At 43.0% G+C, this 121172-nt stretch overlaps 6 protein-coding genes across 12 annotated transcripts; 5 read left to right on the top strand and 1 right to left on the bottom strand.

The window, feature by feature from the left end:
• The first annotated feature begins 9620 nt into the window (after positions 1 to 9620).
• On the top strand, positions 9621 to 37075 carry espl1 (extra spindle pole bodies like 1, separase). The gene is made up of 32 exons (XM_046311784.1): positions 9621 to 9793; positions 9898 to 9986; positions 10266 to 10568; positions 10706 to 11449; positions 11562 to 11663; positions 11856 to 11967; positions 12227 to 12354; positions 13241 to 13440; positions 26131 to 26373; positions 26560 to 26704; positions 26923 to 27082; positions 27320 to 27459; positions 28329 to 28463; positions 28607 to 28723; positions 28867 to 29038; positions 29532 to 29657; positions 30024 to 30180; positions 30692 to 30801; positions 30924 to 32068; positions 32228 to 32645; positions 32806 to 32964; positions 33084 to 33297; positions 33513 to 33715; positions 33990 to 34117; positions 34300 to 34422; positions 34694 to 34843; positions 35023 to 35190; positions 35417 to 35521; positions 35616 to 35731; positions 35836 to 35919; positions 36233 to 36397; positions 36624 to 37075. The coding sequence occupies exons 2-32, from the start codon at positions 9900 to 9902 to the stop codon at positions 36823 to 36825; spliced, it is 6561 nt and encodes a 2186-aa protein (XP_046167740.1). The 5' UTR covers positions 9621 to 9793; positions 9898 to 9899; the 3' UTR covers positions 36826 to 37075.
• A 90-nt stretch (positions 37076 to 37165) lies between these two features.
• On the top strand, positions 37166 to 43402 carry pfdn5 (prefoldin 5). Its single transcript, XM_046309732.1, has 6 exons — positions 37166 to 37289; positions 40342 to 40444; positions 40665 to 40696; positions 42033 to 42107; positions 42724 to 42829; positions 42940 to 43402. Exons 1-6 carry the CDS (start codon positions 37224 to 37226, stop codon positions 43017 to 43019), a joined length of 462 nt encoding a protein of 153 aa, XP_046165688.1. The 5' UTR covers positions 37166 to 37223; the 3' UTR covers positions 43020 to 43402.
• Positions 43403 to 44422: 1020 nt separating this feature from the next.
• LOC124002358 (methylosome protein 50-like) lies at positions 44423 to 49616 on the top strand. Its single transcript, XM_046309731.1, has 10 exons — positions 44423 to 45149; positions 45692 to 45877; positions 46069 to 46207; positions 46451 to 46500; positions 46771 to 46841; positions 47044 to 47101; positions 47721 to 47789; positions 47907 to 48015; positions 48105 to 48173; positions 48310 to 49616. Exons 1-10 carry the CDS (start codon positions 45041 to 45043, stop codon positions 48464 to 48466), a joined length of 1017 nt encoding a protein of 338 aa, XP_046165687.1. The 5' UTR covers positions 44423 to 45040; the 3' UTR covers positions 48467 to 49616.
• A 97-nt stretch (positions 49617 to 49713) lies between these two features.
• LOC124002357 (uncharacterized protein C6orf132 homolog) lies at positions 49714 to 73542 on the bottom strand. 2 transcript variants are annotated; one of them, XM_046309729.1, is made up of 5 exons: positions 73212 to 73542; positions 56865 to 56953; positions 54417 to 54507; positions 51613 to 53710; positions 49714 to 51389 (listed from the first exon to the last, which is right to left on the bottom strand). In XM_046309729.1, exons 1-5 carry the CDS (start codon positions 73318 to 73320, stop codon positions 51290 to 51292), a joined length of 2487 nt encoding a protein of 828 aa, XP_046165685.1. In that variant the 5' UTR covers positions 73321 to 73542; the 3' UTR covers positions 49714 to 51289. The 2 variants fall into 2 exon arrangements, with proteins under 2 accessions (XP_046165685.1, XP_046165686.1); XM_046309730.1 differs by lacking the exon at positions 73212 to 73542 and adding an exon at positions 58582 to 58943.
• Positions 73543 to 81151: 7609 nt separating this feature from the next.
• Positions 81152 to 87444, top strand: LOC124003747 (interferon regulatory factor 6-like). The gene is made up of 8 exons (XM_046312294.1): positions 81152 to 81407; positions 82022 to 82204; positions 82394 to 82589; positions 83632 to 83724; positions 83984 to 84232; positions 84392 to 84784; positions 85538 to 85656; positions 85790 to 87444. Exons 2-8 carry the CDS (start codon positions 82031 to 82033, stop codon positions 86024 to 86026), a joined length of 1461 nt encoding a protein of 486 aa, XP_046168250.1. The 5' UTR covers positions 81152 to 81407; positions 82022 to 82030; the 3' UTR covers positions 86027 to 87444.
• An 11452-nt stretch (positions 87445 to 98896) lies between these two features.
• On the top strand, positions 98897 to 115580 carry LOC124003910 (epidermal growth factor receptor kinase substrate 8-like protein 3). Of its 6 annotated transcripts, none has more exons than XM_046312558.1 (20): positions 98897 to 99174; positions 104254 to 104341; positions 104472 to 104542; positions 104677 to 104741; positions 104887 to 105045; positions 110455 to 110604; positions 110717 to 110793; positions 110887 to 111014; positions 111270 to 111442; positions 111928 to 112039; positions 112477 to 112550; positions 112671 to 112745; positions 112993 to 113138; positions 113437 to 113605; positions 113703 to 113734; positions 113836 to 113932; positions 114050 to 114157; positions 114275 to 114360; positions 114744 to 114876; positions 115005 to 115580. In XM_046312558.1, the coding sequence occupies exons 2-20, from the start codon at positions 104277 to 104279 to the stop codon at positions 115035 to 115037; spliced, it is 1953 nt and encodes a 650-aa protein (XP_046168514.1). In that variant the 5' UTR covers positions 98897 to 99174; positions 104254 to 104276; the 3' UTR covers positions 115038 to 115580. The 6 variants fall into 6 exon arrangements, with proteins under 6 accessions (XP_046168514.1, XP_046168515.1, XP_046168510.1 ...); XM_046312559.1 differs by having other exon boundaries at positions 98898 to 99174; positions 110884 to 111014; positions 114744 to 114905; XM_046312554.1 differs by having other exon boundaries at positions 98898 to 99174; positions 110884 to 111014.
• The last annotated feature ends 5592 nt before the right edge of the window (positions 115581 to 121172 follow it).

Consider the following 121172-nt stretch of genomic DNA (forward strand, 5'->3'; position numbering starts at 1 on the left):
ACTCTGTTTTCGCCAAGTCGCTTTTGGGTCCTCATTCACCTGCATAACATTTCTTCTGCCTTCAACACAATCCAGCCTTACATTCTGGCACAGAGACTCATTCGGGACTTCTCCATAGATGGGGGGCTGGTTTTGTGGCTGTTGGACTTCCTGAGCCAACGGTCACAGCGAGTCAAAATAGGTCCTCACGTGTCGGATACACGCAATACCAACACAGGCTCTCCTCAGGGATCTGTTTTGTACACACTCCTGTACATCTTGTACACTAATAGTTGTACTAGTTCCCATACTGACAGACACCTCGTTAAGTTCGCTGATGACACTGCCTTGATCAGCCTGTTGCATGATGACGAGGAACAACATGGCCCGGTCCTAGATGACTTTGTAGAGTTGTGTGAGGAATCACACTTGGTCCTCAACACCAACAAGACAAAGAGATGTGCATTGACTTCAGGAAGCATACAACACCTACCTCTGCAACATCTATCAGAGGTCAGAACATAGAGATTATAGAGGAATACAAACATCTGTGTGTCCTTTTGGACAATAAGCTTCAGTGGTGTAAATGTACAAACCTGATCTACAAAAAGAGACAACTTTCTCAAAAAGCTGGATCTTAAGTAGACTGTACTATATTGACTCTGTTTTTCAAATATTTTATTGAGAGTATTTTAACTTTTTGTATTGTTTGTTGGTTTGGCAATGCCACTGTCAGCCAGAGAAATATGTTGAGAAGGATTATTACCACAGAAAGCAATGTACTTGGAGTCAAACAGTCAGGCCTGGATGAGATCTTTAAGGTCAGGGCCCTCCGTAAGGCTCACAAAATCATTTTAGACCCAAGCCACCCCCTGTACCTGGACTTTGAACTACTCCCCTTTGGGCGCAGGTATGGGCACCCGTCAGCAGGAAAAACAGAACTAGACAATAATTTGTGCCAGGTGTGATATCCCTCCTGACAATAAAGTCAGTAAGTAAGTAAGTATGAGAATGACCTAAACAATTGATCTATCTGTTACATAGACTGTATACAGTATTTACAATTCTGCTGCTGCTGCTGTGTATTTTGGGCATGAAAATACATTTCTATATGAACTAGACTACATTAGGAAAGGAACTATGTCGCTACATCTCTCTCCAACCACTGTGCATGAATTGTGAAGATGTTCAGCAACTTGTGTGCAGTTGAAGTTGCTCAAATATTTTTCGGCCCTCATCCACTGGTCAGAATTTATGAAGGAGGCTTTTATAATGAGGGAGTTTGAAGGTTCATCTGTGCTGCTCGGTCTTATTGTCAACAACGCAGCATTGTCATATATTGTCATGTCTTGTCCCTGTGCTTTCTCTTCTCTTCGTTTCCCCCTGCTGGTCGTATTAGGTTTCTTTCTCTCTCTCTATCTCTCTCTCTCTCTATCGTTCCGTTCCTGCTCCCAGCTGTTCCTCATTCTCCTAACGACCTCGTTTACTCTCTCACACCTGTCCCCTCTTTTGCCTCTGATTAAGTCTCTATTTCTCTCTCTGTTTCTGCTTCTGTCCTTGTCGGATTCTTGTTTGCTTTGCCCTTGTTCCGTCCTGTCGTCTTCTGCCTCTTCATCAGATGCTGCGTGTGAGCAGGTGTCTCTGTCCTCTACGGCCCGCGCCTACCCGAAGGGACCTGCAGTCTGTTGCTGCTAGTCCTGCAATTCTCCTCTACAACTAGAGGATTTATGTTTTCCCTGTTTGGACACCTCCTGTAAGATTGAGGATTTATGTTTTCCCTGTTTGGACATTAATAAACTCAGTTTCTGTTAAGTCGCTTTTGGGTCCTCACTCACCTGCATAACAAGCACGGTGCATCATTCAGAAACATACATCTCTTTTCCATAAAGTATACTGTATGTTCAAATTTTCAAAATAGGTTTCTTTGGAAAGGCAAATAAAGGTTGTACATGTACAATATAACATTTTGTTTCACATTTGTTTCTTTTTTGGGGGACATTGTGTGTGTGTGTGAGCACACTTAGGGAGAAGGGTGGAGAATTGGGACGTCGCCATCGTGTGCTCTCTCAACCACCTCTACCTCCAGATCTGTACTGAAGGCTACGGTGATATTACAGCATAACTATTCCACAGCATGTGTTAAAATGGAATTATATTCATATTGGAGTCCCATCCTCCCCCACTGAGTTCTTGTATGTGACATTTTGTTTGTTGCAAGTCAAGCTTTTGTTTCATACCAGTAAATATTGTCTATTGTCAACAGTGGGGACAGTACCAGAGACTCCGAAAGGGGGCTGATCTATTATATGGAATGGAATTAGTCTGATTCATTTTCATTTTCCTGTCGTGATATTCGAAGATTACAAACGTTATTTTTTGGAAGAAAATACTTTTCTATATAAGTTAATTTGCTCCAGACCTGACAGTGTGCCTTTCAAATAATCTATTTTGTGTTCCAACCCTCAGGAAACTATGAGAAGAACGGCATTGTTGTGTGCGGGCAGCCCCAGCATCTTCTCTAGCAGATGCTGCCCCCTCCTGTCTTTCAGCTGCTGCTGACCAAGTTACCCACCATCAAACAGGTGAGGATTCTCTCCCACGAGTGCAAGGTTTCATTTAAGGACCATTGACCACTATTGTTTTCCCTATATATTCTACCTCTTGGTGGCGGCAGGGAAGCCTAGTGGTTAGAGTGTTGGGCTAGTAACCGGAAGGTTGCAAGTTCAAATCCCTGAGCTGACAAGGTACAAATCTCTTGTTCTGCCCCTGAACAGGCAGTTAACCCAGTTGAAAATAAGAATTTGTTCTTAACTGACTTGCCTAGTTAAATGCATTCAGTTGTATAACTAACTAGGTATCCTCCTTTTCTTAAACCCCCTTCTTCCATTGGTCGTTAGTTACTCCCTTTCATTGACTTAAGAGCAATGGTATAATCATGGCTGGAGGCAGTTCCACCATATTCCTTACACCATCAGTCCATTCATTTGAATATTTTTAAGCTCATGACGGTGATTGTATGAGAGCTTACTTCGACTTAGGGGTCAAGGGTAGGCTTGTGTCCTGATTGTCCACCCTTCTCCCAAAGTGTGCACTGCCATGGATTTTAAAACGATGGAAGCTCCCTTTATAGCCAATGACTACACAAATCCAATGTTTATAAAGGGTGGTGAATCGGGAAGCAGATAGTCATATTCACCCTTCATTTGCCCTTGACCCTCTTAGTGCATTAGACTGACCTCTTCTGGAATAGTTGTGCCAATAGTCTTTAGTCTAGTTCAGAGTTTCCCAAACTCAGTCCTGCTTGTCTAACTCAGTGTTCCTAATTCTTGGTCCTAGTGGGAAACAGTGTGTTAATTGTCATCCCGACCTGTGCTATAACTACTTAATAAGTGAATTAATGCTTGGAGCGTACAGTTATTGCAAACAATTTTTAAAAAGTAGGGTATTTGAATTGTGACTAGTGCAATTGACACAAGTTGTACATAATCAGTTTTAGGCTTCCACACATGTTAACCATTGCATAATATGCACTACTTCTTCGCAGGTGGTTCCAGCTGATGACCTGTCGCCATATACTTTTCCCCAATGCTGCTTCTAATGTTTCTAACTGTACTGATGAAGAAGAAAAGGGCATACTTATCCATTGTTGCTGAACTATGTTCAGTCAAATTGACAGTGCCACTTTGTTACCAGAAACTATTCCCATGTTCAATAAGGTATTCTGCAAATAGAATTACAGTACAAAAATGTTCTTGCTCCTCAGTGAAGTTCTGCCAACCGTATGTTGGAAACCATTATCAAGGAAACCTAGTGGAATACTTTGTGTGAATTGTAACATTCTTGAACACCAGTGATTCTCAGGACAAGTATAACTGTGCTACCTGTATGACAATATCTCTATCACAGGTCGCTAATAAAATAATTTGTTAATTGTGCAGACTGATTGCTATGGCTTGGGCATGACAAATCAATGAACTAATTAAACTCTGTTATTGGCTATTATGCCTCAAATTCCAGTCGTCATTGGCAAGGAAGAAGTCAATATGCAGTATAGCAATACCTATGGCTAGCAGCTTTCACAGTATTGAGTCAAGCAACAGCTTTACTGTTTCAGAAAATATGATGTCACAGTGCTGGAGGGGCAGAGCAGGAAGGTGTGCTTCCTATCTCCTGATACCCTGACGATGCACACTGGTAGAGATGACAACCAACACTATTTGTGTTATGCAGGTGAATGAGGACCCAAAAGCGACTTGGCGAAAACAGAGTCTTTAATCCAGTTTAAGGAAATAGCAATACTCCTAGACAAATCGGAGCGGTAAATAAAGCATAAAAACAATTTCACTCGTAATCACGAGAACTGACTGGAGACTCGATAATAAACTGCAGGTTGCCTCGGGAAGGCACTTGACCGTAGCAGACTCAGACACCTGCTCACCACGCAGCATCTGAGGGAAACACGACACGACAGGGCGATACAAAGACACAGCACGGTGAACAATATACAAGGATCCGACAGGGCAGAAACGGAAAACAAGGGGAGAAATAGGGACTCTAATCAGGGGAAAAGATAGGGAACAGGTGTGGGAAAACTAAATGATTGATTAGGGGAATAGGAACAGCTGGGAGCAGGAACGGAACGATAGAGAGAAGAGAGAGAGGAAGGGAGAGAGAAAAAGGGGAACGAACCTAAAAAAGACCAGCAGGGGGAAAACGAACAGAAGGAAAAGCAAAATGACAAGACAATATAAGACAAAACATGACAGTACCCCCCACTCACCGAGCGCCTCCTGGCGCACTCGAGGAGGAATCCTGGCGGCAACGGAGGAAATCATCAATCAGTGAACGGTCCAGCACGTCCCGAGACGGAACCCAACTCCTCTCCTCAGGACCGTAACCCTCCCAATCCACTAAGTATTGGTGACCCCGTCCCCGAGAACGCATGTCCATGATCCTACGTACCTTGTAAATAGGTGCGCTCTCGACAAGGACGGGAGGGGGAGGGAAGACGAACGGGGGTGCGAAGAAAGGGCTTGACACAGGAGACATGGAAGACAGGATGGACGCGACGAAGATGTCGCGGAAGAAGCAGTCGCACAGCGACAGGATTGACGACCTGGGAGACACGGAACGGACCAATGAACCGCGGAGTCAACTTACGAGAAGCTGTCGTAAGAGGAAGGTTGCGAGTGGAAAGCCACACTCTCTGGCCGCAACAATACCTTGGACTCTTAATCCTACGTTTATTGGCGGCTCTCACAGTCTGTGCCCTGTAACGGCAAAGTGCAGACCTCACCCTCCTCCAGGTGCGCTCACAACGTTGGACAAACGCTTGAGCGGAGGGAACGCTGGACTCGGCAAGCTGGGATGAGAACAGAGGAGGCTGGTAACCCAGACTACTCTGAAACGGAGATAACCCGGTAGCAGACGAAGGAAGCGAGTTGTGAGCATATTCTGCCCAGGGGAGCTGTTCTGCCCAAGACGCAGGGTTTCTGAAAGAAAGGCTGCGTAGTATGCGACCAATCGTCTGATTGGCCCTCTCTGCTTGACCGTTAGACTGGGGATGAAACCCGGAAGAGAGACTGACGGACGCACCAATCAAACGACAGAACTCCCTCCAAAACTGTGACGTGAATTGCGGACCTCTGTCTGTAACGGCGTCTAACGGGAGGCCATGAATTCTGAACACATTCTCGATGATGATTTGTGCCGTCTCCTTAGCGGAAGGAAGTTTAGCGAGAGGAATGAAATGTGCCGCCTTAGAGAACCTATCGACAACCGTAAGAATCACAGTCTTCCCCGCAGACAAAGGCAGACCGGTAATGAAGTCTAGGGCGATGTGAGACCATGGTCGAGAAGGAATGGGGAGCGGTCTGAGACGACCGGCAGGAGGAGAGTTACCTGACTTAGTCTGCGCGCAGTCCGAACAAGCAGCCACGAAACGGCGCGTGTGACGCTCCTGAGTCGGCCACCAAAAGCGCTGGCGAATAGAAGCAAGAGTGCCTCGAACACCGGGATGACCAGCTAACTTGGCAGAGTGAGCCCACTGAAGAACAGCCAGACGAGTGGAAACAGGAACGAAAAGAAGGTTACTAGGACAAGCGCGCGGCGACGCAGTGTGCGTGAGTGCTTGCTTAACCTGTCTTTCAATTCCCCAGACTGTCAACCCGACAACACGCCCATAAGGAAGAATCCCCTCGGGATCAGTAGAAGCCACAGAAGAACTAAAAAGACGGGATAAGGCATCAGGCTTGGTGTTCTTGCTACCCGGACGGTAAGAAATCACAAACTCGAAACGAGCGAAAAATAACGCCCAACGAGCTTGACGAGCATTAAGTCGTTTGGCAGAACGGATGTACTCAAGGTTCTTATGGTCTGTCCAAACGACAAAAGGAACGCTCGCCCCCTTCAACCACTGTCGCCATTCGCCTAGGGCTAAGCGGATGGCGAGCAGTTCGCGATTACCCACATCATAGTTGCGTTCAGATGGCGACAGGCGATGAGAAAAATAAGCGCAAGGATGAACCTTATCGTCAGACTGGAAGCGCTGGGATAGAATGGCTCCCACGCCTACCTCTGAAGCGTCAACCTCGACAATGAATTGTCTAGTGACGTCAGGAGTAACGAGGATAGGAGCGGACGTAAAACGTTCTTTTAGAAGATCAAAAGCTCCCTGGGCGGAACCGGACCACTTAAAACACGTCTTGACAGAAGTAAGAGCTGTGAGAGGGGCAGCAACTTGACCGAAATTACGAATGAAACGCCGATAGAAATTAGCGAAACCTAGAAAGCGCTGCAACTCGACACGTGACCTTGGAACGGGCCACTCACTGACAGCTTGGACCTTAGCGGAATCCATCTGAATGCCTTCAGCGGAAATAACGGAACCGAGAAAAGTAACGGAGGAGACATGAAAAGAGCACTTCTCAGCCTTCACGTAGAGACAATTCTCTAAAAGGCGCTGGAGAACACGTCGAGTGACGGTGAAAAAATCAGGATATCGTCAAGGTAGACAAAAACAAAGATGTTCAGCATGTCTCTCAGAACATCATTAACTAATGCCTGAAAAACAGCTGGCGCATTGGCGAGACCAAACGGCAGAACCCGGTACTCAAAATGCCCTAACGGAGTGTTAAACGCCATTTTCCACTCGTCCCCCTCTCTGATGCGCACGAGATGGTAAGCGTTACGAAGGTCCAACTTAGTAAAGCACCTGGCTCCCTGCAGAATCTCGAAGGCTGATGACATAAGGGGAAGCGGATAACGATTCTTAACCGTTATGTCATTCAGCCCTCGATAATCCACGCAGGGGCGCAGAGTACCGTCCTTTTTCTTAACAAAAAAAAACCCCGCCCCGGCCGGAGAGGAAGAAGGCACTATGGTACCGGCGTCAAGAGACACAGACAAATAATCCTCGAGAGCCTTACGTTCGGGAGCCGACAGAGAGTATAGTCTACCCCGAGGAGGAGTGGTCCCCGGAAGGAGATCAATACTACAATCATACGACCGGTGAGGAGGAAGGGAGTTGGCTCGGGACCGACTGAAGACCGTGCTGAAGACCGACTGAAGACCCAAAACAACAGGTGTAAAAGGTGAACGAAAAATCAAAAAAGAAATAGTCTCACTGTGGTTACCAGATACTGTGAGGGTTAAAGGTAGTGTCTCAAATCTGATACTGGGAAGATGACTACCATCTAAGGCGAACATGGGCGTAGGCTTGTCTAACTGTCTGAAAGGAATGTCATGTTTCCGAGCCCATGCTTCGTCCATGAAACAACCCTCAGCCCCAGAGTCTATCAAGGCACTGCATGTAGCACCCGAACCGGTCCAGCGTAGATGGACCGACATAGTAGTACAGGATCTAGATGGAGAGACCTGAGTAGTAGCGCTCACCAGTAGCCCTCCGCTTACTGATGAGCTCTGGCTTTTACTGGACATGAATTGACAAAATGTCCATCAAATCCGCAATAGAGGCACAGGCGGTTGGTGATCCTCCGTTCCCTCTCCTTAGTCGAGATGCGAATACCTCCCAGCTGCATGGGCTCAGTCTCTGAGCCAGAGGAGGGAGATGGTTGCGATGCGGAGCAGGGAAACACCGTTGACGCGAGCTCTCTTCCACGAGCTTGGTGACGAAGATCTACCCGTCGTTCTATGCGGATGGCGAGAGCAATCAAAGAGTCCACACTGGAAGGAACCTCCCGGGAGAGAATCTCATCTTTGACCACTGCGTGGAGTCCCTCCAGAAAACGAGCGAGCAGCGCCGGCTCGTTCCAGTCACTAGAGGCAGCAAGAGTGCGAAACTCTATAGAGTAATCCGTTATGGATCGATCACCTTGGCATAGGGAAGCCAGGGCCCTAGAAGCCTCCCTACCAAAAACTGAACGGTCAAAAACCCGAATCATCTCCTCTTTAAAGTTCTGGTAATTGTTTGAACAATCAGCCCTTGCCTCCCAGATAGCTGTGCCCCACTCTCGAGCCCGGCCAGTAAGGAGTGAAATGACGTAAGCAACCCGAGCTCTCTCTCTAGAGTATGTGTTGGGTTGGAGAGAGAACACAATATCACACTGGGTGAGAAAGGAGCGGCACTCCTTGGGCTGCCCGGAGTAGCAAGGTGGGTTATTAGGTTCCGGAGGCTCGGCAGACCAGGAAGTAACAGGTGGCACGAGACGAAGACTCTGGAACTGTCCAGAGAGGTCGGAATCCTGAGCGGCCAGGTTCTCCATGGCATGACGAGCAGCAGACAATTCCTGCTCGTGTCTGCCGAGCATGGCTCCTTGGATCTCGACGGCAGTGTTACGAGCGTCTGTAGTCGCTGGGTCCATTCTTTGGTCGGATCCTTCTGTTATGCAGGTGAATGAGGACCCAAAAGCGACTTGGCGAAAACAGAGTCTTTAATCCAGTTTAAGGAAATAGCAATACTCCTAAAAAAAAAAGATAGGGAACAGGTGTGGGAAAACTAAATGATTGATTAGGGGAATAGGAACAGCTGGGAGCAGGAACGGAACGACAGAGAGAAGAGAGAGAGGAAGGGAGAGAGAAAAAGGGGAACGAACCTAAAAAGACCAGCAGGGGGAAAACGAACAGAAGGAAAAGCAAAATGACAAGACAATATAAGACAAAACATGACAATTTGTAAAGACTGTCTCACCAAGGGTGAATACTAAGACTGTAAAGGCCAAAGGTGTCCTTCTCCCTCTCTCACACACACACACACAATCACTGTGTGCAAAAAAAAGTATTTTAATGTGTTCAACAAGAATGATTGCAGTAGGTTATGTCCATCTTCTCAAAACAAATGTAATCAACACATACCCAAAGCATTAATATAACTCCCTCATTTAAACTACAATACCTCCTATGGATTCAGGCAGGGTTTCCACGAGTTACCAGAGCCACAAAGTCAACATTTGCGATGTTGTAAAAATGTATTAAAACAAAAAAGTGATTTAAAGAGGATAAATTGAAGAAATGGACGTGGTTTATGACTTTGTGGCTGTGGTAATTAGTCAGGTAGGGACAAATCACAATGGGAATGCAAAGCATAATGTGATTGGTCAATGACAAATCTGTAGACGTTATACTGTTTCTTGAACTACATTACCCAGCGAGACTTCAGTAAGTATGCGGATGTGCAATCTGATTGGCTAGATACTGATTTTAAAATACAGTGCGCGAATTTTCGCCTTTGAGTGTTGTGGTTGTCATTTGACTTTTTTTTAACCTTTTAAGATAAATGTTATATGTAATATTTTAGAAACTCGTTAGAACTGGAGTATAAGACGAGGATAAAAGGATAAATTGTTGGTTTAACGTGGTAAGTAGCTAACGTTAGCTAGCTTGCTAACGTTACCGTTAACTGAGCTGCAAAAATAGCCAACGTTATTCAATAGCGAAAATATGCATTAATTTGTTTTGCAGATATGAAAATGAAGTGCTTAAAGGTTGACGAATACATCAAACGGACAGCGTGTCCAAAAGAGACAAGAGTTCTACATGAAGAATTGGAGGTGAGTGTGTTTTAGCTAACGTTAACTGTTAATTTTAGCTAGTTTACTAACCACTGTAGCTAGTTAATCTTTGCAACTGACCTTGCCCTGCAGTGTGACTACTAGCTAGCGCCTGCTTGGTCTCAGTGGACTCTGTCATCATTCGTCATCTCATCAGTTAAATTTAGTTAGTTTGGTAGGTGTAAAATATCCACCTAGCAATGTTCTGACCATGGATAATAAATGCCTCGGCTGTGGCCAAAAGTTTCATTTGCATACTTTGTCCTATATTTCCTACAGATTTACATGAGAAATGGACCTGGGCCACAAGGTCGAACATTGTATGACCGAGTTGTCAGGGCCTGTAATCACCAACTTGGAGTTGGGCCCCCGGACAGTGACCATATTGCTGGACTCATAAAGCTGGTGGAGCTTGCACTCAGAGGGTATGACATCTCAGGGGAGCTCGGTGTGCAAAGCACCCCTTTGTATATGGAGAAAATCACCTTTCACGTACTCAAGAAACTGGCCTCCTTGGGAGTGTACCATCCATGTAGCTACTTGGGAAGCCTACTCTACCAGAGGTTGGCTCCAGCTCCACAGGTAAAGGATGGATGATAGAGTATTAGTACAGTACTTCCTATTATAGTAACTGTAGTCAGCTGTTTTTACATCATCTTTGATTGTGTCTTCTCAATCTCTTTTTGAATGTGTCTTCCTTCCTCTTGTGTGCCCCATAGACAGAAGACTACTGTGTGCTTGTACGCAGCTGCTTTGCTGTTTTGTGGAATGGACTTTCTGCAGCACAAGATGGCGCCTGCCTTAACCCCAGGGACAAATTCTGCTGCCAGTTGCAAGCCCTGAGCTTCCTGCTGCTGCTGGACAGGGAGAGAACTTCACCCCCCTCCTGCTCCAAAACCCCCATATACGTGGAAGATGCCTTGACTGAGTTTGAGAAGGGCTGTGGGACCCTGACTAGGGAGGATGCCTCCTTGATCTTGGAGGAGACCCATCGTCATCTCCTGTCCCCCTGGGCTGGGGGACGGGGCAGGGATGGGCAGCCTTCGGGGCGGCCCTGCCTCTCTACACTCTGTGAGGTGGTGCTGATCACTTCAAAGCTTCTGTCTAAGGCAGGTTTCTGGAGCCTAGCTGCAGGGCTGGTGGTTGGAGCCCTGGGAAAGGTCAGGAACTCAACAGACGGCCTCAACCCAGCTCTGGTGCTTGGCAGGCTGGCAGTAGACATCCACCGTTCCATGAGCTCTGGAGAGGAGAGTGGAGAGGCTTTTACAGAGTGTGCCCGGACCCTCCGATCTCTCCCTAACACCCTTGGGGACCGGGAGGCCCATGTGATCCTGGAGGGGTGCAGTCTGGTGGTATGGGCAGTGGAGGCAGGGCAGAGCAAGGGGCTAAGTGGCGCTGTGCTCCTGGCCTGGTTCTCATTTCTGGAAGAGCATCAGGAACTCATGCAGAAGAGATTACAGAAGGTTAGTGTCATTCACTTATCATTGACCAGAAAAAAACATTAGGGAACATCTCTGCTGTCAGTGATGTTTGACAAATGTTACATTGTGTGTGTGTGTGTGTCACCCCGGACAGGACTTGGGATCACAGTCTGAGGAGAGCCGACTTCAGCAGTCCCTATGCTTCAGCATGTACCAAGGCTTTGTGCTTTCTTATGAGAGCATGCTGGCCTCACAGGTAAGAAGGGTTTCACCCCAAACTAGTTTTATCCTTAAGTTACAGAGAAGTACTGTTTCAGTAGCTGCTAGTCATCGGGTGTACACATTTATCTCAGGTTTAGCCCTGGTCTGTCAGTGTAGCTAGTAAAGATATTTAGATTTGACATGTGCATTATTTGACTGTTGACACAATATATTAAATGTATTGTAGCTGGAAAATACTGAGACCCTGGACAGAGTACTGCTGTACTGCCAGGCAACAGCTGGCCGGATGATGACTGAGCTACGCAAGCTGCCCAGTGACAACATCCTCATCAAAGCAGGTATACTAACTGATAGCTCTGATTTCTCATTTTTACAGGCTTCTTACCAGAGTGCACTGCAGATGTTGTGATAACCGTTACATTTACATTTACATTTAAGTCATTTAGCAGACGCTCTTATCCAGAGCGACATGCTCACCATATCATTGTACGCTCTTGTGAATTTGTGCCTTTTACATTAAATCTACGTTATCGATTATTATAATAATATTCTCCCTCTTGCTTCCCTATCTGACTCTGTGTCACTTCATCTCCACAGTGACCGCGGTCAGTAACCTGGTGTGTGGTCTTTATAACCGTCGGCTATACGACCAAGCCTTCACCCTGGTGGAGATCCTGTGCCAAGAGCTATGCAAGAACTGCCCCCCCTCTCTGTCTGTGGACAGGGTAAGATACCCACCCGCTATCTAATTGGTTCACTGTGTGTAAAGTGTTGGTCCCATGTTTTGTGAGCTGAAATAAAAGATCCCAGAAATGGTCCATGCAAACAAAAAGCTTATTTCTCTCAAATGTTCCTGTTAGTGAGCATTTTTCCTTTGCCAAGATAATCCATCCACCTGACAGGTGTGGCATATCAATAAGCTGATTAAACCTCATTATCATTATGCAGGTACACCTTGTGTTGGGGAGAATAAAATCCCACTCTGAAATGTGCAGTTGTCACATAACACAATGCCACAGATGTCTCAAGTTTGATGGCGTGTGTGACTGGCATGCTGACTGCAGGAATGTCCACCAGAGCAGTTGCCAGAGAATGTAATGTAAATTTCTCTACCATAAGCCACCTACATCGTTTTAGAGGATTTTGCAGTACGTCCAACCAGCCTCACAGACCACGTGTAACCACACCAGCCCAGGACCTCCACTTCTGGCTTTTAAACCTGTGGGATCGTCTGAGACCAGCCACTCAGACAGCTGATGAAACAGGAGTTTTTCTATCTGGAATAAAGCCCTTCTGTGGGGAAAAACTCATTCTGATTGGCTGGGTCTGGCTCCCAAGTGGGTGGGCCTACCCCTGCCCAGTCATGTGAAATCCATAGATTAGGGCCTAATATATTTGATTTCAATTGACAGATTTTCCTTATATGAACTAACTCAGTAAATTAGTTGAAACTGTTGCGTTTTATTTTTGTTCAGTATAGTTTTTTGCGGGCGGTTGGCTTTCATATAAAGTGCTTGGAGAATTGCAAAAAGTGCTATAAAAAGCACTATTTATTACAAATGTAATTTGTTTCTATTATGTAATCTGAATAGTCCTCTATTTCCCCTTTAGTTGAGCCGGGCCTTCATGCTGGCGGTGCAGAGCTCGAGGCGTGGTAGTCATCTGGAGCGGGCGCTGGACTGGGTCATCCTGTGGCTGCAGACCCTGGGGCCAGGGGAGCGGCTCACTCAGCACATGACGGAACCTGTGTCCCTGTGGGTTAGGACCAAGGCTGACGCCGCCCGGGCTGGTCAGGAGGACACACGCCTCAGGTAGGCTACACTCAGACGTGACCGAGCCATGAGCTCTCGTCTTCACATCAGATTTTCCTCATCCTTCACTGGGCTGCTGCTAAATAGCATAACCGCTTTTGTATTTTCTATGCATATATGAGCTTAAGTTGAAGGCTATTTCTGCCATTGCCACACAATTTAAAAACAAATATTATTAGTCTCATTTAAAAACATGAATTTTTCTCTTTCTGACAAGTATATCTCTCTCTCAAACTACCGGTCAAAGGTTTCAGAACCTGCTCATTCAAGGGGTTTTCTTTATTTTTACTATTTTCTACATTGTAGAATAATAGTGACGATGTCAAAACTATGAAATAAGATATGGAATCATGTAGTAACCATAAGTATTGAACAAATCAAAATATATTTTAGATTCTTCAAAGTAGCCACCCTTTGCCTTGACAGCTTTGCACACTCTTAGCATTCTCTCAACCAGCTTCACCTGGAATGCTTTTCCAACAGTCTTTAAAAAACAAAACGTTTTTAAAATAAGTTTTACAACTCCCGTACGGGCTCGGGAAAGACGAAGGTCGAACGTCAAGCGTCCTCCGATACACAACCCAACCACCCCACACAGCGCGCATCCAACCCGGAAGCCAGCCGCACCAATGTGTCCGAAGAAACACTGTGCACCTGGCACCCTTGGTTAGCGTGCACTGCGCCCGGCCCTCCACAGGAGTCGCTGGTGCGCAATGAGACAAGGATATCCCTACCGGCCAAGCCCTCCCTAACCCGGACGACGCTAGGCCAATTGTGTGTCGCCCCACGGACCTCCCGGTTTGCGACAGAGCCTGGGCGCGAACCCAGAGTCTCTGGTGGCCCTTAACCACTGCGCCACCCGGGAGGCCTTGCTTTTCCAACAGTCTTGAAGGAGTTCCCAGATGCTGAGCACTTGTTGGCTGCTTTTCTTTCACTATGCAGTCCAACTCATCCCAAACCTTATCAATTTGTTTGAGGTCAGGTGATTTTTGGAGGCCTGGTCATCTGATGCAACACTCCATCAGCCTCCTTCTTGGTAGCCCTTACACAGCCTGGAGGTGTGTTGGGTCATTGTCCTGTTGAAAAACAAATGATTGTCCCACTGAGTGCAAACCAGATGGGATGGCATAAAGCTGCAGAATGCTGTTGGTAGCCAGGCTGATTAAGTGTGCCTTGAATTCTAAGTAAATCAGACAGTGTAACCAGCAAAGCTCCGTCACACCTCCATGTTTCACTGTGGGAACCACACATGCGGAGATCATCCTTTCACTTACTCTGCATCTCACAAGGACACGTTGGTTGGAACCAAAAATCTGAAATGTACCTGTATTTGTGGAATAATCACCCTGATTAATTAACTTTTTAGTCTTATCACAGTTTACCTATTTGCTTATGGTTTTGCCTACACCTAGTGACCTGCTTTTTAAATTGTATGAACAAAAAAATTTAATATTTTATTTGGAACGGCAAGCCAGACAAAATTAAAAGGGCCTATTTATATAACGAATATGAATTCTGAGGGCAGAAATGATCAAATATTAAAGCATTAGACCTCTCACTAAAGGCATCAGTCATACAAAAGTTAGTGGGGCAAAAAAGTATTTAGTCAGCCACCAATTGTGCAAGTTCTCCCACTTAATTAAAAAGATGTGAGAGGCATGTAATTTTCATCATAGGTACACTTCAACTATGACAGACAAAATTAGAAAAAATCCAGAATTGTAGGATTTTTAATGAATTTATTTGCAAATTATGGTGGAAAAATAAGTATTTGATCAATAACAAAAGTTATCTCAATACTTTGTTATATACCCTTTGTTGGCAATGACAGAGGTCCAACGTTTTCTGTAAGTCTTCATAAGGTTTTCACACTGTTGCTGGTATTTTGGCCCATTCCTCCATGCAGATTTCCTCTAGAGCAGTGATGTTTTGGGGGCTGTTGCTGGGCAACATGGACTTTCAACTCCCTCCACAGATTTTCTATGGGGTTGAGATCTGGAAACTGGCTAGGCCACTCCAGGACCTTGAAATGCTTCTTACGAAGCCACTCCGTTGCCGGGCGGTGTGTTTGGGATCATTGTCATGCTGAAAGACCCAGCCACGTTTCATCTTCAATGCCCTTGCTGATGGTAAGCTTTGTTGCTTTGGTCCCAGCTCTCTGCAGGTCATTCAATAGGTCCCCCTGTGTGGTTCTGGGATTTTTGCTCACCGTTCTTGTGATCATTTTGACCCCACGGGGTGAGATCTTGCATGGAGCCCTAGAACGAGGGAGATGATCAGTGGTCTTGTATGTCTTGTAATGCCCGCTATATTTAGTCAGCCTCCTATTGTGCAAGTTCTCTCACTTAAAAAGAGGAGAGGCCTTTAAATTTCATCATAGGTACACTTCAACTCTGACAGACAAAATGAGGGAAAAAAATCCAGAAAATCACATTGTAGGATCTTTTAATGAATCCAGTGTTGGATGGTATAGAATACAGTATATAGAGATGAGTAATATAATATGTAAACATCTTTTTAGCCTTCCTGTGACATCGTGTGCTGTATGTGTCCTGCCGGGCAGGTATATTGCCCCTGATGATGTGCCGTGCTACCCTCTGGAGAGCCTTGCGTTTGAGGGCAGTGCAGTTGCCGTACCAGGCGGTGATACAGCCCGACAGGATCCTCTCGATTGTGCATCTGTAAAAGTTTGTGTTTTTAGGTGACAAGCCAAATTTCTTCAGCCTCCTGAGGTTGAAGAGGCACTTTTACACCTTCTTCACTACGCTGTCTGTGTGGGTGGATCATTTCAGTTTGTCTGTAACATGTACAATGATGAACTTAACTTTTCACCTTCTCCACTACTGTCCCGTCGATGTGATGCTCCCTCTGCTGTTTCCTGAAGTCCACAATCATCTCCTTTGTTTTGTTGATGTTGAGTGAGAGGTTATTTTCCTGACACCACACACCAAGGCCCCCCCCCCTCCTGTAGGCAGTCTCGTTGTTGTTGGTAATCAAGCCTACCAATGTAGTGTTGTCTGCAAAATTGATGATTGAGTTGGTGTGCATGGCCACGCTGTCATGGATGAACAGGGAGTACAGGAGAGGGCTCAGAACGCACCCTTGTGGGGCCCCAGTGTTAAGGATCAGCAGAGTGGAAATGTTTCCCACCTTCACCACCTGGGGGCGGCCCGTCAGGAAGTCCAGGATACAGTTGCACAGGGCGGGGTCGAGACCCAGGGTCTCAAGCTTAATCATGAGTTTGGAGGGTACTATGGTGTTAAATGCTGAGCTGGAGTCAATGAACAGCATTTTTACAGAGGTATTCCTCTTGTCCAGATAGGATAGAGCAGTGTGCAGTTTGATGGCGATTGCATCGTCAGTGGACCTATTGGGGCGGTAAGCAAAATTAGAATTCTCTTGGAAGATAATTCAGTCTGCATTTGATTGTAAGGAATTTTAGGTCAAGTGAACAAAAGAACTTGAGTTCCTGTATGTTGTTGTGATTACACCATGGGTCGTTAATCAGGCATATACACCCAGACATACACGCTCGTCCTTCTTCTTACCCGAAAGATGTTTGATTCTGTCGGCGCAATGCATGAAGAAACCGGGTGGGTGTACCGACTCTAACAACATTCCAAGTGAGCCATGTTTCCGTGAAACAGAATGTTACTATCTCTGTCTCTCTGGAAGGCAACTCGTGCCCTAATTTCGTCCACCTTGTTATCTAGAGATTGGACATTGTCGAGTAATATGCTCAGAAGCGGTGGATGGTGTGCACGCCTTCTGAGTCTGACCAGTAGGCCGCTCAATCTGCCTCTCCTGTGGCGACCATGTTTTGGGTCAGCCTCTGGGTTAAGATCCCATGTCCAGGGTGGAGGTCCAAACAAAGGATCCACTTCGAGAAAGACGTATTCCTGGTCATAATGTTGGTAAGTTGACATCGCTTTTATATCCAATAGATCTTCCCGGCTGTATGTAATAACACTTGAGATTTTTCTGGGCTAACAATGTAAGAAATAATACATAACAATACATACCACGTTCATCTGTAAAAACAATGGTACACAAGTATAAACACCATGGGACCACGCAGCGTCATACCGCTCAAGGAGACTCTTTCGGTCTCTTAGAGATGCACGTACTTTGGTGCGAAAAGTGCAAATCAATCCCAGAACAACAGCAAAGGACCTTGTGAATATGCTGGAGGAAACAGGTACAAAAGTATCTATATCCACATTTAAAAAGAGTCCAATATCGTCACAACCTGAAAGGCTGCTCCACAAGGAGGAATCCACTACTCCAAAACCTCCATAAAAAAGCCAGACTATGGTTTGCAACTGCACATGGGGACAAAGATCGTACTTTTTGGAGAAATGTAATCTGGTCTGATGAAATAGAACTGTTTATTCATAATGCCCATTGTTATGTTTGGAGGAAAAGGGGGAGGCTTGCAAGCCGAAGAACACCATCCCAACCTTGAAGCACGGGGGTGGCAGCATCATGTTGTGGGGGTGCTTTGCTGCAGGGGGGTCTAGTGCACTTCACAAAATAGATGGCAGCATGAGGCAGGAAAATTATGTGGATCTATTGACGCAACATCTCAAGACATCAGTCAGGAATTTAAAGCTTGGTTGCAAATGTGTCTTCCAAATGGACAATGACTCAAAGCAGGCTTCCAAAGTTGTGGCAAAATGGTTTAAGGATAACAAAGTCCGGTATTGGAGTGCCATCACAAAGCCCTGACCTCAATCCTTTGGAAAATTTGTGGGCAGAACTGAAAAGGCGTGTGCGAGTAAGGAAGCCTACAAACCTGACTCAGTTACACCAGCTATTGTGGGAAGCTTGTGGAAGGTTACCGGAAATGTTTGACCCAAGTTAAACAATGTAAAGGCAATGCTACCAAATATTAATTGAGTGTATGTAAACTTCTGACCCACTAGGAATGTGAGGAAATAAATAAAACCTCTACTATTATTCTGACATTTCACATTCTTAAAATGAAGTAGTCATCCTAAGTGACCTAAGACGGGGATTTGTACTATGATTAAATGTCAGGAATTGTGGAACTGAGTTGACATACACTTTAGCCAAATACATTTAAACTTCTGACTTCATCTCTCTTGCTCGCTCGCTCGCTCTCTCTCATATTACTCAGCAAAAAAAGAAACATACCTTTTTCAGGACCCTGTCTTTCAAAGATAGTTCATTAATATCAAAATAACTTCACAGATCTTCATTGTCAAGGGTTTAAACACTGTTTCCCATGCATGTTCTTTAATTGTTTATGGTTCATTTAACAAGCATCTGTGGAACGGTCATTAAGACACTAACAGCTTACATACGATAGGCAATTAAAGTCACAGTTATGGAAACTTAGGACACTAAAGAGGCCTTTCTACTGACTCTTCAAAACACCAAAAGAAAGATACCCAGGGTCCCTGCTCATCTGTGTGAACTTGCCTTAGGCATGCTGCAGTGAGGCATGAGGACAGCAGTTAATAAAATTGCACTGTCTGTACTGCTTATGTCCTGTCTCCCTGTAGCGCTGACTGTCCTCGCAGTGGCAGGCCACCTGCACAGGATCTGTACAATCTGAACATCACACCTGCGTGACAGTTACGGGATGGCAACAACTGCCCGAGTTACACCAGGAAGGCACAATCCCTCAATCAGTGCTCGGACTGTCCACAATTGGCTGAGGGCTGTAGGCCTGTTGTAAGACAGGTCCTCACCAGACATCACCGGTAACAATGTCGCCTATGGGCACAAACCCACCGTCGCTGGACCAGACATGACTGGCAAAAAGTCCTCTTCACTGATGAGTTGCAGTTTTGTCTCGCCAGGGGTGATGGTCGGATTCATGTTTATCGTCGAAGAAATGAGCGTTACACTGAGGCCTGTACTCTGGAGCGGGGTGAAGGGTCTGTCATGGTCTGGGGCAGTGTGTCACAGCAGCATTGGACTGAGCTTGTTGTCATTACAGGCAATCTCAACGCTGTGCGTTATGGGGAAGACGTCCTCTTCCCTCATGTGCTACCCTTACTGCAGGCTCATCCTGTCATGACTCACCAGTATGGCAATTTGTGGTTAACAGATTATGATATTTCAACTCCGATACCGATTAATCGCTTGGCCGATTTTTATGTATGTGTATATATATGTGTAATAATGACAATTACGATAATACTGAATGAACACGTTTATTTTAACTTAATGTAATGCATCAATAAAATCAATTTAGTCTCAAATAAATAATGAAACATGTTCAATTTGGTTTACATAATGCAAAAACAAAGTGTTGGAGACGGAAGTAAAAGTGCAATATGTGCCATGTGGGGGGGAACTAACCTTTTTAAGTTCCTTTTGCTCAGAACATATGAAAGCTGGTGGTTCCTTTTAGAGGTCGACCGATTAATCGGAATGGGCGCTTTAATTGGGGCCGATTTTCAAGTTTTCATAACAATCGGTAATTTTGGACGCCGATTTTTGCCATTTTTTTTTGCTTTTTTAGGCAAGTCAGTTAAGAACACATTTTCAATGACTGCCTAGGAACAGTGGGTTAACTGCCTTGTTCAGGGGCAGAACGACAGATTTTTACCTTGTCAGCTCAGGGATTCAATCTTGCAATCTTGCGGTTAACTATCCAACACTCTAACCCCCTGCCTTACGTGGAGCCCGCCTGTTACACAAATGCATTAGGAAGCCAAGGTAAGTTGCTAGCTAGCATTAAACTGAATCAATTATAATCGCTAGTTATAACTACACATGTTTGATATTACTAGCATGTCCTGCATTGCATATAATCGATGCAGTGCGCATTCCTGAAAAAGGGCTATCGTTGCTCCAACGTGTACCTAACCATAAACACCCATGCCTTTCTTAAAATCAATACACAGAAGCATATATTTTTAAACCTGCATATTTAGCTAAAAGAAATCCAAGTTAGCAGGCAATATTAACCACTTCTCTTGCGTTCATTGCACGCAGAGTCAGGGTATATGCAACAGTTTGGGCCACCTGGCTCATTGGAATTTTACGTGACTATGACATAACATTGAAGGTTGTGCAATGTAACAGAAATATTTAGACTGATGGATGCCACCTGTTAGATAAAATACGTAACGGTTCCGTATTTCACTGAAAGAATAAATATATTGTTTTCGAGATAGTTTATGAATTTGATCAAATTAATGACCAAAGGCTCGCATTTCTGTGTTTATAATTAAGTCTATGATTTGATAGAGCAGTCTGACTGAGCGGTGGTAGGCGCCAGCAGGCTCATAAGCATTCAAACAGCACTTTTGTGCGTTTTGCCAGCAGCTCTGCTGTTTATGACTTCAAGCCTATCAACTCCCAAGATAAGGCTGGTGTAACGATGTGATGTGAAATGGCTAGCTAGTTAGCGGGGTGCGCGCTAATAGCGTTTCAAACGTCACTCGCTCTGAGACTTGGAGTGGTTGTTCCCCTTGCTCTGCATGGGTAACGCTGCTTCAAGGGTGGCTGTTGTCCATGTGTTCCTGGTTCGAGCCCAGGTAGGGGCGAGGAGAGGGACGGAAGCTATACTGTTACACTGGCAATACTAAAGTGCCTATAAGAACATCCCATTTGAAATACAAATGGTATAGAGAGAAACAGTCCTATAATAACTACAACTTAACTTCTTACCTGGGAATATTGAAGACTCATGTTAAAAGGAACCACCGGCTTTCATATGTTCTGAGTAAGGAACTTAAACGTTAGCGTTCTTACCTGGCACATATTGCACTTTTACTTTCTTCTCCAACACTTTTTTTGTTTTTGCATTATTTAAACCAAATTGAACATGTTTCATTATTTATTTGACGTTAAATTGATTTTATTGCTGTATTACATTAAGTTAAAATAAGTGTTCATTCAGTATTGTTATTGTCATTATTACAAATGTAAATTATTGGCCGATTTTTTTATTTATTTTTTTTATTTTTATTTTTTTTATTTTTTAAAATCGGTATCTGCTTTATTTGTCCTCCAATAATCGGTATCGACGTTGAAAAATCAATCTACCTCTAGTTCCTTTTAACATGAGTCTTCAATATTTCCAGGTAAGAAGTTGTAGGGATTATAGAACTATTTCTCTCTCTACCATTTGTATTCCATATACCTTTGACTATTGGATGTTCTTATAAGCACTATAGTATTGCCAGCCTAATCTCGGAGTTGATAGGCTTGAAGTCATAAACAGAGCAATGCTTCAAGCAAAGCGACGAGCTCCTGGCAAATGCAGGAAAGTGCTGTTTGAAGGAATGATTACGAGCCTCCTGCTGCTGCCTACCACCGCTCGGTCAGACTGCTATATCAAATCTTAGACTTAATTATAATATAATAAACACACAGAAATATGAGCCTTAGGTCATTTAATATGGTCAAATCCAGAAACTATCATTTTGAAAACAAAACGTTCATCCTATGTGAAATACGGAACAGTTCCGTATTTTATCGAATGGGGGGCATCCATAAGGCTAAATATTGCTGTTACATTGCACAGCATTCAATGTTATGTCATAATTATGTAAAATTCTGGCAAATTAATTACGGCCTTTGTTAGGAAGAAATGGTCTTCACACAGTTCGCAACGAGTCAGGCGGCCTAAACTGCTGCATATACACTGACTCTGCTTGCACAGAACGCAGGAGAAGTGACACAATTTCCCTAGTTAAAAGTAATTCATGTTAGCAGGCAATATTAATTAAATATGCAGGTTTAAAAAATATACTTGTGTATTGATTTTAAAGGCATTGATGTTTATGGTTTTTCGCGAATGCGCTTGATAAATCATCACCCGTTTGGCGAAGTAGGCTGTGATTCAATGATGAATTAACAAGCACCACATCGATTATATGCAACACAGGGCAAGCTACATAACTACACATGGTCGACGATATTACTAGTTTAACTAGTGATTATGTTAAGTGTAATGATAACTAGCAACTTGCTCCTTGCTGCACTCGCGTAACAGGTAGTCAGCCTGCCACACAGTCTCCTCAGAGTTCAATGTAATCGGCCATATCGGTGTCCATAAATGCTGCTTACCGACTGTTATGAAAACTTGAAATCGGCCCCAAATAATCGGCCATTCCGATTTAAATCGGTCGACCTCTAATGACAATGCCACCTGCCATATTGCTCCTATGTGTGATTTCCTGCAAGACAGGAATGTCAGTGTTCTGCCATGGCCCGCAAAGAGCTCGGATCTCAATCCCATTGAGCATGTCTGGGACCTGTTAAATCGGAGGGTAAGGGTTAGGGCCATACCCCCCCCCCCCCCAAATCTGGTGCAGTCCATGAGGAGGAGATGTACTGCAGTACTTAATGCAGCTGGTGGCCACACCAGATACTGACTGTTACTTTTGATTTTGACCCCCCCTTTGTTCAGGGACACATTATTCAATTTCTGTTAGTCACATGTCTGTGGAACTTGTCAGTTTGTCTGTTGTTGAATCTTAAGTTCATACAAATATTTACACATGTTAAGTTTGCTGAAAATAAATGCAGTTGACAGTGAGGATGTTTCTTTTTTGGTGTGTGTGCACAACTGTTCAAATGTTCGAGGTCACTTAGAAATGTCTTTGTTTTAGAAAGAAAAGCAAAAATTGTCAATTTTTAAATAACGTAAAATTTTATCAGAAATACGTTGTAAATTACGATTGTTGCTGGGAACGGTTTTTACATTATTATTATTTTTAATGGAAAATCTACAGAGGCCCTTTATCAGCAACCATCACTCTTGTGTTCCAATGGCATGTTGTTACCTAATCCAAGTTTATCATTTTAAAAGGCTAATTGACCATTAGTTAACACTTTTGCAATTGTTAGCACAGCTGATTAAAGACTCAATTAAACTGGCCTTCTTTAGACTAGTTGAGCATCAGCATTTGTGAATTTGATTATGCTGGCCTTCTAGGCAGAGTTGCAAAGAAAAAGTCATCTCATACTGACCAATAAAAAGAAAAGATTAAGATGGACAAAAGACCACAGACACTGGACAGAGGAACTCTGCCTAGAAGGCCAGCATCCCGTAGTTGCCACTTCACTGTTGACTTTGAGACTGGTGTTTTGCAGGTACTATTTAATGAAGCTGCCAGTTGAGGACTTGTGAGGCTTCTGTTTCTCAAATGAGACACTCTAATGTACTTGTCCTCTTGCTCAGTTGAGCAACGGGGCCTCCCACTCCTCTTTCTATTCTGGTTAGAGCTAGTTTGCACTGTTCTGTGAAGGGAGTAGTACAGTGTTGTTCGAGATCTTCAGTTTCTTGGCAATTTCTTACATGGAATAGCCCTAATTTCTCAGAACATGAATAGACTGATGAGTTTTGGAAGAAAGTACTTTGTTTCTGGCGATATTGAGCCTGTAATCAAATCCACAAATGCTGATGCTCCAGATACTCAACTAGTCTAAAGAAGGACAGTTTTATTCCTTTATTCATCAGAAGTTTTTCAGCTGTTGTAACATGATTGCAAAAGGGTTTTCAAGTGATGAACTTGGATTAGCTAACAACGTGCCATTGGATCACAGGAGTGATGGTTGCTGATAATGGGCCTCTGTACGCCTATGTAGATATTCTATAACAAATCTGTAGTTTCCAGCTACAATAGTAATTTACAACATTAACAATGTCTATACTGTATTTCTGATCAGTTTTATGTTATTTTAATGGACTAATTTTTCTAAGTGACCCCAAACTTTGGAACGGGGGTATGCATGCATGCATGCATACAGTGCCTTCGGAAAGTATTCAGACCCCTTGACTTTTTCCACACAAAAAAAGAATCCTCAGCAATCTACACACACTATCCCATAATGACAAAGCGAAAGCATGTTTTTATAATAAACATTTTCTTATTTACGTAAGTATACAGGCCCTTTGCTATGAGACTCAAAATTGAGCTCCATTGCATCCTGTTTTCATTGATCATCGTTGATGTTTCTACAACTTGATTGATTCTACAACTTGATTTACCACCTGTGGTAAATTCAATTGATTGGACATTATTTGGAAAGGCACACATAATCCTGTCTATATAAGTTCCCACTGTTGACAGTGCATGTCAGAGCAATAACCAAGCCATGTGGTCGAAGGAATTGTCCGTAGAGCTCGGAGACAGGATTGTGTCGGCACAGATCTGAGGAAGGTTTCTGAAGCATTGAATGTCCCAAAGAACACACTGGCCTCCATCATTCTTAAATGGAATTAGTTTGGGACCCACCAAGACTCTTCCTAGAGCTGGCTGCCTGGCCAAACTGCGCAATTGGGGGAGAAGGGCCTTGGTCAGGGATTTAAAAATACTTTGAAGATAAATACACAACGCTTAGGACTAAAGGTTAAGAGGGAATTAAAGATCAATGGAAATGGTGTGTTTTTGTAATAGGCAAGTTCTCTATACATTGAGCCTGAAATAGGATACTTGTTATTTGGGCAGTGGTCCAGTTTTATTGCAATGAATTCTAATTGGGCAACCACGGTCTAGGGTTGGGTTATAAAACTTCTTCTGTGGAGAGAATCACTGAGGACAGGGGAGAATGAACATCTTTCTCTCAGCGTAACATCTATGATTTTTGTCCTCATTGAATATATGTATTTTTCTCCCACTGATTTGCTTTGGGGTCTGTGTTATTGAAGAGTAACGTCAACTGCTAACAAGGAGGTGACCAAGAACCCGATGGTCACTCTAACAGAGTTCTAGAGTTCCTCTGTGGAGATGGGAGAACCTTCCAGAATGACAACCATCTCTGCAGCACTCAACCAATCAGGCCTTTATGGTAGAGTGGCCAGATGGAAGCCACTCCTCAGTAAAATGCACATGACGGCCAACTTGGAGTTTGCCAAAAGGCATCTAAAGACTCTCAGACCATGGGAAACAAGATGATCTGGTCTGATGAAACCAAGATTGAAGTCTGTGGCCTGAATGCAAAGCGTCACGCCTGGAGGAAACCTAGCACCATCCCTACGGTGACGCGTGGTGGCAGCATCATGCTGTGGGGATGTTTTTCAGCGGCTTGTACTGGGAGACTCGGGTTCAGAGAGCTCCTGGATGAAAACATGGAGTCCTTCCAAGTCCTTCCAACAGGACAATGACCCTAAGCACATAGCCAATCCAACGCTTAAGTGGCTTTGGGACAAGTCTCTGAATGTCCTTGATTCACCCGGACTTGAACCCGATTGCGCCTCGTTCAACCTGACAGAACTTTAGAGGATCTGCAGAGAAGAATGGGAGAAACTCCCCAAATACTGGTGTGCCAAGCTTGTAGCGTCATACCCAAGAAGCCTCAAGGCTGTGCTCGCTGCCAAAGATGCTTCACCAAAGTACTGAGTAAAAGGGTCTGAATACTTGTAAATGTGAAATTTCAGTTTTTTTATTTAATACGTTTGCCCAAAATTATTACCTGTTTTCGCTTTGACCTTTTGTGGTAATTGTGACAGAAACCAAATGATTTAGTCAATTTTAGAATAAGGCTGTAATGTAATAAAATAGTCAAGGGTTCGAAATACTTTCCGAATGCACTGTATACTGGTATGCGCTTTCAGACTCCAAAACAATTTCTACACAATGTTTTCAGCATAGTGAAGCCTGATGAGGATAATTTACTTGTGAATGTTTGATAAATTCCTCTTTACCACTTAAGAGACCCCATTCGAGTATGACTGTCCCTGTGCTGTTGTGTTGTCAGGACCCTACGTGATGGCTTTGGGCCTGACGTCCCTGACGAGGGGGTGATGCTGTGCCTGTTGGAGGAGGAGCTGCGTGCCTACAAGGAGGTGGCAGGGGACAGCACTCAGGAGCGCTACAACACCCTGTGTGACTTGCTGGACATCTGCCACGAGGACAGCCACCACTCACACCTGCGTGCCGTCTACCTGTGTGAGATGGCCCAAGTGGTGTGCTTTCAGGATTTCAGTGAACAGACAGACTGGTAGGACAAAAGACGCTCTACTGTGGAATGGCAATACTACTACTGTAACTAACTTATTCTGCTTCAGATGGACTGATAGGAAACAAATACTACTCAACTGTGGAATGCCAATGCTATTAATATAACTTATACTGACGTGCTTTAGTAGTTCTTCAGCAGTTTATTTTTGTTGCGTTGCCATGGCAGCTCTGCCGTTGATTTTACCCACGAGGCCCTGAGACTGCTGGAGGAGGAGCCAGAGACGGAGGAGAATGCTGATAGGCTGAAGGACGACAAGGCCCACGCCTCTCTGTGGCTGTATGTCTGCACCCTGGAGAAGAACCTGCAGGAGGTGGGTGGTAATGTGTTTGAAAATATTTAATTTCTCATTATTCATGACATTTAGATTTCACCCCATTACATTTTCATCTTAAATTTGACATTGTAATTGCTAGCCTTTTGTTTCTTGTATATTCTCAGTTGAACAGATTATGTGTGGTTCTAGATGTTTTGATAGCCTGTTTATTGATTTGCTGCCATTTTTATATGAACCACTCTTCCCTTGACCAGGCCATAGATAAGGAGAAGAGGCTGCAGAATGTGCGGCAGCAGGCAGGGGGCGACACCAACCCTGTGGAGACCAATGACCTAGATTACGAGGACAAGCAGAAGCAGCAGGACAGCAACCTGGTGTACGAGGGCCTGCGCTTCAATCTTGCTGCTGAGAGCAGTAAGGATCTTCTTTCACTTCCCAATCAGACTTGTCCAGTAGAGCTCATTTAGATTGACGTTCACTTTATTCTTTACATTGTAAGTATTTGGCTCATACACCATGCAGTTAGAATCCACCACATGTGCCTATGCTGGATTCTACTTCCCATAGTTGTCAGTGTATGAGTCTATGGCAGGTTGCTGATTCTCACTCAGTAACGAGTGAATTACTGAGTGTGTGTGTTTCTCTACTCAGAGTTGAGCCAACCTCTTGACAAGGCTCTTGGGGAGTGGGCCTCTCTACTGCAGAGGAACGAGCTGCCCTCTGTAAAGAACCCTAAACAGACCTGCACCTCCATCGCCCTCACCGCTGCCCTCTACAAACTCATGGGCAAGGTAACACTAACACCTGAAGCTTCTACACACTGTAGTCCTTGACAGGGCTAGTATTTACTTCCTAGTATCTACGTCCTGTTCCAGCCCGTATGACTGGCCCTTCATATATCCATCTTCCAGTGTTTTCCATTAACGCCAACTGTTGGCTAATCAGCCTGTTCCCACAGTTGTGTGAAGTTGGCTGGATGTCCTTTTGATGGTAGACCATTCTTGATACACATTGAAAACTTTTGAGTGTGAAAAACCCAGCGGTGTTGCAATTCTTGACACACTCAAACCGGTGCGCTTAACACCTACTGCCATACTGTTTTAAAGGAACTTAAATCTTTTGTCTTGCCCATTCACCCTCTGAATGGCACACATACACAATCCATGTCTCAAGGCTTAAAAATCCTTCTTTAACATGTCTCCTTCCCTTCATCTACACTGATTTTGAAGTAGATTTAATGAGTGACATTAATAAGGGATCATAGCTTCATAGTCACGGAAAGAGTAGGTGTTCCTAATGTTTTGTGCACTGTAATACTTCAGTCTATCATTTGAAATGTTTTCAGTTTAACATTGAATTTACTTTTCAAGAGAATGTAGGCTATTTGTCATTTTTTTCTGTTTTAATAATACGTCATTTGAAGAAAAATGTGGCAGTACATATCTTGAAGTAAATTGTAAATAAGACTTTAATCTCACGAGAAAGGTTTGTCATCTCACTATGAAAATGATCCTGATCATATAGGCCTAGACCCAGAAGCCACCAAAATAGAGCTCCTTCGGCCAAATAGGTTTACCTCTGGGAGCGCCCGGCTGGCTACTTTTTCTATTTGACTGGCTACTCTATGTCATTTTGGAAAACACTTATCTTCCTCTCCTAGCCTCTGCAGGCCCTGGAGGCCTACCAGTTGGCTTCTGGCCTTTCCCGTCGCCTTGGTGATGCTCAAGGCCATGCCTCCTCCCTGTGCCACTCTGCCAGGCTGCTGCTGGAGCTGGGTGCCCCTGAAATGGCCCAGGTAACCCACCTGCTGATTAAATGTTTACGTTTGAAATTGTAAGCAGTCAGGAACGTCATGTACTGAATGTTACCCTTAGATGCTGTGCTCCTTTGTAAAGTGTATGTTTATTGTTTTTAACGTTTCAATACTGTGTGTTTTAGGCCCAGCTGGAGGAAGCAGAGAATTGTCTGACCCCCGATCCCAACACTGGGGGCCCCTCCCTTCTCTTTGTGCTGGCCAAACTGCTGAGGGCTCAGCTCTGCTACAGCAAAGGACAGGTAACACACAGAGTATTAGCCACAACACAGAGGGAGCTCACAAAGTGACAGCACAAGTGTTGCTACCATCTGAGTCTACCCTAAGCCTTTTTTTGTCAATAGTCATCTGTTAACTCTATCCCCTTCTCTCTATATCTCCACAGGTGGCACAGGGTGTGCCTTACCTATGTGAGGTTCTGAAAGAGGTGGGAGAGCAAAGGCACTCTAAGAGCTGGTACCTGCTGCGTGCACGGGCACTACAGACCAGTAGTGCATACCTGAGTCTGGACACAGCCGCACTGCCACCGGCACTGCGCCAACGCATCACCCAACATGGTCTGCACCCTTTACTAATCTAGAGTCTAGACCCTTCAAACTCTGGACCTCAAAGCCAGTTCCACTGCATTTGTTCATTGTTCCCCTATAATCAGGGCTGATTTAGACCTGGGACACCAGATGTGTGTGCAGTTAATTATTACGTAGAACAAAAAAACAGCAGACTCTGGACCTCGTAGCGTCGACTGATAGATGGCATGTCACGTTTCATTTGTAAATGTCACTGTTCTTTGGACACTACAGGCACTACATTTAGCCGTTTGTCATGTTAGTGTGTGACCCCGTACACTGACTCAGTACCGGAAACCTTGTATATAGCCTCGTTATATTATGTCATTTTATTGTTACTTTATATTTTCTTCACTCTATTTCTCAAACTGCATTTTTGGTTAAGGGCTTGTAAGTAAACATTTCACGGTAAGGTTTACCTACATCTGTTGTATTTTGCACCTGTGACAAATAAAATTGGATTGGATTTGACTGTGTGTTGCAGGGCTGAAGACCCCAGACACTGCCCTGTATGAGAGCCTGAAGCTTCTGTGTAGTCTGCTGGTGACTCTGGTGGGAAATGGCCTGTATGGAGCCTGCAGCAGCACTGACACACGCTTCATAGACCAAGGTACTGTACGGCTGGCAGCTTCCACTTGTTCTGAAGGATTAAACAGTTTTCTCAGTGGGCCTCGAGCTTTTAATTGTTGCCTAAAATTAATGTTTTTAATGGTGAACAAGCATTGAGCTTTTTCAAAGATTATCCCATTTTGGGGGGTTGCACCTTGACTTGCGTTGATTGTGTTCCCTCCACTTCTTGCCATCAGTGGCCTTATAGCTGTTTGGTGTCAAATCAACATGACCCAGGTAAAGCTGTAAGACTGGTCTACTTGTGTCTTTGTACTTTTCCCACACACCCACCATAACCTACCAATTCAGCCCCCATCTGAGGTAGATGCCATTCTATCATCTTTGACCTTTGACCCTCCCTTCCTAGGTGATAATCTGGTGTTGAAGTGGCAGCTGCTGTCTGAGCTGCTGGGCTGTTCTGTGAGAATGGTGTTGGTGAGGAGCAGCAGTGGAGCCGTCCATGAGGCCAAGCTCCAGTGTCTAGAGGCCCTCAAACTGGCCACCAAGCTGCAAACTCTCAGCCAGTAAGTGTCTGTCTCTGCTTCCTCCACTACAGGAGGAGTTCTCAAAAGTTCTAAGAAATAATTGAGGCCTATCCATGTCATTTTTATTTGATTTTTTTATTATCACTATGTCTAATAAATACATGTTTGTTTATTTAGTGACAATAACTCTAAAATGTTTTTTTTTAAATAATTTATTTCCCTCAACCTCCAATATTGATTGTGTAGGCGTTAGGAAACAAATCTGAAGATATTTCCATACTCAACCCTAATTGGTTTATAGGATGGTGTTTGAGCCCACCACCTTACCCAGACAAACAGTCATTGGTCTATTATCAGATCATGATGTGGGATCTGATATGTTCCATCCCACCTGAACAGGGTAAAATTTCAGGAATTTTTTCAAACCGCTCATACACAAAAAGGCATTGTCGTCTTTTTCATAATTTCAGTGTTATTTTGACCTCTTGTATGTGCATAATATAGAATACATTTTGGGTGTTTCAGAAACTCATATTGTGTGTGTTTGTAGGTGTGCTGAGCTGCTGGTGATAAAGGCTGAGCTGGAGCTGATGAAGGGGGAGAGGGAGGAGTGTGGCTTTGACTTGGACAAAGTCAGGAACCTGCTGGAACTCTGCACCGGTACAACTTTACATACATATTCAAATGACTGTGAATTATACATAATGTTGGTGGAAGCATTTGAGTCTTGCTGCCATTCTTTGTAACAATACCACTGTCAACCCTCCTCTGGACTCCTCTAGACTTTACTAATGGGGCGCAGAAGGCGGAGGTGAGGATCCAACCGAGGAAAGGCCGTCCGGCTCCGAAGCCAGAGTCTCCCCTTCCCATTGGTGAGGAGGACTGTAAGGCCTTCCTGAGCACCCGCTGGTTCCCCAAGGAACCCATCGAGCGGGACCTGGCCAGCTCCCCTCCCCTCAAAGCCAGGGCCCAGCGCTTGCTCTCTTCCCTGGGCCATGTGGCCGACTGCAAATGCCCCTGCTGCTCTGAGCCCAGCCTGGGAAGGGTGACTGCTCGTTGGGCCACCACACAGGCCGACCTGGCCCTCCAGCTAAGCCCCACTGAGGTCCGAGCCAGTCGTAACCTCCACCTGGCCGCTCTGGCCCGCTGCAAGAGCATCACTGTCAAGTTGGCCACCAAACTGACCAAGCTCTTCCCCCTCAAGACCCTCCCACCCAAACCCTGTTTGCTCCAGGATCTAGTGGCACGGGTGTACCTGCGCATTGCCATGTCGGGTCTGGAGCTAAGGATGGGGAAGGCTGCAGATACCTGGAAAGTCCTAGAGGCTGGTTTGGCGTTTGTGGCCTCCAAGCCTTCTCCGGAGCTGGGGCCCTTGAGGGCCAGGCTTCTGGGGGCCAAAGCCCAGGTCTCCTGTCTGGCCCTGGCCACCCAGAGAGACTGCCCCCCTGAGGAGCTTTTTTCTGCAGCCTGGGCCTGGAACCCTCCACCCAAAGGAGCTGTGGAGGTGGACCACAAGCCTAAAACACTACCCCCACCTCCAACCCCACTTAAGAAGTCCAAAGACCCAGTGGTCACAGCTGCTAAAGCTAAAGACACCAAGAAGACCAAAGACCACATCCCCAAGATCAAAGTGAGTTTCTCCTCCAAAGGCCAAATGTCTCTGGTCCCCAAAACACCTGTGGTGGTCAAACAATCCAGGGCCAAGTCGTCTGTGGGGGAGCTCAAATCATTTGATTTCAACACAGAGGTGCCCACAGTGGCATGCACCCCCGTCCAGAGGGTCAAGGCTCCCTCCTCTGCTAGGCGAGGAGCAGCCAAGGTCGCCGCTAATCTGCCCTTCCAGGTCTATGAGGAGCTGTCACCATCTCAGGATAAACCACAGCCTGTACCTGCAGCCCCCAAACGCACCAAGAAATCTCGCTTTAAGGTACAAATAGGGGACAGGCTGCAAGACCAGATTATTCGTATCTATAGTTATAATGAATGGATTGTATGCACGGATGAAAATTGGTATGGCGATGTACTTATTAGTGTGGGTGTTGGCCATAGGGTGCAGCCAGGTACTAATTTTTGTCTCCTGGTATAGGTGGAGTTCAGTGATGAGAGTGACACTGAATCCAACCCCAAGGTGGAGCTCAAAGAGAAACCTGTGGTCTCCAAAAAGCGCATCACCTCCACCAGGACACTCCGTGCCCCAAAAGAAGTCTCAGCCCCTGACCCCCCTACAGCGAAGGCCCCTCCTAAGAGGGGCAGGAAGGACGCTGCCGCCCTCCTCTCCTGCACCTCCTCTGAGGACGAGCTGGTCGCCTCTGTGTCATCCTCCTCCCAGTCTGCCCCGGCCAGGAGAGGCAGACCCAGAAGACAACAGCCTGGGACAGGCGAACACAGTGAGGCGCCAGAGAGGATGAGGACCATTGAAGAGGAGATGGATGGACTTAATATGGACTCCAGTATCGAGGAGCTGAGGGCGTCAGACACCGAGACTGAGGAGACTGGTGCAGCCAGTAAGAGTATTTCATGTTGCTCGTAAACTCCATAGACTAGAACTGCCTGCCTTCGCATGCAGTGGGTATCCAAGTCAAGCTCTAAGGAATAGGGACTTGTATTCTACTGTAATTCAATAACTTTTTAACCAATGGTATTTTGCTTATTCTCTGTCTACAGGCATGGTGTTGGACGGCCCAGACACAGACTTTGAGGTCCTGAGGAGAGACTTGTGTGGTGATAGAGAGCGAGACTGTCTGTCTGAGCTGAGGCGTGAGGGTCACCCAGGGGGGGCCCTGCAAGCCCAGGCCCAACTCCCTCACTCTAACACTGGGCCTGGTGAGGCTGCTGGCTGCACCTTGTACAGTGACAATGAACATGGTTTTAGGGTGAATAGAAGTGCTCAGTTTGAACCTAACCCTCTTTCCCTTGTTCTACTCTCTCTGTTCTCTCCATAGACGGTCTCTCTGTGGAGGCAGTGCAGTCTTTGCTTCGTTCCGCCTGGTTGGCCCTGCAGCATTTCCCCCCGCCCACCCTCTACCCCCGCCTCTGTGGCCTGCTGGCCCTGTCGCTGGGGCAAAAGGATTCTGTCACTACGGCGATGCTCCACGTCCAATCCCTGGGTGTGACCTCCCGCCATCACATGACACGGCACCTGGCCAATCGCCTCAAGTAAGTCATCATACTTTCTCTGGATCAGGCTGAAAACAACCCCTAGGTTACCCCTACTATATTCACAGATCTGAAGGAACTGGATACATGTGGATCTAAACCTATAGGAGGCTAGGTGGAGAAATTAACATGTTGCTTACATCATTCTGTCCCCCCCCCTTTCAATCCTATGTCCTTAAAGATGAAATGATTCCTTTGCTGTGTCCCTCCTGTAGAAAGCTGAAGAAGAGTTCATCTGAGCTGGCAGACAGACTGGGTTCTCTGAGTCTAGAGGAGCCCTTGAGCCAGACTGGGAACCCTATAGAACAGAGGCTGTCTCAGCTAGAGAAAATCTTCTCCTTCCCCACAGCTGAGCCCTCTGTCTTCCCACAGCAACACTGCCAACAGTTCATCACACAACTACAAGACCTCCCCACCGGTACCACAGGCAGATTTCAATGTTTTATTGTGGCAAGAAAAATATTTCAGTTAAATAACATTGGTTATCAGGGTTAACTATTTTGTGATGGAAATTCAATTGTATTTTGAAAAGTGGCAATATACTCCCTATTAGGATTTTTTCGTGCTGGAAGATTAAATGTAATTGACCATAACCCTGAAGTCCACAGCCTGTGCATTGGATGGACTGCAATGGATGTATGGTGTTTTTCTAGTGGCAACAGTGATGTGGTGATACTTTGTCCCCTCTTTAGGGGTGACTGTGTGTGTGCTGTCTGTGCTGGGGGTGCACCCAGGGGAAATGGGGGACACCGTCCTGCTGTCCCGGCTGGAGAGGGACTCCGATCCCGTCACCGTCCGCATCCCCACGGCCCAGCGAGAGGTTGGGTACCCATCCACCCCCCAAGCACACATATATTTATATTATCCTTGTATTCTCTCGCACTCTATTTCTCTCTCCTCTTGCTCTCTAAACCTTTTCTAATTTTCTCAACCTGGGTTCCTACACAGTATATTTAAACGCATGCATTGTGAGTGACTTCTGTCTTCCCTGTGTATCATCAGCACCCTATGAGCTGGCTGGTGCAGGAGATGGACAGTGTTCAGAAGGAGCAGAAGGCTGTGAGCTGTGTGTCGGAGAAGGTCAAGTGGTGGGAGGGCAGGAGGGCCCTGGACACACGCATGGAGGTAAGACTGGTGGGAAGGAAAGTACATCTGGGTTTGGGTGAAAAGAGATCATGTAAAATGAGAGGTTATGTTGCTGCAAGAAGCATATTCATTCCAAAACATATGTTGAAGGAATGCTTATACTGTAGGTAAGATTGAAGGTGGTTATGATAAATAAAGTAAATGCAAAATGGTGTAGTATTGATTACAACATCTCTTTATGGTAATGAGAGAATTTTGGTATGTCCCTAAACATCCCTTTCTCTCCCTCACTTTCTCTCGCTTTCCTCAGAGGCTGCTGGAGGAGATGGAGGGGTTGCTGGGCTGCTGGCGGGGGCTCCTCCTACCCCTGACCTCTGACCCTGAGCTGTCTGTCCAGGCCCAGCACCTCCAGAAGACCCTCACTGCCTGGGGGGCACAGACCTCAGAGGAGATGTTGAAGGTGCTGCTTCCACATGCCTTCCCATGTATATCATAGATATCACATTTGTCTATAAAGCCCTTTTTACAACAGCAGTTGTCAGTGCTTTCACCATAACCAGACCATGACTCCAAAGAGCATGCAGAGGCACATTGGCCAGGAAGTACTAAAATAACTTATTTTAACCCTGTGTGTTCCAGGCTGTGCTGTCTGCCTCTCCTCTGCTTTCCCAGTCCCAGCTGCAGTGTTTTGCCCAGGGAGTGTGTGTAGAGCGGGGGAAGCAGTGTGTGGACCTTCTGCAGACCGCTGCGGCTGTACTGGCAGAGAGGCCCGAGCCAGAAGGCCACGTGGTGCTCATCTTGGACAAGGTTGGTTTCTCTCGCACTAGTCTTGCACACAAACACTTTCTCCCCACTCTATCCAACACTCAAATCGACTCGTGTGCCAAGCAAGATCAACGTACAAAGCAAAACAATGCACACACTTTGTGTAGAGGAGGATTGGGGAGAGTCTTGCATAACGTGAACACATTGCCTGTGAGTGTGACTATTGTGGTAAAGACAGGTGTAATGTCGGTCTTGTCCTCTCCTGCAGTACCTCCAGAAGTTGCCATGGGAGAGCATCTCCTGCCTCAGGCCTTGCTCTGTCACCCGCATGCCCTCTCTACACTCACTGCTGGGCCATTGTGCTCTAAAAGAGGTCAGACCACACACCCATTTGGCCCAAATTTATTCCACAAAGGTTAGTTGTTAAAGTTGAATACTGATGTCTGCATGTCTCTCCTGGCCCTCAGTCGGACCTGGGTGGTGTCCTGAATGGAGGTGTGGACCCTAAGCAGGTGTTCTACGTGCTCAACCCTGACGCCAACCTGGGAGACACAGAGGAGCGTTTCAAACAGTCGTTCACCAGGTGAGTGCAGCACCAACGACACTGTTTGAGGGCTTTAATTGTCTTCCTCGTCTGTGTCCTTTAGAATTTGATGAATCTCTGACTCTCGCTCTGTCTGTCCTAAGTGAACAACATTGGCAGGGTGTGTGCGGTGTGGCTCCTGACCCAGATCAACTGCAAGATGCAGTAACTGCCAAAGACCTCTACATGTGAGTCTAGAAGGAAGTGAAGTGTCCTGTTACGGAGAAGATATATTAGTTATCGTTCACCTGTATGACAGCAAAGCATACCCTACCAACATGCCTTTAGGCTTAGTTGTCAATTAATTGCCTTATTACACAAACAAATGTAGTTTAACATGAAGTTTGACCGTCTTTAGTGTGTGTTGTCCACTTGTCTTGCATTATGCTAGCTGTGAGATGCTTTGAATTGGTGTCACAAATCACCAGATCTTACTTCACTTGTTTCTGATTACTTGGGTGCTGAAGAGTCTGGCTCACATGCATCTCACTGTCTCTGTAGTTACGTGGGTCATGGGGCGGGAGCGCGGTTCCTGGATGGGCAGAGGATCCTGAAGAAGGAGATGAGAGCTGCCTCCCTGCTCTTTGGTTGCAGCAGCGCTGCTCTGGCTGTACGAGGGGAGTTGGAGGGGACAGGAATCATCCTCAACTACCTCATGGCTGGCTGGTAAGACTGGTGCACACACCTGTAAAGATTGAGACACCATGCTTTCTTCATCTATTTTTGTTGTTGAAATAAATGCAAATGTTAGATGCTGTAAGGGCATTTCATGTGTTCTGTTTTACTGCCATACACTGACTAAAAGTCCTAGATTAACTTGCCTGTCTTTTATTTTTGCCTGTTTGATTTTGACATGTATATCATGCCTATCTGTCTCTTCTCTGGCCTGAAGCCCATTGATTCTGGGGAATCTGTGGGATGTGACGGATCGGGACATTGACCGCTTCACCAAGGCTCTGCTGGAGTCCTGGCTGTCTGCAGGTCCTGGGGCTCCACTCCTGGACCACATGGCCCTGTCCCGCCAGGCCACACACCTCAAACACCTCATAGGGGCAGCACCCGTGGTCTACGGCCTCCCCATCCATCTGTGCTAGGATGAGAGGACATCTTGCCAAACACACACAAAGCCATTGATCCCCAACACATGAATTGGATATGATTTTAAATTTGGCTGTATTATCTGCTTCACAGGGCTGCTGCCTTAAATGTCAACTAATGTTAGTGATCCTTTATTTTTTTTATTTTGGATATGGTGAATCGTTTTAGATATATATTAATTAATGCATTGTGTACATGAATGTATTAAGTCATGCTTGTCAATAAAATGAAGTATTTGCCAAACAATCCCTGTGCTTTGGTGTTGAAAGGAATTGCATGTATGCTCCAGCTCAGTAGGGGGCAGTATGTCACATCTTCACATTTGTAATGGAAAGGGCGTTTTCTCAACCTGGAAATACTTGTACTGGAAGGGTCATTTCTCACATTTTCTAACATGGCGGTGAATCTGACAGAGCTTTCTCTTCCTCAGTTGGAGGGACTAAAGACTCAACTTGAGCAGGTAACACGGCGATATTGACTCTTTCTAGTCGTAGTTTAAATGTAACCTCAAGCTGGGGACATTTTCTATTAGCCCAAGTGTTTCCTTGTCCCAGCCCAGCTGATTAGCTTGCTAGCTAGCCAGTCATGCCATTCTGAGTTACGTTAGCGGTTCCATCTGTAGCTTTTTTTGTCGTGCTTAATTTACTTACCTACTGCAGTGCTTAATTTGAGCAGGATCCGGCATCTCTCCGTTTTGCACCTCTCACCTTTTGCAATGTAAGAATTATAATGCGATCGAAGTTAATTCGAGTACGTTATTTGTTAATTATCCTGCACCAACAAAAAAACGTAATGTGAAAAGTACAATTTCAGTTCGGGCCTAATATTCTAAGAATTGATTCGGTTTGGGCCGGCTTCGGTTTCTGGTTTGCGCAACATTGTACAGCTAACACGTGGCTGTAACTCATAACTAGTTTTATATATATATATATGTGTATATATATCTGCACTGATGGACATGAGTTGCAGCCTGCAACTCATCTCTCCAGCATTGCACTTAATTTACAGTGCAATCGGAAAGTATTCAGACCCCGTTGAATGTTTTCACATTAAACGTTACAGCCTTACTATAAAATGGATCAAATTAAAGCTAACTCGATCTACACACAATACCCCATAATAACAATTCAAAAAAGTTTAGATAAACTAGATACCTTATTTACATAAAACATTCAGACCCTTTGCAAACTCTGGTTCATCCTATTTCCATTGATCATCCTTGAGCTGTTTCTACAACTTTGAGTCCATGTGGTATATTCAATTGATTGGACATGATTCGGAAAGGCACACCGGTCTATATAGGGTCCCTCAGTTGACTGTGCATGTTAGCGCAAAAACCAAGCCATGAGGATGAAGGAATTGTCCATAGAGCTCCAACACAGGATTGTGTCACGGCACAGATCTGGGGAAGGGTACCAAAACATTTCAACATTGATGGTCCCCAAGAACACAGTGCCTCCATTCTTTAATGGAAGTTTGGAACCACCAACACTTCCTGGAGCTGGCCAAACTGAGCAATTGGGGGAGAAGGACCTTAAGAACCCAATGCACACTCATCTGGTCTGATTAAACCAAGATTGAACTCTGGCCTGGATGCCAATTGTGACATTTGGCAGAAACCTTGAACCATCCCTACGTGAAGCATGGCGGTGGCAGCATAATGCTGTGGGGATGTTTTTCAGCAGCAGGGATTGGGAGACTAGTCGGGATCGAGGGAAAGATCCTTGATGAAAACCTGCTCCAAAGCGCTCAGGAACTTAGTCTGGAGCGAAGGTTCACCTTCCAACAGAACAACGACCCTAAGCACACAGCCAAGACAATGCGGGGGTGGCTTCGGGACAAGTCTCTGAATGTCCTTGAGTGGCCCAGCCAGAGACTTGAATCCAATCATATACATGTAAGCCAAGCTTGTAGCATCATACTTGATTCTGTAATCGCTACCAAAGGTGCATCAACAAAGTACTGAGTAAAGGGTCTGAATACTTATGTAAATGTTTTCAGTTTTTTCTCTCTATTTTTATACATTTGCACACATTTCTAGAAACCTGTTTTTGCTTTGTCGTTATGGGTTATTGTGTGTAGATGAGTGGGTGGAAAAACAATTGAATCAATTTTCGAATAAGGCTGTAATGTAACAAAATGTGGAAAAAGTCCAGGGGCCTGAATACTTTGCGTATGCACTGTATTTTCTTATAGAATCATTCCTGCGCAAAGAGTCCTGGAGGAGCTGCAACACCCTTGATTAATTGAAATACATTTGCCAAAGTTATAGGCTACTGCTGTGTTCATAAATAAAATAATTCAGAAAGCCTACTATACCCCGAAGGCCTATAATTTAGCCACAAAGGATCAATAGCTTCTTTTTTTTAAATAGCCTAGTTGTGAATTGTAGCCCAATAACAAGGAATAGCCTACAGTCAGGAAAGTGTGTGGGGGGGAGAATGAATACAAAACAGGCATTTCGCAGTATTTCAAATACAATCGAAGGGGATAAGGTTGGAGAGTAAATGGCTCCTGCAGAAAAAAGAAGACCATCTATGTTGTAGGCTACCAAAATATTTGATCAACTTCCAAATATTGCTTTACAAAAGAGGGACGCTTTTGGCACAAAGGTATCGGCCATCACCAGCAAGTGAGCTGCGCATCATTGGACGAGTCAGTGAAACTGGAAAGCATTTTTATGACTAATTTCCTCCTTACATCGTAGCCTACAATATGTCTCCACACACCTAGACCAAGGTTATTGATGGATTCAAGACACGGTCGTTTTTATTCATCTCATTTTGTCAGTGTCAAAGTAGCCTGCCGTTTCAATTATTTGTGTGGTATTAAAACATATTATACCAAAGTCTCCAGTCATGTAAAATGTTGAAGAATTGCTTGAAATGCACTTATAAAAAAGCAAGATTTTCCCAATGTGTGTAAATTCTGTAAGTGCCTCTACACTACTGCTCTATGCCACTACGCAAATGTGACGATATGCATGCAATGCTTTATTATAAAGGTCCTTTTTTGTGTGCTTTCCGGTACCTCAGAACTCCCCCGGGTCACCCCCCTCTCTCGCTCACTTTTTGTTCCGGTACATCTCGATTTACAAATTAAGCACTGCCTACTAGAAAATACTAGCCTGCCTGGTCTTATGTAGTGCCTGCCTGGTCTTATGTAGTGCCTGCCACATTTTACGAGAAGTGTTCATAATGTAAATAAGTTGTCTCCATTTATTGCCAGCATGCTTGCTACTCTGGTAGCCAGTTTGCAGCACAACGCTTGCTAATAATAATGTTTTGGAACGCTGTCAACTAGTGTCCATTCATTAGGAAACAAACTTAGCAGGATCTCAGCTTCCACATTCAGTTTATTTCAGGCCAGTATTCGTATAAGCATTCAATGCGATATATTTGGGCCAGGCGTACTTAGTTCATCAATGGTCATTAATGAAATTACTGCAAAGAATGTGGCTGGTGTCTGTCTGATAAGTTGGATCATCAACTGGTTCTTCCCATGTTTTGCAGGAGACCGAGTTTTTGACCTCTTCTATAGGTCAGCTCAAAGTTGTCCAGACGAAATATGTAGAAGCTAAGGACAGTTTAAGTGTCCTCGACAAAAACAATGCAGGTGAGCTGCTCAAACTACGTTGGTTTGTAATGGACTTTTTTTTGTAACTTTATATGCATTCTGTGCTTTTGTTTTCTATGGAAGCTTTTATACAAAGATACAAAAATCAATTGATTGAAATGATCTTTGCAGATCTCACTCCACATTAGTGTTTGAAAGTATGATACACTTAAATTGTTAACTTACATTTTACCTTTATTTTTGCTGGTCCTCCTTTTAGGAAAAGAATTGCTGGTGCCCCTCACAAGCTCTGTATCCTTATGTTACTGATCGGCGATGCCAAAAAACAAGGGTTTCATTAGACTCTACAAACATACCAGGAAACACATTCTCACATTCAACATACTTGAGGACTAATTTAAGATTGATTGAAAGTGCATTGTTAAGTACAGTTTGAATGGAAATGGGACCACAGCACCTTCTCTGCCATTATATTGTTGCAACCTTAACCCAGTGTTTCTTAATCCTAATCCTGGGGACCCGAATGTGGTGCATATTTAAGTTTTTTCCTTAACACTACACACCTGATCCAAATAATAATCTTATTATCAAGCCATTGGTACTGGGTCTGAGTGGAATCGGGTGTATAGTGTATTATTTGCACCCTTTGGTTCCCCAGGACCGGGTTTAAGAAACTGCACTTAACCCAATACCAAGTCCCTCTGTGGCGATGTTTTTCATTAACTGTAAAGCATAGCCACATACATAGAAAAAAAACTAAAAGTTCCTCATCTGTCACAAATGTTGAATAAAATTATATTTGAACTTACTCTGCCCGACTGTCCGTGGGGTTGATCCTTCAGTGGGCTGAAATGTTTGTCAAAATAGGAAAATATTATTAAACAGACAAGACGAAAGTGCATGCATGCAAACTAACCGAAGTCTTGCAGGTGTTAACATGGTTTTGCTCATGTGCCAGGTGATGGATATTTCAATGGCAGTACCAGCACTCTAAAAATTTGGGTAAATAATAGTTTCCTGTGAAAATTGTATACAATTTGGACCCATTGAAAGAGCAACCACACAGACAACCGATAGAGTAAGTTCAAATGTAATTTTATTCAACATTCTGGCTGGTAAAGAACTTTGACTGTATACCATGAATTGGTATCACAGTCTGACTTTTCTTAGGAAACCCAATACCAAACGACCACGTCGAGATGTTTGGGACCTCTTGGTGTAACAGTTAAGGTGTTGGCTTGACAGTCGCTGGAACCAGGTCCCGTTCGTGGCTACGCTCCAAATTCACTACATTTGTGTAAGAAGTGGGATGGTGCCTGTGAGGCCACTGGGGAGACATGTATACATGAGGGACTTGGTATAGAGAAGTGTGGGGACATGCTCTCCCGAAGTTTGGGGGTAGTGTAGCGACCTTAACCCAACATTTAGTGACCTCGTCAAGAGGTTTCGATTTCTTGACATAGCTGTTAAGGTGTTGGCTTGACAGTTTCTGGACCAGTGTTCGAGTCTTTGGGGGGGGGGGGGGGGCTACCCCCAGAATTTGCTATAATATCTTCAGTATGCTTTAATTTAATAGTATTGTTGTTGAAAGTTTCCTGTTGTGTTTTTTAACATCACTTGCTATTAGATGTATGTCCCTGGAACACTTGATGACGTGGAACATGTCTTAGTGGATGTGGGGACAGGATACTACGTTGAAAAGGTGGGCAGAAAAGTAATTGATTATATCCTTCATTGTACAGTCGACTCATGATTTGCTCTTTGGGTAAGTACTCTGTTTATAGTTTTCCAGTCCCAATTCAATTTGTTTCCATTTAATTGCTCTGTCTGGGCAAGCTTATCTTCCAACTTAGTGTACGCTGACATGTCCCAAGCCTTTGCATTTATCAGGGTTGTGTTCATGAAGGCACACCATTTTCTTGTTTTTTAAATTCACGGAAAGTCAGGGGCACACCAACACTTAGACATCATTTTAAAATGAAGCATTTGTGTTTAGCGAGTCCACTAGATCAGAGACAGTAGGGATGACCAGGGATGTTATCTTGAAAAGTGAGTGAATTGGATCCTTTTCCTGCTAAGCATTCAAAATATAAAGAGTACTTTTGAGTGTCATGGAAAATGTATGGAGTAAAAAGTACATTGTTTTCTTTAGGAATGTAGTGAAGTAAAAGTTGTCAAATAGTAAAGTACAGATGCCAAAAAACTACTTAAGTAGTATTTTTACTTAAGTATTTAACACCACTAAGTACATTTTAATTGCATGTTAGTACAAATATTTGGAAATCTGAGTTTGAGCCTCATTTGAACTATCTCTGCAGAATGTCAATGATACAAAGGAGTTTTTCAAGCGCAAAATAGACTTCCTCACCAAGCAGATAGAGAAGATTCAGCCGGCTCTGCAGGAGAAATATGGCATGAAACAAGGTAACACACACAAAAGTTTGTATTATATTAAGTATTATGTTAAATGCAATAAAACCTCACTTGTATAGTTTATGTTGGTCATTCCTTCCTGTCTTTGTTCTGTTTTCTAGCTGTGATTGAGGTGATGAACATTAAGATCCAACAGCTTCAGAGTCAACAGGCGTCACAGTCGGGGACCACCAAAGCCTAACCAGTTGAAGATGGGGCTTACACCAGTCTGCTTTGGTTCTTCATGATTGGGGGGGGGTTGAGTTACTGAAAACAAATTCTGCATGAACTGTTAATGGGTTGAGCCAAGATAAAACTGGGCGAAAGACAAAAATGTACTCTACAACGCAGAACCTAAATTTGTGCTGCCAACACTAAAATGGTGAAGGGCAGCCAATGTTAATGTTGTAACAAACTCCTGGAAAATGTGAGTCTTTATTTTTGATTCAGTTTATGTTCATTAGCCGGGTTGCAGAAATATAACTGAAATGTAGGTATTTATTTGTGTACCTTAAGTTCTGTGTAGCAGTTTTTGATGCTTGTGTTGCAATAGTTAATTTGAATAATAAAATAGGCTCCTCTGGTCATTGTCTCAGATTATAATTTCTGTTGACATGAAGTCTGCAACAAATATTTTGAATGGAGAAAAACATTTGTGGCCTCCTATATTACAAGTGTCTTTCAGATTTTGCTCAATGACTATGGTTCACTGAAACACAGTGCTTATCGCGAGGTGCGGGTGACCTGCGGAGTTCTGAGGTACCTGAACGCATTAGCTTCTTTTTTTAAACCGTTATTATAAAAAGCATTGAATATATATCATGGCATTTGCGTTGTGGCATAGAGCAGTAAAGAGGCACTTACAGAATTTACACACATTGTGGCCGAAAATTGTAGCCTGGGGTCAGAGGAAAATATTGGCTTTTATAAACTAATTTCATGCAATTCTACGTCATTTTACATGAATGAAGGTTTTGGTGTATTTTTTTTTTTAAACATCACACAAATAATTGAAATGGCAGGCTACTTTTGACACTGAGAATCTGAGATCAATAAAAACGACCTTGTCTTGAATCCATCAATAGCCTTGGTGTGTGGAGACATATTTTAGGCTACGGTGGAAATTATAGTCCTAAAAATAATTTCCAGTTTCACTGACTCGCCCAATGATGCGCAGCTCACCCGCTGGTGATGGCCTATAGACTTTTGGCACAAATGTATCTCTTGTAAAACTATTTGGAAGTTCGAATATTTTGGTAGCTTACAAAGATCAGAGTTGCAGGCTCATGTCGATCAGAGCGGGTAGAGGCATTTTTTATGAGATCTCTCATTCTGCTGTGAGAGATATTGGCGCGCTTCTCACACAGCCACCACCAAACAAAGGTTACAATGTTGCGCTAACTATAAACCCGGGTCGGCCCAACCCAAGCAACTTTTAGAATATCAGGCCCGGGCTGAAAATCTACTTTTTCACATTACGTTTTTTTTTTGTGCAGGAGAATTAACGAGGAAGCAACGCGAATTAACTTTGATCGCTTTTATTATACTTTTTACATTGCAAAAAGTTACAATTATTGTTCATGTCTCAAGAGGTACCGGATAGGTAGATACCAGTTCCGGCATGATCCTGCTCAAATTAAGCAGTATACACCTCAGTGGAGGTTTTGGCATACCATGGGATTGTTGTATGGTCGTTTTTTAAATGCATTTGATTATTTTTCATTTTAGGATTTGAGCAAAAAGTAAAGATACGTTTCATGTTCCAGCAGTGTATTGTACAATGGAACCTGGTGCGCGTTCTGCAAGACGCACCGTTTTAGGACGTTCAGATGGAAATAGGCTATGTAGAACAAACATGCATCTGACGTCGAATAACAACGAATCACATTCGGCTCTATTCGTGGTTTTATCTGAAACGTTTCGTAACTGAACGTTGCCCTGGAAGCGGAAGTGTGCGGTCCACGTGGTGCGATGTGCTGTTTTTTGAGTTCATTCATTTCTGGCATGAACAATGGAACAATGATAAATAATATAATTCAAGACTAGAAGTTAAAAACCTAGTCTAACCTAAATCAGTTAGCTAGTTTATTAGTCCGTGTTTTCTTGACTATTTAGTGTAAAGTGAATACATTTATTGTATAAAATATCAAATAATTTGCATTGCAAACACTTGAGTGAATCTGACTACGCTAGCTTGAGTGAATCTGACTCAAGAGTTGCCTGATGAAAAGTACAGTAAATACCAATATGATCAAGGAAAACCGATGGAACATACCCCCAAACGCCCCTGCGTGCATGGAGAAGCATTTGGACTCGGTGCAGTACAGGGCAGGTAAGCAAAGTCACAGCTAGTAAGTGATGCCTGCCTTGTGTGATAACGTAGGTCCAGACACTTGGCATGTAGAAAGAGCTAGCTAGATACCGCAGCACGTGGTGGTGTCGCGGGAATACTGTTGTATAAACCAGATATTCGATGGCTTATCACATACGTTTGAGTATCTATGGAGCTTGCATCATTAACAGCAACAATTACTGCCCCTGGCCCTAGCCTGATGGATAGGTAGCTGCTAAAACGAACTTGTCACTTCGAAGAGATGTCGCCTGTGTCCTTTAGCTAGCTATCTGGCTAACCACCTAAAGTATAATCTAAATGACCTGTCAAAAGACACACCATGGCGTTAAGCAAGTTAGATTGGTAGATTCCCTAAAAAGAGAAGAGCAAGCTAGCTAACTTAGCTACAACTGTCAATTAAGACGTCACTGGCGTCCAGGCTACAGGCCGTGTTTCTGCAGGGACCAGAAAACGTTATTTTGGCACTTTCACACGACCTCAGGTGATTCAGCTATTGACATTTCTCTATTTTCTTCCCCTAGATGGCACCCTGTTGCTGGGGGCCTCCAGTCTGACGGGCAGATGCTGGCTTGGCTCCATCTGGGTCTACAGTGACCCCAAGCAGTCTCCCAACGAGGGCTTCTGCAAGGCTGGTGTGCAGACAGAGGCTGGAGTCACAGAGGCAAAGTGGGTTTCAGAGAGGGGCATCCTAGTTGCATCTGACTCTGGTAAGTAGGAATGACAGTTATTGTTACTCATGCATATCATATTCAGCTGTAAATAAGGCTGTTCAACCACAGAGGGAAATATCTGTTAAAGTACAATGATTACATTTATTTCATGCCACATTATCACTTAGATTACTTGGTATACAACCGTGTGGGTGCAATGGGGTTTGACTGGTGTCTGGGTGTTGTAGGTGCTATTGAGCTGTGGGAGCTAGCGGAGGATGAGAGTCTGCTGGTGAATCGGTTCACTAAACTCGAACATGATCACATCGTCACCAGCGTGAGCCCTGCTGGGTCAAACCACGCCGTCAGCGGCAGTATGGACTGCCGGTCAGTGGGGGGCATTCTTTGATTTTGTTTGTGTGTGTCACGCACATCTTGTATTTTGGATATGACATAACAGACCCTAGGCCCTCAGTGTGACCAGCCTGGCTTTGAGTCTGTTTTAACAGCTGCAGGTTATGGAGTGTTTTGCAGCCTGGTATACATTTCCTGGTAAAGATTTAATATAATTTTGTATGCTGTGAACGGCCTATGTTTTCCTCAGTTCTTTCTCTTTTCTTCATGCTGCAGAATCAAAGTCTGGGACCTTAGTCAGGGGGAAGTGGTCAGCACGTATAACGGTAAGGAAACTCTACATCTTTATATCGCTGTATCTTGAGCTGCACAGTGACTCTACTTTTAAAGTGTCAGTTACCATGTTTCTCATGTTTTATATAGCCTGTCTAGTTAATCGTTAGTCCAAACAATTGCAGAAGGTTTTGTAACTAAAACAAGTTTCTATTGAACAAATTCAGGTAGGTCCCTAGGTTCCATTTTCTTCCGTTTTAAGAAATGTTTTGCTACAGAATCTGTATAATTCATACGTTCCTGATCTGTCTCGTGTTCCACAGCTCACTCTAAGCCAGTCACTTGTGTGTCCTGCAATCCATCCGATGACTCCCTCTTCCTCTCATGTGGCCAGGTAAGAGCCAAGACTGATTGGAGGGTTGTCTGTTTGAATCACTTGTTCAGATTGGAATGATGTGTGGCTTATATATTGTGTGCTGTGCTATACAAAAGCTAGATACAGTAGTAGGTTGTAACTTACTGTACAATGGAGAACCTAGTAACAGTATGAAACTGTTAGTACTCAGTCTCTCATTTCTCCATTTCCCTTCTCTCAGGATGGCCGTCTGTTGCTTTGGGACAGGAGGAAACCCACCAAACCAGCTTCTAGATTAGGTGAGTAGAACCAGTCTGAACTGCACAAGTAGAACCAGTCTGAACTGCACAGCCAGCGAGGCAGCAGGGTTTTTCTGAGCCAAGATGCGTGGACTATTCAGTTGCCAGTTGATTGACACCTGTGATGTTAATCTTGGATTGTCAGTGGGTCTTGTAGTTTTTCAGTATTGGCTAAGGAGTGTCGTTTTTAAGGCTGCCTTTGATTCGGTTGTTGAAGTGTACGTCCACGAGTAAAGCAATATTATACAATTCAATTCTGATATCTGCATGTCAGGTCATTGCAGTAGAAACTCACACCAACATGTCCTTGATAATCAATGAGGCTTGTTTCTATATTTCCTAAGCAACTTTTCCAGCATTCCTCGTAATTTTAATAAAGCTGTGTTAGGACAATAATTGTGTACATTTTGTAAACATCCACACCTCAAAAGTTTCCTGGCTTCTGCAGCACACCAAAGTACCCATTCACTCTGTTCAAAGTACACATTCAGTGCATTTGAATAGTCTATTTTTGAAAGCATGTACATAGTCATTTGTGGACAACCATGTTGTTCAGTCAGTGCATGTTGCTCTGCTAGGTTCTTTCCCAGCTAACTTTGGAGATTTGATCTTGTCTCAGAGGTAGAGCCCAGCTGTTGCCCTACCTCAGTGGCCTGGCATCCCCACCACAGGACCACAATTGCCTACGGTAAGGACTAGCACTACATTTACCGTAATGCATACTGGTCCAACCACGTCATTGTTCTAAAAGATCAATCTTCCAGGCTTCAATGATCGATATTTGTTGACTATTGTGTTGGGTCAGGTGACGAGCTAGGACGCGTGACTCTGAAAGACTTTCAGGGCACAGAGCCTGCCCAGACGCAGAGCACCCACAGCCGTAGGGTCTCCAGCCTAGCCTTCTCCTCACACAGGTAAGCACCAGCTCACCTCACACACATCCATAGCAGTAAGCGGTTTGTCAGACTGGGCTAACACAGTGATCTCTTACCTTCCACCACAGTGCCCCTTTGCTAGCCTCCATCAGTGATGACTGCTCTGTTGCTGTGATGAACTCGGAGCTTAAGGAAACGTGAGTCCCAATATCTATGTGCTGTTGTTCACAATCTCTCCCTAGCTGATCCTTTTGGCTTGTCAACTCAGCCCTATTAAATTAAAATAGTACATCATTCACCACTTAATAAGGTGGCTCTGCTCTTCCTGTCCAGGTTGAGAGACAGGAGGCACCAGGACTTTGTTCGGGGTGTCTGCTGGGCCCCTGGTGGTTCTGACACACTGACCACCGTGGGCTGGGACCACCAGGTCCTCCACCACATCATGGGACAGGATGGACCGGCCACTGGTGACTCCACGTCCCCACCGTAGACCCACCACCCAGCTTGGGTCAGGGTATAGGGGAAAGGTGGTGGTGGAAGTATGGGGTTTTGTAGAAGGGGGGTTTGATGGGTTGGCATGAGGGTAGAAGTTGTCAATACCTACCACACTGGAACAGAGAACAGGGCAGTGTACTGATGGTTTCCCCCAATCCTAGTCTCAAAGTACCCATGTTCATGCAGGTTTTCTTTCCAACGGATTTATAAATCAATTCTGTGTTAAGGTAGAGTCAGCAATGTACGAAGTCAATCAGGACGTTTTCTGCCACCAACTAAGAGTAAAGCTAAACATTTCAGCTTTTTTCATCCTGCAGCTATCCCGTTGAGGCAGCACATGCGCATTTGTCTTGTGGCAGCAAAGTCTCGCGCTGCAGATTTGAGGTTCATCCTGTTGCTCGTAGCGATGTCATACGCTGAGTCAGTTCTAGGTTTATTAGCCACTTGAAGGACATTACCTGTGGTGTGCAGTTGTTTGTTCTTGGGGAAATTAACTAAGTGATGGATTGGGGTAGTTATCGTGTGGGTTACTTGAAGACTTGGGTTTGGGAATGCTGCCAAAGGAAATGGTCATCTTTAATCTAACGAACCCATCTGATCACGTTTATAGTCCAACCCCATGTAACCTTTGTTTACCCACCCAGGGTGCTGTATTACGTGGCATGTAAGCCAGTCTGAGAAGTGTGAGCCACTGGCTCTTTGGATAACAAGATTATGTGGGTGAATTGGATTTACTAGTCAATTATACAGTGGCGCATTCTGATATAACTGGTCTGGAATAACCTGGTTCAAGTTGTGACCACACAATCAATGGCATGAGCAATTTGTTTTCCAAATGAATGAAGAATTTATGTACGTTTGAAAAGTCTGTAAATCTTCACTTCAGGGCTTGTTTGGACCAGTGCTTCCATTCCATATTCTCCCTTGTCCTTGGCAGTTTCTTTTGTTTAATGTTCTCATTTCTCTCACACGTGTACCAGAAACCGAAAGTGCTGTCCTTAACGGTTTTCTTCCACACAAAGGCGTTCCTTGGATTGTATGTACAGTACATGTCTGGTGGTGCTTTTTGGAAGTCGGGAGGAGTACAACTTAACTGACATAATCAACTTTTTCCATTCTTCAATAAAGTTTGTCTGAATACTGTATATTTGCGAGTTGATTTTACTTTTCCAAATGCATAAATCTCACTATACTTTCAGTCTTCAGTAGGAAATTATCAGACAATTTGGTGGAAACAATTCATCACTTTAAAAATAGATTTTATTACATAACCCCAAAAAATAACCAAACAAAGGAGTGGTCTGTGCCCTGGTATATTTGGCATAATTTTATGTTACAAGGGGAAATCCAACAGACCACCACATGAAAGACAATTCAGGGTAAAAGGACTTGACCAAAATTAATGTCCACTTACACTCGTCATGAGACATGAACACTATTCTTCCTCCAATGTCATTTACCAACCCTTAAGTTTTCTTCACATCCAGTATTTGAGGCATCGTGGTTTTAATTAGATTACATTTGGATGGAGATATATATGAGCAGCTTTAATAATGACTGACGCAATAGCTAGACTTCACCACAAATGTAAAAGTACATTTTTAATGTCATTGTGGCAAATGCCTGACAACTTTTGTTTTTAGTTAGTGATCCATTGTTTGGAACAAGTTTAGTACAGTGAACTATATACAGTATGTGTGTTCTAAATGTATTCTAGTAGGCTACATTTCAATTCCGTATGTTAACATATACAGTATATACAGGTACTGTGGCACTCAACCTATAAGCAAAACAATTTGTACGTCCTTTTATAATAACATCCTGTATATATTAAGACTGGCAATTCACAGCTGCTAGTTTGAAAGCAGACTGTGCTTTTGTTTTTAAATCTATTAGGTCTGCCTAAGATAAATAAGGCAATGTATACTATCACACACTGATTAAACTGCAGCAGTCAATATATACTGTTGAACAGAGTACTAAAAATCATTGGAGAAAGCCAGGAACCCCTCAGTGACGTCTATAAATAAATATAAAATAGTGAGGAAGAAGTGGGAACAAATAGCCTTGGACATTACGCACACACTCCATGACCAGTATAGCCACCTACCCTCAGACATAGATCTCTGGCATACACATTTAAGAGGGCAGCTTCTAGTTTTGTGCCAACATCCATAAAACTCAACTCTTGTATTTCTTGTTTTTATTTGTATCTACAGTACCAGTCAAATGTTTGGACACACCTATTCATTCCAGGGTCTTTGTTTTTTCTATTTTCTACATTGTAGAATAATAGTGAAGACAAAACTATGAAATAACACATGGAATCATGTAGTAACCTAAAGTGTTAAACAAATCATAATATACTTAATTGCATTCCAGGTGACTACCTCATGAAGCTGGTTGAGAGAATGCCAAGAGTGTGCAAAGCTGTCATCAAGGCAAAGGCTGGCTACTTTGAAGAATCTAAAATATATTTTGATTTGTTTAACACTTCTTTGGTTACTACATTATTCTATGTGTTATTTCATAGTTTTGATGCCTTCACTATTATTCTACAATTTAGAAATGAGTAATAATAAATAAACTCTTGAATGAGTAGGTGTCCAAACTTTTGACTGGTACTGTATGTGTATATATAGCCTGTGATTGCATAGATTGCTCCTAATCTATTACACTACGTTTGTGTTCTATGTTGCTATTTTGTTATTTGTCTTGTACAGACCCGTCACCACACACATAGTTCCCTCTGGAAATAAAAGTTATTTTAATTGAATTGAATTAAATTGTATGTGTGGTATAATTTGAAGTTGGCTCCTCATGATGAGACCCCTTTGCTGACAACCGTTATTGGTTGTTTGGTTCCGGGGCGTACCATGAAAGTCATGCCATGTGCCTGCTTTGACTGTGGCCCATTGCTAGAAAGTAGAGGAAGAAAAAAATATTAGTTAAACTCTTGTCACATTCATCAATACATCTAGCTAGCATCATTCTTTACTGTGAGTCAAAACATGCAATTACGGACACTCCTAGATAAAACAAAATTATGCCAAACTTGTCACAACACCCTAAGCTTAAACAAAGTACAATTTTGTGAAATTCTCAAACAGACAAAGATGAAGTAGAGAGAGCAAGGCCTACCTGATGGGTACTTTTGATGGAGCTGACAAACCCTGAGAATTCTTGGCCATTTTAGTCTCCAGCTCCTTCATGTCCAGGCCTTGTGTTCTGGCATTCTTGCTCTTTGCGGTGATAACAGGGATCTGCGGGGTGACCCTGGGGACAACAGGGACCATGGTCTCCTCAGACAAGGGAGAACCCCAGTCATCAGAGTCTGTCTTCATGGACAGCATTTTGTTGTCCATTTTGTGGTCCATTTCCAGCATCTTCTTCTGCAGGATGGTCAGGAGCGTGGCCTGGCTGGCTGAGAGGGAGGAGGACGCCTGGGTGGGAGGTGGCTTGGGTGTGGTCTGAACAGGTAGCTTGGGTTTGACCTCCATGACGGGAGGCAGGAGTTTGGGAGGGCTTGGCGGTTTGGGTTTTGGAGGAGGGGGGGGCGCAGGGGAGGGAGTTTTGACAGGAACGATAAGGCTGGCAGTGGGGGGCAGGACTGGAAAGGCAGGGGTGGGAATGGGGTCCAGGACCTTCTTTGGGGGAGGGTCAGGTGGAGGCGAGCTGGGGGGAGACTCCCCGACATCATTATGGTCATCAAATTCGGGAGGGGGAGGGAGTAATGGCAAGCATAGATCCTCCCTGTTCTCTTCATTCCTGACAAGGCTAAACGGGGAAGAAATCCTCTGCTCTCCACTTTGTTTCTCCACAGCCAGGAGCCCCTGAAATACTGGATTTGCAATTGGCCTCTTTTCCACCACTGACTCAATGATCTGGGGTTTTGCTGGAGTCTGGATCACCACTGGGGGCTGCACTGGGACCACAGACTGTGGATTATCTTGTGAGGTCACCGAAGTGAATGAGGTGGACCTGGGGATGATGGTGAAAGAATTGGGATTGGATTCGCTGTGCTGGATGCTGGTGGATGGCTCATTACTCTTTGTGCTGTTTTCGCGTGACAAAGTAGACCTGTGCTTCTCTCGCTCTTTAGCCGCCATGAGAAGAGCCAGGGGGGAAGTGGCAGGACCCTCCCTTGTCCCAGTGACCGCACTGAACTTTAGGTTGCGCAGTTTACGGTCCAGCATTGGACTGAACTTGCGACTCCGGTTTGGAGACACTTCGTGTTTGACCTGGCTAGCCTCTATGTTTACAGGGGCAGTGACGACCTGAAGCATTGGTGATGCTTTAGTGGGAGTTTCGGCAGGTTTGTTGATAGCCTGCTGTGCTAATAAAGGCAAAGGCCCCACTTTCACTTCCTTCCGAGTCTCAGGTGGGGTGGGTTGGCCTTGAAGAGTGGCTTTAAAATTATCCTTTAACTCCTTCAGGTCTTGCTCCAGCTGCATACCCGAGCTGTTTCTCCGGGCTGGCTTAACTGGCGGTGCCACAGAGGGGGCTGTCCCATTGACCAGGATGGAGTCAGTAGACCCAGGGTCATGCAGCAGTAGGATCTGCTTGTGCTTATTTTCACCTTCCACCTGCCTATCTAGAATGCCGGTCTTAGGAACACTGTAGAGCTTAGCTGTGTTCTGGGGGTTGAAGCTGGACGGTCTAGGGTTCTGTACAGGGGGTGCTGGGGCTGGAACCTGGGGGAGTTCACACATAATGGGGATGGAGGACAGCCTCATTGGCTTTGTAGGCGGTGTTTTCAGGGCTTTCAGAGCAGCTTGCCTCATGTCTGTAGGGGGCTGTGGAGGGGCAAACTTTGGGGGCTCTGTGATAACAGGGACAGTGGTTGGTGGTGGTGTAGAACTGGACAAAGAGGAACTAGAAGCACTGGAGGAAGTTGACGGGGACTTCGGAGGGGCCATAGGTGGAAGTTTCATGGAGGTGAAAACATTCTTGTCCCCTTCAGAGGGGGCAACTGATGATGGTTTTGATGGGGGTTTTGGAGGGGGCATGGAGGGAGGCTGAATGGAGTCGAGGTCACCCAAGAAATCTGGTGGGGGAGGGTTGAATATGGAGGGAGGCTGAATGGAGTCGAGGTCACCCAAGAAATCTGGTGTGGGAGAGTTGAATATGGGTGGAGGGGGTGGGGGGGCCATCGAAGGTGGAGGTGGAATAAATATCTCTCCCTCCACCAAATCAGGTACAGATACAGCAGATCCATTGGACCACCGTTCACCGTTTACTATAAAGAGAGAACAACCATCAGAGACACAAGAAAGTACAACTATACTGAACAAAAATAGAAACGCAAAATGCAAAAACATCAAAGATTTTACTGTTGCAGTTCATATAAGGCAATCAGTCAATGAAAATAAATGCATTAGGCCCTAATCTATGGATTTCACATGACTGGGCAGGGGAGAAGCCATGGGTGTGCCTGGGAGGGCATATGCCCACCCACTGGGGAGCCAGGCCCAGCCAATCAGAATGCATTTGATAACTTATTGTTTAAGTAAATTATTTAACTTTTAGTTGGCTGGGCCTGGCTCCCCGTGCTTCTACACCTGCATCGCTTGCTGTTTGGGGATTTAGGCTGGGTTTCTGTACAGCACTTTGAGATATCAGCTGATGTACGAAGGGCTATATAAATACATTTGACTTGACTTGACTTATGGTGAAACTGATTAAATTATACCTGATCTGTACCCTCCCGCTCTGCAAACATGTTTGTGAATGGCTGCTTGGATGCTTTCTAAAGTGTTATTGTCCAAGATCTTAGACAAACATTTACCTGCTCTATATATTTCAGCCTTTATGAAAACAGAGTTGCTTTGAATTTGTGATCAACTAGATCTGTCTAAAACCAGCACTAAGGCTTAAATTCACAGGAGTGTAAATGATTTAGCTACACAACTTAACTCCGGTATACACAGGACAGAGACCCTCACCTGCCCCGTTGATCTTTGGTCTGTTGAAAGGGGGGAGGACAGGAACTTTGGGCGTTGGTACATTAAACCCTTGTACAACATCAGAGGAGGACTGTGGGAAATAAGGACAAAGGACATCAGACTGTTGACGTTTCACTCAGATGTCAGGCTGTAGAGATTTTAAGTGGAACTGAATGTGAAAGAAAGGGAATGGATTGGAGAGCAGAGATAGCCCACTGGGAAAAAAACTGGTTGAATCAACGTTGTTTCCACATAATTTCAACCCAACAATTCTATGTGATGACGTTGAATCAACGTGGGAAACTGATTGGATTTGCAGGTTTAAAGTTGAAAAAATAAAGTCCAATGAGTGTGAAATCTTTGGTTGATTTCACATTGAATTCACTTTAGTTGACAACTCAACTAAATGCAAATCTAACACTCAGGAAACAAACTGGTACGTCAGTAGTGTCAATGCCAGGCACATTCAATATGAAGGGCTTTTCATTAAAAAAAATGTTTTTAACTGTAATCATAGTCTGGGCTTCCCAGAAAATGGTGTCCTTTTCTATAATGGCAAAATCCTCCTTGTGCAGTTTGAGGCTACAGGATCTCTTACATAGTCTCAAAGCCCACTGAGCACCCCCACCTGTAATGATTCAACAATAATGTCCTCCATTGCTATACTGTATCTAACCCCTTTCCAGACACTAGCTGCAGCTTACTGGCCCAGTTCTGGGCCTTCTTCAGAACATTACTGCCACTGTCATGCCTCATCCACAGACAGGGTGTAGTGTGGGCAAGGCACAGGCAACACTCCCATCGTTTCACCTAAGCAAACATTAAGTGGGTATGACTACCTCTGAGAAAAAGGGCTGTGCCGTCATGTCGCTGCCTGCTTGTGTGACTGACTGTTCTCATCACAGCCTAAACACCTCTAGAAATAAACACAGACTGTTTTGACACAACACAAGCCCTACAGACAGAACAGAGATATGCCCTTCCAAAGCTGATAGCACTGGTCAGAATCACCCTACATACAGTAGGGACTGAAAGTCACTCCTTAGGACCTAACCACACCTTGACCAGTGTAATTACCCAATACTGGGCCCGAGGGCCTCCAATCTAGCGAAACAATCCAAAGTACGGTTCACCCATGTAACTATAAACTGTAATCGACTTACTGCCCTTGGCCTTATGGTCAGGCCGCAATCACTTGGTTTGTTTATATAGAACTTTCACATGGTACACGCTATATCCAAAAGGCAGAGGACACGTCAATAACTTCCATTCAGCTGTGGGAATATTAAGTCATTCGTGGAAAAGGTTCAGGTGTGGTCCATTCTCAAGAACCCTCAGTTACACTGTATCTTTAAAACAGCTCATGTGAACGGAACGCCTGCCTTATTTAATGCCTTAAATATGTCATGAATGCAGACGTCATAGGGGCAGGCAGCTCCTTGCAACGGCACAAACATTTGACAAGAAGCGAAGGGTGTGGCATTCGATGCGGTTTCTGATCCACCTTCATTTCTTCTTTCTTTCCGTGACTCACGGGTGAAAGTCAAAGCAGTCAATCCGAACAGTCAGTGAGAGCAGTCCAACCCCCGTGCTGCTGGGTGTGCCACATCTAATACATGCCAGTGGAGCAGTCACATAGGACACTCCCCTTTCTGAGGTAGGCTTTCATACCTACAACAAAATGACAACGTAACACAACCTACAAAAATTCAGATATGGCTGGTCTTTTCTGGATCTACTACAGGGAAGCCATCTTGAATAGAAGGCACATGAGCTAGGCGCCATATGCCAGGTCCCAGACTGTACAATACCCAATATTGTGTAAATCAAAGGTAACATTCTCATAGTAACTGTGTCCCCATGAGAATGTCTAAGTAAATAGGGTGTGAATTTCTGAGGACAAACTCTCTACAGAAATGACTTGAGAGGACTGGGTCAACACCCAAACAAATTGCATGCATCCGTGTCACATGGATAGCAAATACATATGGGTTACTCCTTCTGTCATACATGTGAATAGCCTGTGCAAGTGAAACCTGCCGGTTAGAAAAGTATGCTTTCAAAGTGACAGGGTGTGAGTGATGGATGGGTCTGACTCTGCAGTGGTCACACAGAGATGAATGATTACAGGAACACCCTTCACGAGGCAATGCATATTCTCTTTCAGGCACCACAAAGACCTTGTTAAGAAATCATTCACAATTTAGCAGACAGTTATGCAAATGAGACGTAATATGGGGCCTTCGGCATTCGCAAGAATTCACAAGAAGACAAGCCCGGAAACAAGTTCCATGTGATAATCATCTTGAAGTGATAGAGAACAATATCTAGAAGATTGACAAAGCTTGATCAGTCTCAACAAATGATGCAACACCGTCTTGAGTGTAGAAATGTAGATTTGAAAGCTATTAATATTTCTGCACATCATGCAGAGTTACTGGAACTTACCGTGAAGTGCTTTACTGTGGGTCTGTTCCTCACTTTGGCAGTGCCTGATTCAGGAATGGCTGATGAATCCAACACCAGCTCAACATTGTCTGAGAAAAAAACAAACACACAACACACCACTTTAGTCTCTCAGTATAGATAAAAACCAACCAGTCTACCATTCAGCTGATCAGCACAGCTCTGGAAGGAGATGCAGTCTGGTGACTGCAAAGTTCAGTAATTAGGCATGTGCATAATAACAAGTTAAGGCTTAAGGCATTTTGTCTGCAGTTCTCAGAATTACTGACAAACTATTATGTAATGTTATGCTGTTTACTCTGTCAGGGGGATTTCTCTTGTTGACAGCAAATTAGCATTTAGGTTACAACTATTCAAGCTGACAACTATTCAAAGCAGTTCAATGATTGATTCTAATCAACAGAAGAGGTTGTCACCGTATTGCTCAAACACTGAAGCCTAAAATCATGTAGTTCCATAGAGTACAGAATACAGTGCTTCTCACTTCATCCAGGAATCCCTATTTACCAATGGAATGTCAGGTAGGACATAGAAGTGTGGTGCAACATTCATAACAATCCCAGGGGTCATGAGTCATGAGTGTTTACAGTTCATCAACACTGACCTCAGGTTATTCAAGATATGGTTATTGGGCTGCGGTGGGATTGAGGCATATAGAATGGGTCTAAATTAAAGATGGCGTGTGACACACACTCATTTGGACATTAGGCCACTCACCACCTGATTGATTTTCATGTGAAATGTGACTTTTCCAGAGGTGGTCTATAATGTCTGTAAGTTAACAGGCTTTGACATTACTAGATAAAGGAAAAAACACATCTGTAACTATACAAAACACATTAGCGGTAAATGGTTTTCTGTGGAGTAACTCTTGTGATTCTGTATGGCTCAGTCAGCCATTCCAATGTTAGGCATGTCACTGTCAAATAACTAACTGATGAGAGACATGTCATAAAGTGACTGCAGTTAGTGAGACACTGGTCATGCTCTGCACTCACTTCAAGCACTGAGACTCAGACTGATAAGACTATGAACAAAACATTATACAGCCCTTAAAAACAAGTATGGTAACAACAGCCAGTGTATAAAGTGTTTTGGCATCCACAGTTACGTTTCCCAATGGGGCATAATATGCATTTTCCTATTGAACACCTGCATAATGTAAAAATACAAATATCCCATCCAGTGGGATATAAATATCCCATCCATGTTTGCACTTCGCAACCAACCACCTCTCCATTGTTAGAGGTCTCATATGAACAGTTCAGCAAAGTTTTCAGAACTCTAAGGGGTTTATTCATATTTATGTTTTAATTAGTCCCAACTCCCCAAAGCCTGGGGAACCCTTATGTCAGGTCGTCGTGTTCTCATTTCAGTATAACGACTCTGGCTCAAAATGATACGGTATTTGATCAGGGAGCAATCTGTTTTAAAATCTCAATCGCATACCTACTGGTAATAATATGTATAATGTTGTAATCATTTTTGATACAGACATGTTTTAAAATAATCGCAAGGAAAAAACGTAATTCCTATTCATGTGTGCATTTAGGACACATCTTTTCACTCACTTATCTGTCACAATAACAATTGCAAAGATCGGGACAGTCGTCAAAGAAAGAATGTTGATCATATGATAAATTAATAATGAAATTGTTCGTTTTATTTCATTGTTCAATATATGACAATAAACACTTACCCATCTCCTTGATTTTAATATTGGTGTCGAAAAGTGATTGGTTCTTTCGACCCAAAAAAAACGTTGACTTTTTCATTTCTATGTCCTATTGGTAGGTCTATTATCCAAACGAATCGTTAACACATGATGTTAAGCAGGAGCTTCCATAGACAGGCGTCAAAAACGTATTAATCTATTAATTCGGCTTAACGACAGGTGTATTACTGAATCCTCTGATTCTGTGAAAACTTCCGAGAGGGAGAGAAAATGGCCACCGCCCCCTCTCCTGTGCCTCCCTATTTTGTAAACCGACAGGTAAGGCAGAGAGAGAACAAACACATCATGCCCCAACCCTGTGCCTCCCAGCCAGCACGCCAACAATGTTTGACAGCAACATTCCAATGTCATACAAATCTTTCCAACTGTCCTCTCACTTCCCCCTGTTATGTCTCATTGTGGGTGTTGATGTGCTTGTTTGATATAATGATAGTATGATTATTACTTTTAAAAGAACAGTGTGAGTCAGTTACACTCTTCGAGCCAAGGGCTGGTCATGATGAAAAGGTGCAAACCCCCATAGAGATACAGTTGGCTGTGTAACAAGGACCATGCTCTTCATTATAATCAAATTAGATTTATGCTGGCCATTAGCAGCCAAAACCCAACATGTTTTACAATGGTGAGAGGTGAGTGTGTGAATTGAGGGCCAGAATTAGTGTAGTGCAAGAGGTTTTCCTTGACCTGATCCTGTTGGTTTCCTGCTCAACTCCGTAGAACAGGTTCTGTCAGTTACTAAGATTTTTCTTTTCTTTTTTTTCCATGATTTGATTTCCCTTCCTTGGCCCATTGCTGAATCAGAGTAGTGCATGATTGGTCATGGTTTGGTCTCTTGGTAACTGCCACAACACAGTTGTTTTGTAGCCAGAGGAGGATGATGAACCAATGGAGGATGGGCCCCCCTCTGTCTGGTTCCTCTCAACATTTCTTTCTTCCAGGAATACTCTTTTTGGAAAGTTGGCACTGTGCAGCTGCTACACCCCATGGCACAAAAGCGTTGCTACATTTGTCCTCTGATATATGGTATAACATAGGCCAGGGGTTCTCAAACATTTTGGGGCCCAGGACCCCTTTCGTGATAGCAAATTCATCAGGGACCCGCTCATAATCAGAACAAACTTGAGTGTTACGTGTGTCAGAGCAGGTGAACCCAAGTGCAGACTCAGACGAGGAGACAGGGATAAAGTAACTAAGGTATTTATTGAAAAGCAGGGGGGGAGTTGGGGTGCAGGCCTGAGGCTGAGGCAAGGGGAGTAGGGGCAGGGTAAGCAGGTCTGGAGTGGAATCCAAGGAAGCAGTAGAGCGGGTTCCAGGGCAGGGAAGCAGGACTGACGAGACAAGGGACTGGAGACAGGGACCAGAGTCAGAGCAGATGGAACTGTAGCAGAGAGAAATGCAGCGTCAGGCTAGGGGAAAAACAGGCACAACAGGATAACAAGAGCAGGGCAGGCACAACCGACTTGCCTCGAAGACTGACTGAGCAGAGGCTACAAACTGGCAGCATGGAAGTGGCAGGGCTGAGTATTTGTAGAGGCCTTTATTATGGAACAGGTTGTAGCTGGTGGGGATCTGCTCTGCCTCCAGCACACCTGTCTCCACTCACACAATCACATACACACAGAGATCGAGGGAGAGAGCTGGGGGAGTGGCAGCAGGTTAGGGAGAGTTTTACTATGACTTCGCAGTGCATAGCCAGCCTGCTCTGGAAAGGAACATTTGAAAGGCCTGCCTCTTGGTATCAGAAATAACATTTTGACAGCATCCCTTCTGATTTAAACAAAATTTTAAACAAAACACCCATAGAAGAAGTGGTCAGAAAAGTAACTTTTTGGACCTGAATGTTTTTTCTCTGGTATGGTGGGGAATGCAAAATGAGTAAACTTTTAGCACCTTTATCAGGTGATAAAAGTGCTTGAATTTTACGCATTTTGCAGACCAGAGACATCCATGCATTCGTCACTGGAAAAGATAAACGGTTTGAAATCACTTTAAATCTTAGTGTTGTGAAAATATTTGATTTTAACTTGAAAAAAATGCTTTAATTAAAATAGTCATTTTTAACCATTTAACAAAAATGATCTAAAAATGTGTAAATTCTTGAGTTTTTTTCATATTTGCATATACCCAATTTAGCTGGTACACCATTGACATTTTAATTTAATTGAAACTTTAACTTCTAATTACTACCACAAAGATGGCTGTGGGTCCACCCACTGTCGAATGTCAACTTAAATGATCATGTCTATTCTATCATCTATGTTTCTAGGATTTGAATATGTTTTTTTTATGGAGGATTGACAGTATAATCTAAAACAACAGAAATTCCTATTCAAGTAAACATTCTCTGATGTGTGAACCTCCAACCATTTTGTAGTACCATTTGAAAGTAGAATTTTCCATTTTATTTCCATTTTAGTTCATTTATCAGCCAAAACATGACACCCACCCTGTATTCAAGGGTGTGTTGTGTCTCAACCAAGGGCGGGCATAAAAAAAAAACATTAGGTGATGTAAAATAGGCGCTAAGCTACAAAATATGTGCAAATGAAACAAATTGGAGTTACGCGTTTTTAGGTAATTTACATTAAAGGTGAAAAAATGTCATTTTTTCAGAAATGATCAAATAGTTTGAGAACCCTGTGTTTAAGCTTTTAAATTATATAAGTCTCAACCATTTATCTTTTCCAGTGATTAAGACATGGATGTCTCATGGTAGGGTATGCAAAGTGGGTCAACATTGAGCACCTTTATCTCACTTTAAGTCACTGTCACCTGTACAGTCGGCAAATACTGCATGTATGGAATGTTTTGTTTCAATCAATGCTGTCAAAAAATATTTGATTGATATTTACCTTTAAATTACAGTGCATTTATGTTTAAAAATGGGGAATACAAGAAGTATTGAGTTGATAACTGGATAATTGGTGGAGTACTGTGAATACCAATATCCCTATGAGCCCAGGCCCATGTTTCCCAGGGTTAAGAACATACATTGTAGAATAATTGAAAAATAGGGGTTGGATTGTAGAGAATCAAAAGACCATGAATGTAATAAGACACCTTAGGTGCTGGCTGGCTAGTAGCAACCACTATGGAATGTCGAGTCAGAACAAGGGTTAGTATTGACCCTGTCCTGGGTCCACATCTGGTCCGTGGTCCGGCAGTTGAGTATGGGGAGGGCTATACCATTCCACCAGAGGGTCTCCCATTTTTAGATCATGCAGACAGGCAAGTAGACAGGTAAACAGACACACAGACAGACAGGCAGACATACACCAAGATAGATTACATTCAGTCCAGTGAATCGGTAACATTGTTTGATTGTTTGGTTATTTCCATAAATCCCGTTATGGCAATTACTGTACCTAAGCCTGCAGAGGCATGTAAGTCGCTCTGGATAAGAGCGTCTGCTAAATGACTTAAATGTAAATGTGGCCCAGGTAAGTAGACTAATGCACAAACACATGTATATGAAAACTGGTAAAGTAGATTATCAGTGTCTAGAGACACACATGGGTATGAATTCTGAACATAAATTTATGAATTTACAACCAATAGGATGTTGCCTGATCACTTGTAAGTAGGGTTACAAAGCTACCGGTAATTTACCAGTGTTACCAGAATCTTCAGTAATTTTAGTAAATAACAGGTACTGTAATATATGACAACTTTGGTCATTCATACTTGAATAACTATTAAAAAATGTATTAGTGTATAGTATTCATTTTTTACATCTGTATATTTTGACCTTGATTTTCGAGTGGATAGATTATATGGTTCAAGATTGAATAATTAGGATAAGAGCGTCTGCTAAATGACTTAAATGTAAATGTAAATGTAAAAATGCATCGAATCAATTACATGTATTTTTATTTAACCAGGCAAGTCACTTAAGAACAAATTCTTATTTACAATGACTGCATACCCAGGCGAAACCCTAACGACGCTGGGCCACCCCATGGGACTCCCAGTCACGGACGGTTGTGATACATCCTGGAATCAAACCAGGGTCTGTAGTGACATCTCTAGCACTGAGATGCAGTGCCTTAGACCGCTGCGCCACTCGGGAGCCCAATAATGGCATTCATGCTGAAACCCTTCTATTAAACACCAATGCTATTTATTACGTTGATGGTTTATATTTAGCATAATGTTTTACAGCTTTATCATTATATTGTTTATTTTAAAACCATCTCATTTGATTATTGTGTATATATATATATGACATATGATGAGGCCACACAGAGCGCCAGAGAAAATTACAGACACCTGTGGTAATCTGAAGTACCCAAATAGGCCTCTAGATGTCATCTGATAAAATTCCCCAAAAACCTTGAGCTTTACCAAAGTTCTGGTATTTTACTAGTAAACTTGGAATGTTTCCTGTAAAATACCCCCCCCCCCCTTGCAACCCTACTTGCAAGACTCCTGAGAATCTCAGGAATGTGCAGAAACACATTATATATACACTGCTCAAAAAAATAAAGGGAACACTTAAACAACACAATGTAACTCCAAGTCAATCACACTTCTGTGAAATCAAACTGTCCACTTAGGAAGCACCACTGATTGACAATACATTTCACATGCTGTTGTGCAGATGGAATAGACAACAGGTGTAAATTATAGGCAATTAGCAAGACACCCCCAATAAAGGAGTGGTTCTGCAGGTGGTGACCACAGACCATTTCTCAGTTCCTATGCTTCCTGGTTGATGTTTTGGTCACTTTTGAATGCTGGCGGTGCTTTCACTCTAGAGGTAGCATGAGACGGAGTCTACAACCCACACAAGTGGCTCAGGTAGTGCAGCTCATCCAGGATGGCACATCAATGCGAGCTGTGGCAAGACGGTTTGCTGTGTCTGTCAGCGTTGTGTCCAGAGCATGGAGGCGCTACCAGGAGACAGGCCAGTACATCAGGAGACGTGGAGGAGGCCGTAGGAGGGCAACAACCCAGCAGCAGGACCGCTAACTCCGCCTTTGTGCAAGGAGGAGCAGGAGGAGCACTGCCAGAGCCCTGCAAAATGACCTCCAACAGGCCACAAATGCGCATGTGTCTGCTCAAACGGTCAGAAACAGACTCCATGAGGGTGGTAGAGGGCCCGACGTCCACAGGTGGGGGTTGTGCTTACAGCCCAACACCGTGCAGGATGTTTGGCATTTGCCAGAGAACACCAAGATTGGCAAATTCGCCACTGGCGCCCTGTGCTCTTCACAGATGAAAGCAGGTTCACACTGAGCACATGTAACAGACGTGACAGAGTCTGGAGATGCCGTGGAGAACGTTCTGCTGCCTGCAACGTCCTCCAGCATGACCGGTTTGGTGGTGGGTCAGTGCTCGCCATAGGTAGCCTGACTGCCATTAGGTACCGAGATGAGATCCTCAGACCCCTTGTGAGACCATATGCTGGTGCGGTTGGCCCTGGGTTCCTCCTAATGTAAGACAATGCTAGACCTCATGTGGCTGGAGTTTGTCAGCAGTTCCTGCAAGAGGAAGGCATTGATGCTATGGACTGGCCCGCCCGTTCCCCAGATCTGAATCCAATTGAGCACATCTGGGACATCATGTCTTGCTCCATCCACCAATGCCACGTTGCACCACAGACTGTCCAGGAGTTGGCGGATGCATTAGTCCAGGTCTGGGATGAGATCCATCAGGAGACCATCCCCCACCTCATCAGGAGCATGCCCAGGCGTTGTAGGGAGGTCATACAGGCACAGGGAGGCCACACACACTACTGAGCCTCATTTTGACTTGTTTAAAGGACATTACATCAAAGTTGGATCAGCCTGTAGTGTGGTTTTCCACTGTAATTTTGAGTGTGACTCCAAATCCAGACCTCCATGGGTTGATAAATTTGATTTCCATTGATAATTTTTGTGTGATTTTGTTGTCAGCACATTCAACTATGTAAAGAAAAAAGTATTTAATAAGAATATTTCATTCATTCAGATCTAGGATGTGATATTTTAGTGTTCCCTTTATTTTTTTGAGCAGTGTATTTTTGTCCCTCTAGGTAAACTTAATCTCTCTTGTAAAACAGTGCAGTCAATTAGTAGGGACTGTCTGCAGCACCTTCTTATGGTTGTCTTGGAGACAAGTACTGGACTGGTACATCCTGTTCCTATGTCCGCAATGGGAAGTCACCATGTTGACCGATGCTGAGACATTTATTTTAGAATGTGCTGGAAGGCTCTACCCATGCTCCCCCAGCTCTGAGAGCACAGCTATGTGTAGTCTATCAAGGAAGACATGAAACACTGGATCAGCTGTAGTGCCAGCAGCAGTGTTTCTGGACATACTTTGAATTACTTAATCCTAGTGGTGTAAAGTAACTCATTAAAATTACTTTGAAGTACTACTGAAGTCGGTTTTTTCTGTACTTTACTTTACTGTTTATTTAGCACTTTTTCCTCCACTGCTCAATGCAAAGGACATTTTCCCAGAAACAAAACAAAGCCAAACAATATGACAGATTAATGCCTATAATGAAGTCAGATTCTATAAATCAGATTCTGACAGATTGCAGAACAGTATAGTTTGACAATTGTGAGTAATGGTCTTTGTGGACGTCAGATCTTATAGAATCTTCTGGATACAGTTAAATGGAATTCATTGAAATAATAAATTATATGAACAGAGACATTATTAAAATCTCTGTGTTATGGTTGAAATTTCCCGCACCTATAAAGCCTGTTTATATTGGTCATAACACAATACATCCCTATCTGTGATGATGGAAGGCAGTTTGTGATATGGCATGATGACTTCTGCATTCTTACTGATTATTTATACCCTGATTGTTTTATAAGTGTCCTGACATGTAAAAATTGTAAATGAGCCATCTTACTGATTACTCATAATTAAATTAGTATCTGGTAGCCAAAACATTAAAAGTCTGATTTAATAATCCTATAAATTAACATATCCAGTGATTAAACGAAGCACTATCACAGTAGGGGAGTTTAAACTTGGCCACAGAGAGTGGATTGTGGTTTGACACAATGTATGGAACATTGTGGCCATAGAACTAGGTAATGATTAGTCAATTATAGTCATACTAATTCTATGCACAGAGGGAGTTGGATTGATGCCAAGGCTTCTGTCTGTGATGATGCCACCACACTGCATTGTGATATCATGGGCCCAAGAACAACAAGTCCTTTGGAGAATGACTCTGAGGCCTTGTTAGCTCTATGCAGGGCCACCAGGAGGCAGTCTCTGTTTGTGGGGGAAAAGAAGGGGAAGTTGAGGCTAGACGCCCATCACGGTCTCTGCTCAGTCCAGTCACCGTTCAGCCACTTTCTCCCACCGTGATGGAGCTGACACCAGATGGAGGAGCCTTAAAGAGGTCTCAGGTAACTCAACAACTGTTGTAGACTTACAGCTGAATGGTTCACTTAGGGCTGATTGAGAGGATCTTGAGAGAGGGGGATTTGTGGGGGAGACGGACCAATAACACAAACACTTTAAGGCTTACTGAAATACTGGGCTGGTCAGTCGTCTCACTGACGTATTCTGTATTATGTAGAAGACTAATGTTGACTAATGTTGTCTGTCAACAGTTGGACACCCGAAAATAAAAATAAAAGAGAGCCGCACACTCTAGGAGCTCAGATGCAAAAATGTAATACCAACGTTTCTACAGCCAAGCTGTCTTCATCAGGGTATACAGTTGGACACCCATCTAAAATGTAAAATGTACTGTATCTTAACTACATTCTTATCAGCATTTCACAGCAATAATGGATTATATCCTGAAATATTTTAGGATAGCCATACCCTCCCCACATTCTGATCAATATAAATCCGTACGGGATATGTAGCTATTTAAAATAAATAGTTGTGCCTTTGATCCCCTCAGGTCCTGAGGAACCCACTGAAGACCCTGGTGCCTGTCAACGCCAGCACGAGCAGAGTGGTGGTTAAGCAGATGGAGCTCCTGGTCTTCTCCTGGCGGCAACGACAGCATGGGAGGGCTCTGCTGCCCCCCATGACCCACCCAGGCCATGCCACCAAGCCATTCAGTGTTCCCCGCTGCAGCCCGGCTCAGCTCAACGTGTGCTCGAACTCCCTGATGCCCTTTTACACAGTGGTGAAGCCCACCTGCGGCTACCGCTTCTTCAGGGAGACGGACCACAAGCGCCGGCACATCGGCATCCCTGCCAGCAACCCAGTCATGTGGAGGAGCTGCTATGCATTGGCCTCACAATAAACATGCAGTAGCACTAAAGCTGCCCTGTATAGACTAACAAAGTTAAACGTTTATATCATGAGTGATAAGAATATTCATTGTTATGACTGATATTAAAATGTAGCATACAAGACCTTATACAACCCCTTGATGCTCTGTCATAGTAACATTTGGGCAGTGTTTTTAAATAACCTGGTCTCATAGACTAGTAAAAGTAAAACCATTATGTTACATTTGGTATGGTTACTTCATTTTAATTCAAAAATTAAAGTAGAGTTGTTGGTCGGGGTGGGTGAGTGGCATATAACACGAATATCTAGCAACCCAAAGATTGTGAGTTTTAATCTCATCACGGATAACTTTAGAATTTAGTAATTTTTAGCTTACATTTAACATTTACATTTAAGTCATTTAGCAGACGCTCTTATCCAGAGCGACTTACAAATCTTCACCTAACCTTAACCCTAACTCCAGCCATCTAGCTAACGTTAGCTACTTAGCTAGAATTCGTAACATATCATATATGTTTTGTAAATTCGTAACATATTATGTTTTGCAAATTCGTAATATATATTTCCAATTGTAATTCGGAACATATCATACGAAATTGGTGATGTACATCTATCTACAAATTAATGCATACTATATGGAACGTAACATTTATGGCGTGTCTCAGATTTACTTACAGAATAATACGAAATCCTCTGAGACCAGGTTGGTCGAAACAGATCTCATTTGGCAGTTCCCACATTCCCATTCCCAAAAGGCCCTTTCACACTGCATTGTTCTTATCCCTAGGTTAAGGTTATCTTAGTCCCAGGTTAAGACTGGCCCTGGGGTAGCTTATCCTCTGTTCACACAGGCATTTGTTTTGTCACACAACACAATGCCACGGATGTCTCATGTTTTGAGGGAACATGCAATTGGCATGCTGACTGCAGCAATGTCCAATAGAGCTGTTGCCAGATAATTTAATGTTAATTTCTGTACCATAAGCCACCTCCAAAGTCATTTTAGAGAATTTTGCACTATGTCAAACCCAGCTTCACAACCGCAGAGCACATGTAACCACGCTAATCCGGACCTCTAGATCGTCTGCGGGATCGTCTGAGTCAGCGGGATCGTCTGAGTCCAGCCATCGGGCAACTGATGAAGATGTGGATTTTCACAACTAAAGAATTTCTGCACAAACTGTCAGAAACAGTCTCAGAGAAGCTCATCTGCATGCTCGTTGTCATCACCAGGGTCTGCTCACCTTCAATGACTGGCACACAGGAGAAGTGTTCTCTTCACTGATGAATCCCGCAAGGATCTGTACACAATTCATGTAAGCTGAAAATGTCCCAGTTCTTCCATGGCCTGCATACTCACCAGACATGCCACCCATTGAGCATGTTTGGGATGCTCTGGGTTGCCGTGTACGACAGCATGTTTCAGTTCCCGCCAACATCCAGAGTCTTTTTTCACGCCCCCAATAGAAAACGTCCTCCCACGACAAGGGGTGTATGACTATATCCGGTTGTCGTCTGTAGTCTCGGAATTCGAACATCGAGTTTACCCAGTCACTGCTCAATTTGCCATGAGTGATGTGGCTAATATCATTTACGAACATTCCCAGGTGAAGAGATCTAAACTTGATAAGGATACAAGTTCTTACACAAACAATATATATTCAACTATCAATGTAAGTTAGTACTTGAAGCGACCAGTTGAGATAGATAGCTAACTAGCCAACTTTGCTAGCAAGCTAACAATAGCTAAGACATTACCAAATTGGTTAGCGCTAACGTTACTTATTAGAGGGCTTGCTTTTGTGTCACAAATCACCTAGCAACTGCATCAGACGCCACGTTGGAAGACCAAAGTCGGTCTGTTGGAAGCCCTTCAACAGTTCACATGGCTGGCTGGTTTGCGCTATACCATATGGAAACATTGACTATTATAGTAATTCATTTTTCTAAGGACCCAGAAAACGGAAGCAGTGGGAGAACCTATTCTAGTGAGTAAATATATTTTGAAAATGATCAAAGATATGTATTATTAGCTAGCTAGCTTGCTACAGAAACTTAGTGTGCTGCCTCAGGCTAACTAAAATGAGCTGCTACGTAACGTATTGTTCGTCTAGTTAGCTAACTTTACATACTGTATATCTAGCTAAGTTCATTAGATATCACCCGCCTGCTAGCTTCATAGTATCTAGTTAGCCAGCTATCTTAAGTATTTATAGTTGTAACTCTAAATGCAATTGTGGCTAGATACCTAGCTAGATAACAGTAACAGCCAATGGAAGAGGGTGAAAGGATTCGCTAGCAGTTCCAGCTGTCGGAGAAGGGAGAGTAGGCTACTCTGGATAGGGCAGGTACCTTTGTGGGAGGGCATTGTGAAAATATTCTCCAGTTACAGTCCCTAGGGAGAAAAACTACAGGGACAGAGATATATATAGCAACATAATATTCAGTGCTTTCTAAGTAGAGTATAATGTAGCCTGTTTCTTTGTGATGTTTTCTGTCCTCAGGTACAGAGAGACTTAAAAAACCCTGTCTGCAGATGAAGAGGTCCCAATGACTGTCTGAGAGAATGAGGGTACATCCTTCTATACCATGGATTATAAGTGTACCTATGTAAGCATATTTTGTGAACAAAAATCCAGTTTAAAAGTCACACACAATGTATAAACCTATTACAACTGGAGCAGGCCAACCCTGTAAAAACAATACCAGTAGACAATGTATTTGGGGCTAATTACTATACTGGATTTTGTACATGCCTTGTGCTCACATGAAATAGTTCAGTGTAAATCCAACCCTTGTAATCTAGGTGGTGAAATGTCTGGAAGCAGGAAATTATGTGATCATTATCTTAAAACATGAACACAACTAATACCACAAAGGTCAATGTCAGATACATTTCTACTAGGTCTGAGTGGCACTTGGAGGTGCTAATGTGATAATGAAGATGGTTTGCCTAAGACTACCACAACAATTACATTGTCTATGCTAAATGTGTTTAAACTGTAAAATAAATAAAATAGTTGGGCTATAAGAACTACTTTTTTTTTTATTCAATGGCGCTAGGCAAAGCAGAGATTACAACACTTTTAATTTCACCCATACAACAATATAGCTAATTTATTAAAGTACAGTATGTTTACCATATCATAAACAATAGTTGTTTACACGTTCCAAATGACATTTTATATATAGGGTTTAAGGGGGCACTTTTGTCATGACAACAAGGTGCTCTACTCAAATTATGGCACAACCATAATCATTCAGGAAGTTCAAAGCACAGCTTATGACAACCATCTTATAAAACTGAGGGATGCCTCCTTTCATTTCTGGAAAAGGACGAAGTAGTAGAAGCTGATGATTCTGCAGCATTGCTCATTTTCACAGTGGGATTCCAGTCGACATGGGTGTCTTGATAGTAGAGGTCGACCGATTAATTGTAATGGCCGATTAATTAGGGCCAATTTCAAGTTTTCATCGGAAATCCGTATTTTTGGAAACCAATTTGGCCTTTTTTTTTTTTTACACCTTTATTTATCCTTTATTGAACTAAGCAAGTCAGTTAAGAACAACACATTCTAATTTTCAATGACTGCCTAGGAACGGTGGGTTAACTGCCTTGTTCAGGGGCAGCATGACTGATTTTTACCTTGTCAGCTCAGGGATTCGATCTTGCAACCTTTCGGTTAATAGTCCAACGCTCTAACCACCTGATTACATTGCACTCCACGAGGAGACTGCCTGTTACGCGAATGCAGTAAGAAGCCAAGGTAAGTTGCTAGCTAGCATTAAACTTATCTTATAAAAAACAAGCAATAAATCATAATCACTAGTTAACTACACATGGATGATGATATTACTAGTTTATCTAGCGTGTCCTGCGTTGCATATAATCGATGCGGTGCATATTTGCGAAAAAGGACTGTCGTTGCTCCAATGTATACCTAACCATAAACATCAATGCCTTTCTTAAAATCAATACACAAGTATATATTTTTAAACCTGCATATTTAGTTAATATTGCCTGCTAACATGACTCGTTGCGAACTGTGAAGACTATTTCTTCCTAACAAAGACAGCCAACTTCGCCAAACGGGGGATGATTTAACAAAAGCGCATTTGGGAAAAAATCACAATCGTTGCACGACTGTACCTAACCATAAACATTAATGCATTTCTTACAATCAATACACAGAAGTATACATTTTTAAACCTGCATATTTAGCTAAAAGAAATCCACGTTAGCAAGCAATATTAACCAGGTGAAATTGTGTCACTTGTCTTGCGTTCATTGCACGCAGAGTCAGTGTATATGCAACAGTTTGGGCCGCCTAATTTGCCAGAATTTTACGTAATTATGACATAGGATTGAAGGTTGTGCAATGTAACAGGAATATTTAGACTTATGGATGCCACCCGTTAGTGAAATACGGAACCGTTCCGTATTTTATCTGACAGAATAAATGTCTTGTTTTCGAGATGATAATTTTCAGATTCGACCATCTTAATGACCTAAGGCTCGTATTTCTGTGTGTTATTATGTTATAATTAAGTCTATGATTTGATAGAGCAGTCTGACTGAGCGGTGGTAGGCACTAGCAGGTTCGTTAGCATTCATTCAAACAGCACTTTTGTGCGTTTTGCCAGCAGCTCTTCGCTGTGCTTCAAGCATTGAGCTGTTTATGACTTCCAAGCCTGTCAACTCCCGAGACTAGGCTGGTGTAACCGATGTGAAATGGCTAGCTAGTTAGCGGGGTGTGCGCTAATAGCGTTTCAAACGTCACTCGCTCTGAGTCTTCTAGTAGTTGTTCCCCTTGCTCTGCATGGGTAACGCTGCTTCGAGGGTGGCTGTTGTCGATGTGTTCCTGGTTCGAGCCCAGGTAGGGGTGAGGAGAGGGACGGAAGCTAGACGGTTACACTGGCAATGCTAAAGTGCCTATAAGAACATCCAATAGTCAAAGGTATATGAAATGCAGATTGTATAGAGCGAAATAGTCCTATAATTCCTATAACAACTACAACCTAAAACTTCATACCTGGGAATATTGAAGACTCGTGTTAAAAGGAACCACCAGCTTTCATATGTTCTGAGCAAGGAACTTAAACGTTAGCCTTGTTACATATTGCACTTTTACTTTCTTCTCCAACACTTTGTTTATGCAATATTTAATCCAAATTGAACATGTTTCATTATTTATTTGAGGCTAAATTGATTTTATTGATTTTTATATTAAGTTAAAATAAGTGTTCATTCATTATTGTAGTAATTGTCATTGTTATAAAATAAAATAACAATTAAATCTGCCATTTAATCGGTATTGGCTTTTTTTGGGGGGTCCTTCAATAATCGGTATCGACTTTGAAAAATCATAATCGGTCAACCTCTACTTGATAGGTCAGCTGGTGAACCTCAATTAGTACATAAACAAATTAAAAGCACTTCTGATGTTAAAATATCACTTCTTCGGGGCACCTGTACCATCACTTAAGTGTTTGGTTGTGTTTAATTCATACAGGTGTTTTAGTGTCATATAAAGATTAAATGTATTGTTGGGCTGGAACAGCCAATAGTCACACAGCAGGTTGTCCTATGTCCATATATTTTCACTCTTATGAGTAAAATGTTCAACAAATTCTCAATGGGTTATTATGTGAGTTTTTTGGACAATAATGTTCTCCAGGCTATATGGATGTCATATTGTACAATTTGCGTCTCCCATTTTCATGGTCATGGCTAGAAGGGATCCAGCTTTTGTCAAATTAAGTAATATTTGACATTTCGTAGCAGATTAGGAGAATTAACGTTGCTGTTTAGGAGAATTAGGTTTGGAAAAGGGTTAGGGTTATCTAAAATGCACCCCCAGAAAGACATTTGATCTTAATTTAACACAAACTGGATCCCTTCTAGCCAGGTCCACTTTTCGGCCTAGATTGGTTGCATTCAAGGAAATGTTTTTTTTTTTTAATCTAGTGTCAGTAGAGTAGGCCTAGGCTACTATCGTATTAAAAGAAAGCATATGTTAATGTCTCCAGTCATATGAAGTGTAGTAGATTTGCATGACATGTTTATCAAAGGCCACATTTTTCCTGTGCAAAGCAAATAAACATCTCTGATATAGCCTATGCCATTACTTGCTTATTGATAGCTTAAATTGATTCACCCCAGCCTAAATTATCACTATCCAATGTACTCATCACATTAGGAATAGTAGCCTTACATTAGTCTGCACTATGGTAAAAATATATATAATCTCGTGACACATGCTATTAACATTAGCTGGTCTACAAGCTATCTCTAGCTAGCTAGAAAATTTTGGTTATGTTACTGTTGTTGTTAACACCTGGTTAGCATAACAGCAAACTAAACTCGAAATCGATCAGACTTGACTTACCAGTGATGAAATGATTGTAGCAGACCCTGTACTGACAGCTGTCTGGGTTCAGGTCTTGACTGGCAAACTTGTTTCTTCTTCTTTTCTTACAGTTCTTGAGTCTTCTCATATCACCTATAATGTTTCATGATTGCAGGGAATCTGTAAACATGTTTTTTCCCGTTGTCTTTCCTGCCATGTTAGAGCAGCCAGATACTCCACAGAAAATGACCATGGTGATGAATCAACTCGTTTTATGCACTGTTATCACAGATAGAATTAAAACATCTTTGCAGTTATCATGAAGTTTGGGGTATCCACACAGCTCTATTTGTCGGAAGAATTAATGCAACATGGCCACCAGGAGGCGTCATACGTCAACTGCAATGCCTTTATATTTGTCACACTTAGCTAGCTAACTAATTAACGTTAACTATTTGTCCAGCCACTGTAATCTATTATTTGTTTCTAGCTAGCAATGTAGCTCGTTAGCTAGCTAGACAAATCTCAGTAACGTTAAGGGTAGCAATGTTAACTTACTAGTATACATCAATTGATTGTTGTCAACATAACATTCAAATGTAGTAGAGTAAACTTTTTTTTACAGTTGGTCAGTTCCATTTTAATGTGAGAATTGAAGAGAAGGAACCATGACCTTGCTGCTGCAGATGTCATACACCGTTCTTGAACAACTATGTGATACATTTTTTCCCTACATTGCAAGCACCCAAGGAGCCCGTCATTGTAAACCACTTCTGTTCATGTGCAGCTGGGAGAGCTTTGTGCAATCTGGTGCCTCTACTCTTCCAGACTGCACATTACACCACAATGGGGTTGAAGACCGTGCCACCACCATTGCGTTGCACAGGGGTGCTGCAGTCGTGGCACCTGCCAAGTTTTGAAATTGAGATCATTTTTCATATTGTCATAGAGAAGACAAATTTAGCATTTTTGTAAACTCATATTACTGCACGTTGTTTTACATTCATCCTGAGTCTTTATTTTTTTTGACCGGAGCCCAATGATTGAAATGCTTGTGAGGAAGCCAAGGACATCAGGCAGGAGTGGCATAAAATCCACTCTTTACCAAGCAATCCCTGGTGAGTTACAATTGTCTTACGCTCACACATTGGCTAAAGTTTACAATCTTGGCTGACATTCATTTCTTGTCTATGCTTCTTTTTTGTTTTACAGGGACCCTTCCTGACATGACAGTAATGTCTGCTGGACCAAGTTTGAGGAGCATGAGACCACAGCCTGCCATTGCCAAGGTGTTGAATGGATTGGAAGAAATTACTTTAAATTTGGTCCAGTGCTGTCATATCAGTGTCCCCTTACTGTCACCAGAGATTCTAATGCATTCAGATGCTCCTGCTTTCCTCCAAGTCCCAGTAAAATAAACTGTCATTTAAATGTTGTCCCTACTTGCACTCAGTTTTACCACATGGAGAGCTTAAAGGAGCCACCATCATTGTCATCTGCTATTGAGAATGGCACAGTCGAGCAGTCTTTCCATCCACTATGGAAGAAATTAGGAAACCACGTGTGACTGCTACCCGGTTTAGTGAGGCATGCCACTTGCGTGTGGTGTCATCTCGCCATGCCCTAGCCATGAGAATGCTTAAAAGTGAGCGGCAAACCGAAGCTATGAGAAAGGGGTTTGAGCCAGAGGTTCTATATAACTACTCTGAATTGTTTAATGTCTCGGTCAAACCTTGTGATTTCGTTGTGAACCCAGATGCACACCATCTTGGGGCATACCCTGACGGGAAAGTTTATGACCCTTCTGCAGCGCCACCCTTCGGGCTAGCCGAGATCAAGTGCCCTGATGTTGAGTGTAACTGATGCGAAGCACATTGTTTGTCAATGGCCCGGCCAAGCTCAATCACAGCCACAAATATCACTGGCAAGTCCAGGGCCAACTGGCTGTAACCGGTTTAGATTGATGAGACTTTGTTACAAACACTAGAAGTGATATTACAGTAGAGAGAGTTGAGAGTTGATGCTTTGATAGCAGAGATGAGAGAAACTTGACTACTTCTAAGTCGCTTTGGATAAAAGCGTCTGCTAAATGGCATATATTATTATTATTATTACATGGATGTGTACTTTAAGATGTAGTGTAGCAGGTGAGCCAATCCCACTTGGCAGGCCACTGTAACATTGTTGCCCAAGGCAATGTACATGTAATGTAATGTATTTAACTAATCAAAATTGTATGTAGAGTAAATTATTTGAATGAATTAATTGTGTGATCTTGTTTGTCTATCACGTGTGGCTCAGTTGGTTGAACATGACGTTTGCAATGCTAGGGTTGTGGGTTTGATTCCCACAGGGGACCAGTACAGGGGACCAGTACGTCGTGAAAGAATGGAAATGTATGCACTCACTACTGGATAAGAGCATCTGTTAAATGACTAAAATGTAAATGTAAGCAATTATTCAACTAATTGAATTGTTTGATATTTGTTATTTTATGACCTGCTTAACATAACATGTCACTGAATGAATAATAATAATCAAATGTATTTATTGAATAAAATCTTTAAATTAAAAAAGGATGTTCTCTACTAGATGAATGAATTATGAAACACTAAATCCCAAAACACCCATCTTATTCATAAAAATGACATATTCAATATACACATTTTCCCAAATTCATGTCTTGTCTAATAGATCAATTTATAATAATCACAAAAAAACACATGTACATGTAGGTATAAAGCTGTTATTTATAATGACCTAATTAATTTAACTTAAATCAATCATTGATTTGTATTGTGTGTTTGCACTGCCTTGCTTGAGCATATTTTCACACTTGCTTATCACCCTTGAGATACAGAGGGCCCTGGTAGTTCATTAAGCAGCAGTTCGTCCACAGTTGACAGAGCCTGCCAGAATGAGTGGGATAATCATGTCCCAGATATGGTACTTCTTCACCCTCCTAATGACTCTCTCCACTAGCACTCTCAGATGCGAAATAGCTTGCGTTCACTCAGTGTCCTTCCATGTTAGCAGTTGCTCTTTTGATTGGGGGAATGATGAGTGTTGCCCTCACATCTGACTGCATCCTATCTATGATGTACCCCTTGTCTGCCATGCATCCATCACCAGGCTCAAACAGCTTGGGGATTCCAGAGAGACACGTGATCTCCTGATCAGAGACTGATCCAGTGATAAGCTTGGTGCAATCCAAATTAGGCCCTTAATAAAGGTGGTGTGGTTTTTGTAAGATGAAAAAGTTTCTGACTGTAATGTCAGAGAGGAGAGGTTGGCACATCTCAGCTCTGTGCAGTCCATGATAACTCTGACCTCTGGACAGAACACCTTGTACTTGTCAGGCATGGTATCCTGCACCTGCTTCCTGGACATCCAAATGGGCACAGAGCCCAAGACAAGATATAGGGAGTTGGTCCAGGTTATTTTAACGCAGCTCACTGTAGGAACACTCACACCAAAGATGTCCGCCAACACCTCCTTCACCCCAGCTGCTACTCGACGGCAGTAAAGCACTGTAGGGACACTCACACCAAAGATGTCCGCCAACACCTCCTTCAGCCCAGCTGCTACTCGACAGCAGTAAAGAAAAAAACTTGTCAATGAGTGGCAGCTTTCTGTTGGGGCTTGGTGATGCACTTCCCATTCCAGCCTTCTGGGCCTAGATTAACCTGGAGGCAGAGGGGGCAATGGACTCCCAGAACACCATGAAGACCTCTGAGTGGAACCGGATATAGAACCTGAAGTCCTCATTGGGTGCACAGAATCTTTGGAGCTGGAGATGGTGAACATACCTATAGAAAAGAAAGGGGTAATTTATGTGGCAAAATTGTGCTATTATTCAGTTTGATTCTCAGTATCATGACACAGTAAACCATCTCTTACTTAGTTTAGGTCTCAGGACATATGTAATCAATCAAGTATGTTATGGTAGTGCTGAGAAATGTTGGTTCAAGGAACTAACGGGAGGGTGGCTTAAGTTGGAGAGCAAAGTGGGAAAACGGAGAGCATGCAAGCTGGCTAGCGAGTTAATAGTTTTGTTATTGTTATTTCAAAAGCTGATTATAGGTAATGCAATACCTGAACTATAGCAACGGTTTGCAAAACTACAACTTGCAGGATAATGTCTACAATCCACTTTGAGAGAGGCTTTCTCTGTATCTACAAAGCACACAAACAGCTGATCAGAGTGACGGATCACCTGATTCCGCTCCATGTACTTGTTTAGGGATCTCACAGGACACAGAGTGCGTACATCAACATGAGCCCCAGGGGGCATGGAGGTGGATAAGGCTGTTAGCACCATTTCCCTGTTCACATGACCTGGGGGCCTACCTACATATACCTTAAGTGTGGATAAAGCCCTGCCAGCATCAAACAAAGACCTCAAGAGCAGGAACAAAGATCATATGCCGCAAGATTATGCCGCAACCCCCTGCTCAGCACACCGCTGGCAGAACCCGTCACCTCGTGTCATAGGTTGACGTGGTGGAGGGGGCCCTGTCACTCTGTAAGATGTTAACAACAGAGGGCTCAAGATCTAAATTAGACCATTTTCGCTGTTCAGCAGCCAAGCCCACAGCTGCAGGCGGGGGGGATTCGGATGCCACAATGTGCCCTCCGCCTGTGACTATAGGCCCGGGCCCACTAGGAGTGACAGTATTGTGCTGAACCAGTGGCATCTCGGGGCAATCAGAAGGACCATGTGGCTCGCTTCCCTGATTCTGTCCAAAGTTGCTGGAATCAGCGGGATCCGGGGGAAGGCGTATAGCCTCTTTCTCAGCCACTCGTTGGCAAAGGCGTCTAGACTGAGTGGTCCGGGGGGGTTGGATATCCTCTCTGAGCCAAACGGATCCACCTCCGCTTCCCCAAAGATTCCCCACATGCAACTCACTATTCTGGGATGTAGGCGCCACTCTCCTTCCGGAGGGCCTTCCTTGGACAGCATGTCCGTCTTCATGTGTTCAGAATCCCTGGGAGGTGTACAACTCTTAGTGGGGCCAGATTCTGTAGACACAGCAAAAGGGTATGTGCCATCTGGTGGCGGTGGATGGAACCCAGAACCCCTTGGTGGATTATGTACTCTACCACTGTGGTGCTGTCTGTATCAGCACATGTTTGTCCCACAGTTGTGGGAGAAAGTTGAACAGGGTTAGTTGAACTGCTCTCAACTCCAGCATGTTGATGTGGAGTTTGGACCAGCTGGGGCTCCATGTCCCACTGGCCGCCCTCCCCCACAATACTGCTCCCCAGCCTGTCAAGGAGGCGTCTGTTTGAACCAGTTCCCTCGATGGACTCTGCCCAGGCGTATCCCACCTGAAAGGAAATCCAGGGATCACCATCTTGCCAATGCTTGAGTACAGTCCTTTTACACAGACAGGCGACAACACCTGTGTTCTATGGATATCAGAATATATTCGGCAAAATCCATTCACAATCCCCAAAAATGTATGTTTACATGCACACAAATCATTTGATATTAAACTGATTATGGCAATAGGCAGATTATGCAATAGTCATGTCAACACCTTACTCTGCTGATCTTAATCAAGATTAAAACAGCTGGTTTTCTGAGCAATCTTCAAAATTATTAGAACACGTAAACACCTTAATCGGCGTTCCAGCGGTGCATTTGATCTGCACATGTGCTAGCACCAGCCGAGCAAGCCTCCCTCTATTTTAACTAGAGTATAGTATATAATGTTAAAGGCATACATGTTGCCATATACAGTACATATGAACCTATTAGCCATTGTAGAATGTTTTGGAGCCTTTTTGTAGAAAGGTGTTTCATTTTTTTTTGTGAGTATCCTGCTTCCATAGTAGTCCATCCGTGCCATCAATGAAGTAAAGTATGAGATGTCAGCCGAGGACTTTACCAACATGGTGTTTGACAAGATCGACATCAATGGAGATGGTAAGATTCTTCGCCTCAATGTACAGGTTCCACATTCTATTTGTGCCACAGTGTTTACTTTTCATGACTTTCATGTAGATATGGTATATGTGCCTATCAATAAGGTGTGTGTGTGTCTGTCAGGTGAGCTGTCCCTGGAGGAGTTCATGGAGGGCATCCAGACTTATGTCAAGTATTAACGAGAGAGAGATGTTTATTTATTTTCCCTTTTGTACTTGAACTATTTGCATATCATTACAACACTGTATATAGACATTTAGGACATTTTAAATGTCTTTATTCTTTTGGAGCTTTTGTAAGTGTAATGTTTACTGTACATTTGTTATTGTTTATTTCACTTTTGTTTTATCTATTTCACTTGCTTTGGCAATGTAAACATATGTTTCCCTTGCCAATAAAGCTCTTTAATTAAATAGAGAGAGAGGATCCATTGATTAGACAAAGATCACCTACAGCAAGTAAAGCAAAGCATTAGGGGTCTGGTTCTTTCTTTAGGCCTTGTTGCAATGTTAAAAACTTGGCCCAGAGAGAGCGAGGGATAACCAAAATGTATACCAATCATATTAGTATATTTGAACATTTTTGTCTGTTTCGTGAGCTGAACCCGTTATCCTACATGGGCGTATCCAAATGTTGCATACAGTAATGACTGCCTCAGTTGTCACCTACACAACTTTTGTAAAAGTGGAGTACTCATCCATGTCCAATCAAAGTGCACTTGCTTGTATATATGGTTAGTATGTGTAGCACTGCTTTACCAATCAGAAGTAAATAACTAATATTACATTTTGTCTATGAACAAGCATATCATATGTGTGTATGATACATCTGTTTATACAATTATGTTGTCTGGAGTGATTGCATTCATGAGGAATTCTCGGATTCTACCTGTGAAATTAAACAGACACACTGTGTGAGTGGCTTCAGTGACTTGACTTCATCATGAATCTAGATAAAAATGTGTTTGCATAGTCTGTAGATGGTTTTCATGTTTTAAGTAGCCTATTTCTTAATAGAGACACAATCCAATATTTGGTTCCCGTGCTTCACTTTGCCCCTGTTTCCCCTTTCTGTATCACCATCTCAAATTCTAAAGTACACAATAGACTTGGTTTGGAGGCCAACCTCAATTGCCTATGATGTCAGTGAAATGTTTTGGCCCTGAACAATCTGTTCCTTGTTTGGCCATTTCAATGCATTACAGAGAGACAGGAGCTTTGAGGCGATGTGCAGAGCAACATCAAAAACATGGGATGTCCCTCACCACCAACCCTGACATATGAAGAAATGTAGCCTATCAGTCATTGGTTGAGACCACTGTAATGACATCTAAAGCTAAATTGCAAAATACCAACAACTAAAATGTATTGTATAGACTTCACATGTTTAAATAAAGTAAATAACACGTATTTTCAATTGAATGGAAAAATGTGTTCTTTGCTAATAATGCTTTTTCAGTTGTATTTTCAATTGACCATCAGTCTTAAATCCTTAATCTTGAAAACTCTCTCTCTCACACACGCACACTTAGGCTATCTGATCTCACTGGCCTATAAATATATGCACACGTAAGGAAACTGGGAAATTTCAGGGAAGTCCCCAAGACAAGAGCGCCTCGTGCGGTGAAGACTGCTCGCACGCAAACATTGGGAAAAGGCCCGTGGGCAGTTTCTGGGTGTGACTGCACAATTAACAAGTGTGTATCGTAGAAATTATCATAATGTACTTGTTACAATGACAGTGTAAATGCGTAAAACACGCATGGCGTGTGCTAAATTAACATATTTTAATTAGGCTATAATAAAATGACTGCGCTACAAACTGCTTATTTCAAATTGCGTTTGAAAACAATATACATAATTACATCATTTTACAGCATAATAGTCTTCATGGTTTTTATATGGCTAATTTAAAGAACCTATGGAAACAACATTCTAACAAATATTGTGAGTCATTTGGTCATCATGGTCACAAGAAGGCTCCACCGAAAGTAAGCTGGGTTTTTTTCACCAGCTGGGAAGGTGTGCCGGGTGCCAAGAATGAAACGTCTGTGACGTCACAGCTCTACCTGAGTTTCGGGAAGGGAGTCGAAAAGGGGTGGCCTGAACTAATGGGGACAAGATTATCAGAATTGTTCTCGCATGATAAGAAGTATACGTGAGTCATACAGTCTACTTTTACCTGGATTGCTAAGGACATACAAATTCCAACGTTTTGGAGAATAATATTTCCCTGAAATTGATTGAGGTTCTACTTTCTCCCGGATAGAAAGTAGCCTACTTCCTGGTCACATTCAACTGCAGGTACGTTTCGCAGCGGTCGCCTACATTTAGTTCGTTTGCAACCTCGAAATAGTTTAAAATTCGTAACTAGATGGTTATTAGAAATCATTACTAACAATTTATCCGTGAAAAGTAACCTATTTTTACTGTTCTTTCATATGGTGCTCAAATTTACAGTAAGAGCGAGCGAGGGGTTGCAACCAAGCATCAACAAAAGTCAAAGGTTTATCACAACAAAAGCCAGTAAAGTCATTGCTTGGTGGGGAAAATGTCATTTTATGGTTATGATTTTTGGGTAAATTAATGTAGCAACATTGGACATGGCTTTATTTCCATTCTCAACACACCTGTGAAACATGTCCTGTAGACACACCAGGAGTATCATAAAACCAACCATAATTATGTACTTAGTGGCCCATATCTGTTTGGAATCTTGATAACCATGTAATCTTGGTCATCATGTGAGTGCCTGCCTCAATCAAGATGTGCCAGCTAACCGTACAGCTCACTGTTTTCTTAGTACAGTGCTTTTATTAGAACTGTTTACGTTTTTAAATATCTTGGTCAGGATGTCCATATAAGTGTACCATATGGATAGTAGATATCTAACCCTCCCATGGTGGCCTCCTCCCCAGATTGAAAGCATGGCGGTGACCCCACGGCGTGTTCGGCTCAAGCCCTGGCTAGTGGCCCAGGTGGACAGTGGGCTCTACCCAGGTCTGGTGTGGATCGATCGAGACAACAAGCGCTTCAGGGTCCCCTGGAAACACGCTACGCGCCACACCCCCCAGCATGAGGAAGAGAACACAATCTTTAAGGTTAGTAAAGCAGATATCTGTTACAGCTTGTGAAACAATACATGTAGGTCAGTGGTCACCAACCTTTTCTGAGCTGAGATCACTTTCTGAGTCAAAATGCAGGCTGAGATCTACTGCTCAGAATAACAAAAAATGTCAAACATTACTTAAAAATGTATTCTTCATCTGTCCCCTCTCTCCTTGTATCAGGCCTGGGCAGTGGAGACAGGAAAGTTCCAGGAGGGTATTGATGACCCTGACCCTGCCAAGTGGAAAGCCCAGCTCCGCTGTGCCCTCAACAAGAGCAGAGAGTTCAACCTTGTCTACGATGGCACCAAAGAAGTTCCCATGAACCCCCTGAAGATTTACGATGTCTGTGACATCCCACAGCCCCTCAGTAACCCAGGTAAATGTCCATGGATGACATACAAAGACAGTAGCAGTAAAAAGTGTAGACACACCGACTCATTCCAGGGTTTTTCTTTATTTGTACTATTTTCTACATTGTACAATAATAGTGAAGACATCAAAACTATGAAGTAACACGCATGGAATCATGTAGTAACCTAAAAAGTGTTAAACAAATCAAAATATATTTTAGATTTGACATTCTTCAAAGTAGCCACCCCTTCGCCTTGATGACAGCTTTGCACACTCTTGGCATTCTCTCAACCAAATTCATGAGGTAGTCACCTGGAATGCATTTCAATTAACAGGTGTGCCTTCTTTAAAGTTAATTTGTGGAATTTATTTCCTTCTTAATGCATTTGAGCCAATCAGTTGTGTTGTGACAAGGTAGGGTTGTTATACAGAAGATTTGGTAAAATACCAAGTCCATATTATGGTTAGAACAGCTCAAATAAGCAAATAAAAATGACAGTCCATCATTACTTTAAGACATGAAGGTAACAATCTGGAAAATGTCAAGAACTTTTGAAAGTTTCTTCAAGTGCAGTAGCAAAAACCATCAAGCCCTATGATGAAACTGGCTCTCATGAGGACCACCACAAGAAAGGAAGTCCCAGAGTTACCTCATGAAGCTCCTTGATATAATGCAAAGGTTGGCTACTTTGAAGAATCTCAAAAATAAAATAGATTTTGATTTGTTTAACACTTTTTAGGTTACTACATGATTCCATATGTGTTCATAATTTTGATGTCTTCACTATTATTCTACAATGTAGAAAATATTAAAAAATAAAGAAAAACCCTTGAATGAGTAGGTATGTCCACATTTGGACATTAATTGACTTTTTTTTAAGTACAGTTTAACAACAATGATGTTAGTCAATTTTATGTATTTTTAAAAAACATTTTATTTAACTAGGCACGTCAGTTAAGAACAAATTATTATTTAAAATGATGGCCAATGGTAGCAGCTTTGAAGCTTAGTTTGGGATTTGGAATCCCTTGCTCTCTTCATTTTCTCTTCATCTCTCTCACATCAGGATCCTCAGACTCTGGGTCCTGGACGCCGAATGACTGTGATGAAGATGAACCAGATACTCCAGAGCCCCTTCCTCCTTATCCAACATCCAATGGTTAGTCATGTCAATGATCTCTTATCTCTCTTATTTGTCCCTCACTAATACTGTTTTTCTGTGATGTTTACCATGTTATTTGTCCCAAACCACACAACAGTTCAGATCTAGCATCCAGATAATGTTTTCCAGTTTGCTTGGTCCAAAAACAACTGCCTAGTGCCCTTTTGTCTGTCTTACCCCCTGTTTTGATATCAATATCCCTGTATTGTTTTTGGCATGTCATCTAATCATGCTTTGTTTTCCCTGTAACGACCAGGTACCAGCCCCACTCTAATGTGGTCTCCTCCGGGGTCAGTATCGCCCCTCCACCCCCCCAGCTGCCCCCCATCAGTTGAAGTGTGGCCCAAAGAGGAGGTTAAGCCGTGGCCAAAAGAGGAGCCTTTGGATGTGGAGATGCAGCCCCCCCCTGAGGAGATGGCGCCCCCTCCTCCACTTGACATGCCTTCCCCTTCCATGCCTGACATGATGTTCGCCTCCCCAGAGATGTGGATCAGCTCCTTGCCCAGTGAGTACACTACTACACACAAACTCCTCCATTAGATAAATATAGGACTGCATACATTGATTGTATATAGTATCACAGGAGTTTACCAATACAGACCAACTAATGAGAGTACCTCTCTTATTGAATCTTCATGTGTTTTTTTGTCTCTTTCACCCTCAGTGACAGACCTGGAGGTGCAGTTCCAGTACCGGGGTAAGGAGGTGTGTCCAGCCATGACAGTCAGTAATCCCCAGGGCTGCAGGCTGTTTTACGGGGACCTGGGCCCCATGGTCAACCAGGAAGAGCTGTTTGGCCCTATCAGCCTGGAGCAGCTGAGGTTCCCCTCTACCGAGCACATCGCCAACGACAAGCAGAGGGTCTTCACCAACCGCCTGCTGGATGTCATGGACCGAGGCCTCATCCTGGAGGTCAGTGGCCATGACATCTATGCCGTCCGCCTCTGCCAGTGCAAGGTGTACTGGTCAGGCCCCTGTGCACCCAACCCCAATGCACCCAACCTCATAGAGAGGCAGAGGAAGGTTAAGATGTTCTGTCTGGAGTCGTTTCTCAGCGGTAAGTACTGACTCCGATCCTACTGACCATTTTAGCATAGATGGACTCTAACCTTCCTACAGCAACAATGTTTTATACCACTCTTCTCAAAGCTTCTTGCTTATTGATATTTATATATTCTATTAGGCTGGGCCCTTAGGAGGTAGTGTGATAGTAGGGCATACACTGAGTGGAAAAAACATCAGGAACACCTGTACTTTCTCTGACAGACTTACCAGGTGAAAGCTATGATCCCTTATTGATGTCACTTGTTAAAACCATGTCAATCAGTGTAGATGAAGGAGAGGAGACAGGTGAAATAAGTATTTTTAAGCCTTGAGACAATTGAGACAAAGATTGCGTATGTGTGTCATTTAGAGGGTAAATGGGCAAGACAATATATTGAAGTGCCTTTGAACAGGGTATGTTATTAGGTACCAGGCACAATGGTTGGAGTATGTCAAGAACTGCAACGCTGCTGGTTTTTTCATGCTCAACAGTTTCCTGTGTGCATCAAGAATGGTCCACCATCTAAAGGACATCCAGCCAACTTGACACAACTGTGGGAAGCATTGGAATCAACAAGGGCCAGCATCCCTGTGGAACGCTTTCAACACCTTGTAGAGTCCATGCCCTGACGAATTGAGGCTGTTCTGAGGGCAAAAGGGGATGCAACTCAATATTAGGAAGGTGTTCTTAAAGTTTTGCACACTCAGTGTATGCCGTGAGACTGATTTGCTATGTGATATGATTGTGATTGTTTGATGTGTGCAGGTGTAATAGCCCATCAGAGGGGCCAGTCGGCCAGCCTTCCTCAGTTCGACATCAACCTGTGCTTTGGAGAGGAGTGGCCTGACAGCAGACCCAGGGAGAGGAAGCTCATCATGGTGCAGGTATGAGACTGTGCAGGCAATGATTCATAGAAAACAAATGAAACATTTGTTTTTCATTATTTTAAAATTTGTGTTTTGTTGTTGAGTCCCTTCACTGTAACTGACTCGTCTTTGGCCCTCTGCTCCCACCCAGATCATCCCTGTGGTCGCACGTATGATCACTGAGATGTTCTCAGGTGACTGCATGCGCTCCTTTGACAGTGGCAGCGTGCGTCTGCAGATCTCCATCCCGGACATCAAGGACAACATCGTTACCCACCTGAAGCAGCTGTACCGCCTGCTGCAGACCCACCAGGGCCAGGAGGGCTGGCCTCAGGCTCTGCCCCCGGGGGCTGGCATGAGCCTGCCCCAGGCCCTGCACGCCCAGTGAAGCTACCCAGTCCACCATGGCCCTACCAGGCCAGTCAGTCTCATACACAGCTCTGCCTGGACACTGTCTCCTTACTGCTGCCTCTACTGCTGGGTTATGTGGAGACCTGTAGTCAGCAAGCTAGTACTTATGTTTGTAGAGGCGTGTTAATCCGAATAGGAAAAGGGAGAGGGATTGCTTCAATTTAGCCTTTTCCCTTTCTTTTGCTATTATGTTCTCTGAGAGGAGCCATGTGTATATTGTGGTAAATGCTGCTAAACAGGCACTGTAAGACTACTACTGTGGCAGTCTGTAAAACATGGATAGTGTCTGTCTGCAGTTGTAAAGCCCCGTGGTCTTGTACTCAATATGGGCAGAACTAGAGGAGCATTGGAGGGCATTATGGGCAAAAGTCCTGTCAGCTGCAATGCAACATTGAACATAGTCAATGAGTTACAGGCATAACCCTTGACCCCATGTTACAAAATACCAGTCAGTTATCAAGCTGTGTCCTGGTCCTTGTTGCTCATGTCATTTTGTCTACTACCTGTTTTTAACCCATGAATAATATGTTTGAGTGCTAAAGCTAGATATTTATATATATTTTTTTCTTTTGGAGAAAAAACATGCAAGTGGTTAATCCATTATGTGAACTTTTATGATACACACTTTAATAGTTATCTTTCCTTTCTATTGGTTATTATACATTTGTATCTCATCATGACTGCTGAGATCCATTCTAACTGTTCCTGCAAGATATATCCTATACCCTTTACTGGTTTGTTTATGCTAATACTAGTAGATAAGATCAGGTCAAGGTAGAGGATTCGGTGAACCAAATGGATTGTTTATTTTCTGATAGACCGTATCACCATGTATAGCCTCCATTTATAATTTTATGGAATTTAAACCATTTGTTTTGGTCCATGAAATTAGTATAAGTGGTGTCGCTGCACTTTTGGGAGTAAATGGAGTCTTATGCTTAGATAGCATTTCATTTTTCAATAACTTTTATCCTAATGATTTGTATTGATTTTGTTGAAAAACGCCCATAACTGGGCAAGTGATCAGTTTTTTTTTTTTTTTTTTATGAAGGGAATCCACAATGAAATGTATGTTCAGTAATGAAAAAGGGTTTAACTCAAATTGACAAAGTTATACCTGCAAGTGTTTTATTCACTGGTATTTAATGTCAGTTTTACTGTCTAGTTATTAAAGTGGTTGTGTGTCAAATATACTGACACCATATGTATTTGATTATTATAAAAGGATGAAACGCGTATGCATGAACATGATGCAGTAACCATAAAATGCATTAGAAATACAAATGTACTTCAAGATTACATTTTCAATGGATGATAAATATCCTTCGCTATAATGTTGACTGAGCTATACAGAAAACATTTAAAAGTAAAATGCAATAAACATATTTCCCAAAACCCTCAGAGCAAGTTCTTCAGATTTTTGTCCAGTTCCCAGGTCTTGTCATATGGGCCTATAGCAATGCTGAGGTAATGTCATAGAGATACTTCTCTGTGCGTTCTTGTAGTACTTGATAAAGGTCCCACAGCTGTTTCCTTCTTGTGGGGATATCGGCCAATAACAACGTCAAAATGGCTGCCAAGTGACTACCGGGAACGGAGACCTCAGGATAAACCAGGGACAACAGCGTCTCTTGTTGGAAAAAAAGAACGATTCCATCAGTATCAAGATAATATAGGACTAAAAGCAAGCAGAGACAATAAACATGTTGGAGACATACAGCATGAAGACAGTTGGGACAAACATTGACATAAATGTTTTGGCCTTTCTAGGGAGTTTTTCCTAGCCACTGTGCTTCTACGCCTGCATTGCTTGCTGTTTGGGGATTTATTGTGGGTTTCTGTACAGCATTTTGAGATATCAGCTGATGTAAGAATGGCTATATAAATTGATTTGATTTGCTACACTGGTGCTCTGGGTTTGACATGACTAAGATGAGAAAGTGAATTGTAGACATATTCGGACCTCTCCTATGGATGTTGGTTTCCATCATGCTTTGCTTTATGTTGCTGTGGTGTGACATAGCTGGATGAATCTGCTCAACTAAGGGATAATCTAGTGATGAGTTTATAACACATTTATGGACCAATAAATATCATGGTTAAAATAGAAGTTGAAACTCCTTTACCTACTACTACAGTAACACAATCCCACTGTTTTTTTCTGCAAGTGGGTGTGTAATATACTACACCTATGGAGTCCTGTTGCCGTCCTTTGACAATCTCCTGCTGTTTCTTGGTGTCTTCCTGCTTCTGTCTTCCATGTGTCTTGTGTCCTGCCAGGTGTGCAGGTTGTGCTCCAGAAGAATGATGTTGAGATGGAGCTCAGCCTCAGTGTGTTGGTGCTGCAGCAGCTGGCTCTCCAGGGGCCTCCTGTCCTATCACTCCCTGGATGGATGCACAGGGAAATACATGATGGTACTGAATGTAGATATCTTATGTCACTCTAACAACAGGTCAGTGCTCTGTGTGTGTGTGTGTGGGGGGGGGATTCTCATGAAACCAGTTTTAACCATGTCGGTAGCAAATTGAGTTACAAAACAATGATGCATCTGCAAAAAGCGACTAACATTCCAAAGACTAAGATGCCTAGTTTATGGCACGGTGACTTATTTTACATATGTGGTACATTTTCGCCTAAAGTTTGTACATTTTCACTCCAAATTATCATTACCAAAATGCGTCTGGATTCAATTCTCGGGTAATTTTATGCAATTTTACTTTAGAGAAACCCAGCTTATTTGAATAAAACACAAAAAGTGTGTCCATAAATCATAATAAGGCCATACTAATTTAACTTGAATATTAAACTATTATATAGTAGTTTTAACTATAATAACATTAAACCCAAATTGGAAAAAAGTCAGAGGACCATAACCTTACAACCATGGTAGTATGAATAGGCTTCAGTGGTGGGGTCAATTTTTTGCTGACTCATAATGTCTGTCTCATATTATTTGCAGATTAAACTAAGGGCGTCTCATTACTAAAACATACATTTCTCAATACCATGTTATTTTCAGGTCCATTTCGGTAATGAGAACCATAATATCGGTAATGATAATACGGTCATTCTAATGTATAGTCAATGGGTGTGCTATGCTGGGAACTTATTTACTAGGATAAGTAATCTATGACTTTTTAAACACCAGTTATTTGATTAAGAAAGATTTGTCAAGAAATAATAAACCCCATTTAATTTACTTAAAGCCATAATTTGGAGTTTGTTTCAGCAAAGAGCCACCCCGCCATTTAAAGGAGGATATCCCCCATTTTGACATGTGTAACTGTTTTCACACTTGTAATGGTGTTTGATATCCTAAGACAGCTTTTAGATACTTTATAGGCATATATTATTGTGTTATGTAATTTGTCCCTTCTTATTCATTCAAAACTCTAAGAATCTCTTATTTCTCAAATTGAGTCACAAAAATGTAATTAATCATTGACTGTAATAGAACACGGTGCTATTTTGCATGATCCAGAATGCAGCCCTGTCTGACCCCTTACCTCCAGGCTGTGAGCCCTGTCCTGGGCCTTGTTCATTTGGCCAGTGACCCTCTGGAGCGCGGCTACAGCCATCTCCTCAACCTCCTGCCTCTGCTGCTCTGACTGTAGCAGCAGCATCTTGGCTCCATCCCTAGACAGCCCCTGAGAGAAACAGAGAATGAGTCAGCAAAATGACGATTGCTCTTTGTGATTTCAGCCTGGTGGTGATTTTGTATGAGCCATATACTCTAAGTAATAGGTACAGACGGTGTTCCTGAACACACCTGTCCACAGATCCTCAGCTGTGACTCTAGTGCCCAAATCTTTCCCTTCATCTTGTCCTCTTTACAACAGATCTGTGAGGGTAGAGAAAGATGAGATGTGTGAGAGAGATGAAACATACTGACAGTCAGGTAGAAAGACCGAAAAGCAGATAACAACTAGTAGACGGTGGCAAACGCCTCTTGTGCCATTTAATTTCTCTCTGTACATTTCTCGTGTTTCTCTATCAGCTTCTCAGTGACACAATGCAGGGTAGACCACAGCTCCTCCAGTAGAATAATGGTGGAAACGCTGTGAACTCGTCTCTGAAACCACAGCCTGTCTTAAACTAGATCACTGAACCAAACACAGTATTACCTAATTTAGAGAAGTGATGGACCAGACACCTTAAGGACCCTATGTCACAACACAACAGTTGCCAAGAACATTAACCTACTGTCCAAACTTTATGGCAGGCCCTTCATGAAACAGAATATGGTACAGAAATACAGTAATTCAATGTGCATACATGAGTATGATTGTGACATGGGCAAAGGTAGAGGGACATTTGTGGACATCACATCAGTGTATAAGAGATCCAGGTCCTAACCTTCCAGACATTGTCCTGTGAGAGCAGTATAGTAGAGGTGGTGTGCTGCAGTAGAGACAGCTTCTGTTTCAGAGAATCCACTTGCCACAGAGCCTCCTATGGAAAGAGATACAATACAAGTGAGGTTGAGGTTCGGACTAAAAGGTATGTCTCAATTCTAGATTAAAATATGTTAGCTCCTTTGCATCAGTAAGGAGTCAGCAGAGCAGGATTCCACACCTGTAGATACTCTGCAAGTTGAATGAGGTCCTAGATAGAGGACAGAGAGAGAGCCAGAGAGAGAGTGAGGGCGTTTTCACAATAAGCATAAAGTATATTCCCAACGTGGAGCAAGGAGGGAGATCATATACAGTATATTGTTATTATGGGTGGTGAACCATGTATGTCTCATACACCCACAAGAGTTCAAATATCATAACATCAACTGTACGTTGCTATGCAACACAACTGATAGGGATGTGTTTTGTCAGAATGATGAATGATAATGTAGATGGAAACTGTGATTCATTGCTGTGGCTCATATTTGAATGAGAAAAATACATTGAAATCTAGTACAGAGATCTAGTACATCAGAGTTACTTACTGCCCCATTCACGGTGATATAGCCATTCCTGTGAATGATAGGGAGTGGGAGTCAGAGGTCAAAGTGTTATACATGACAGATAAGCAGTTCAACAGATTAGTGTCTTCATGTAAAGGTCAGTCGCTTACTGTGCTTACTCTGTCTGACTGAAAGCATTCCTTTGGTGGAGCTGATTGCTTACGAGGCCACTCTTCTCCCGTTGAACTACTGACAGGGAGAGAGGAAGACAATGAAGTTCACCAACAAACTCAAAGCCTAAAACGTATGTTGAAATTGAAATACCAAAATAAGAGTTCTATATTTGACCTCTATCTCTGATATCCATACACTTCCTTAGTGTTGGTTTCTGTGAAGTGTGAGAGAATGTCTGGGAGAAGCCAGAGTGATGATGCCATGTTTTGTTTTGCCCTCCTCTCCCTTGTGGTGGTGAGGTGATCCACGATGCCTGATGAAACAGTTTTCCAACTGTGACACACCTTTTTTGTGTTTGACAAAACCGAATATTTCAGTATTTGTGTATAACAGACATATAATAACACAATGTCATACAGGAAATGTGTATTATTATTATGTCATACAGGTAATGTGTATTATTATGTCATACAGGTCATGTGTATTATTATGTCATACAGGTCATGTGTATTATTATGTCATACAGGTCAGGTGTATTATTATGTAATACAGGTCAAGTGTATTATTATGTCATACAGGTAATGTGTATTATTATGTCATACAGGTCATGTGTATTATTATGTCATACAGGTCATGTGTATTATTATGTCATACAGGTCAGGTGTATTATTATGCCATACAGGTAATGTGCATTATTATGTCATACAGGTAATGTGTATTATTATGTCATACAGGTAATGTGTATTATTATGTCATACAGGTCATGTGTATTATTATGTCATACAGGTCATGTGTATTATTATGTCATACAGGTCATGTGTATTATTATGTCATACAGGTCAGGTGTATTATTATGTAATACAGGTCATGTGCATTATTATGTCATACAGGTAATGTGCATTATTATGTCATACAGGTAATGTGTATTATTATGTCATACAGGTCATGTGTATTATTATGTCATACAGGTCATGTGTATTATTATGTCATACAGATCAGGTGTATTATTATGTCATACAGGTAATGTGTATTATTATGTCATACAGGTCATGTGTATTATTATGTCATACAGGTCAGGTGTATTATTATGTCATACAGGTCATGTGTATTATTATGTCATACAGGTAATGTGCATTATTATGTCATACAGGTCATGTGTATTATTATGTCATACAGGTCAGGTGTATTATTATGTCATACAGGTCATGTGTATTATTATATCACATGGCTAATGTGTATATATGGTTCTCATATATGCAGTGCATTCAGCTTTGAGCTGAGATAAATTAAGAAAGAAAGCATGACTTTCGGTATGAATTAAATGAAAGAAATGAAGCGTGACATTCAAACACCTGCAGTATAAAGTCCTACTTTATGTATGTGAAGCTTCGCCATAATCAGAAACTAGCTGAAGTGTACGAGAAGGCTGCTGAGAAGCCTGCTGACTCGACGGACGGATCACTAACAACATAAGAAACACCAGGAGGCAGATACATGACCAAAATCACAAAACATGAAGCCTTGTGAGTGTGATCATAGGAGTAGCAAAAACAAACCTGAACACATTCAATTAAGCTAACAGCCTATTGTCTCTCTATCGTCTCAACGTCTGTCTTCTTTGAATTCACTAACTGTTACTTCTGACTCTCTTTCATAACAGGAAATGAGAGAAACCACACTGCTGTTCCTCTATAATGACCCCCCACATTGCATCCTCACACTGGCATCACAAATGGGAAAAGCATAAGAGAAGTGACAGTGGTAGGAAACTCATATTTTGAGATGTGGTGTGGCAAGTGATAAGCCCAAGCTTAAGAAGAGGGGCGGGGGGGGGGGGGTATTCCTTATGATTAACGAGACGTGGTGTGATCATAACAACATACAGGAACTCAAGTCCTTCTGTTCACCTGACTTAGAATCTTCACCTGACTTCACAATCAAATGACTTCACAATCAAATGTCGACCGCATTATCTACCAAGAGATTTAGATGCACTATTGTAAAGTGGCTGTTCCACTGGATGTCATAAGGTGAATGCACCAATTTGTAAGTCGCTCTGGATAAGAGCGTCTGCTAAATGACTTAAATGTAAATGTAAATGTAAGAGAATTCTCTTCGATTATAATCACAGCCGCATATATTCCCCCCCAAGCAGACACATTGATGGCCCTGAACAAACTTTATTTGACTCTATGCAAACTGGAAACCACATATCCTGATGCTGCATTCATTGTAGCTGGGAATATTAACAAGGCTAATCTGAAAACAAGAGTCCCTAAATCTATCAGCATATCGATTGTGCTACCAGGGCTGATAAAACCCTGGATCATTGTTATTCTAACTTCTGCAACGCATATAAGGCCCTCCCCCGCCCTCCTTTCGGAAAAGCTGACCATGACTCCATTTTGTTGCTCCCTGCCTATAGACAGAAACTAAAACAGGAAGCTCCCGCGCTCAGGTCTGTTCAACGCTGGTCCGACCAATCTGATTCCACGCTTCAAGATTGCTTCGATCACGTGGATTGGGATGTGTCAAACAACAACATTGACGAATACGTTGATTCGGTGACCGAGTTTATTAGCAAGTGCATCGGTGATGTCATACCCACAGCAACTATTAAAACATTCCCAAACCAGAAATCGTGGATTGATGGCAGCATTCGCGCAAAACTGAAAGCACGAACCACTGCATTTAACCAGGGCAAAGTGACCAGAAACATGGCCGAATACAAACAGTGTAGCGATTCCCTCCGCAAGGCAATCAACCAAGCTAAGCGTCAGTATATAGACAAAGTAGAGTCGCAATACAACAGCTTAGACACAAGAGGTATGTGGCAGGGTCTACAGTCAATCACGGATTGCAAAAAGAAAACCAGCCCCGTTGCGGACCAGGATGTCTTGCTCCCAGACAGACTAAAAAACTTATTTGCTCGCTTTGAGGACAATACAGTGCCACTGACACGGCCCGCTATCAAAACCTGCGGACTCTTCTTCACTGCAGCCGACATGAGGAAAACATTTAAACGTGTTAACCCTCGCAAGGCTGCAGGCCCAGACGGCATCCCCAACTGCGTCCTCAGAGCATGCGCAGACCAGCTGGCTGGTGTGTTTACGGACATATTCAATCAATCCTTATCCCAGTCTGCTGTTCCCACATGCTTCAAGAGGGCCACCATTGTCCCTGTTCCCAAGAAAGCTAAGGTAACTGAGCTAAACGACTACCACCCCGTAGCACTCACTTCTGTCATCATGAAGTGCTTTGAGAGACTAGTCAAGGACCACATCACCTCCACCCTACCTGACACCCTAGACCCACTCCAATTTGCTTACCGCCCCAATAGGTCCACAGACGACGCAATCGCAACCACGCTGCACACTGCCCTAACCCATCTGGACAAGAGGAATACCTATGTGAGAATGATGTTCATTGATTACAGCTCAGCATTTAACCACATAGCACTCTCCAAACTCGTCATCAAGCTCGAGACCCTGGGTCTCGACCCCGCCCTGTGAAACTGGGTACTGGACTTCCTGACGGGCCGCCCCCAGGTGGTGAGGGTAGGTAACCACATCTCCACCCCGCTGATCCTCAACACTGGGGCCCCACAGGGGTGCGTTCTGAGCCCTCTCCTGTACTCCCTGTTCACCCATGACTACGTGGCCATGCACGCCTCCAACTCAATCATCAAGTTTGCACATGACACTACAGTGGTAGGCTTGATTACCAACAACGACGAGATGGCCTACAGGGAGGAGGTGAGGGCCCTCGGACGGATTGTGGTGTCAGGAAAATAACCTCACACTCAACATCAACAAAACTAAGGAGATGATTGTGGACTTCAGGAAACAGCAGAGGGAGCACCCCCCTATCCACATGGACGGGACAGTAGTGGAGAGGGTAGTAAGTTTTAAGTTCCTCGGCGTACACATCACGGACAAACTGAATTGGTCCACCCACACAGACAGCGTGGTGAAGAAGGCGCAGCAGTGCCTCTTCAACCTCAGGAGGCTGAAGAAATTTGGCTTGTCACCAAATGCACTCAAAAACTTTTACAGATGCACAATCGAGAGCATCCTGTCGGGCTGTATCACCGCCTGGTATGGCAACTGCTCTGCCCACAACCGTAAGGCTCTCCAGAGGGTAGTGAGGTCTGCACAACGGATCACCGGGGGCAAACTACCTGCCCTCCAGGACACCTACACCACCCGATGTCACAGAAAGGCCATAAAGATCATCAAGGACAACAACCACCCGAGCCACTGCCTGTTCAACCCGCTATCATCCAGAAGGCGAGGTCAGTACAGGTGCATCAACATGTCAACATACTCACTCAAATCCAGCCACTTTAATAATTGAAAAATGCATGTAAAAAATGTATCACTAGCCACTTTAAACAATGCCACTTAATACAATGTTTACATACCCTACATGACTCATCTCATATGTATATACTGTACTCGATACCATCTACTGCATCTTGCCTATGCTGTTCTGTACCATCACTCATTTATATATTTTTATGTACATATTCTTCATCCCTTTACACTTGTGTGTATAAGGTAGTTGTTGTGAAATTGTTAGGTTAGATTACTCGTTGGTTATTACTGCATTGTTGGAACTAGAAGCACAAGCATTTCGCTACACTCGTATTAACATCTGCTAACCATGTGCATGTGACAAATAAAATTTCATTTGAAGGTATTTGCTTAGAATATATACAAACTTTCAGCCACATTTCCCAATTCCAGGTTGTTCTCAACTGACTCTGATGTACAGTGCATTTGGAAAGTATTCAGACCTCTTGACTTTTTCCACATTTATTATTATTATTTATTGTAAAATTGATTTAAAAAACTAAATAATCCTCATTAATCTACACACAATACCCCATAATGGCAAAGCAAAAAGAGGTTTTTAGACATTTTTGCAAATAGATTAAACATTGAAAACTGAAATCTGTCCCGAAGCCACTCCCGTGTTGTCTTGGCTGTGTGCTTATGGTTAGCGTCCTGTTGGAAGGTGAACCTTCCCCTCAGTCTGATGTCCCAGTCTGAGGTCCTGAGTGCTCTGGAGCAGGTTTTCATCAAGGATCTCTCTGTACTTTGCTCCATTCATCTTTCCCTCGATCCTGACTAGTCTCTCGGTCCCTGCCGCTGAAAAACATCCCCACAGCATGATTCTGCCAACACTATACTTCACCGTAGGGATGGTGCCAGGTTTCCTCCAGACATGACAATTGGCATTCAGGCGTTCAATCTTGGTTTCATCTTGTTTTTCATGGTCTGATTTCTTTAGGTGCCTTTTGTCATACTCCAAGTGGGTTGTCATGTGCCTTTTACTGAGGAGTGACTTCCGTCTGGCCACTCTACCATAAAGGCCTGATTGGTAGAGTGCTGCAGAGATGGTTGTCCTTTTGAAAGGTTCTCACTTCTCCACGGAGGAACTCTGGAGCTCTGTCCCGATTGCTCAGTTTGGATGGGCGGCCTGCTCCAGGAAGAGTTTTGATGGTTCCAAACTTCTTCCTTTTAAGAATGTTGGAGGCCACTGTGTTCTTGGGGACCTTCAATGCTGCAGAAATATTTTGTTACCCTTCCCCATATCTGTTGCTTGACACAATCCTTTCTCTGAGCTCTACGGACAATTCCCTTGACTTCATGGCTTGGTTTTTGCTCTGACATGTCATGTCAACCGTGGGACCTTACAGTGCCTTGCGAAAGTATTCGGCCCCCTTGAACTTTGCGACCTTTGCGATTTTTTTGTGAAGAATCACCAACAAGTGGGACACAATCATGAAGTGGAACGACATTTACTGGATATTTCAAACTTTTTTAACAAATCAAAAACTGAAAAATTGGGCGTGCAAAATTATTCAGCCCCTTTACTTTCAGTGCAGCAAACTCTCTTCAGAAGTTCAGTGAGGATCTCTAAATGATCCAATGTTGACCTAAATGACTAATGATGATAAATACAATCCACCTGTGTGTAATCAAGTCTCCGTATAAATGTACTTGCACTGTGATAGTCTCAGAGGTCCGTCCGTTAAAAGCACAGAGAGCATCATGAAGAACAAGGAACACACCAGGCAGGTCCGAGATACTGTTGTGAAGAAGTTTAAAGCCGGATTTGGATACAAAAAGATTTCCCAAGCTTTAAACATCCCAAGGAGCACTGTGCAAGCGATAATATTGAAATGGAAGGAGTATCAGACCACTGCAAATCTACCAAGACCTGGCCGTCCCTCTAAACTTTCAGCTCATACAAGGAGAAGACTGATCAGAGATGCAGCCAAGAGGCCCATGATCACTCTGGATGAACTGCAAAGATCTACAGCTGAGGTGGGAGACTCTGTCAATAGGACAACAATCAGTCGTATATTGCACAAATCTGGCCTTTATGGAAGAGTGGCAAGAAGAAAGCCATTTCTTAAAGATATCCTTAAAAAGTGTCGTTTAAAGTTTGCCACAAGCCACCTGGGAGACACACCAAACATATGGAAGAAGGTGCTCTGGTCAGGTGAAACCAAAATTGAACTTTTTGGCAACAATGCAAAACGTTATGTTTGGCGTAAAAGCAACACAGCTCATTACCCTGAACACACCATCCCCACTGTCAAACATGGTGGTGGCAGCATCATGGTTTGGGCCTGCTTTTCTTCAGCAGGGACAGGGAAGATGGTTAAACTTGATGGGAAGATGGATGGAGCCAAATACAGGACCATTCTGGAAGAAAACCTGATGGAGTCTGCAAAAGACCTGAGACTGGGACGGAGATTTGTCTTCCAACAAGACAATGATCCAAAACATAAAGCAAAATCTACAATGGAATGGTTCAAAAATAAACATATCCAGGTGTTAGAATGGCCAAGTCAAAGTCCAGACCTGAATCCAATCGAGAATCTGTGGAAAGAACTGAAAACTGCTGTTCACAAATGCTCTCCATCCAACCTCACTGAGCTCGAGCTGTTTTGCAAGGAGGAATGGGAAAAAATTTCAGTCTCTCGATGTGCAAAACTGATAGAGACATACCCTAAGCGACTTACAGCTGTAATCACAGCAAAAGGTGGCGCTACAAAGTAATAACTTAAGGGGGCTGAATCATTTTGCACGCCCAATTTTTCAGTTTTTGATTTGTTAAAAAAGTTTGAAATATCCAATAAATGTCGTTCCACTCGATGATTGTGTCCCACTTGTTGTTGATTCTTCACAAAAAAAATACAATTTTATATCTTTATGTTTGAAGCCTGAAATGTGGCAAAAGGTCGCAAAGTTCAAGGGGGCCGAATACTTTCGCAAGGCACTGTATATAGACAGATGTGTGCCTTTCCAAATCATGTCCATTTCAATTGAATTTGTTGCAGGTGGACTCCAATCAAGTTGTAGAAACATCTCAAGGATGATCAATGGAAACAGGATTCTCCTGTTTTCAGTATTTCAGTTTTTAATTTGTAATAAATATGTAAACAGTTATACAAGCCTGTTTTTGCTTTGTCATTATGGGGTATTGTGCGTAGATTGACGAGGCAACATTTTTAAAAATACATTTTAGAATAAGGCTGTAACGTAACAAAATGTGGAAAAAGTGAATGGGTCTGAATAACTTGTAGCTATCATACTGACAACAGATTGATAACAGGAGTGATTTACAGGACTTTGTATGGGAGGGTCCAGGATCCCTCCTTGACAGAGTCCTTTGCTCTGTGGGGATGCCGTCCTGAGTACCAGGCACACCCACAACCCTTGCCCTGGACCTGAGTATAAATGACTACGATTTTGTCATCTTCTCCCATAAGGAATTTGACACTCAGTTGAACAGTAACACGCTTATTGGATGCTTTTAGTTCTATGGATCAATGCACTTTTGAATCTGGACTTTGCCCCTGTCTTTTATGACGAAGTCTTGGTAGTATTTGTTCAGAGTTCCACAATATAAACCCCAGGCCTGGAATATGAACGGTATCTGGAGAAGAGAGAAATAGATTTTTATCCATAAATAACACAGAAAATACATTGCCGGACACAACAGGTGAGGTACCTTGAACATCGATAAACCATAGGTAGGCATATGTTTTTTTCAATGTAATTCCTGCTGAAGGGTTGATCGGCTAATGTTTACATGATGAAAAGGGTAATAAGTGTTTTCCAGTGTTACATAAAAGCAATTAGTCTGAAAAGTAAAGTCTTTGAGCTAAATTTAGAATTCTATTACCGACTTTATTACAAGACTGACTTTTGTTATTATTGTGTGTAATTCATTAGAGGGAGACACTTTGTTAACCCGACAAATAGGATACAGAGCTGTACATTTGTATTAAATATATGGTGCTGATTGAAACATTTTGTTTCATTTTAGCTGAACAAGGGTATGAGTATCTCAAATACTTATTTCTACTTCGTATAGGGTCCTTTTCCCTGCTTTAAGTTGAATTATTTCGAAACTATGTAGCTAGCCCTAATAAAGATTGAAATTGATGACTGAAAAATATGATGTGTTGCTTGCTGTCAATCCATAGTTGAACCATGATAAACCATCCTCTGACATTTGTCACGGATTAATTGTTCAATCATTGATTTTACTTAAAACAATAGCAACATTTTCAGCTGCTTGTGTTGCTCTTCAATCGGTGGGGCAGATGGGAAATGTAATGGAGTTTTGTTGTTTACACTGTTCATGTGTGTTTGCACATCTCAATCATATAAATGAAGGTATCACAGAAGTTCAAAGAGCAATGAGGTTTTTGGTTTCAAGTTGTTGTCCATTGGGAAAAATTGCAATAGGGCACAACTAATATACTGTAAATGACTAAACATGATTTAGGCTATGACTAAGGAAATAAGCAATCAGGAAACCGCTCACCCAGAGGCGGCGCTCCTAATGGCCGGGGACTTTAAATGCAGGGAAACTTAAATCAGTTTTATCTCATTTCAATCAGCATGTTAAATGCGCAACCAGAGGGAAAACATTTCTGGATCACCTTTACTCCACACACAGAGACGCTTACAAAGCTCGCCCTCAATTGGGCAAATCTGACCATAATTATATCCTCCTGAGTCCTGCTTACAAGCGAAAATTAAGGCAGAAATCGCCAGTGACTTGGTCTATAAAAAAGTGGTCAGATAAAGCAGATGCTAAACTACAGGACTGTTTTGCTATCACAGACTGGAACATGTTCCGGGATTCTTCCGATGGCATTGAGAAGTACACCACATCAGTCACTGGCTTTATCAATAAGTGCATCAAGGATGTTGTCCCCACAGTGACTGTACGTACATACCCCAACCAGAAGCCATGGATTACAGGCAACATTCGCACTGAGCTAATGGGTAGAGCTGCCCCCTTTAAGGTGTGGGACTCTAACCTGGAAGCTTATAACAAATCCTGCTATGCCCTCCGACGAACCATCAAACAGGCAAAGCATCAATACAGGACTAAGATTCTACACCGGCTCCGACACTTGTTGGATATGGAAGGGCCTGCAAACTATTACAGACTACAAAGGGAAGCACAGTTGCGAGCTGCCCAGTGACACGAGCCTACCAGATGAGCTAAATCACTTCTATGCTCGCTTCGAGGCAAGCAACACTGAGGCATACATGAGAGCATCAGCTGATCTGGATGACTGTGTGATCACGCTCTCTGTAGCTGACATGAGTAAGACCTTTAAACAGGTCAACATTCACAAGGCCGCTGGGACAGACGGATTACCAGGACGTGTGCTCCAGGCATGTGCTGACCAACTGGCAGGTGTCTTCACTGACATTTTCAACATGTCCCTGATTGAGTCTGTAATACCAACATGTTTTAAGCAGACCACCATAGTCCCTGTACCCAAGAACACTAAGTTAACCTGCCTAAATGACTACAGACCCGTAGCCATGAAGTGCTTTGAAAAGCTGGTCATGGCTCACTTCAACACCATTATCCCAGAAACCCTAGACCCACTCCAATTTGCATACCGCTCAAACAGATCCACAGATGATGCAAACTCTATTGCACTGTACACTGCCCTTTCCCACCTGGACAAAAGGAACAGCTATGTGAGAATGCTATTCATTGACTATGGCTCAGTGTTCAACACCATAGTGCCCTAAAAGCTCATCACTAAGCTAAGGATCCTGGGACTGAACACCTCCCTCTGCAACTGGATCCTGGACTTCCTGACGGGCTGCCCCCAGGTGATGAGGGTAGGTAACAACACATCTGCCACTCTGATCCTCAAAAATGGAGCCCCTCAGGGGTGCGTTCTCTGTCTCCTCTTGTACTTCCTGTTCACCCACGACTGCATGGCCAGCAGATGACTCCAACACCATCATTAAGTTTGCAGACGACACAACAGTGGTAGGCCTGATCAACAACAAGACAGCCTATAGGGAGGAGGTCAGGGACCTGGCTGGGTGGTACCAGAATAACAACCTATCCCTCAACGTAATCAAGACAAAGGAGATGATTGTGGACTACAGGAAAAGGAGGACTGAGCACGCCCCCATTCTCACCCCCATTCTCATCACACGTCAAAACCTATTCCCCCTCAGGAGACTGATCCTCAGATCCTCAGAAGGTTCTACAGCTGCAACATTGAGAGCATCCTGACTGGTTGCATCACTGCCTGGAACGGCAACTGCTCGGCCTCCGACCGCAAGGCGCTACACAGGTTGTGCATATGGCCCAGTACATCACTGGGGCTAAACTGCCTGCCATTCAGGACCTCCATACCAGGCGGTGTCAGAGGAAGGCCCTAAAAATGGTCAAAGACCCCAGTCACCCCAGTCACAGACTGTCCTCTCTGCTACCGCAACAGCTTTTACCCTCAAGCCATAAGACTCCCGAACAGGTAGTCAAATGGCTACTGTCGGGTTCACCTTGGGGTCATGATAGGGGCTGTATCGAATGTTTGATGTATTATAATAATTGGTTATGCTTATGTTGTATTAATAGAAGGGGAAGGGTCATAAGACCCCTCCCTCCTTACATTTATAAGGTCCTAGACTACAGATTAACAATTCATTATAAGGTTTAATATTGTTCCACAGTCTTTTCTAGTCTCTGCCTCTTATAAAGAAACTGAGAGATGTGTGACTGAGAAAGAACCCTGCAGGGGAGTGAAAGAGATAAGAGACTAGTCAGACATTCCACTATAAATCAACTTGGAGAATGGACATTTACTGCTGAGCCTTTAGATAGCACTGAAACTCTTGTTTGTATTGCTGTGTATGCATGGGCTTGGTCTCATGAGTAGAAGGTAATGACGTAGGCCGTGACATCACTAAGGCTGGACTTCGGGCTTAATAAAATAACTTGGACCTTTAACTATTTTGCAGAACTTACTCGGAAACATGCGTGCTATGTTCCCGTTTTCAACTTCTGTTTGCAATTGCATTAATAAAGGTTTTTGATTGTTTTAATTAAAGATATTGACTGAATGCTAATTTCTATATGAGCCAATGATTGACAAGGAACAAGGAACGAACCCCAACACTACCCGGGCTATTTGCATTGTGTTTGACTACAGTCCACCATACAGCCTTTTATAACATAATGACTGACTAAGCACAGGGTTTCTGAGGTGTGATGACTAAGAGGTTTGTCGTCATGGTTCAGCTCAGCTCTGGACACTAATGTTACTCATTCCTAGCTAGGTTTGCAAAGGGAGGGTAAATTACTGGAAACCTTTGTTACCAAACTTTGGTAACTTTCAAGGTTTTTATTTTATCAGATGACATCTAGTGGCCTTTTTGGGTACTTCAGATTATTACATTTACATTACATTTAAGTCATTTAGCAGACGCTCTTATCCAGAGCGACTTACAAATTGGTGCATTCACCTTATGACATCCAGTGGGACAGTCACTTAACAATAGTGCATCTAAAACTTAAGGGGGGGGGGGTGAGAGGGATTACTTATCCTATCCTAGGTATTCCTTAAAGAGGTGGGGTTTCAGGTGTCTCCGGAAGGTGGTGATTGACTCTGCTGTCCTGGCGTCGTGAGGGAGTTTGTTCCACCATTGGGGGGGCCAGGGCAGCGAACAGTTTTGACTGGGCTGAGCGGGAGCTGTACTTCCTCAGTGGTAGGGAGGTGAGCAGGCCAGAGGTGGATGAACGCAGTGCCCTTGTTTGGGTGTAGGGCCTGATCAGAGCCTGGAGGTACTGAGGTGCCGTTCCCCTCACAGCTCCGTAGGCAAGCACCATGGTCTTGTAGCGGATGCGAGCTTCAACTGGAAGCCAGTGGAGAGAACGGAGGAGCGGGGTGACGTGAGAGAACTTGGGAAGGTTGAACACCAGACGGGCTGCGGCGTTCTGGATGAGTTGAAGGGGGTTTAATGGCACAGGCAGGGAGCCCAGCCAACAGCGAGTTGCAGTAATCCAGACGGGAGATGATTACAGGTGTCTGCAATTATCTCTGGCCCTCGGTGTGGTCTCATCACATGTAAAATATATCAAATAATCAAATAATATGATAAAGGTATAATAATAGAATGAGAAAGCTGTCAAACATCCAAAATATAAACCATCAAATGAGTGAATACCATTGGTGTTTAATATGAGGGTTTCAGCATGAAATATTCATTAAATATATTTTCTACACTTTTTTGTTGTTGTTGCTACGTCAGTATGTCTTTGTTGTAAATATTTTAGTGCCAAACTGATGGCAGTTGTGAAAAGAGTCAATCATTGGAGAGTAAATAATGCCATCGTTGATTAGATGCTTTTTTCATCAATTAGGCTTCCTAATTTCCTCTTTAACCATATGGTCTATCCACTAGAAACTCTAGGACAGTATGGACACAGATATAAATAAAATAATACTATGTATGAATAGATTTTTAAAAGTTATTCAAGTATAAATGACCAAAGTTACCATCGATTGCCATATATTACCTGTTATTTACTAAAATAACTGAAGATTCCTGTCAATTAAACGGTAGCTTTGCAACCCTATTCATAGCACATCCTGTATAATAACTCATGATAATAACTACAATGGTAGGTGATTGTTATTATGTTACTGTATCACTGGCTAATAAGGTAGGCGAAGTACCAGTTATGTTGGCAGCAGTAGTTATCACTGTATTATGCTCTTGTGGTTGATATTTGTGCCGAAATGTTTGTGTGTGTTTTTTGTCTCCTCATGTTACAGGTGTGTGACCCAGGGGTTCCAGGATGTACAGTCTCTATGGCTTAGACTCTAGCAGTTACGCAGGATCTGTCCAGTCCGTCCAGTCCAAGTAGGTGTTCTCTGGAGCTTGCACTGTAGTTATAACCTATTTTTATGTGTTTATTTCTTATTTACTTTTGAATATTTAGTCTCTGAAATCAAACCTCTATTATGCTATTTTCTCAATTTTCTTGTGGCAGTGGTTTTTCAGTGGATGATCGGTTATCACAGATATCAAATTTGTCCAGACCAAGTGCCAAGTCAATATACAGTAAGTAAAGAGAAAACCATAATATTGACCTGGAGCAGTTGAAACTGATTACCTAAAGCATTGTTTATTATAGGTGAATGTTTTGTGAAACGCAACTATGCATAAGATGTTAATCATCCCATGTGCCCCATCAGTGCAGAGGAAGGAGTATGCGGACTCTATCACCAAGATGATGAACAAATTCCAGTACAGAGTAGAGGTATTGTTTTGGTTAATCCAATATAATGATTGTACTATGCTAATCATTTAGCCTTGATAATGGTCTGCGTTTGATCACAATAGCTATGCAGCTATTTCTGTGATTCCAAATGCATGTGTAACCCCTGTGTGTGTCTGTTCTCCAGCATCTGTTCACCTGTGACCTGGATGGTAGGGAGGTGCGTGATGTGAATGACTGTGTTGAAAGGCTAAAGCTGCTGGATGGGATGGGCCGGGTCTGGGGGCAGGACATGGTCCTGGAGGTGCGGGATGGGAACCTGCTGCTAACAGACATCGAGACTAAGGTTGTTGCACACACTTTATACTTGACAATAAAACATTGGGTGAGCATAGCTATACCCACAGTTTACTAACAGACATTGTGTGTTGTAGATTAGAGAAAGATCATACAGGAGGTGTCACAGGTATTTATTACCCTTGGATTTCATTACATTTGATTGTGTTACGAAGTGGGATTAAAATGGATTTAATTTTCATTTTTTACCTAAAACACTCTGTAAAGTCAAAGTGGAAGAAATATTCTATATATAAAAAAAAGAAAATGAATTAAGGATTCACCCCCGAGTCAATACATGTAAGAATCACCTTTGGCAGCGATAACAGCTGTGAGTCTTCTTGGGTAAGTCTCTAAGAGCTTTACACACCTGGATTGTGCAACATTTGCCCATTATTCTTTTCAAAATTCTGAAGCCAAAAAGTTCTCAAGGTTTTTTGGTGCAGTTTTCCCTGACTTATTTCTGGTGGGGTAGGCTTGTGCACATTTTGTAAAGTTATCTAAAATAACTCAAATGTACTCATAGCCCTCTCTACTTTTCTCCTCATGCTCATAGTCAATTGAAGTCACCTGGAAAGGAGCTGTAGACTGTACATGTTGCATTGGGGCCCTAGTTATTACACTGGGTTTCTTGTGTTTGATGCATTTACACACTTGTGATAAAGTGTTCAATGTCATGTTGAACACATGGCCAATAAAAGTGTTCTCATGCTAAGTTCAACACTCTTTTTGTTCCTAGATGGGCCATTTTAGTGTGAAAGTACTCATTAAAGTAGTGTTATGTATTGACTTGGGACAACTATTTGTGTCCTTTTGTTGTTTTCCTTTGTAGTAATCCCTCTGGTGAGATATGGAGCCTGTTCCACTCTTGCAGTAACTGTGATTTCGCATCACTCTTGTTGTCATTCTGTTGGTTTAGGATTAGTCCTTTGCCTTTATCGTTCCAAGATTCCAGATACAGCCGCATCCTTTAACTGAGCCTACATGAGATGGTGTGGAGACTGCCGGTCTGTAACTGTTCCCCCCACCATGACAGCTACTCTTGCACTGATGGCCTTAGTGTGACCGCGGATATCCAAGTTTAACAGTCATGCTGTTGTGGCTGAACATTACTGAGTGTTGCTTTTACCATCTCAGGTGAGTGTTTCTCGGTGCATTCTTCCATGTAATGTTCAGCATGCAAAGGAGAGCGTGACAGAAAGTCTGCGTCAATGTTTACCTTTCCAGGACGCTACTTCAGTGTGCGATTGAAGTCTGACCGCTCCGCCACCCAGTGATGACCGGTGGCATTCAGTCTCGCTGTAGTTAGTCCCTATGTCAAGGGGCTAATATCCCTGTACACTGTCACAGAGCGAACATAAAATAGGTCATCTCGGAACTGCTTAGTCGCTGCCCATTTTAGGGCCAAGAATTCCAGTGAAGGTGATGGTTTCTCTCTGCTTGTGTGATAGTGCAGGAGCAATATCCAATGAATCAGTTTGCCACTTTGTCGTTGGTATAACACACCTCCCAATCCCTCTTCAGAGGCATCAACGTGCAGGATAAAAGGGTCCTTGAAATCTGGGTAAGCAAGCACAGGTGGATTAGTCAACACATTCACCAAGTGTTCTAATGCTCTCTGGTGGGCATCCTCCCATATAACCTTCTGGTGGGGGCAGAGCCTGTCCCGACTGCATAGCTATCTAGGTCCTTCACTTCCCAGATGCTGGGGTCTCCAACTTCACTGCTAGTAAGTCATAGAGACATTTTGCATGTTGTGAGAAGTTCTTACTTTTAGCCCATGTAGTACCCTAGAAACCCCAGTAGTTTCCCCAGCTCTCTCACATGTTTCCCAGCTCTTGCACTGCTACAATTGATTTAGTATCCATAACTGTAACCATTAGTATAAATTATTTTTCCAAAATAATGGACCTCATTCTTGAATAGGTCACACTTATCAACCCTGAGTTTAATACCCCATTGATTTTGCTGCCTGAGTACGTAAAGGAAAATCTTCCAAATGTTGAAGAAAATAACTAAAAATAAGCACATCATCCAAATATGGTATACAGATCTCTTATACCCTCTAAACCTTCCTCCATGCTTCGTTGGAAGACAGAGGGACTGTTTGATAAGCCAAAGGGAATTCTGTTCCATTGACATGAGGCCCAAGGAGCAGTGTATCTTCTGGACTCCTCTCCCACAAGGCCTTGGTGGTATACCTATCCTTTAAAACTGTAAACCATGAGTTTCCTCCTAAACCATCAAGTATTTCCTGTAGACGGGGTACGGAATGCCTGTCTAGAACAGTCTTCTTTTTCAATCCCCTGTTATCAACACAAGGTCTTAGACACCCATCCTTTTCCGTACACAGACCAGAGGTGACGGTAATGATGATGTTGACATCCCGATGAAGTTTTTATTCAGGAGCCCCTGGAGTTGGCTTTTCACCTCAGCATACAAGGGGCGTGGCACACCATTGAACCTCTGCCACTGGTATGTTATCAGTCAAGGTTATCGGCATTTGGAGATTTTCAATGCACCCTATGTCCATGTCCTCTTAGGCAAAATTGGCTGATTCCTATCTGAGCATCTGTTTGACTAATTCTTGTTGTTCTTGGCTCAAGTGCTGTACATTTACAGCTGTGTCCCACCACTCTATGTGACTGGTGTCAGGGCCAGGCTCCGGTGGGATCTGTCATGAGTCTGTGCTACAGTAACCTTTTCTCCACTGGGCACAGGAACTGGGTGAGACGCTACCACTCTCTGTAAGGTTCCTATCCCTGTTTGTCATGTTTGGTAGTATTCACTACTGCAATGTCAACTTTTCAAGATGGGCAATTTGATGTTTTCATGACTTGACTTTGTAGGTCCAGTCCCCAGGTCACACTCACGTCCGGTTCAAATAACACAATTTCATCATTGAAGGGGGCCTCTCTTGGGATACAGGGACGAATCCATTTTGTTTGACAATGTCACGTCTGCATGCTGTAAGCAAGCATTCCTCTGTGTACTCTGAGTTCTGATGCAGATTGAATAGAGTCTTTGTAGCAATGCTGGCAAGTCTGTTGACCAGTCCATAACAACTTTTGCATTTTTTTTCTCTCTGTTGGTTGTATTTGATTTTCTATTGGAGTGATTTCTGTTGAACTGTCACCCTGTCCCTGTACTGACTGTGCTAATGATGCTACCTGACAGGTCAGTTCTTTGTTTGCTTCATTGCTCGCATCAATTTTACTCAGGAGGGAATTGTATATATTATTTCCAATAACAATGGCCTGCAGACATTGGCTCTTGACTAACTGTGCCATATTCCAGTCCTGACTGGGCACGAGCTGAGGCTGATAACACTTTCTGTCTCCTGTCAAAGACTCGGACTAGGAAGTCCAGGGCAGACTCTCCTGGCTCTTGTGTTGCTTTAGTCAACTTGTGATACATTTGAGTAGCATCCTTCTCTGCGTAATGTGTCCTCAAGATGTGCCCTAGAGGTCTGTTTTCCCCTCCAGATAACTCCTCATCTTAAGCCCTGGGCTCACAGCTTTGATTACTGCTTCTATCATTTCTAATTCACTGTATCCTTTTCTCAGTCCATTTTCAATCTGATGTTCTAGGCTGTTGAAGCTGAGTTGAGGAGGCCTTCCCACCTCTTTTCGTCCTGCCGCAGCTCCTTTCTCTCCGCTGGGTTCACTGTCCATTTGCTTCATTGGCACTGAATGGCTGGAACTTGTCGGCAGACCTTTCGCAGCATCCTCCGAGTCCGATATTTTTTTATTTATTCTTTCGGTTGAAGCTACCAAGACATTCCCTCATCTTCTGATTCCATTAAATCCTCATTCTCACAGTAATCCTCAATCAGTTTGCGCAGTAATGTGCAATGGCTCCTACATTTTACTTCAGAGTCATCAACACCTCCTATTCGACAACAACAATTGTCTTCACTTAAAGTCCATAAACTCTGTTCGATTTTATCCAACAACGTTTCCCTCTCAACTCATATTGTCCTACTCACGTGGCAACAACAACAATGCAGGCAATGGCAAGATAGCTCCAATCCGTTTGGTTGTCAGCCCGCTAACGTTAGCTGGCTAGCTACTCTCCCAACGTCTCTCACTCGTTGTCCGATCAAAGAATATGGGCCGGTGCAAACCTGAAAATCAATCTCAGCAGTGCCTCCAAATGTATTCCCTTTCTATGAGATTATAATATTGTCTTCTTTATTTCCCCATGAGCTTCATCCGAGTACCTCCTAGTGGCTGGAATAAAACCACATTAAGCCCTTTACACTTAGCTCCATGCCATTTATTTTTCCCATTTATTTTTTATCCCCAGTCTTTGCCAATGTCAAGCATATCCATACCATGATGTAGCCACCATCACTGAGGCAGTTACTCAGTGATGTGTTTGTTGTGTTGGATTTGCACCAAACATTTTTTTTGCAGTATTACTCTAGTGCCTTGTGGCATATTTTGGAACAGTTTTATTCTGTATATTTGCATTATTCTTGAATCTTTCCACTCTGCCATTTAGGTCATAATTTCTTCCCATTACAGCCAATGAACTCTGTAGCTGTTTTAAAATCACCAATGGCCTCATGGTTACATCCCTGAACAGGATTCTTCTTGTCTTGCAGCTCAGTTCAGAAGGTTGACTGTATCTTTGATGTGTCTGGGTGGTTTAATACATCCTCCACAGCATAATTATTAACTTGACCATGCTTAAAGTGATATTCAATGTCTGATATATTTATTGTTACCCATCTACCAATCACTAACCTTCTTTATGAGGCTTTGAAAATCACCCTGGTCTTTGTAGTTGAATCTGTGCTTTAAATTCAATACTTGAATGAGGGACCTTACAGATGCTGTATGTATGGGGGACAGAGGCAGGGGTAGTCATTCAAAAATCATGTCAACCCCTATTTTTTCACACAGTGACTCCATGTAACTTATTATGTGATTTGTTAAGGAACATTTTACTCCTGAACTAAGCGCTGTATTTAATCTGAAATGCTGAACCATTACAGATTCCGCAATAGATATGAACAGGTCATTTTATGATTGAGCCGACATGCAACTTTTACTGTAAATGTAGTCTACTCTAAAGCCTTTAAATTCCACTCACGCTGTAACCCTGAACTTCCGCGATGTGTATTGAATAAAGCCCTAATTTAGTCTTGCCTAAACAAAGGGGGGAATGCTTATGCAACTACTATATTTGAGTTATTTAACAATTGTACATTTGTGCATTTGTACAAGTATGTGTAACTTGCTTTTCACTTGGACATTATGGAGTATTTTGCGTAGATCAATGACAAAAAAATCACCACAAATCTATTTCAATCCCACTTTATAACGCAACAAAATGTGAAGAAATCCAAGGGGTTTTTGATTCCTGACCTACTATTTTCTCTCCCTCTCCCCTCTTCCTGTGTGGGGTTCAGGAGGAGCTGGAGTCCCTGGCTCTGAGCAGCATCATGGAGCTAAAGGCTGTGATGGACAGCTGTGTGTACAACTCCCTGCTGACTGCGACCGTCAAGGACCACAGCAAGAGGACCACCAGTGTCTTCATTTTCCAGTGTGAGGACCTCAGGGTGAGGAGAATGTTATGCATCCATGAACCTCTCTCCAGACTGTATTAGGACCATTATGTTTCTCTCATGTTTCAAAATGGCTGTGAAAATGGAGGTTAGTGATTTATTTCAGGCCGATTTCATAAAACGGGACCTAGAGAGAGTGCTCCCTCACCAGAGAGATGACGTTAACAATCGCAGAAACAACAGGTAACAACAAAACAGTCCAAAACAACAACAGTGCGTTTAAAACGGTGTAGCTTACCTTAGTATGTGCTCATTCTCACCTTTTATCTCTAGCAGGAGCAATCTGGAAGTTATGGCTGGCCATCAAATTGTTAGGAATCTTCAGAATGCTGACCCACCAACTGAGCAGAGAGAATGGACTCCTCCCGAAGATCACTCAGCTCAATGGAGCGCTCCGGACTATGGTATAACAATGGCATACTCCAAACCAAAGTAGTTATAGGAAACCATTGATCAAGAGGACTGTAACTTGTGAGGTCAGAAGGGCTTGCCTAGATCACTCTAAAAAATAAACTGAGACTATTAGCTCAAGGGTTTGTTTCCTGTGTTAATGACAGATAAATAGCTTTAGTCAAGGTTTGGTCAAATATCTTGAAAACAATAAATACTGTATTTCTAAATCTATGGGAAGTCAACCTGTTTCACTCCTATGTGTTCAGTAGATGAAGATCCTACACCTGTACCTATGCCTACACCGCCCATGCCCAGAGAAGAGCCCCTCCCTCCCAGGAAGGAAACCCCAGTTCAACACCTCTTTATGGAGGAGGAGCCTGAGCCTGAGCCAGCCCTTGTCTCTCCTCCACGCCCATACACAGAGACTAATAGGAATGTGGTCAGTGCTCTGCCTCTATCATTATATTATTAATGTTAGCAGTACTGTGGATGATAGCTTAAAGGGGCAATCAGCAGTTGAAACAATAACAATGCATTTGTCCTGCCACTGTTCCTGTCAAAAGCTGATGGATGGGGTGGGAGAAAAGTAACCACTCTCAAATTCATAGACAGAGCTATGGATGCAAGGACTGTCCATCCATGATATCAAAATAATAGTTTTAAGCATGTTTTGAGGCTATACAGTGTTTGTTTACATTTATTTTGTTTAAAAACATTGGCGTAACAAGCTTATACTGTGGGTCCTGAAGGGGTGCGGCAGTTGAACTAAGCTCATGAGGCATTTGTAAATGATATTCTTCAAGAATCAATAGATATATATATCATAAGTCCAGAAATTGATGTAGCAACTGCAGATTTGCCCTTGAAGGTGAATGTAGTGGTTTGCATATGGATATTGTACAACATGTTTTTTGTTTTCTACAGGACATCGTGAATCATATTTTCAATGACATTGAGATCTTTATGGGCCAAGTCGCCGCTGCAGCAGCCAAAGCCGAGAAGAAGAAAAAGAGAAAGAAGAAGAATAAAGATAAAGGTGTGTGTTTCTCCTTATTCCAAAGAAGGCTACGCAAGTGGAGCCAGCGCTACCGTGTGGGTATACATTTCTAGGTATAAACCAAAGTAAGGATCTCCCACATTTTGTAACAAAGCAGAGGGCTCAGTATAGCTCTGCAATGACATGATTGGTTGACGGTAGGTGGGGGCGGTATGTTGGGGGCGGGAGGTCCTGTATAAACACAAACTCAACTGCTCTGCTCTGTGAAGCACAAGAGGTATGAATACACTGATTTCTGCAGACACCGGATTGACCATGCAGAGCCTTTCATTTGGAATAACCTTAACATTTATCTTGGCTCCCCCACCTGAACCCCTGGGGATTATCCCATATTCAGGTGCAACATGGCAGTGGCAGTGGGGAAACTGATCTGAGGTTTTTGTATTTTGATGCCATTTTTTTTTTAAATGTCCCAGGCATTAAAGGCATGCCACCAGCAGAGGAATTTGAAACCTGTCTCCAGAAAATCAAATGCGGGTTCAACCTTCTGGTGTGTATCAAAATATCTCAGCTATTTTGCTTGTTGTGTTGCACACTCATGATGTAATACATGCCAGTCATTTAATCTGAGAGCTTAATCAAAGTACCTTTGGTCTGTTCACTGTGACAGGGGGAGCTCAATGGAAAGATTAGTCATCCCAGTGCTCCGGAATTTGTCCACTGCCTCTTCTCCACCCTGGCATTTGTAAGTTACTCCTACTGCTTACGCCATCTTTGTTTTCTAAGCAGCTCTTGACACACCCATGAACCATTTTCAAAGTAGTGTTTTGAACCAGCCTAAAATAATTGACAGTACATGACACATCTTCCTATCAATGAGTTCAGAAGACTTGTTTCCCACCCTTAGTGGCAAGTGCTGCTGTAGAATCAACCGCTAAAACAGTTAAAACCCAGTTACCTGACCGCCTACCGCTACCCCCTCCCTTCTCCAGGTGGTGTCCCACAGCCCTGAGGAGCTGCCCCCCACCATCGTGGCGCCCCTGCTGAAGCCTGAGTGTATCCGTCTGCTGAGTGAGGAGGCCACTCCTGAGGAGGACCAGCTGTGGCAGTCGCTGGGAGACGCCTGGAACGTCCCCAGGTGGGACACATGCATCACACCATAATATAATAATAATAATAATAATAATAATATATGCCATTTAGCAGACGCTTTTATCCAAAGCGACTTACAGTCATGTGTGCATACATTCTACGTATGGGTGGTCCCGGGGATCGAACCCACTACCCTGGCGTTACAAGCGCCATGCTCTACCAACTGAGCTACAGAAGGACCACCAATGGGTATCTGGGAATGGGGAGTTACTGTCAGTCAGTGGTGCTCTGTGTACTTCCATACATTTTGACAAGGGCTCCCTGTATCCCTGATGTCTTAACAGTACAAAATGGCTAGAGGATGATGAGGACATCCCTACCTACACTCTGGAGTTCTATGATGGTTGGCAGCCCCTGGAGTTGACCCACTCTCTCCCAGGGAGAGAGCCTGAGAGAAGGAATCAGAGTCAGAAACAGAGTCAGAGTCAGAGTCCGCGCTCCACCCCTGAAAAGGTATTTGCCCAGTGAGCTGCATCTTATCGTTCTGTACCGGCTGGGTAATTCCAATAAGGTTTTTTTCAATAAGTTCTTCCAAACTTTTCCCCTGTAGAGGTCGGCCCCATTCAAGCCTCCGCCACCACGGTATGCATTATCAAAGTATTATATACAATTTAAAAGCCATGAAATGATTATGGATACATGCTGGTCTGTGTGCGTCTATAGATCTATGTATGTGTTTTCAGTCCAGATGAGTCAAACCCCAGTTACATGCGTGTGATGTATGACTTCACGGCAAGGAACAACAGAGAGCTGAGCATCTCCAAGGGAGAGGTGGTACAGGTGAGCCTACTCAACACTACTACATGTTAACAGTACTCTGAAGTCTGTCTGCCCGCCCGCCCGCCCAATAGGTTTTGACACAAGAGTGTGTACAGTATGTGCTCTGTGCATCCACAGCTACTGGACATGTCAAAGAAATGGTGGCGAGTAAGGAGCGACAGAGGAGAGGAGGGCTTCATACCCAACAATGTACTGGAGTCACAGGACAAGGAGCAGGAAAAGCAGGCAAGATACCCCAACACCCAGCAAAACTTCATACTGGAAAGCCTGCTGTGTATGCTCCATGTGTATGGCGTTTACTGTATGAGTATGTCATTATAGAGACCTTATCCTCCCTGTCAGGAAACCAGTGGTCCTCCCTCCCTAACCAAGAGGTCCAAGCCTGACCAGGTGAAGGCCTGGCTGGAGTATAAGGGCTTCAGTAAAATGTAAGAGCACTCAAACTCCCAATCACAATACTTATAGCCTAGTGATCACTGTAGGCATACATGTCATTTACAACGACTGTAGTCAATCACAATACTTATAGCTTAGTGATCACTGTAGGCATACATGTCATTTACAACGACTGTAGTCAATCACAATAGTTATAGCTTAGTGATCACTGTAGGCATACATGTCATTTACAACGACTGTAGTCAATCACAATACTTATAGCTTAGTGATCACTGTAGGCATACATGTCATTTACAACGACTGTAGTCAATCACAAGTGAGTATGAGAAATGACAGGATGAGTATTCTCTTTTCCCAGATTTGTAAAAATGTCTCCTTCACTTTCACTCCTTCCCTCCCTCTCTCTGTCTATCAGCACGGTGCGCTGTCTGGGTGTGCTGAGTGGCTCTATGCTCCTGGGGATGACGAGAGAAGAGCTGAAGATAGTGTGTCCTGAGGAGGGGGGGCGGGTCTTCTTCCAGCTCCAGACCATCAAGTCTGCCATGGCTGTAGGTCCCACACCACCCTGGCTTTAACGGTACAACTGTTGATTTGTATTCTTGTACATGACAGGTAACACGCTGATTTCTAAATCCCAGTCCTATTCCTGACCTTGGTTTTTCTCATTCCACTCCAGTTTGCCAGTGAGGTAAGGTCCATGGAGCCTTAGGAGGGGAGGAGACGGGAGTACCAGAGAGTCACAAATGTGTCGGGACTTTTATGTGTTATCCCTTTTCGCTGTGCAATAGAAAAATTCTGATTATAACTACTGAAAACACTGAGTAAGCTGAGTTTATTTAAAAGTATGTAGCGTGGAAGTATCAAAACTCTATATTTTTTTGTTCCATTTAATAATCCAATATTTAAAGAAAGAGTCTCTCTCTCTCTCTCTCTCTCTCTCTCTCTCTCTCTCTCTCTCTATATATATATATATATATATATATATATATTCTGTGTCAGCTGCTAACTTCAGCACTATATTTAACCATATGTATTCTATAAAACCAGTGTTGATGCCACTTGATTCTATGATTGATCTTGAGGATTTTTTTAAAGTCACCATTTCTACATGCATAAATTAATGTTAAGTGTTACAATACTTTTTCTGTATAGTATCGTGTTGTTGATGTAATGTAATCAACCCACATATATTTTACTTCGGTAGTGCTATGTATGCACACTTCAATGAGTAAATCACATTATATCAAATCAAGTCAGTCTCTATTTTTATTTTATATATTTTTTTTTCACCTTTATTTAACCAGGTAGGCTAGTTGAGAACAAGTTCTCATTTGCAACTGCGACCTGGCCAAGATAAAGCATAGCAGTGTGAACAGACAACACAGAGTTACACATGGAGTAAACAATTAACAAGTCAATAACACAGTAGAAAAAAAGGGGAGTCTATATACATTGTGTGCAAAAGGCATGAGGAGGTAGGCGAATAATTAGAATTTTGCAAATTAACACTGGAGTGATAAATGATCAGATGGTCATGTACAGGTAGAGATATTGGTGTGCAAAAGAGCAGAAAAGTAAATAAATAAAAACAGTATGGGGATGAGGTAGGTAAAAATGGGTGGGCTATTTACCAATAGACTATGTACAGCTGCAGCGATCGGTTAGCTGCTCAGATAGCAGATGTTTGAAGTTGGTGAGGGAGATAAAAGTCTCCAACTTCAGCGATTTTTGCAATTCGTTCCAGTCACAGGCAGCAGAGAACTGGAACGAAAAGCGGCCAAATGAGGTGTTGGCTTTAGGGATGATCAGTGAGATACACCTGCTGCAGCGCGTGCTACGGATGGGTGTTGCCATCGTGACCAGTGAACTGAAATAAGGCGGAGCTTTACCTAGCATGGACTTGTAGATGACCTGGAGCCAGTGGGTCTGGCGATGAATATGTAGCGAGGGCCAGCCGAAGAGAGCATACAAGTCGCAGTGGTGGGTGGTATAAGGTGCTTTAGTGACAAAACGGATGGCACTGTGATAAACTGCATCCAGTTTGCTGAGTAGAGTGTTGGAAGCAATTTTGTAGATGACATCGCCGAAGTCGCGGATCGGTAGGATAGTCAGTTTTACTAGGGTAAGTTTGGCAGCGTGAATGAAGGAGGCTTTGTTGCAGAATAGAAAGCCGACTCTTTATTTGATTTTCAATTGGAGATGTTTGATATGAGTCTGGAAGGAGAGTTTACAGTCTAGCCAGACACCTAGGTACTTATAGATGTCCACATATTCAAGGTTGGAACCATCCAGGGTGGTGATGCTGGTCAGGCGTGCGGGTGCAGGCAGCGAACAGTTGAAAAGCATGCATTTGGTTTTACTAGCGTTTAAGAGCAGTTGGAGGCCACGGAAGGAGTGTTGTATGGCATTGAAGCTCGTTTGGAGGTTAGATAGCACAGTGTCCAAGGACGGGCCGGAAGTATATAGAATGGTGTCGTCTGCGTAGAGGTGGATCAGGGAATCGCCCGCAGCAAGAGCAACATCATTGATATATACAGAAAAAAGAGTCGGCCCGAGGATTGAACCCTGTGGCACCCCCATAGAGACTGCCAGAGGACCGGACAGCATGCCCTCCGATTTGACACACTGAACTCTGTCTGCAAAGTAATTGGTGAACCAGGCAAGGCAGTCATCCGAAAAACCGAGGCTACTGAGTCTGCCGATAAGAATATAGTGATTGACCGAGTCGAAAGCCTTGAAAGTCGAAAGTCTTTTATCGATGGCAGTTATGATATCGTTTAGTACCCTGAGCGTGGCTTACGTCTAAGCATGTATCTCAATTTTGGAACTGTCTATCCACATACAGTACAGTACCAGTCAAAGGTTTGGACACACCTGCTCATTCCAGGGTTTTTCTTTGTTTTGACCATTTTCTACATTGTAGAATAACAGTGAAGACATCAAAACTATTAAATGGAATCATGTAGTAACCAAAAAAGTGTTAAACAAATCAAAATATGTTCAAAAGTGAGTTTGTGGAATTTCTTTCCTTCTTCATGCGTTTGAGCAAGGTAGGGGTGATATACAGACGATAACCCTATTTGGTAAAAGACCAAGTAAATATTATGACAAGAACAGCTCAAATAAGCAAAGAGAAATGACAGTCCATCATTACTTTAAGACATAAAGGGCAGTAGCAAAATCCATCAAGCGCTATGATGAAATTGGCTATCAAGAGGACCGCCACAGGAAAAGAAGACCCAGAGTTACTTCTGCTGCAGAGGATACCTTCATTAGAATGAACTGCACCTCAGATTGCAGTCCAAATAAATGCTTCACAGAGTGCAAGTAACAGACACATCTCAACATCAGCTGTTGAATCAGGCCTTCATGGTCAAATTGCTGCAAAGAAACCACTACTAAAGGACAACAATAATAAGAAGAATTGCTTAGGCCGAGAAACATGAGCAATGGACATTATAGTCCAAATTTGAGATTTTTGGTTCCAACCACTGTGTCTTTACGAGACGCAGAGTAGGTGAACAGATGATCTCTGCATGTGTGGTTCCCACCATGAAGCATGGAGGTGTGATGGCGTGGGAGTGCTTTGCTGGTGACTGTCTGTGATTTATTTAGAATTCAAGGCACACTTAACCAGCATGGCTACCACAGCATTCTGCAGCGATACGGCATCCCATCTGGTTTGCGCTTAGTTTGTTTTTCATTTGTTTTTCAACAGGACAATGATCCAACACACCTCCAGGCTGTGTAAGGGCTATTTGACCAAGGATAGTGATGGAGTGCTGCATTAGATAACTTGGCCTACACAATCACCCGACCTCAACCCAATTGAGATGGTTTGGGATGAGTTGGACCGCAGAGTGAAGGATAAGCAGCCAACAAGTGCTCAGCATATGTGGGAACTCCTTCAAGACTGTTGGAAAAGCATTCCTTATGAAGCTGGTTGAGACAATTTCAAAAGTATGCAAAGCTGTCATAAAGGGTAGCTACTTTGAAGAATCTAAAATATACATTTACATTTACATTTAAGTCATTTAGCAGACGCTCTTATCCAGAGCGACTTACAATATTTAGATTTGTTTAACACTTTCTAAAAGTTGCTACATGATTCCATATGTGTAATTTCATCGTTTTGATGTCTTATTATTCAACAATGTAGAGCATAGTAAAAATAAACAAAAACCCTTGAATGAGTAGGTGTCCAAACTTTTGACTGTAAATCAACTATATTAGTTGACTAAATGAGTCAATAAGCTGACTCCTTAAATAAAAAAACGTATGACACCAGACAACACATTAGATGAATAAACATGCTTTATTTCAATCATCAGACATTATACCATAGTCTGTAAAACATTGGCATTCATTTAAAGCCATGATAGTGACTACAGTACACTAAGGGCTCTATTCAATCCACGCTGCAGAAGTTCAGCGTTACAGCGTGATTGAAATGTAAAGGTAATGTTCCTACATAAGCGGAGACTGCATTCACAGTAAACACTGCATATGTCAGCTCAATCAGATATGACCTTTAAGTTGCTATCGCGCAATCTGTAACACTTCAGCAATACAGATTGAATAGAGCCCTAAATCCAACAAATAAAAAGACAATGAAAACCATGTCAATATATAAAACGTGCAGAGAACCTTTCATGTAAAAACATGAAAATGTCTAATAAGGAAAACATGAATTGAGCACAAAATAATCACAAGTGAAAATCAAATTGTTTGAATTCAACATTATGAAGTGAAAAGAATACTAGGCAATTCTTCAATGAGAAAATCGATTGAACAAAGAACTAAACTCGCAGTGTGATGATTGACTGATTAACTGGTTTGTGTTCTGTGATGACAACACAGTGTCTATTACTATTACCCAAGACTCTTTGCACTACTGAAACCCGTTGCAAGAGAACAGCATTTTGGACTCAAAACGGCATTGAACTTTGTGTGCTCTTTCGATTGGGACAGAATTACATGTATGTCTTTAGTGAAGTTTGAGAATACAACGTATGGTCTCTGAGTTATGGTATGCTACAGTAGAAATAGGTTCCCTAGCATTGTATTTTATAAGCAAACAAAGGAACTAAACTGATTGTACAGATTGAGACCAACGACAGGAGTTGGTGAGGTTTGACAGAAGAGATATGTGAACTCTGATGGACAATCTTTAATGGATGGATGGAAATGAAAAGGTAAGGTCAACTGAACTGGAAACTGTGTCGTTGAGTCCCTTAGTGAGCCATACCTGGACCTGAAAATGGATGTCTGATCCTTTATCAACAATTACACACATCCTACTCCACACACGGAGACATAAACCCTTAAATTATACATGCATCCTCTAATTCCCTGCAAAATACAATTTTAAAGAATCAAATCAAAAGCTATAGTAAATGGTTGTTGCTGTTATAAAATCCTTGTTTTTATCAATCAAAGAGTAACAACGGTCCAGTCTATGGCTGTATGTTTGTGGGAAGGATTGCAATGTCTGAGTGGGTGTTTTGGTGGGAATGTATAGCCAAATTACATAGGCAGCTCTAGTTGAGATAAATGGCAGGGATGGATACCCAATATGGCTCTTGGTACTACCATTTCTGAAGACCCTTCCAAATTACCCTGGTTAACTTGATCACTTTCACTCGATACTCTATTGAGAGAGAACTACATGCTAAATTAAACCGAGTTCAACAGTCCTTGACCGGCTCGGAAACCAGATTGCATAGCGGAGAAGGTACGGTGGGATTCGAGATGGTCAGTGACCTGTTTGTTGACTTGGCTTTCGAAGACCTTAGATAGGCACAACAATCAACCAGAAAAACAATGAAAATATCAAATAAGAAAATAATATACATGGTTCTTTGTAGCTCAATTGGTAGAGAATGGCGCTTGTAAGGCCAAGGTAGTGGGTCTGATTCCTGTGACCACACATATGTAAAATGTAAGTCACTTTGGATAAAAGTCCAATTGTAAAATTCTGTGAAAGTCAAGGCCAATAATTATGATAACAAAATAAATCTTTCAGCTTTAATAACCCCAGTTTATAATGATCTACAGCAACGAAACAAAGTTTGCAATCTAAATATTGATATACTCTTTATATAAACAGTTTATCTCTATAGCCTTTAAGAAAAATACACTTTATATATTAAATTCAACTCTGAGGCTCACCCTATGTCCAACGCATGCCACCCCTTCACAGTGAAACACCTCACTGTTGAGGAGCTACAGATCAGCATCCCAGTATTGAGATTAATGCATACAATTTCTCATAAAATATCTGGGTTCTCAAATATTTAGGGTCTATTCAATCAGATCCGCTTTAGCCGACATCCACATAGCTGTTGTTTGACCGGTGTCAGAACTGCGTTAGAGCTGTCAAATCCACAAGCGGCTCTTGGCATTATTGCTAAAGCGGACATAGCCATTGGCTGCATGGAGTCACATTAAGAGAAATCCCATGCAGCCTCATTTATAAGTTAGAACACTGGAATGCGAGCTGTAATCTACACCTTGATGATGATTTTCTATTTGTGCGTCATTATTTCTATATAGACTACATTTTCTCGTTCTGAACTTAACGAGTGTGGGTGTGGCTTCGTGACAATGACATAGAGCAGCTGCTCACCGATTTGACAGCTCCAACGCAGTTCCACTTCAGATGCCAAAACATCAGCTATGTGGGTGTCGGCTGTCGCCGGTTAACACTTGATCTGCTTGAATCTAGGCCTTCCTGTATATATCACGCTTCGATCTTAAGTTTTTAAAATGGCCTGGTAGATATAGTATGCAATGCATGGTGAAAATGTACAACTTGGGCCCACTTATTCCACTGGAACAGTCT

This window comes from Oncorhynchus gorbuscha, linkage group LG18 (genome assembly GCF_021184085.1).
Source record: "Oncorhynchus gorbuscha isolate QuinsamMale2020 ecotype Even-year linkage group LG18, OgorEven_v1.0, whole genome shotgun sequence".
Lineage (NCBI taxonomy): Eukaryota > Metazoa > Chordata > Actinopteri > Salmoniformes > Salmonidae > Oncorhynchus > Oncorhynchus gorbuscha.

Excerpts from the sequence above, each read along its gene's own strand:
- espl1 (XM_046311784.1), top strand. The coding sequence starts at position 9,900 with ATGAAAATGAAGTGCTTAAAGGTTGACGAATACATCAAACGGACAGCG. Across the intron at positions 9,987-10,265 it reads TTCTACATGAAGAATTGGAG|ATTTACATGAGAAATGGACC; the intron begins GTGAGTGTGTTT and ends TATTTCCTACAG. Across the intron at positions 29,039-29,531 it reads CCAACGCATCACCCAACATG|GGCTGAAGACCCCAGACACT; the intron begins GTCTGCACCCTT and ends TGTGTGTTGCAG.
- pfdn5 (XM_046309732.1), top strand. The coding sequence starts at position 37,224 with ATGGCGGTGAATCTGACAGAGCTTTCTCTTCCTCAGTTGGAGGGACTA. Across the intron at positions 40,697-42,032 it reads TGGTGCCCCTCACAAGCTCT|ATGTATGTCCCTGGAACACT; the intron begins GTATCCTTATGT and ends ACTTGCTATTAG. Across the intron at positions 42,108-42,723 it reads CAGGATACTACGTTGAAAAG|AATGTCAATGATACAAAGGA; the intron begins GTGGGCAGAAAA and ends CTATCTCTGCAG.
- LOC124002358 (XM_046309731.1), top strand. The coding sequence starts at position 45,041 with ATGAAAAGTACAGTAAATACCAATATGATCAAGGAAAACCGATGGAAC. Across the intron at positions 46,208-46,450 it reads AGCGGCAGTATGGACTGCCG|AATCAAAGTCTGGGACCTTA; the intron begins GTCAGTGGGGGG and ends TTCATGCTGCAG. Across the intron at positions 48,016-48,104 it reads CTAGCCTTCTCCTCACACAG|TGCCCCTTTGCTAGCCTCCA; the intron begins GTAAGCACCAGC and ends CTTCCACCACAG.
- LOC124002357 (XM_046309729.1), bottom strand. The coding sequence starts at position 73,320 with ATGAGAAGACTCAAGAACTGTAAGAAAAGAAGAAGAAACAAGTTTGCC. Across the intron at positions 54,508-56,864 it reads CCACAGTAAAGCACTTCACG|TCCTCCTCTGATGTTGTACA; the intron begins GTAAGTTCCAGT and ends TATTTCCCACAG. Across the intron at positions 51,390-51,612 it reads CCATCAAAAGTACCCATCAG|CAATGGGCCACAGTCAAAGC; the intron begins GTAGGCCTTGCT and ends TCTACTTTCTAG.
- LOC124003747 (XM_046312294.1), top strand. The coding sequence starts at position 82,031 with ATGGCGGTGACCCCACGGCGTGTTCGGCTCAAGCCCTGGCTAGTGGCC. Across the intron at positions 82,205-82,393 it reads AAGAGAACACAATCTTTAAG|GCCTGGGCAGTGGAGACAGG; the intron begins GTTAGTAAAGCA and ends TCCTTGTATCAG. Across the intron at positions 83,725-83,983 it reads TCCTTATCCAACATCCAATG|GTACCAGCCCCACTCTAATG; the intron begins GTTAGTCATGTC and ends TGTAACGACCAG.
- LOC124003910 (XM_046312554.1), top strand. The coding sequence starts at position 104,277 with ATGTACAGTCTCTATGGCTTAGACTCTAGCAGTTACGCAGGATCTGTC. Across the intron at positions 104,342-104,471 it reads GTCCAGTCCGTCCAGTCCAA|TGGTTTTTCAGTGGATGATC; the intron begins GTAGGTGTTCTC and ends TTCTTGTGGCAG. Across the intron at positions 114,877-115,004 it reads CCATCAAGTCTGCCATGGCT|TTTGCCAGTGAGGTAAGGTC; the intron begins GTAGGTCCCACA and ends ATTCCACTCCAG.